The 144,179-nt window shown below is 39.4% G+C and overlaps 2 protein-coding genes and 1 non-coding gene across 3 annotated transcripts; 2 read left to right on the top strand and 1 right to left on the bottom strand.

Moving 5' to 3' along the window:
- The first annotated feature begins 7,574 nt into the window (after positions 1-7,574).
- On the top strand, positions 7,575-54,504 carry LOC149077931 (uncharacterized). Its single transcript, XM_089241538.1, has 2 exons — positions 7,575-8,678; positions 53,367-54,504. Exons 1-2 carry the CDS (start codon positions 7,970-7,972, stop codon positions 53,876-53,878), a joined length of 1,221 nt encoding a protein of 406 aa, XP_089097664.1. The 5' UTR covers positions 7,575-7,969; the 3' UTR covers positions 53,879-54,504.
- A 33,384-nt stretch (positions 54,505-87,888) lies between these two features.
- On the bottom strand, positions 87,889-143,027 carry LOC149077930 (uncharacterized). The gene is made up of 24 exons (XM_089241537.1): positions 142,761-143,027; positions 140,005-140,147; positions 134,904-134,974; positions 133,639-133,768; positions 131,156-131,289; positions 127,895-127,997; positions 125,732-125,901; positions 122,534-122,668; positions 120,447-120,534; positions 120,147-120,298; positions 117,320-117,427; positions 115,679-115,765; positions 110,906-111,038; positions 108,825-108,964; positions 106,333-106,396; positions 106,078-106,198; positions 101,273-101,373; positions 99,287-99,417; positions 96,195-96,243; positions 94,516-94,788; positions 92,721-92,966; positions 91,012-91,263; positions 90,141-90,212; positions 87,889-88,221 (listed from the first exon to the last, which is right to left on the bottom strand). Exons 2-24 carry the CDS (start codon positions 140,081-140,083, stop codon positions 88,088-88,090), a joined length of 2,973 nt encoding a protein of 990 aa, XP_089097663.1. The 5' UTR covers positions 140,084-140,147; positions 142,761-143,027; the 3' UTR covers positions 87,889-88,087.
- Positions 143,028-143,775: 748 nt separating this feature from the next.
- Positions 143,776-143,847, top strand: TRNAA-GGC (transfer RNA alanine (anticodon GGC)). Its single transcript has one exon. It is a non-coding gene; the product is annotated as a tRNA-Ala (tRNA).
- Positions 143,848-144,179: the final 332 nt, after the last annotated feature.

The following is a 144,179-nucleotide window of genomic DNA, read 5'->3' as shown; positions in this document are numbered from 1 at the left end:
AAAATGTCAGTGTAGTGAACTCCTGCTGTGTATAGTGCTTCAAAACAGATAGATTGTCACTGCACCCATGATAACGAAATTGCTTCAGTAGAAAAGACTCCAATTTGCAAGCTGGTATTGAATCCTCCCCTTCCGATTGGTAATTTTTTGCCTCCTTTGGATGAGTCACATTCTATGCTATGTCAAATGGAATGGTTCTTTTAGTATACAAGAGAAAATCTCTGAGACAAAGAAAGATAATATGACCTACCACGTGGTCTTGAAATGTTTGATAGCTACTGGAAAGGGTGCGGAGAAAGATCTACATAGAGTGATCATGTTTGGTCCAATTATGATTGAGTTGAAGAATGGAGAATTTGGAGGGAGGGGGAGAAGTAAGAAGGTTTCAACAGCTGGACTGGTGCAAAGATGAATTCAGGAAGAAAATTCAACTGCCATTGCTGAGAATCAAATCCACATTTTCTTAACCACCAGATGAGCGTGCTTGATCACTGCGCTACAAAGGCAATGGGAACTCTATCCTTAGAGATTGTGCATGCCGAACACGCCGTGTGTGCATCAGCCGGCTGTTAAAACTTTTGCATGATCAGCGAAGATTAACAACATCTTTGGATAAGTCACCATCTGGTGGCAATGCCAGCAGTTGTGAGCTTTGGCCTTAGGTCTGACTATCCGTGTATGGTCCTGTTCAGCTATCGAATATACTGCAGTTTGCATAGCTCTAGATTAGGGATTCGTAACATTAAGCGTTATTTGTGTTACCACTTTTGCCAATGGTATGTGTAACCAATGCAAATAAGTATTTATAAAGAAAATATCATAAAGATGCTTAACGTTATGTGTCACACCGACCCTTGTGCCAATAACATAAAAGCTACAGATCCCCCTTCAAAGTAATACTTTCTAACAAACTAAATGTTTTTTCATTTAAGATCACGAGCCCTAAGAAATCACTCCACAGATTTTCAAGGGTCTGTGGACCCCTGCTCTAAATTGATCTAACAATCTTTCGATGTATTTATCATCCCCCTTACATACGTTTGTCTTAGTACCTGGACTGCACATGACTGTTTTTCTGGACTCACATAATGTGACCACATTAATGTGAATTGAGACTAGTAAATTATTATGACTTATACAATCGCATCATATAGGTTGCAGTATCATGACCATAATGTGAGCGGCTTCAGCCACCTGGATTATCATACCGACTCATCATGCAAAAAGCAGTTTTCTGTTCAATGTGACGTATAATCGTGAAAAAAGAACACGGAAAAGATATTGGCTGTAGCGACAATGCTGACGTCACATTTTGCTCAAATATGGGGGGATGAGCCTGGGGTTTCTTCCCAGCACGATCCAACCCACACGGTAAAGGGCTTACATCTCAAAAGAGATAGAGCCCGGGTCGTGTCTGGCCCGACAGCCTGGGGTTTCCAAGAGCTCTACCCTATCCTACTCTTATTTTCAATCGATTGGACGTCATTTGGAGCGTTAAATCATTTTTTTTGCTTAAGCCCTTTACGATCGCGGACAAAATATTTCGTCCAAACGCCAGTGGAATAAATTCATTCTCGTTCTTCTCTATGTTTTCTGCCCTCTTTCCTCGCCATCGCGAAGCTATATTGTAACCCTATGAACCAAAGTTGTTTTTCCCCTTCATTCTCTCTGTATTCCTTTTAATGATTTCCCCCCCCCCCATATTATGTATATTTCTACTATGTACATGTAAGAGTATGTTTTTTATACCATATACAGTCGCTGCCCGACATAAACGCTCCCCCTTCGTCCCGTCGAAAACGGATGTTCTATTAAGAGGGGTCGTTACATATCGAAAGGAAAACAAACGATTGTTGTTATATGAAAGGTTTGGAACGTATTCTCTCGGTCGTTGTAATGGAATGGTCGTTATAACAGGCGTCGACTATATATCTCCCTTTCCTTCTATCCCGGCACCGTTCTTCTTTCTTTTTCTAACGTGCGTTTAGGTTAGGACAAGGTTACCAGATTTATCGCCGATTCGTCAAATAAAGATTACCCAAATTTGTTAATTGGGGGGTTAAAAATGTATGACGAGTCCTTTATAGGTGCCTTTTCGTGACCAAAACAGTCGCGGATCCAAGATGATGTGTCGGGAGATCAATTAATTCGTAAGACCGTCCCGTATGTTACGGGTCAGGCTGCTTTGCCCCCCCCCCCCCACCCACATTATTCGGCTCTTGGGAAGGGCGATCGTGGACCGAACAGATCTCCCGAAATGTTGGAAAAACAAATATACTGTGCATTTTTCTCTAAAAGGACAAACAATGGAAAGCGTGTAGTGGAGCGCATATCGTGACTCTAATCGCGAGTCTTTTTTTTTGTTTTCCTCGCCATCTTCCAATCACCATATCAATCTAATCTCTCGAAAATGTTCGAATCGATGTTCGCTGATCCGTAAACCGAGAGACCGTTTCATGAACTCTTAACACCTATTCCCAAGCGTCACATTTATTTTTATAATCTCCCACACATACATCTCTCGTTTTACGCTCTAAAACCTTGAAACAACATGCGATCTGCCGTTTTCCTTTTAATAGCTTAATCTCTTCGAGATGCGTCGTCCTATTCGATAGTTTCGCTGATAAAATAAATCACATAACGTTACGAGCCATTTATACATAAGTAATTTATGTATTTAAAAGCATTTAATGGCTGTGACGTTTCGGTTTAATAGACCGAATCTGATTCCTTCTTGGTATTGATGGTGTTATGGTCATAGCGTTGACGCTTGGCGATGGCCATTATTAGTATTATTAAAAGTCCAAAATATCGGATTCTATTTCGAGGAAGAAGGAGTAGGAGTATTACGCGATGCTTCCGATTAATACAGTGGAACTTCTTTTAAATAACGAGTGATTCGCATAAAAAGAAAGATTTTGACTCGGTTAAAGAGCGATGATTCACATTGCGAACAAAAATTATGTGCTTTGTTTATCTATTTTCACGTTATCACAACTGGACTGATGGTTTTCGCTTCCGTCCACACTGTAGGTAGTATTCTTCGGTCAGCCTATCAGCCTAGGGTGACCATACGTCCCGTATTTCCCGGGACAGTCCCGGTATTTCCTGTTTTTTTGGCCATCTCGACTTTTTGGCAAAAGTGTCCCGGTTTTTCCCGTATTTTACACGAAGCCTACTTGAATTTTTATTCTTTATTGAAGTCAAAGAGTGACATTATTTTTCAACTCATAAATTATTTTATGATAATTACAACTATATATGAGAATATTAATCTCCCACATTTGCTTGGTGAACGTTTTTTTTTTCGTGGAATACATTTTGATCCACTGCAATTTGCAGTAATGCATCATTTCCCGCCATTGTGATTTTCGCGTAATTTCAGCAATATTTGGCAACTTTGTTTGATTTTGGCGTCGTGTTTGGCGATAATTGGCGATGTCCTGTATTTTCCCGTATTTGGAATCCCAATGTTCCGTATTTCTCTCGAGGAAATATGGTCAGCCTAAGTCAGCCTGCTTCTCTCGGAAAATGAACACACGTGCAAGTGTGACTGTTTACGATACGAAACTGGATGTAGCATTGTAAATACGCGCATTTGAGCTTAAAGTTTTTTGCTCGAAGAAAACTGGGCTGATTGCATTATTGAACGTGGCATTGAGTTGAGGAGCTAGCTTATGAACAGGAGTCAACATTTGTCGAAAAGACTGTGTCCTTTGGGAAGACCACTACACCAACTCCGGTTATATATCGAGCCATACGGCATTTCCAACCAGTGGAGTTGGGTGGGAAATGAAGGTAAAGAACTTGCTTCTAATGTTCTATACCCGGATTCGAACCCATGGATCTTGATAGTGGAAGACGAGCATCTTTACCAATGCGCCACTCGGGCCCACCATAGGACTGGAAGTGCACGTTCAAGAACTAGTGGTAGAGCATTGCTAGGAATTGGCTATAGATGAACGAGAGTTTATGGACGGTTTCTCAACTGAGGAAAAGAGAAAAGTCCGTCACTCTTCAAATGAGGTTAGAGGGATGTAGAAAATGTAGGAATCCGTGCAAAATTATATGTAGAAAAGAACCAATCAAATAAAGCCGTCGCAAAGCAGGCATTAGATCTGTCCAACACGTCAATGCAATTTCCCATTTCAGAGAAATCCTAAAAAAGAGGCAAAAGCAAGTGTCATTGGATAGGTTCTTTTTCAAAGTCACATAAAAAGAATGAGTTTGTAAACAATAAGCCGAGTTTTCCTAGGAGCAGGTTTCCTGTGCCGCGCGCAACGTGATTCATCCAGTGCGACACGCCGTCCACCCACCAATAAGAAAAGCAGTACGACTGTTTTCCTAGAGAGCGTAATGCGGCTCACGACGACGCTTTACGTCGGGCGTGATTGGTGGACTGCTTCTGGAGGAGTCAAGTGCGCCGCGCGTTTTGTCGATGTTCTCTTCACTCTTGTGTGTTTTCTTTCCCTTCCCTTCAAACCGAAGCATACAGACGACACAGAGTAGCTGATGCCAAGACCATATACTATAATATAGCCGCCCTGATCTGACGCGCCAAGCTAGGAAAACACAAACGCGTAGCGTGATTATGTAACACGTTTCTGCCGGCGCAAAATGGTATAATTCTGTTCACGCGGCGCAAAAGACCCATTATTAGGAAAACCCGGCTATAGAGTCCTTATATCGTCCTAAACGTTAGTCGTCGTTTAAGTTAATTTGTATATAAATGTTATACAAATACAACGCCACAACAGGCAAAATGCCCAACGAGGTGGCTGAAAATTATCATATTGTATGTTTATTTATGGCGTCATTTATATTGTATATGTTTTATTGTAGTATTCATTGTATTAGTATTGTGTTGTATTATTGATTGAATACCGTTTTCGTTAGCCATTTTTATGTGAATGAATAATTGCAGAAGTCTCGAATAATCCGAGTTTCCATTATTTCATATGGGGGAAGTTTGATTCGATATACGAGCTACTCGGATAACGAGCACGTTGGTGGAACGAATTACGCTCGTTAACCGAAGTTCCACTGTGTTAGAAAAGACGTGTCACACGATTGGATCTTAGAAGCACGACAATGGCAGACTTAAAATCGTATGTAGTCGTTTGAAAAACGACGTCGTAAATTTCCGACACCTTTCTTCCATATGTCGTATTATCGTCGTGACTTCTTTTTATCTTTATTTTGGAAAAGCGTTTGTTCCAAATACGTGATCCAAATACTTGCCTCCAAGTCGTGTAAAAAATACATCGATATTCAGCGATGTATAAGAAATGCAGTGGCTGTCAGATAAGTGTGTATATTTAAGAGAGGCTCAACACTTTTATTTTCTTCTTTCTTGACCGATCTGGAGCATATTCTGCATGGAAATATCGGAAAGACCGCGTTGTGGTAAATATAGGACACCATAAAAAAAAATGACTGTGGCACCGTTAGGTTATTTTTATTCGATTGTTGAGGCATTTGCCTCTCGTCTCTCTCTCTTACCTCTTCTATGCATACAGAAGAGGGATTTAATCCGTTGATGCGAGATTTTTTTTGATGGCGTATTGTGAAGATTTTCCCCCATCAACAACTGTAGAGATACAATTTTATAGATGTCCATCCACATCACAAAAGTCTTTAAGGACCGCCCTTACAAGGAAACGAGTTAAATGTTTCCCAGTTGAGAAGTCGAGGTCCCCATCTGAGGCAGGTATTTCCCCTGAAGTTTTCTGTGTGTATTTCTGGCACCACTGGGAAATAAGATTGGAATTTCAGATAATTCTCGGCACCACTTGTCCGATAGAGAGGCACCTTGACCACACCGTCAAAACTCACTATCGTAATTAAAGCGACGGAAAATTATTAGGGGATGAGAGATACATTGATTACATACTTCATTTTGGCCTCAGTAGCTTAAATAGCCATACCTTGAAATTTTATCAATATGTATAGCTAGAGATCTCAAAATTTGCGCCGCGACGGCCCGACAAAGGTGGTTTTTAGAAGAAATTCTTTGTTAAACTGCTCTGAGGAGCCACGGATAAGCATTGATTAGGGTAAAAGGCACTGTGGGGGGAAGAATGTTTGAGAACACCTGATATATAGACATGCCGGTCAGTACCGAAAGTCTGAAAGAATATCCTAGGGTATAAATACAGTGCACGCCTTTTCCCGTTCCTGAGAGTGGGCGCCGGGAGAGTTCACACAGTGCAAGCATATTATCGACCGCAGAAACAAAAGTACTTTACACGTACTATGCATTTTTTTAACTCGTCAGACCTCAGCGAGGGAGAAAAGCGAAAAAAATGCTGAGATAAAGAAAAAAAGTGTCGATTCACACAGGATTGCCAATAAAGGGTTACCCTATAAAGGGCTTGGGGCAGGTGGTGCCCCCACCCGTTTACATGTTTTTCTATGGGTTTTGGAAAAATGCCTGCCCTTCAAATGGTTAAGGGCCAACGCAACGGTCCGCTGCAGAGTCGCGTGCCGTATTACGGGTGTCACTCCGGTGTATAAGCCGCACCAGTAAAAATGAGCCGGTAAAGCCGCATATTTGTATACGGTATAAGTAAATGGTAAAACACGGGCAATTTTAGTCGCTAAACTTTTATACTGTATTTATATATCATCAATATCTTCATTTTCATTATTCCATGTTTTCTATTTAGTTCCCGGAGGAAGGTGGGGGTCCAGGTAACTCCCGCACCGAATCCATTGAGAGATTTTAAAAAAAAAGCTTTGTTCACTAAAAAACGTGGTCGGGGTGCCAAAAATACGTCCCACGCTGGTAGAGATTTTTTCTCAACCCCTCGCCCCTGTCTCTCTATGATCTTCACTCAGTCATATCTGCCCCGTGCCTGCCCTAGATAATGTAACCAATTTTATTTAAATTTTGAAACCATCAAAGAGGCCAAGAAATTATCGATAGACAACATAAGGTAACTAAATGAAGAAAATAGATATCATGCCTAAAAAATTCGTTATTTTCAACTAGAATCTTACCGGGTCATGGTCACTTGGCCAAGCAGCAAATCCACTGACCGTATCGCTAAAGAACAAACACATTAAGAAATTTTTAAGGCATTTATCTTGTACCACAAGAAGATTTAACAAGAAGAAAAATCTTCCTCTTTTTTTTGTTTTTCTTGAATGGCAACCCTAACCCGGAAATATGGCCAGCGAAATTGCGTGCGGTTTGCGTGTGAGACGAGAATCTTTTTTTCTTCTCTTTTCTAATAAGATCGTCTCCAACCTCCAAAAAAGATGAGAAGAAACCTGCTTTTTTGATATTAAGATTCTGGAAGAAAGATTCAGGGTTTCGGTATTAAAACTTCTTAGGGCGATAGGCTAGCAGGCCACAGACGGACGGACTTTTTCTTCTTCGACAAACAACACACACAAAAGAAACCTGTTTCCTTCAAGTTTCCATTTAGAATCGTTCATGCATTTCCTCAATATAACCCATGTAAGACCTAATAATAATAATACGCCTTTTTTTCCCATCGAGTTCCGACTGCCACGCCGCCTACCAGAAGAAAAAAAATAAATGAACAACGGATCTGTTTGGTCACGGCATTGGCGAGCGGTATTTTATCACCGTAAGCGCATACGCTTGTCTGTGTGTAGCAATAACGAACAGCTGAGTCAAGTGTGTGTGTGTCTTCTATTAGCGGGAATCGCCGACAATAGAGGAGTGAGAGGAAAACAAAATCGCGTACGTACGCGTCGCCCCAACCAGTCGTGACCTGGTATGCGCTGCAGAAGGATCGAAAGCGATTTGTGATCTGCATTGACGAAGATTCGACACCTAACTACAGATCCCGACGAGACTAGATAGGTTCCAGAGGGGAAATAATGATCGCGTACGTCGATTAAATAGCGTCTAGTCAACTTCAAGACCAAAAATATTCATCCATCGAACATTACGAAAAGAATAAAGACGTCCCGAGATCTCGATATCCTCACCAAAATGGAAGTGATAGTCATACTGACGAGCCTGCTTCGTCTCCTACTGGTTTCAGCGGTTTACCTGCTGAACATACGCGGTTTGCTGCGACTGACCTGGCAGCCGAGATCCTGCATACATGCACTGACGACTGGGGCCGTACTACTGGCAGGAATCCTTTATCTGAGTAGCTGGGCACCTTATATAGGATATACCTTGGCAAACGGCCACTGGTTGTTACTGGGCCCGAGGAGACACTGTCTGTTGCAACACTTCGTGTCAGCGGAGATAGGTGCCGTTCTCCTGTCCATACTGGCTGTTAGATTGATGTACCGTTGTTTGGTGCAGGTCTACAACAGGCCGTCGCCGACTGCGAGGGTCGCTAGTATCGTCACCTGTCTCGCTTGGTTGGGACCGCAGCTGCTGTACGATGCGGTCGCGATGACTAAAGACGACACGACGAGGTCGCCGGATTCCTATCGGTTCCTGGATGACTTGCTGGTCGTGCCGCAGGGATCAAATGCGTCTCATGGGTATAGGGTCGGTTTCATGATTTGCATGCAGCTGCTGAGCGGACCCGTGCTCAGTTATTACGTGTGGCAGTACCTGGTGCTGGTGTTGCCTCTGTCGGCTGTCATCGTGTACTGCGCTGCCAGGCTGCTCGTCACGGCCCATGTCAGGAGGAGACCGGCGCCGGTTGCTGACGGTACGCAACAGCGGGGACGCTTGGCGGGTAAGCCAAATTCTTTATAATGTTCTTGAAAAGTGATACGAATTCAACATTGATTTCCAAAACAATGAAGGATTGTCTAATCCAGAGTTCTTAAACACCCTTGGTCCGTGGACCTGGACCGGTCCGTGGGAATTTTCCTGCTGGTCCGCGAAACATTTCTCTTAATTCTTAACCCTTTAATTTTTTACAAGGGGACACCAATATCGTTTGGTGAGGGACAATGCAAGGTTACGGTGTCGGAGGGAATTTTTCTCGAATAGGGTTGTTAATAAAGGGAATAGCTTACCTCCGGGGGTAGTAAATTCTAACACAATTGACACGTTTAAGAAGAAATACGATAAACATGTTGGGGTAAATCGAGAAGCTATCTATACTTACAATAAGACAACCATAAGTATTCTTTATGGGCATTGTATAATATTTTATCATGTGTATAGATATATATACATGAAGCTATCCATATATTATCATGTGTATATATTGTTTGTAATTGCATTTATAATTGGGGGTTGCTGTATTTTTGAAATATATGACAACCATATTTTTATGGGCATCTTTTTCTCAGCCACCTCGTTGGGCATTTTGCCTGTTGTGGCGTTGTATTTGCATTTGTATAAGCGGCACGCAGCGCAAAATCATATATAAAATCTGTATAATTCCATATCTTTTTTAATGGAGCAGACATTTTTCTGATTTTCAGTAGGTGCAAAGATGACAGTGTAAGGGAAAAGTGTTCCATTGAGAAATCAACTTATCAACAAAATATCTAGGCTTTCCAATGCTGAAAATAAGAGGTTTTTTAAGGAGCCGAGATATCTCGTCAATGCCGCTTAAGGAGTTAAATTTGGCCCAATATGATTGGAGAGCTGCAGTATCGCGGGATGAGAAGAATGCTTTTGTTGTTGATCGGCGGAACTGAGTTTCATCGGCATTATTTTGCTAAGCCCCCCCCCCCCCCCACTGACTTTATTGGTAATTTCAGAGTAGTGTTGTGTGAATGAGAAAGACGTTTGAATCCAAGAAATTTGATTTCATAAGGAGGATGAATTATGTTGCCTTGGAAATTGATGAATGAGTTCAAATTCTATTCGATTTTGCGTTGTTGCATTTTTGTGTAAAAGATAAATGCAAATGAATATCGTTTGAAATTTTGATTTCAAACAATATTTTGCGTAATTCTCTCACACAAAAATATCGGATCTTGGCTGCCACCTATCCCATAACAAAAATAATAAAAAAAACACATCTGTTATAATTTTTTGGCGTGAAGTTAGTTGTTGGTTTAAAAACAAGTATGCAGCGTGAAAATAAATATAATGTGTTATGATACCCTATATTATTTATTTCCGTGCTGCACACCGGTGTAAATTTATGTGCTAGAATACGCTACCATGTTTTAGACCAGTGTTTCCCAAAGTGGGCAATATCGCCCACTGGTGGGTGATGGAATGCTCCGGGGGGGGGGGAGCGATAGAAGCTACGAGTACAATATAGGATCCTATGGGTTCGTTTGAGTTAAGGGGTGATGAGAAGAAAAAATTTCTGAAGAAAAGTTTGGGAAACCACGTTTTAGACCTCGGACCTTGATTGGTGCGAGCCGGGGTTCCACTGCGTAATAATAACAGAGCAAACCCCCCCCCCCCCAGTCAAATGACACTGCGATTGCACGAGCAGTATTGCGTTTACGCCATGATTGGAATAAGGGCATAGGAGTGTGGCGAAACTTTATGTGCTCCTAGCGCCAAAAAGATGGCAACAAATGGAAATTCATATGGTTTGGGGAAAATCGCAATGTTTTGAGGCAGGCCCAGACATTACCTCCTAGATACAGGATCTAGGGGGCAATGGCCCAGACCAATCTTCCTCCCCTAAAATATTTTTAGATTCGAGTGACCTTCACCACGATGAGAGCACAATTAAAAAAGTGATAATATACTTCCACTTATTAACCACTTCGCTTACAAGTGATTGGCAAGAAATTCTAATGATCTCTGTTTGACGAACCGGCGATGAATATGGTAAACTTGTCCTACCATAAACGCATGTTAGGAAAAAGGAAGGAAAGAAAAAGTAGAAAAGTAAGAAAAAAAGCAAATGAAAGGAAAACAGTATAATACATAAGTATAAGAGAGAGAGAGAGAGAGGATAAGTCTATTATACTCTTATCTCTTCCTCTCTAATATCTGTAATATAAGTACTTGTACTTAGAGATAATAGAGTAGGTATGAAGTAGATGTCCATTTTCACCCCTCACCTACCTGTTCTCTTTCGCTCTCATATGTATATAGTAGAAGGATACATCACGAAGGTAAAAAGAACTATTTTTTTTCCGTAAGATTGCAACAAAGCTACGCGGTGATGAGGGGAGAGGAGAGAAAAATAGAGACAACTTTTTTGAATTTATTCCACTGGCGTTTGGACGCAATATTACGTCCTTGATCGTAAACTGGTTGATTGTAACAATATGTTACAAGTTCACTCATTTAATTATTTAGATTTTGACATCCGAAGTCACTCCCAGGCACCACTGCTCCCAGGAAACGGAAAAGAAAGTATGGGAATATTCATGATGTTACCGTATTTTTACGTTTACTGCAAAACAAGTTCTTGTGAGCACCAAAAAATATTAACCAATGTTTAGCAAATAAAATGTACTCTGGAATGCAGCATGAAAACAAGAAATACACGACATCACACCACACATTGTTTATTTTCATGCTGTACACCGGTTTAAAACCACCAACCAATTTCACTTCAAGAATTATGACAGATCGGTTTTTGCATGTATTTGATAGGTGACAGCAGTTGTCCAGGTTCGGCGTTGTTTCTTTCGTGTATAATACAGTCGAATCCAGTTAGAACGAACTCGAAGAAACCGGAGAAATCTTATGTGGTGGGGAATTAGAAAAGTGTTCGTTAAAACGGAATTTTCGCTATAACGGTACTCATTAAAACGGTATTCGAGTATAAATATGGAAATGTAAACAAGTCCCGTCTGGTAGGATATTTTCTTCCCCCCCCCCATTTTATTTTTTATTTTTTCGCCAATGTGCAAATTAGTTCTCCTGCCGGTCCGCAAATGTTGTTGCGGACCGGCAGTTTTGTTCACCTAATTTCATCGGTCCACCAAAAAAATAATAATAATAATAATAATAAATAAAGGTTGAGATGACAAAAGAGTCACAAATGAAAGTCAGAAGTCACAAATGAAAGTCAGAAGTCACAAATGATAGTCAGAAGTCTCAAATGGTAGTCACAAGTCACAAATGGTAGTCAGTCAGAAGTCACAGATACGATACGTTCTAGATCAAATCAAGCCTCTTCTTACTGTTCGCAAGCACCTCGGTCAGCATCTCGCCGTTGTGCGCTTTGAGCGACTAACATCTTTACTCGGGTGACTAATTGTACTCGCTAAGTTGTATTTAGTGATATTAGGGGTCATTCAAGTATTACGTCAGCAGATTTTTTAGACATTTTTGACCTCCTTCCCCTCCTTGTCAGCAAACGTCAGCGAAACACTGACCCCCGTCCCCCCTTATCACAAAATTTCGTCAGCAGCTTAGAATATTTCATATCTTCAAAAAAAAGTGGTTGATGGCGTGAGCAACCTTCAAACCCCACCCCCCCCCCCCGTCATCAAAAGTCAACAAATCTGGAACCTCCCCTCCATGTGGCAGAGACAACGCTCGGGACCCGACAACTGGTGAAAGCTGATGGCTTGCGTTTTTAGAGCCACACCTGACCACTTGGAACTGTTAGATGGATGATTTTAACCATTACTGAACCACACACACGCACCTTGTCCATATTCCTCTGCAGAACTTCCTACGAACTGGTACGTGTTGGAAGGAGCGTGTACATGTTGTGAACCTAACATAAAGTTTTGTTCCTGTGTAATACTTGTTATAATGATGGCATCTATTTTCCGAACTATGAGCAACTGTGCAAATCTTCAGTGTTTGAACTTATATGAGGATTTATTTTTCTTATGTGTGCCTAGGATTCTTTGTCAGGGCCATCTTAACAGCATCATGGGGCCCCCGGGCAAAAAGTCCCTATCTAGGAGACTTCTAGAAGACATTGCTTCGCTAAGAAGATTTGCTTTCTCCACCAAGAGGCTTTGATTGTTCCCCAATTTGAGAAGTTTTGATTTTCCCCTATCTGAGAGACTGTTTCAATCCAGGATCTGTTTGCCTTACTTCTATCTAGGACGCTTTGTCAGAGAAGTCACAATAGGCCCTGGGCAAGAAGTCACAATAGGCCCTGGGCAAAAAGTCAAAAGATCTAAGAACTGATAGTCGCCAACTCAGAGGTTTTGCTAGAAAGGTTTAATTGTCTCGGAGGCTTTGCTAAGAGCTTTTGCTTGTCTCCATCTGAGAGGCTTTGATTGTCCCTTATCTAAAAGGCTTTGATTAACTCACTCTAAGAAGATTTGCTTGTCTCTATCCAGGAGACTTTGTGGGAGGATTTGCTTGTCTCGCTTCTATCTATGTCGGGCCGTCTTAACAGCAGCATGGGCTACCCCGGAAAAAAGATGTTTCAGAGACTCTCTACACGTCTGGATATACCAGCTTTTACCACTTTGCATATTTACTCTAAACAATTATAGTACCAAATCCCATTATCATGAAGCCCACTATGTACTCGAGGACCCTGGGTCATGTGTTGAGACGATCCTCTGCTTTGCACACACCCACCCGTACATAACCATTCGCTTCGTATAAACTCGGCCAAGTATAAATCTCTTCCCTATAATTCACACCCTCATGAGGCCATGAGCAGTTTCTGCTAACCTACAGAAATATCCATTTTAGTGTCGACCTACCCAGAATGAAGGTCGAGGTCAGACTAGCTCCCCACGCGTTTGTAAAAAAAGTAAGTCTTCCGCATTTTGTATGAGTTCAATCTCGTATATGGTAGAAGGTGGGGGCCCGATAAAGACGAGGCTCATTCACATAGAATTGAGTTTGTCTTCGCAAAGCCCTATATAAGTGTGAGATGGGTCAGGGCTCTCACTTCGTGGAGCCGGATCTTTGAGGGCACCCTGTCTAGAATTTTATACGGTATCCTGTAGAGTAAATTTGTAATTTAAAAACATAAAAGCAAGGCGATTCATCTCAGGGCACCGACTGGCCTACCCTTAACGTGGTGTACCTTTGAACAAATTGTTGACGTGATATAAAAGCATTGTTGTTGGTGACGATAATTACGGCATTTGCAGATTTTTGCCGACGATTTCGCCATCTTGACATCAAGTTCCCTTTTAGTATATGTTTCACAAAACTTGGCCAAGGCAAGTGCGATGCAAGGCAACAATTGTTTTTCTACTCCAACAATAGCTTACAGATGCAAAACGTGACATTCTTGGGTATATGAGAAATAAAATATGATCGTTTCTCAACAAGGAAATACCTTTTTATTTTTTTCACACCATATTTTCAGAAAAAAATCTGAACAATGCATCTTCCCAGCAATGTTTTCAGTGAAAGAATTCTCAACAATGGGCTTCTTCCCAACAGTATTTTTAGTGAAAGAACTCTCAACGATGCTTCTTTCCAACAATATTTTTAGTGAAGGAATTCTCAACAATGCTTCTACCCAACAATATTTTTAGTGAAGAAATTCTCACCAATGCTTCTTCCCAACAATATTTTTAGTGAAAGAATTCTCAACAATGCTTCTTCCCAACAATATTTTCATTGAAAAAATTCTCAACAATGCTTCTTCCCAACAATATTTTTAGTGAAAGAATTCTCAACGATGCTATGCTTGTTCCGAACAATATTTTTATTAAAAGAATTCTGAACAATGCTTCTTCCTAACAATATTTTTAGTGAAAGAATTCTGAACAATGCTTTTTCCTAACAATACTTTTAGCGAAAGAATTCTCAACAATGCTTCTTCCCAACAATATTTTCATTGAAAAAATTCTCAACAATGCTTCTTCCCAACAATATTTTTAGTGAAAGAATTCTCAACGATGCTATGCTTGTTCCGAACAATATTTTTATTAAAAGAATTCTGAACAATGCTTCTTCCTAACAATATTTTTAGTGAAAGAATTCTGAACAATGCTTTTTCCTAACAATACTTTTAGCGAAAGAATTCTCAACAATGCTTCTTCCCAACAATACTTTTAGCGAAAGAATTCTCAACAATGCTTCTTTCCAATAATACTTTTAGCGAAAGAATTCTCAACGATAAGATCCTCGTCTAAAGTACCAAAGGATGTTTAGGGGTGTCGCGAGTGCGATACCCGGTGCGTCCTTGCCAGAAAACTTTCCTGACACAGGGGTACAACAAAACGGCGACTTGACCACAGAAAAATATTGCTACCGCAGGGAGTCCCCCTATCGAGGGGTTAGCGCACCAACCTCTCGATGCGTATAAAAAACAAGCCTGTCGTTCGGAATCGGCAATAAATAGTAGATCCCGGTCTAATTAGCCCTGGTGTGCATAAAATGACCGGGGTGCGACAAAAATTATCAATAGCCTAACAATATTTTCGTTGAAAGAATTCTTAACACTGCTTTTTCCCAACAATATTTACAGCAATAGAATTTTGTCAGTGATGGTACTTTTATTGAAAATATCGAACTTCTAATAATAATATAAAAAAAAAAGGCAACAATAGAAGTTTCAGCAATAGCAAAGATCCCCAAAACAATATATACAATATATACCAGATCTCATAATCTGATGAGAAACGATTTTCGAGAGGCTTTCTCAGGCACCCCCGGGTCGCACCAATGCCTCCTATAAATACTACTGCATCCAGGAGGTATTGGTCGTACCCAGTTGGGCCCATGCGTTACCACGGTACTCACGGGAAGGGGGCCCTCATTGTTTCAGCACTGTTTTTTAATTTTCAAAAAGAGTACATAGGTTCCCAAACATTTTCCTTCACCATCGAACCCTTCAGAAATTTTTTTCTCTCATCGCCCCTCTACTAAAACGTACCCATAGGATCCTATGTTAAACCAGTAGCTTTTATCATCCTCCTGGACCCTTCCATCGCCCACCAGGGGAGCGATATTGCCCACTTTGGGAAACACTGAACTAGGTGATACTTTCAACCATGTGTTGAGGGTCCTCAGAATATCACTTTTCCCGGGGGCCTAGGATGCTGTAAAAACGTCCCTCTCTCCGGGTGAGCAAAATAAATTTAGAAAGGTCAATTTACAGGCCCTAGTGTCCAGGCAGCCCACTTGCGGCCTGCTGAAATTCCTCATTGATTAATTCCTCATTTCTCAAGCAAAAATTTTGTTATTGTTTTGGCTCTTAACCTTTTTTTAAACCATGGTCCCGGCCCATACTTTCTTCTCGTGGCCCCTTCGTCTCTCTTACTCAGGTCCTCTCTACCCTCATGAAAAAGCGAGACCCTTTTCCTTATCGAATTGTGTTTAGTCGAAACTAAATTTATAATGAAAAACAAAATCAACAAGATCGATCTCAATATGGGCCAGGCGCAGGATTCTGAAAGGAAAATCATCATTCCCCCACTCAAGAGCCGCATTATATGGGGGGAAAAATAGGCTCGCGTGTAAAATACGGGACGGTCCAACGAACCTACGCAATAAATCACTCCTACACAGTAAATCAGGGGCTTGAAATGCATAATTTTATTATGCAAGGCAAAATTATTATTTGGCCGTAAAAGAATGGCGACCTCATTCTAAGGGGGTGTCCGTTAAGAGGGATTATACTGTATATATCTTCAATAATTTTTCTGTATTTTTTTTCTCCTATATTATACTGCAATTTGTAGCAGCCCTTTATTTCCACACCCTTCAGCAATTTTAATAGTAATTAGCGAATTGCAGTTAAACGGACAAATTACAATTTTTGGCAAAATTTAGTGATATATCCCGTGTTTAGGATCGTAATTTCCTGCATTCTCCACGATGATGTATGGGGGAGTATATGAAGGTATAATACACTCGCTTCCAGAAGTTAACACGCGACGGCTTTCGTACGTGTTAAAGGGGCCTTACACGTACTACAAAACTACACTACTTTAATCTTGCCCTTCTAGACTGCACGGTTAGTAGAACACAATCCCGTGGTACTCGCACGTACAATCGCACTCAGTACTAGCAGATAGTGTCTTACCAAGTGTGATACTGAAACCTTGGAAGCACCAGTTGTGGAGGAAACTCGTCGATTCCGCTTAGCTACTATAGCAATATACCCCGATTACGAAAACAATTCCCAAGCGAGTCAAACAGCTGACCGGAGACATGGGTCCAGTCAACCACGGTTACCAACCGCCATCTGATGATCGATATATTGCTATAGTACCCAAACGGAATCCACGAGTGACTTTCACCACTGTTACATCCATTGTTGCAGCATCACTTGGTAAGACAATATTTGCCATTACTGTGTGCCGAACAGTGCCGTCTCAACACATCGGTCCACCCGGACCTTGAGAGAAGAGGGGCCCCCCAGAAAAACGAGTAGTTGAATTTTTCGAAAATTGGCCAGGCTGGCCTTAGAAATATCCCTTGGCCCGGGACCCCATGATGCTCTTAAGACGGCCCTGGTGCCGAAGGGACTATGCGCCCAAGTACCACGCATTTGAGTTCCATTAACCGTCCAATCCAGAAGGACATGGTTCAAGCGGTGTCGTAATGCTACTTAAGCCGTCGTGTGCTTAACTTTTGGAAGCGAGTGTATTACTTGCATCCACGAATTACAACGGGTGAATAATTTTATCAAGTCTGCTTGCGGACCCACCTATGCCAGCGTCACGGACCACCTCTGGTCCGCGGACCATAGGTAGAGAAACGCTGATTTATACACAATAGGGAAAAATTAACGAAAAAAATCGTAAATAGTTACGATATTTCTCATTTCTTCCGGCATTTAAGGAAGTCACGCCGGGGAAATTGATGATTAATGATCCGACAGTCGAAGGTGACATTTCCTCGTCGATTACCATAATCCGCGTTAAATATAGCTCCCTTTATCAAATTCGAATGGAAAAAAATGGCATCTTGGCTCTTTTTAACATTTATTATAATTTCTTTTTTCTCTCCTAATTTTTAACCCGATTTTTTTTGCCAAAAAAAACGTGTTTTGTTTCCCATCCCCATGACCCTTCTTTTCTTCCCCATCTACGACGACTTCTTCCTTAGTTTTGCCGCCGACGAGGTGTGTGACCGATGCGGTTAGTTGAACAAAACCGGGCGGCCTAAACGAAGAACTAGGCCGTCGGGATTATTGGCCTTTTATAAATGCATATGAACGTGTTCGAATCGTTTCCCTCTAATATAACAACACCCACCATTGTTGGATTCATCTCGTTTCTCCCCGTCATTGTTGGGGGAAGCCGTTTTTTTTTTTTCTTTCCCCTAGGCTTTATGTCCAACTGCACGCGCCCTAGTCACGTTTTCTCTGTGAATGGTAACTTTGTAAAGGTTTATTATTTATATATATCGAGCCTTTTTTTTTCCCCCGTTCAGCTAGGACTTTTAGTTATTGTTCCGGGTCGTTGGGAGCAAAAAGGGGCCTTTCCACATGCGTAGGCCTGTGTTTTATCGGGTAGTGATTCCGTATGGAAACACGAATACTTAGAACTATGGAAGCACAGTAATTGCTTGAAGAAGTATTTAGCCATGCTTGAGAATAAAAGACTTCAAATCGGGGGAGCTCAACCTCGCGAAGAGTGCAGGGAACTTCATTGGTTTCTTAAAAATTTTGGTTTCTTAACTTTGACGAAAGAATGTACCGCCTGTCACTTAAGCGATCTTGAGCAGTCCCAGGTCACTTAAATGACCCGTGGATGTAGCGCGGATCACTTAAGTGATCTGTAAGTGTGTCGTGGATCACTTTGGTTATCTGGTAATGTGCCACGAGTATTTGAGTAATCTTGTTATGTACTGCTTAGGTTTTTTTTACAAAATAAACATTGAAGTCGCGGGCCACATTGTATAACCTAGAGGGGCGCATTTAGCCCGCGGGCAATGGGTTGAGCATGTATGCTTTACATTGCCACCTATGATGAAGGAGGCAAGGGCATTGTCCTGTAGCTTCACAGCTTCATAAAAATCTCAATGGCTGTGTCTGCTACTCTTTGATCTTGGGCCAAAAAGCCGAGAAGTGCTTGCTTAGCTGTAGTAACTGAGAGTGAGGGACCCCAGCGGTGGAACTTCACGCGAATGTTTACGCATGGGTCGATTGTCTTCACGCTGAATCGTATTTCAGAAAATGAGTGGATTGCTCTCACCCCAATTTTAGAAAGACAGGTCGTTTGCCCTGATTTCTTCATTCTGATTTTTCTCAAAATGGCAGGTAAACCCTTCATCTAGATTTTGGATTGAAAGATTTACCTTACTCGGACAGCAAGTGAAACGTCGCTTACCCCTTTTCTTCCCATTATAATTTGGTAAAAGATTATACACATGCCCTGGGCTTGATTTCCGTACGTATTGGTAAGTGGAGCATTGCTATATAATTTTGTTGGCCAAACACCTAAGAGCGCCTCCTAATTCCTGCTTTGGTCAGGGCCTATTCATGTTGGAAACGGCCCCTGGACATGCCAACATTGGCAAGAAGCCTCTCAGTAGTGATGGATTTTGAGCTTTACCAAGAAAGTGGGCACTACCCTACCCCCTCGAACAAAATAATTTATAGGTTTCTGCATTCAAAACAAGAAAATAAACAACGACATTACAATGGGCATTAAAGTATTCTTAAAGGTTCACAGAGAGAACGACGAAACCTTGTAGTAATCCATACTTCGCCGGTCCCACGGCACAATTTTTGATGGCCGTTCTACCGGTCTTAGCAGTGGGCACAAGAAGTATTTGGCCTATTTTGTTGTGTTAAAGTGTGTGTAGCTGTATGTGTAAAAATCTAGTCAAAATCGGGACTCTTAAGCTCGTTTAACAGATTATTGCAGGCAAAGTGTCTTATCCACAACCGAAAGAGAATTATCATGAGTGATTGAATATTAAGTAATTTTTAATATTATATAAACACTTCTTTTAAGAAACATGTAACAGTTGTTTTATAAGTGACATAATTTACTAAAATAATCAAATATTATTTAAAATATTGGAAATTAATTTCTTGGAAAGAAAAGATAGAAAATTAAAAAAATATAAACAAAATTTACAGTACGTCAAAGTCAGAAATTAGTAGTTAAAGTGGAAGATAGATGACGCTAGAAAAATCGTAATTGATTCATTTTTGCGTGCGTAAAATCGAAACTAAAACTGGTTCGAAACGGAACAAAAAACATTTGTCCACAGCAACAAAATAAACAAGAAAAAATTATTAACCGATAATTGACTGCATTAAAATTTTTCTATGATTGAACTGAACTATATAATAAATTTCATGAAAATAATAACTTACAAAATAAATGTCTCCGACAGAAGAGAGAAATATATTCCTATAATATCTACTCCATATTATGCGCCACCAGTTTGGGGTTTCTTCTAGGCTAAATGTGCTGGAAAGGGTTCACACGAGTTTTCTCAAAAAGTTACTAAATATAAGTAAATATTGTCCGTCCTGCTTACCTTATTAGACTTGGGCTTAGTCGCCACTCAATTGCCATTCAAATGTTTAACCACGGCTTAGGCTTCTAAAAATGGATGAAAACCGTCTACCGAAAATTTGTTTTCTCGAACTCTGCCGGCACACAGACTCGGAAAATTGGGCAAATTCACTCAAGACCCTTTTGGATAACTGCGGGATTCACCCTCTTTACCTCACTCCCCAGCAGTTTTAACATTTCTTACTAATAACTATATTGATATCTCTCTCGAGGAAGACAGATCTCGACTGTCCACTTCAACATTATTTCATTTTGCCGGCAATTTTGAATTTAAGCTGTCTTTGCAATCTTACCTTCTCTATACGGCCAGGCTGTGCCTTTATCCTTTTATACTTTGCACTAAAAAAAGGTATATTGCACAGATTTAACCCTGATGAACTTTGTCAGTTTTGCAAGCAACTAAATAGCCGCAATAATCTTTATCACCTGCTTAAGACATGCACATTTTTCGTCCTTCAAAGACCATACTCACATTTCTAAATACCTCCGCCATACTTATTCCCGATCAAGCTTTTACCTAATTTTTAGCAACCCTTCTATCTGTCTGCATTTTTTCTGATTTATAGAGGACGTATCAAAAATTGAATTTTTCTTGCAACAGCAGTTTTGACACCCCCCCCCCTCCCTCTTCTCTGTTTTCATCTTTGCCCGTACGCCCAGGTAATATTATTTTTATTGGAAGCCCTCGTAAGGCTCTAATAGCTGGAACATGCATGGGGGTGGGTGCGAGAGTGTATATTTATACGTATATTCTCTGTGTTTAAATTACATTGTATTTATATCTATTTTGTGTGTGTATATATATCTCCGAAAATTCAATTACTGAAAAATATTTGTACTTGGTGTATTGATAGGCACGATTGTGCAAATCATTAAAGTTCCAGTTTCAGTTTATATTCCTATGATACGCCTCATTCGGAAATTAATGTTTCAAGTCAACAGCAGAGGACGCTAGTAAAAGCTTTTTTTTTTCCCCTATGAGGCGCATCAACGCTCTTCCAATTTCTTAGCCAAATTGCACACAATTTCCACAGGTTAAAAGGGGGGGGGGGAGCAATTTTTTTTGATCAATGAGTCCCCCGAGCACATTAAGACGGTCCTGAACTTTCAGATATGATCGATATATTCCCCCCTTGGCTATATTTCGCAAAACTCTGCTGATAGAAAATTTGCAAAAGAAAATCGTGACTCCGCAATTTTTTGAAGAAATCCTCCATCCATTGTTCATTGTTAGGAATTACGATTGCTTAATTTTTTATTTTTTTTTGAAATAATGTCTATAAAGCTTTATTTACTCCGTTAAAGATCGATTAATGATGAATACACACGTGATTGAGAAATTCTATAAAATAGCGTTCGTGCGTGTGAAGCGTGTGAATTCTATTCTTATCTAAATTGATACAACAGTTGTGAAATTCAAAATAGCATTGAACATTGATTGCGATAATTGGCAACAATCCAGGAATTCCAGTCAAATAAACACGGTGAATTCCCAAAAATGAATCATTTCCCTTCTCAATTAATTTATATATTTTTTTTTCCGTTGGGGTTGTTGCCGCCATTCCCATTGTTTCGGCGGCCTAGTTTCGATGGTATTGTAGAGTTTCTGTTTTTATAACAATGAGACTAGAAGAGGAAAGAAATTGGCTGTCAAAACGTCATTCAGGAAGAAATGATAATAATGAGTAAAATAGACGGAGCACCCGTGGAGGTTATTGTTATTGCTATTGTATGGCTATGGACCATGAGTTTGGGGTCAAATCCCTAAAACGCGCTGTTTATTGCAATTGGATATGCTCTGTTTGTTGCCGATACTTTATCCGGCCGTAGAAATTACTGAAAGAACCTGTTTGTTTGGTGCTGTTGAGAATTTCCTCGAAAAATAAAATTATATTTTCATCAGCGTGTGATTGAATAGGCGATTTTTCTTTCACCGTGATTTAAAAGGTCGTAAATTGACGCCACATTAGATTTCTAAATGCAAATTTTATCACCGCAAATCGCGAGAAACGTAACCGTAAGTTGAATTATACGATGAATCATTTGCGATTGAAAGCTGTTGTGGATCAAAAATAAACCATTGTTCAAGGGTTGTTGTTTTCTAAAAATCGTGTTGAAAGGATTCGATTGTTTACCTAAACCATACAGGCTCAACTTATGGCCTGCGGGCCAAATGTGGCATTTGGAGTCGTGGCCCGCGACTTCATACATAACTTTGTAAAAATGAATGAAGTGACATATTTACAGATAGCTTGTGCGACCCGCGGCATATTTGCAGACCACTTAGGTGACCCATGCAGTTTTACAAAACTTAAGTGGCCCGCAGCACATTTGCAGGCCACTTAAGTGACCCACGACACTGTCCAAGATTACCTAAGAGGCCCGCGGCATGGTTCCAGGTCACTTAAGCGGCTCGTGGCACATTTACAGATCACTTAAATAACCTGCGGTGCTGTCCCAGGTCACTGAAGTGGCACGCAACACGTCTTCAAATTAATAAAGTGACCCGCACTTTCCTAAAGGTTGATCACCTTTGACCTAAACCATTTTTTAAGAGAGTACTGTGGACTGAAACCATTTTTTTCTATAAAAATTGTGTCTAATCTAAAACGTTGTTGACGTATGCATTGTTGCCGGAATGAGTTGTCAAGTGAAGTATTATTGGAGCAAAATGTTATTTTTCCATAGTACTTATAAAAATGGGTAAGTAAATGGAGAACTATTGATCAAAATTCGTGGATAAATGGAGTACAGTTAAATCAAAATGCATTTTTAAACGGAACACTTTTGTATGAAATCATTGTTTAATGTAATTCCATTGTCTCAAAGCATTGTTAAAGGGAGTATTATACATAGAATGAGACCATTATTAATGGTAGTATTGTGGGAAAAACAATTAAAATATAAAAGATAATGTTGACCCTTAAACATCGTTGAAGAAAATACCACTGACTAAAAGCTTTTGTTAAACCCAGTATTGTTGTGGAAAACGCTGTTAAAGATAGCGCTGTCACTGAAGAAAATATATTGATAATAAAAATTAATTGGTTTTTTTTTGAAACAGGGTACTGTTGGGGATTTAAATCATTATTGTGAATATAGCATTATTCACTACGATTCTTTCTGCTATGTAAACAGTATTATTCACTTTGAACATTGTTGAATTGGTAACTCAAATAACTTTTGAAATAGGTGAGTTTGTCATTTTAATAAAACTAAAAATTTATTAATTTTTAGTGAAAATAACAATAGCTCGAAACAAAATTAATTATTGGAGAAGTAATTCCATTGTTGGTGGCATCATGTTTATGGTAAGAAACAAAAGTGCTTAAAAATTTCGACAAAATATTAATTGTTAAGGGGAATTTATTGTTAGTGACGATGAATAATGATGATACTAATTCTTATATAACAAGTAAATATTTAAGAATTCTTTAATTATTATTGAATACCAATTATAAATGCGTATAATGTTGAATTTTATAATTTGGTCTTTGAGACTCGCTCCTGCCATAGACATGCTTTTCGACCAATTGAGCGCGTTATAGTCATTGTTCAAAGTCTGTAACAATGAGCGAAGTGTTCGATAATTTAAACTCCGTCCATTAATGGAAAGTGCGATATTGCAATGAGCCAATGTGATGATCAGAAATTTCGAAACCAGTGTTTTCCCTAACTCTTGGATGTGGTGGGCCCACCGCCGCCAAGAAAACGGCCGGGCCCCCCTCCCTCATATAAAATCTAAAGTGTATTTTTTGCAATTCGAATTAACATAAAAAAGTGGATGCTTTACAATTACACGCCACTAAATGTGTCATTTATGTGATGGAAGTTGATGAAAATGATGTCGTGAACCCCTAAAAAGTATTCGTGGCTTGGGGTCAGCGGTTGCAGTGTGGGCAATGTGCAAAGTGGTTAGTAATTTCAGCTTCTTCCATTATAGAAAATTCATTAAATAGAAAAGGAAATGTTAGAAAAAGCCAAAGTGGTGGACAGAAATTTTTAAACCTGTGCTTCCCAACCTGTTTAACGTCGTGAGGCCATTTACTGCCGTCCAAACAAAATCCTATCTTTTTTTTTCGATTTAAATGATCATGAAAATTGAATAAATTATACAATTTTACAGCTTTACATGTGCCATTTCTGTACTGTAAGTTTAAGGAAATGATCCCGCGAACCTCCTACAAATTATTCGTAGACCTCTTGGAGTCCGATAGAAAATTTCCGAAAAACTACGGTTTTTCTAGACGCCGGCTGCAGTTGCCGATAACATCTTGCGGTTTGCGGTTCATGTCAACAGGCCCGACATGTGGGAGGGGGGGGGGGTTTGAAAATACACTAAAAATGATATATATATATACACACACACACACACACACACACATTGAGTCTTTATATACATACATTGCTTTGCCCCCCCCTGGAAAAATTTAAAATGACGGCCCTGCATGCATAGGCGGATACAGACTTGGAAGTCTGGGGGGGGGGGCACGATGATGATGATGTCAATTCATATATACATTTATACATTAGATCATTCGACTTCACATTTGACACACCAAACCACTCAAGTGGACATAAAAATTTATCATATCATTCAAGTGGCTCGCGACACATTTCCAGATCACATAACGGGACCCCCCAAGCACATTTTCACATCACTTGAGTGACCTGTATCACACATTCAGTTTACTCAAGTGGCCAGTGGTACATTTACAGATTATTTAAGTGTCTCGCGCCACATTTAAGAGCCACTCGAGTGGTCCGCGGCAGGCTCCAAGATCACTTGATAGGGCTAGCGGCATTTTTATAAATCAATTTAGAGGCTCTGAGCTCATTGATAGAAAATTTAAGCGACTCGAAGCACATTTCCAGATCACTTAAATTTCCCGCGGCACGTATCTAGATCTCTCCAACAGCCCACGGCTCACTTCCAGATCACCCGAGGGACTCGCAACACATTTCCAGGTAACTCAAGTGGCCCGTGACACGTTTCCAAACCAGTGAAGCGGCCCGCAATCTCCGAAAGGTTGAGCAGTGAGCACCTTTACCTTGAATTTTTCTTCCAGGGTAAAAGACCGATTAGCCTTCCCCCCCCCCCCCCGAAAACGATTTTTTTTTAACCCTTTGTGGTTCAGAGATTTTCGGCACTTCATCGGTACAGTTCGTACTTTGTAGCGCCTCCTCCGCAATTAGGAAAGGCCTACGGATGTTTGTTCCTTTGCAATTTTCGCAAAGCTTATGAGTTGTGACAAAAGAAGGGCTTTTTATTACAGTGATGAGCCGTTGTAACAATGCAGTACCGTTGTGTCCCGATGCGGTCCTATATCGAGTCCACCTCGAGATAGGGACGCAAGGGGGTTAATTAATATGTCACTGAGAGACAGATGACAAAAATGGTACCGACTTAGCGTTGACACGTACCCAGCCCGTTCATTAACTTTTTATTCCAAGTTCTCGGTTCCATCAAGCAGATATAGATGTTCCGGCTTGAACATGAGTAAGGACATTAATCGGAGATAAGATCCCGCTTTGCCGGCCCGATAGGCGGACAGCACCACTGTACAGTTGTACAACACAATTGGCTAACTTGAAGCCGTCAAGAAAGCACAGCACACGAGCTTATGTGAGTATGTGCACCAAGTCAGCACCAAAATCCGCCAAGACGCTTTTATTTTATATACCACTTAAAATTAACTTTAAATTTTTAGTGACAGTTATAAAATTTGTTTAATAATGCCAAATAAAATAGTTATTCAGATTAAATAGTGATATTAAACAAAAAAAAATGCAAAAGCATTATAATAAAAGTAGAAAATTAAAAAATTAAACATTTATCATCACTATAATTCTATGACTTGGTGTATATTTTATACTATAGATGGCAGCACACACAGCGTTGAAAATATCTAACACAGCCGTCCTTCTCCTAACCATATCATGGCCCACCGCTCTATCTCAGTGAAGAGATTTTAGCAGGTGGTCGAAGATGACCTGTGGCTATGCTGGAAGTTGTGCATGAGGTGAACGTGGCGTGAAGTCTGTTTCAGTGTAATGCTTGTTACGTGTAGCGTTGCCACCTGTCGTCGATTTTTCAAAGTATGCGTGAAGTTTAATGATTGAATAATCGTACCGTTGTAGGCCAGTTGCTCTCTGTGGCGAAACTTAGCGAGACTCGCGTGCGCGTCTCGAAGTTAATGCCCCTTTACACGTACAATCTTCCCCGCACGCCCGGAGCGGGACGCTATTGCGCGAAGGATTGGAGGGCGGTTAGGAACGCAGCGTTCAAGGGCGCGTTGTTAAAAAGAGACACATTCTTACGCGCGCTCTCTCCTGCACGAAAGAAGGCCCCGTTCAGAATTGTGTGTGTGTAAAGCCCCGTTCACATGTGCAATAAAACATCCCGGGAAGTTCCCGGTAACGGGGATTTTCGCAACAAACCATTCACATGACGTTTAGTTTATGCTGGCAATCCCTCCCTCTTCTTTCCGGAAGTCGTCATTGGTTACGTGGGGTTGAACGGAAGTGATTGATTCAAAAGATGGCTGACGAAGGAGCTTAAAGTAGTTTCGCGGCGCAAAGGATTATGGGAGGGAAGGTCGTTGTCGACCACCAATCCACCCCAAGAGAGATGGGCTTTTTTTGATGAGTTTCTCCCCCACCTTTTTCTTCCCTACGAGGGGAAAAAAGTTGTCATGCCGGTAATTATCACCAAAGCGACCCCTCAATCTTGCACATGTGAACGGGGCTTCAAGGGAAGCATGTGGCGAAATTCAAACGCTTTTGCGGTGCACAACACTCCACGTTCCTGAACCAAAGTTTTTCCGCTGTTGGCAGATCGAAATCGGCTGACGTTTGCGCGGAAAAAAATATATATATTTCAAAAGCTTATTATATATTACTACGTGGATTATTCGTTTTTAAAAATAATTTCAGTAATTATTAATTGAAATTACCGTTACAAATTTATGGTAATTTTTTATGTAATTGATAAGAAATTGAGAAATAAAATTTCTGTGATCGTTCAAATATTTATTGTTTCGATTCGACTTACATTTGTTCGTTTGACTTTAATTGCTGTAATTAGCTCTTGGCTACATTTTCTGAATTTAATTGTTTATATACTAATTAATATAATTTTACCGAAACATATTGAATCGGTGTGTAGCCGATGTTTGTTTAATACTACCAGCCACAGAAAAATAGATAAAAATCATTACAAAATTATTACATTGAAACCTCGCTGAAACGATTCTCGATATAACGATATATATTAAAATATTGTTTTGGAAATGTCTATATTGTAATGTTAAACTGCTGCTCCAGATATAACGATAATCTCTCTATAAAACGTTATTTCTTTTTCTTGGTTCGCTGAGTATCGTTATATCGAGGTTTCACTGCACTTTTTTGAAATTATGGTGTTATTTTGTAGGGCTTTATTTCATATATTTTTAAGAAATTCTTGATAAATTTCTCTCGGTTGTATTCATATCCTCAAAAAATCATTTCAGTTTAATGTTGTCGAGCATAATAACAATACAAAAAATAACAAATAAATTGAAGCATAATTTTTTTTTCAAATTATTAAAACTGTAAATACACGTATTCTTACCCGTGTCAAACATTCCGTTGTGTGTCATGTTATGACCAATAAAATTAAAAGTTCGAATAGCAATACGTTTTTAGTTGGATATCATTCATGATATTCAATGGTCTTTTGGTTTTAAATGAAATCGGCGATAATCTTGTATAACATGAAACATCCCTTTTACATGGTATTTTGAACATCACTTGACCTTGGACATCTTTTGTGATCTTATTATGAAAAAGTACAGCACATCGTCACTACCTCCTATATACAGGAGGTAGTGTATATAGGAGGTAGTGACATTGTCCACTGAAAACTGCTATGAATGCAGAGTTGGCTGGATCTAAGGAATAGGACGCTTCTTTTTAAACAGTATCATTGTTAACCTTCAGACATTCAGATAATGGAAGTTTTTTTGCGCAACCCTGAAAATCCCTTTTAAAGTTTTTTTCCTAGTGTGTTGAAGTCAAATTTATACTATCAAATTTAAATCATGTTCTTAACCTTTTTAGCAGCGACTTAAAAATATCAACTTTGTGTTCCCCAGATCTATTTCCAATTTTAAAAATTTATGTATTGAATAAATTTCTAAGTAATAAAATGGGGTTTCTTTTTTCCAAATTTCTGTAGCCAGGGGTAGGCGCCTTAACGGGTGAGTGAACGGAAATGGAACGAGTGCCAAATCAAAACGGGGCCCCAAATTATTGAAAGGCTTTCATCTATTCGGAAATTACTTATTTTTTCACTTCTGGATTTTTATTAATTTTGGAATAATTTCTTTCATCAATTATCGCACTATTTTGCATTTATTATGGATTTATGTACGTACTTCTATCGTTAATTTCAAATTTTGAAACTGATCTTTCTTAAAAATATATATATTCTATTAAAAAAACAATTATTTTCTTTAAAAAAAAAATAGAACTTATGGGTTACTAGCCCCTAGAGAGAGAGAGAGAGAGAGAGTTGGATTACACTGGTGTAAGAAATTAAGAGAATTTGCAGACTTGGTCGATTATCTCTAGAACTATTGTACCGATTTTAATGAAATTTGATATGTACATACATTGATACAATACCAAACAAATAACCATTCAATAATTGTAATACACACACGCATGATCGTGCATAACACTCGTTGGAGTCTGAAGGTACGAAACAGCGGTTGCAGAATAAACAAAAAAAATTGGTTAGTAGGGGGTATGGTCCCCTCTTACAGATATACAGGTCTCGCAGCGTGATTTCATACTTGAAATAAGGTAGTTTATCATTTCCTGTGGCAATTGGTCCCACTCGTTCAGCAAAGCTGTTTTCATTCCCTGGATGGTTCCCGGAGGGGGGGGGGGTTGCGAGTTGCAATTGCCCTCCCCAGAGCGTCCCAGACACGATCTATAGGGTTAAGGTATGGAGATCTGGCGGGCCAATCCATCCGGGGAATATCCTCACTCTCTAGAAAATCGTCGACCAGAAGAGCTCTATGTGGCCTCGCGTTATCGTCCATTAAAATGAACTCGGGGCCAACTGCACCCCTGAAAAGGCGAACATAGGGCTCCAAGACCTCATCCCTATACCTCACACCAGTCACAGTGCCTCTTTCAAAGACATGGAGAGGTGTGCGGCCATCCAACATGGTGCCTGCCCAGACCATTAAACCTCCTCCGCCATAATGGTCGATTTCGGGGACATTGTAGGGTAGGTAGCGGGTCCCTGGTTCTCTCCATATGAACGTACGGCGAGAATCGGTGCTTAGGGTGAACCGGGACTCATCAGTGAAGAGAACGGTCGCCCATTGATCCGTACTCCAATCTCTATGCTCTCTGCACCATGATAAACGGATTCTCCTGCCCGTAGAAGTGAGCGGGACGCAAACAGCAGGTCTTCTTGCAAACAACCCTCTCTCATGAAGTCTTTTGGAAACAGTCACCCTTGATACACGGGTTCCTGTGGCTGCATACAAGTCACGAGAGAGCTGAGAAGCTGTAGCACTCCTGTAAGCCTCGCTATAATCGACAAATGGCGATCTTCTCTGGCCGTCGTGACTCTTGGCCTAGGCTTTCTCTCGATGGATCCGGTATCCTGGAACTGTTTCCATAAGTTACACACGACGCTGGGCGTTAAATTCAACTCCCTACAAATCTGGACTTGAGATTGGCCTGCTTCTAGCTTCCCCGCAATTTGCCACCTCATTCCATCATCTAAACGTTGGTGGTTACTCATTTTTACTGTTACAATTTGAAATTAACCGATTGCTGCAAAATAACACCAAGAAATTCGCCGAGGTGTGCTAGCGAACGAAATGCGTCTTAACTTACGCGCGCTTATAAAGCCTGTTTCTCTACTGGCTCCGGCTACACACACGTGTACGCTTACGTATTTGACGTACAAGATTTGCATTTTTGTCCAGAAGCTGTGGTTTTACATTCAGTTCAGTTCTTTTCATGAAATTCGATAAAATATGCAAATTCTCTTAATTTATTTCACCAGTGTAGTTTTAAATTTTCCCCACACCCTGAGGGTAAATGAAAGCTTGTGAAGGTATCAAAATAGTAATAGTAATTTAACTAATTTAAAAAGAAATTCAATAAATATTATCGTTGAAAAAAATTATTTACATTGTATACATCTCTTCTTTTAGAACGATAATGAAGGAAGACGACGATAATACGCAGGAGACGAGGGATTCGCCCCGTTTTTGCCTGTAGGGTGGGTTTGCGTTTAGACCATAGTCTCCGAAACTTTTTGTTCCATCGCCCCCTTCATCAGAAACTTTTTCCTGTCATCGCCCCCACTCACGTAAACCCATAGGATTCTATGTTAAATCAGTAGGTTCTATCGCCTCCTTGGACCATTCCATCGTCCCCCAGGGGGTGATATTGCCCACTTTGGGAAACACTGGTTTAGAAGTACGCGATTGAACGCTGGAATGTCCAGTTCCTGCGCACTCCTAACCGCACACTCTTGAAGGCGGTTCTGAAGTTGTTTACAGCTATCGCGCGCGCGCAAAAGCGTACGTGTAAAGGGCCCTTTGGAAACCACAGAAATTACTCACGGATGTTTCGAGTTAGGAAGCAAAATTTGGCACTCTTGGCGAATATAAGATTGATGTTGGCGATATTTGGCAGAAATGTGAGAAACTGAGGTGCCTAGAAAGGGTATGAAGGAGCTCTAGTTTCAATCAGAACGTTAGTGCTCTGTCTTATCGATGTAGCAAAGGTCAAATCAGTCAGTCTACCTCATATATGCTGAAGGCCGCGGACCATCTGTGGCCCTCGGAGTCATCTGACCCACAACCTCAAATTTAATCTTGTGAAAGTGAACTAAATGACACATTTCCAGATCACTTAAAAGGCAGACGAGACTCGCAACATGTCACTCCGGTCATCACTGGTGCCCACCCCAAACACCGAGAGTGCTCGATGCCAGTGTCCGATTTCGTGCTCGCGAGCATTTAATCAACGTCCCGATTAAACACCTTGTACAAATTGTTTTCAAGGAGTAGAAACATCCTTGCAATCATTTCATGCATTCGTATTTCAAAAATTTGGCCTAAGGGTACTCTTCTTTTCATGAAGGGTACACGCAGTACTCAAGATTAGAAAAAAGGTGAAGACCTCTACCTTAAGTGGATAGGAGTTGCACTGGGACTGTATCCACAGCACATTGTTAAAACTCCACTATTTTTTTAGGAATATAATTAATCGCACTGCAAATTAGATTATACCCACTATAAAACGGATACCTTTCACTTTGAGAATACCTAATCGAAGAAAAAATTTCACAACAATTTAATTATCATTACTATTAATAATTAATTAGTAAATTAACGATTAATTAATTTATACAGGGTGGGCAAAAAGTCCGTAAAAGTTTAAAAATTTATAAAAACCAGTAAAATAACTGAAATAAAAAAACGGTTTGCAGGGTTAGCATCGCTAGGTCACGGGAATTTTTTTAAGACTGGAAAAAAAACATCCAATAGGTGGCGCTGGTACGAGCGACTTTGGTGGAAATATGCAAATGAGACGGTTATAAGAACTTGCACTCCTAATCCATAACCAGTTCATCGTTGCAAACCGTGTATGTGAACCTGCTGCATGATTTGCTTCTTGTGTGTGAATCAATATAACTCAGAATAGTGAGAACTGTAGCCGCTCCCTACGGTCGTGGCCCAATCGCACAACGTACGCGGTTGGGGGAAAGATCTCAAAAACCTTTCCGACTAGCAGTCCGAAAATACACGTCTTAATGGAACAACACACAAAAGAATTGTGACATAACTCTTTCAATTTCAGTGGCACAATTTCATGGGAATGCAGCTCCCTTATAACTTCAGGCCATTTATGGCAGAGAAGAAATAGAAGGAAAGGGCACACAAACACAGGGAGAGAAACATTGAAAGAAAGACAAGAAGAGCCTTTGTTTTGCGGAAGGGGGGGGGGGTTCCATGCACCGTGCGGATCTGTCTATATATCATTCGGAGGATGGGTAAATGACAAGGTAGGAGACATTATTTGTGCCCTGATCATTTTCTTAATGATTTGACTCCTTTTAGATCATTGATGATTTTATCCACTTAATTCTCAAATGTTTTAGTATTTTTACAAAACTAGTCACATTCTCATTCGCCCCTGGGTATTTTTCGCACCTGAATTGTGCATCCTCAATGTTTTAACGTAAATTGAAAAGGGAGCAATCCGCCACCCAACACGATGTTTCCCAAAGTGGATTTGGGGGGAGGGGGGGGGGGGGTAATTGCCTATGACCTGAGAGAGATTTGACTGATGGGGGGACGGTGGGAGCGTGCCCTTCCCTCCCCATGGCTGACAGGGCCCTACCCCTGGGCTCAGGGACAGTTCTCCTCATTTTTTTTTTTTTTTTTTTTTTTTTTGCTTTTTAACGCTATAAATTACTTATAGAAGAGCCCGTGAAAAGTCTGATCGGGGGGGGGGCGAAAGAGGATGCGGGGGCTATGAGTGAGAGCTACAAATTTACGGTTTGGCTTAACGAAGGGGGCCACAAATTAATAGCGAATACTGGTGTAGAGGGTGTAGATAATTCATCCATTATGGGAAAACCATTGAATAAGGAGTGAACTGTTAATGAACCGTCAGTGGCCATATGTCCCGTATTCGTCCCGAAAAAAAAAAAATTAACTAAATTGAAAAAAATTTCCTCTATAATTTTCCCCCATTAACCTCTTTTGGGAGCAAATTTGAACGATCTGTATATGAAGTATCGGCGATAGATATAAAAAATTGGTTTCCTTGTTATTATGTTGGAGATTGGAAGAATGAAAAAAAAAAAGATAGGTATGTGGGGGGGGGGGGGGTGTTAGAGAGTAGATTTCTCTTTCGTGATCAACCGCATACATATTTTCTTCACCCTCCTCTACAGCCCCGTTCACATGTGCAAATACTGCGGTAGCATTGGGAGTTCTAGCACCCGTTTGACGACTTTTTCCTTCGTAAGGAAAGAAATTGAGAGCGAGAAATGGAGTGAAAATTCTTGAAGCGGGTTTTAAACCCACTGTTTCTATTTCCCATGTGAACGGGGCTTAAGTGTTATTTCTCTCTTTCGCATATATATATATATATATATATATATATTATTGCCAACCACCCGAAATTGGCCAATCGCAACGGGGCCGGCCACTTCACGAATTGGTCAATTTCGTTAAATGTTGACCCAGTCAGGGTCCGAAATTTGGACATTGGCCTGCCAGTTCGCGAAGTGGCCGGTGATCCCTGGCCAAACTCCGATAACAAAAGACACGATTCGGAAATCATCGTAAAGTTGGCGTGTTTTTTTTCGTGATAAATATGTCCACGTTAATTATGGCAACCAATCAAACCGCAGTCACGATGCATTTTTCCCTCCAAAATTTTCGGCAGTAAAAATATCATGTTTATATAATTATTTTTATAGTTTTTTTCCCCTCAAATTTCACTTTTTTTTCTCTCTCGGCACGTAGAACTAATCCGATACAGCTGCTGTATATACACATGCAACGCACGTTGGCAATTGAAAAAATGTATTTGACTCCTACCGGGTCGTTTTACATCAGAACATCGAGCTTTGATCAGAGATCTCCGGCCGCTTCGCGAAATGGACGGACGAAGTCCTCATTATTTCTGCAATTCGGACTTTGACCAAAATTCTTGGCCAAATAGCGTGGCCGCACTCGCGCTTTAGCAGCAACATATATATGCAGTAGGAAGATATATACAATAAACGTGGGACGGGGAGTTACTGAACAGGAGTATAGACAAAGCGGGGGGGGGGGGGTGGAAATTGGTGAAACTTACGTTAACAAGATTACAATAAACCTTCGCGGTGGTGAGAAAAAAGGAAAAATTAAACACAGAGAACTAGAATGTGTTTCTTCTTGTCGGGACGAAATATCTCGTCGCTGATCGTTCAGGGGTTAATACCACCGTTTCCAAAGCTTTTTTGTTCATCGCGCCTTCCTCCCTTGTGGAGTGATACCATAGGAACCTATATGTTGTACAGTCGAATCCCGTTATAACGAACTCCAGGAGACCGGAGAATTCACTTCGTTATAGCGAAATTTCGTTATAAAGGAATTCCAGGTATTTGCATTGTTCTTATGTAAATTTATTTGGGGGATTAGAAATGTCTTCGTTAAAACGAGATTTTCACTGTAACTGTATTCGTTAAAACGGGATTCAACTGTATTCGTAACTGTCACCGTCCCTCTGGAACGTTTCATTGCTCCCCAGGGGCGGGGGGGGGGAATGATATTGCCTACTTTAAAAACAATAGTCTACACCATAGTCTCCCAAACTTTTTGTTCATCGCCCTCTTCATCAGCAATTTGTTTCCTCTCATCGCCCCCCAACTCAAGTGAACCCATAGGATCCTATGTCAAGTCCGTAGCTTCTATCGCCCACCTGGACCATTCTATCGCCCACCAGGGGGCGATATTGCCCACTTTGGGAGACACTGGTCTACACTAATAGTTCCCAAAGTGCGAGTCGTGACCCTCGGGCCACGTCCATGAACTGGGGGGGGAGGGGGGCATCCACGAGAAATTCTCCAAAATAGAAACGTCCAAATAAGGAAATTCATTTTTTATTTTAAAACTACACTGGTGAAATAAATTAAGAGAATTTGCATATTTTATCGAATTTCATGAAAAGAGCTGAACTGAATGTAAAACCACTGCTTCTAGACAAAAATGCAAATCTTGTACGTCAAATACGCAAGCGTACACGTGTGTGTAGGCGGAGCCAGTAGAGAAACAGGCTTTATAAGTGCGCGTAAGTTAAGACGCATTTCGTTCGCTAGCACAACTCGGCGAATTTCTTGGTGTTATTTTGCAGCAATCGGTTAATTTCAAATTGTAACAGTAAAAATGAGTAACCACCAACGTTTAGATGATGGAATGAGGTGGCAAATTGCGGGGAAGCTAGAAGCAGGCCAATCTCAAGTCCAGATTTGTAGGGAGTTCAATTTAACGCCCAGCGTTGTGTGTAACTTATGGAAACAGTTCCAGGATACCGGATCCATCGAGAGAAAGCCTGGGCAAGGTCGTCCAAGAGCCACGACGGCCAGAGAAGATCACCATTTGTCGATTATAGCGAGGCTTACAGGAGTGCTACAGCTTCTCAGCTCTCTCGTGACTTGTATGCAGCCACAGGAACCCGTGTATCAAGGGTGACTGTTTCCAAAAGACTTCATGAGAGAGGGTTGTTTGCAAGAAGACCTGCTGTTTGCGTCCCGCTCACTTCTACGGACAGGAGAATCCGTTTATCATGGTGCAGAGAGCATAGAGATTGGAGTATGGATCAATGGGCGGCCGTTCTCTTCACTGATGATTCCCGGTTCATCCTAAGCACCGATTCTCGCCGTACGTTCACATGGAGAGAACCAGGGACCCGCTACCTAATGTCCGCGAAATCGGCCATTATGGCGGAGTAGGTTTAATGGTCTGGGCAGGCATCATGTTGGATGGCCGCACCCCTCTCCATGTCTTTGAAGGAGGCACTGTGACGCCTTTTCAGGGATGCAGTTGGCCCTGAGTTCATTTTAATGGACGGTAACGCGAGGCCACAAAGAGCTCTTCTGGTCGACGATTTTCTAGAGAGTGAGGATATTCGCCGGATAGATTGGCCAGCCAGATCGCCACACCTTAACCCTATAGATCATGTCTGGGGCAAATATCTACGTTTAATGAAATTTTTTTTTCCCGATGATCGATTTCAAGTGCAGCATCATTTTGAGAAATCGAATGATTTTTTCTTTAATCACCCCGTACACGAAAATCAATGCCCATACAACTTATAATTATGTCTTATGAGTAGGGTGACCATACGTCCAGGAGCAATCCTGGTTTTTTTCTGTTTTGTTTTTTTTTGTCCGTCCCGGCTTTTTTGCAAAAAATGTCCCGGTTTTTTCCGTTTTCAAACGGATTTTACTTGCATTTAATATTTTCATCAAAAACGGGGATACAGGCAGTTTTCGTAACTCAATAAGTATGAGTCGACATATTGACATTATTGCTTCTAGAGTAATATTGATTTTTTAAAAATAAAACGTGGACATTGCCTGTGAATTTCAGCAAAAAACAATTTTGAGCGGAGGGGAATGGATAGGGTGACCATACGTCCCGTATTTCCCGGGACAGTCCCGGTATTTTCTGTATTTTTGGTCGTCCCGACTTTTTCGCGAAAGTGCCCCGGTTTTTCCCGTATTTTACACGACGCTTACTTGAATTTTTATTCTTTATTGAAGTCAAAGATTGAAATTATTTTTCAACTAATAAACTATATTATGATAATTACAACTATAAATGAGAATATTTATCTCCCACATTTGTCTTGGTGAACGTTTTTTTCGTGAAATTCATTTTAAACCACTGCAATTTGCAGTAACGTTTCATTTCCCGCCATTGTGATTTTACCTTTTACCGTAATTTTAACAATATTTGGCAACTTTGCTCGGTTTTGGCGTCATTTTTGGCGATAATTGACGATTTTCCCGTATTTAGAATCTCAATGTCCCGTATTTCTCTCGAGGAAATATGGTCAGCCTAGGAATGGAGGAAAATATAGTTGAACCGATTAATGAGAAATAAAATGTTTCAATTCTCGAACCACCAGAAACAACCTTATTCCGAAATTTTGGGATAAACTTGGGGGCTGAAAACGAATTTTTTTTTAGGGCACATGTTTTTTTCCCGCATTTGTGAAAACCAAATATCCCGCATTTTCTTTGAGGAAATATGGTCAGCCTACTTATGGTTGACAAAATGGTACCGACCTAGCGTTGACGAACTCAGCCCGTTTATTTACTCTTTTTTTTATATCTACTTGTCTCAATGAAGTTGGTTGGGATGTTCCGGCTTGAACATGAGAGTTAGTACGATTTTCCGGGGAAAATCCCCACAATTGCCGACTCTATGGACGGACAACACTGTACATGCAACACCATTGGCTAACTTGAAGCCGTCAAGAAAGCACAGCACACGGGCCGTGTGAGTTGCGCATACCAAGTCAATACCACTTGCAACGGTTGCAGCTTTTATTATATAGTAATTGAAAACAAACTTCAACTATCGAGTGACCGTTAATAACTTTTCTTAATATTGTCAGATGAAATAACTATTTTGGTAAAATTGTAATATTAAGTTCAAAAATTATCACGGCAGAATTCTAAGATTGAATATACAAAACTTTGTTCAATCAAAAAATATATTATTTGATCTTGTAGATGGCAGCACGTGTACACACATTTCTTCAAAACCTCTTGCGTAGTAGTATACGTAGTATGATGATGGGCAGATAAATAAATGTTTCCAAAAAATGTCCGGAGCTACGGGGACTATAGGTGTACGCAGGATTCTCACGGGAGAGGGGGGGTAGGGGTTTACGTTTTTTCCTGAAAAATAACACTTCGGTTCAAGGCGGAGAGGGGAGGGGGGGGGGGAATTGCGTAAGTCGATGAGTGGGTTAATTCTTTCGGTCTGACAACTCTATTATTCGGTAAATACTGCATAACAAACTGAAGTTGGCTTTGTTGACGATAAAGGATAAGGGGTCATTCAAGTATTACGTCAGTATCGGGGGGGGGGGTTCGGATTTGCTGACTTTTGATGACAGGGGGAGGTTTGAAGGTTGCTTACGTCATCAACCACCCCTTTTTGAGTATATGAAATATTCTAAGCTGCTGACGAAATTTTGCTGACGGGGTGGGGGGGGGGGGTGTCATTGCCATTTGGAAAAGAAAAAAAAAAGTGATATAACGCTATAGATGAGATCCAGTCACACAATCATTTATGTCAATCTGGGCTCAGGGCCCCCCTGAAACCCCATAAATTCAATGAAATATAATTGACACAGATTCTAAACGTTCGATAAATATCAGATAGAAACGAAACAGGGCCTTCCAAATCTTGAAATATCCTCTTAAAACAGTCCCCCTTCCCTTTCCAGGCACCAGAGATTTTGTCGGGCCCCTTTTTATAATAAAGTAAACGTGTTATGTAATAGTCGAACAAAAAATTGAAGGTCGCATCTCGAATACCCTGGAAGTAGCTTTATTTTTGTTGGAGTCTCGAAGAAGAAATAATGAATGATATTAATTACATACAGTCCGGAATTTCAGGCCAAATGCCATAAATGCCTAACATTGATTCAAGTTTTTTCGGGAATTTCATATACCTAATTTATATCCATATGTCCTAGCTCCGTCATTGTTATGATAGGCCCTAAAATCACCCCCAGAGCCCTCAAATCAATGAAATATATTTTTCAATGATTTACTATATTTATTCCTAACGCACAGTTTCAATGTGATTTGTATACTGCTTATGGTATATATAACTATTGAAATTTGATTTTCTACCCTATCTCTGAAAGTAGAGCCAATATGACAAAACCAATGCCAGATTCGGAATCAGCGTCCGAAAATCTTCAAGTATCTGTGGAAATGATTCACTACATTTGTTTACAGTACAAAGTTCCAACATGGACTGTATACTGCCTGTGGATTAAGGGCGTAGCGAAGGGGGGGAGGACTTGGGGGTCTGGTCCCCCCCTCCCCGAAATGTGAGAAAATGACCAAAAAAGGGGAAAAAGATGGTCAAATCTATTGTTCTATCACTTTGGTCCCCCACCCCCGAACGAAATTTCTGGCTACGCCCCTGCTAATGGATTAATTACTATTGAAATTTAATTTTCACGCCACACTAAAACTAGAACGTGATGGAATTTTTAAATGATTTCTCCAGTAATTAGCATCCAAAAAATTATTTAAAAATTAACCACTAATTATGATCAAGACAGCTTTTTTCATCACAAACCTGTGTGATAAATGCCTTTTTTAAGCGTTTATGGATAGCATGGGCGGAGATACGGGGGGGGGGGCATTGCCCCCCAACGTCAAATGTGGAGTCGGCTGATCTAATGTATATATGAATTGACATCATCATCATCGTGCCCCCCTCAGCAATAATGACCGTGACCGTGCCCCAGACTTCCAAGTCTATCCCCGCCTATGGTTTATATAGTGCCTTTTAACATGCGTATTTTGACCTTTTATGGTGCCGAAACGTCTAGGCTCTAATTATAAATAGTGGCAAAAATGGTGCCATCTTAGCATCAATGTGAACTCAGCCAGTTAATTAACTTTTTTTTTTTTCACGGCCTTAATTATACACCTTAGCTTCAGTAGAGGACTAATTTGATGTTTCGGCTTAAACATAGGATTGCATTGCCGGAGATGGATATCTCCTCTATTGCCATTGCTTACTAAATGGACAACACCTTTTGATACAATACACACACAATGTACAGATAAATCACAATTGGCTCATTCGAAGCCGACGAGCGAGCACAGCACACGGGCTTTCGTGAGTCGCACGAGTTAAGACGGCACCGATTGGTGAAGCACCGGAAAACGTCATTATACTACTCAAAATAGAGCTTTAAATTTATATTGACTGTTATTGTTTTTTATCTAAATTTTGTATTTGTTAATTTCTTTACAGATATAAATAATTTTATCAATTTTTTTGACAACAGTAGTGGTTCTTTCTCAAAAATTACTCGTTATTTAATCTTTGTTTCGAAAATGTATCAAATAAATTAGTATATATTTCTATCCACAGATGGCAGCACATCCTAATACGTCAAAATATTTTTGAATGCAGCAATTGAAGAGCTGGACGTGATGTGTTGATAAATAATTTTATTATATTTTAAAATTAGATCGGTCATTCATTTTATTGACGGGGGGGGGGTGGGGGTGCGATGGCGCAACATTTCTAAAAATTTGCATTCAGGAAAATTTTTTAACCATATTATAGCAGAAATTAATACCATATACCAGTGGTTCTCAACTGGTGCCCCTTAGGGCTCCTTGTGCACTCTCCAGGGGCTCCGCGGCCACTGAGGAAAGTAAAAAAAACAGTAAAATATTAAAAATATTTTTAAATAGTAAAAATAAATCAGTAATTTTGATGAATAATTAAAAAAATTGGCCTACGGGGCTCCGCCATTGAATTTTTTTACTAGAAAGGGCTCCGCGAGTCAAAAGATGTTGAGAACCGCTGCCGTATACATTTGGAATTTTTTTTAGACTCATTTTCTACATAAATTGATTTTCCGGGATATTTTGATCGGAAAGTAATAATAATGATAGAAATATACAGTATACAGTGTGAAACCTGTCAATAAAGATACTGTAGGAACCTGGGAATAAATGTTGTTATAGACTGATTATCGTTGTAGACAGTTTGAACAGGTTTACGGAAAATTCACCGACAACAGTTCGATGCGAGTCAGTAAGCGTGGGAGTGAGTGAGTGAGTAAGTGATTGAGTGAGAGAGCAAGCTACACTGACTTCCGTGAGTGAGTGAGAGAGCGAGCTGCTGACTCCGTGAGTGAGTGAGAGAGCGAGCTGCTGACTCCGTGAGTGAGTGAGCTATTGAGTGAGTGACCGAGCTACTGAGGGAATGATTGATCTAGTGAGTAGGTGAGTGAGTGAGCTACTGAGTGAGTGAGTGAGCTACTGAGTGAGTGACCGAGCTACTGAGTGAGTGACCGAGCTACTTAGGGAATGATTGATCTAGTGAGTAGGTGAGTGAGTAAGTGAGCTAATGAGTGGATGAGTAATCTAGTGAGTAAGTGGATGACCCATTGAGTAAATGAGTGAGTGATCCTGAAGATATGGCGTAAAGTTTTAATAATGACTTTATTAGAAGAAATTTAGATGATACGGAAGAAATTACAAATTTCTGTTGCACAATACAAGAGAGTATATTCAATTATTCCATTTACTCTGTGTTTTGCTCAGAAACTTCTAATGAAACGTTAAAAAGGAATAATAACAGAAGTAAAAGACAAATAAAGTAAGTAGATACGTGATAAATTAATCCCCCAAAATGCTTAAAATCATGTCCTGCTATCACTTTGATATTATAAAAACATCGCTGATCATCAGTTACCAATGGAGAAACTAGCCGTTACCCCACTACTTCACTGGTGTGGATTCTGCAATCTTCAAATTTACTCAGCGATGATCCCTCCCCATAACACTTGAACACCTCATGACCCCCCCCCCCCTTCCCCCATGGGTGACGAACTTTCAGAAATCCCGTCTGAGTGCGTATCTACATCTATATAATGTACATAAAATGACATTTCCTGACATCGCCGAGCCAAAACCGCTGAAGCTATAAATATCGAATTTTGAGAATAGTTTTGTTTCCCGACGTAAAGACTCACTAAGAAAGGGTTATTCCATATTCGACCCCTAAGGAAGTCATAAGGGTGGGGTGGGGGGGGGGGCATGGCCCCCACAAGGGGTGGGCTGGGCCCCCACAAGGGGTGGGCTGACAAGGCTCCAGCCCTGGGGCCCGTGAGGATTTTAATCATTTTTTTGTTTTTTCACGCTATAAATTCATCCTAAAGGGGGCCGCTTGAAAGTCTAGTCGGGGGACCCGTAAAAGATCCCAGCCTAGGGGACCTGCTTCAGGATGTGGGGGGCCATGGGGGGGGGGGGAAAGGTTCAATGAGGGAGGGGGAGTCATACGTTGAAATCATGCCGAGCCGAAACCGCTGAAGCTATAAATATGGCATTAGGTCAATATTCTAATATAGACAATATAATATAGAACAATCGAATTTTTTAATAATCTGTGGCACTACTTAGGTTAAAAACTAATTAACTAACCAATTCACTCACTCCATCACTCACTTACTAGGTCACTCACTCAATCACTTTTTAATCACTCATTCACTCACTCACTTTGTCACTCTCTCACTCACTGGGTCGCTCACTCGCTCAATCACTTTTTCATCACTCACTCACTCACTCACTCACTTTGTCACTCACTGGGTCGCTCACTCGCACACGGACTCAGTAGCTCACTCACTAACGGGCTGACTTACTCGCTTATTAACTCAGTAACTCATTCACTCACCCCCTCGTTTACTGACTCAGTAACTCAGTATCACTCACTCCCTCGCTAACTAACTTGCATCGAACTGTTGTCGGTGAATTTTCCTAGCCGTGAATTTTCCGGACACGCATTTACGCTATTTCCAATTGAATTATTAATAATTTCCGGACCGAAGAAAACATTGTTATAGAAGGTTTATCTTTACAGACAGTATCGTTATACACAGGTTTCACTGTAAAAGGAAATAATGTTCGTAATATTGACGAACATTGCCGCCTCGTAGTCCAGTGATTAGGGAGCTAGCTTCTGACTGCGCCGGTCTGGGTTCGAATCCCAGTTCGGGCATAGATGTCTACTAACACTAATAAATTCCCTGGACAGATCGTAAAGATTTCTTGGGAATACGTGCTCATCACATACTAAAAAAATATATATATATGTGAGTATTTATATAATATAAAGTACAGTGAAATTCTCGGTTATAACGACCTCTGCTGTGACGCTACGATGTTGATAATTAGTGGTTCTGGCTGATTTCAATCATAGGCGGAGATTCACTTGGAAAAGTCTGTGGGGGATGCATGGTCATTATTACTGGGGGGCAAGATGATGATGATGTCAATTCGATCAGTCGACTCCCCCTTCGCCGCTGGGGGGAGGGGCGGCGACAATCCCCTCCTTTCCCCCCGTATCTCCGCCCTTGCTTTCAATAGAGAATAATTTTAAGGAACCTTGCTTGTAACGCCAACGAAAATGCTACGACCTCGGATACAACGAAATATTTTTTGATGCTTTTGTTTTAGGATATTGGAGTAGATATTCTATCCGAATGCGGAATAATTCTTATTGGAGAACACTTGCTGTGGGCAGTGTGGTTCCTCTCGCCGCCTTTTTTTCCGCCATGCCCTACATAAGTATCTTGTGAAATCGCGATTTCAGGGCTGTCTTAAGAATGTCATAGGCCTCCGTGCACAGTGATTTTTCTAAACCCCCCCCCCGCCCCCTACTTTGGAAGTGCCCTAGAAATACCCGCCCACAAATTTACATACTTGCAGTCAAAAATTACACGCAGTTCATTGTTAATTTTCTTATTTAGAAAAAAAACTTAATTTGAAACCTTAATTTGAAAACTTAATTTGAAACATTAATTTGAAACCTTAATTTGACTTCGTTGAAAACGCCATTTTTGAAGAAAATATCGATTTTTCTTTTCAAGCCTTTTATGAAAGCCCCATTTTTTTGTGATTCCAAAACAGGTCTTGTTTTGTTTATATGACTACGTTGTATGGGAATCTGCTCATTCTTTATAGCAATATCTTACATTTTTTCACGTTTTTTTTATTTATTCATATTATTTTAGAAGCTTTTTATTCGTGTTTTTCCGCGATGGCAAGAGCCAGAACTCGTGTTGTAAAGCGTAAATTTTGCTGGAAATCAGTACAACTCGAGCTCTCTCGTCAAAGAAAACTCCTCCAAGTCTGCCTTTGGAAACCGGAGTGGAAACTGCTAGTGCTTCAAAACTTGAAAATGTTTGTGAATTTCCAAAAAATGCGAATTCTGAAAAGTTGCAAGGGTTTAGAATTATTGACATTGAAGTGTTGCTATCGGTCATTCTTGTGTCCAACATGCTTGTCCAATAATCTGTCTCTTATAGAAGATTCCAGGTTTGGTCTCAACTCAAATTTTGCTGCCAATTTTCGAAAGGTTTTTTCATGCGCGCCAAAGCAAAACAAAAATAATGAAATCAATACACGCTTTATATACGGTCTCAGAAAAAGCTTCTGAGCAGCAAAGGTTTTACGTTCTACATTGAGCTTACCTTCGTTTCTTTCAAAACGAGCATTCAGATATCAAGAAAGAAAAAGATTTTACATGCAGTATCAAAAGTGGCCATTAATTCCATGAAGAATGCAGCAGCAGAGATAATTCATTGCGAAACAGCAACGACAAATGATGTTAAAGATTTTAGTGTACCTGTTGGTGGAACTTGGCAGCGGCGGGGGTATTCGTCAATAAATGGGATAGTAAGCGTTATATCTGTCAAAAGTATTAAAATTTTTGGGCTTGTAAATCATGTCACAGTTTTGCGGAATTTGTAAGAATTCTAACTCTAGGAAACATGAGCGTATTTGTTTAAATCATAAAGGATCATCTGGCAACATAGAAGTAGTTAGGACTTATAGAATATTCGAGCATTCTGAACATCTCGGGGGATTGCACTACAATCAGTATTTTGGAGACGGTGATTCAAAAGCTTAATAAAATGTAAAGCATATTTATGGTCGAAATTCAGTAGAAAAGTTCGAATGTATTGGTCACGTACAGAAAAGAGTTGGTTCTCATTTACGTAAACTGAAGTCCACCACAAAAGGTCTCGGTGGAAAAGGCAAACTCACAGATGATTTCATAAATAAATTGCAGAACTATTATGGCATCGCCATCAGAAGTAATGCAGGAAGTTTTCAAAAGATTCAAAGTGCGAAGTGCAACTATTGCAGCATTCGCTCATTGCTGTTCATCCAGAAAGAAGCCGATGCATGGACAGTGTCCGAAAGGCCCAAAAAGCTGGTGCAAGTACCAAAAGGCTCTTGCTTTAGGAAAAAAGTTCACATAAAGTGGAAATGGTCTTCCAGAGAACATTATAAATATTATAAAGCCTACATATTTGAAACTTTGTAGTAAAAAAACTATTGAGTAAATGCTTACATGGCTTAACTCAAAACGCAAATGAGAGTTTCAATAACGTCATTTGGACGATAATAGCAAAAAATGTGTTTGTTGAGTTACAAACCCTTCAGTTAGGAGCATATATTGCTGTAATTAAATTCAGTGATGGTTTTAGAGGACTTTGCCAAGTTATGGATGAGTTGAATATAAGCAAATGCTCTTTTACAGTAGGAAAATACATTGATTTTGACTTCGAATGTATCAGAGAGTCCAAACGACATTCACTGCCTTCCACGAAAATGGCTAGGAAAAAACTTCGAGGTGCTCGAAAGAATAAAAATCGCACTGCTGAAATGAAACAAGGTGTGATGGTGGATTTTAGTACTTTAAATATTCCCCTACTTCAAGTAATTTGTGAATGAAAATTTTAAACACGTTTTACGGAAAATGATATTTTTGACATTTTACTGGAGTTTGTGACATGATTTCTGAAAATATCATTTATTTATTACTATCTGCATCATTACGAAATTTTAATATGATATTGTGCTATATATTGTTGAGGTTATGAACCAAAATCTAAGGTCTATCACATATACTTTTTGAACTACTATGTTTTATAGACGAAATATTGGATGAAATTTCAAAAAAAATCACACTTACATTAACGTATTTGAGTGTAACTTATGAGCATATCACACAATACTTTAGATTTTGGTCCATAACCTGTAGTATTACTAGCTAAATGCACTGTGAAAATCACAAAACATTTCATTCACAAAATGTTTTGCAATCATGTTTCGAATATTACGTGGATTTTGCCTAAAATTTGACATGAAAATGAGTTTTTCATAGAAAATAACATAAGTAGACACAAATTTGTTACTGTTTTCATCATTTCAAGACACTTTCAATCAAAAAATGTTATCAAAGTTCACTTCTCTACCATTTTATAGAAAAGTGCTCTCGGACATACCTTTTTAAAGTTAAATGTAAATAAAAGTTAATTTTATCATATTTAAAATTAAGTTTAATAAAAGTTATTGCGACAAGACCAGGGGCAGCTTAAGCAAGGGTGCAAGGGGGCGGCACTTAGGCTTCAGTTAGATACCAACATTTTTGTAAATTTTAATAGTAAAAACTGGCATGACATAACGCTTTTGAACCATACATTGACGAAGATGTTGAGAAAATTTGACTGAACAACAGGTCCTGGGGAAGAGGTGTGTATGCATGTTGGTGCCCTCACCCAGAAATTCAAATAAAGGCAAAGAAAAAATTTATCTTCTTTTCTCTCTCCAGCCCAGCTTCGTGGCAGAGTCTGGAACAAAGTGAGTGTGTACATCTAACAGTCTGAGTGTGTAGCTAGTGTTGTGTATGATATTTCAGTGCTGCCATCTATACTTCAAATTATGAGTGAAGTGTAATCATTGAATATTTGTAACGTTGTAGGCCTGTTGCTCTCTGTGGCGAGACTTTTTAACGGGGAGATCGGCTCGCATTCGCGCCTTGAAGCTGGAAACCACAGAAAAACAACTTCAGCCGACCACGCCTTGTTATATACTACTACCTCTTTAAAGGGATAAGTGTAAAAGGCTGAAAAACATCGCACTCATGTGATGTGTTTTCACGTCATGTCAGATAGTTGTGAATTTCGATTCGTGGAAAATTTGTGACGTGGAAATTTCATGATAATCGCGTCACGTCAGTGTAGTGTGTTTCAGCTTAATTATTAAAGCACTGAATATGCGTTATACGCACTAAAAATGTGGCAAATATGCTATAAAAATATGCACTTAAAAATGAAAAAATATGCATTAAAAAACCCCCAAATACACACTAAAAAATCTCTAAAATGTCAAAAATTGCAAAATAAGTACCAAAAATGAAAAACCGGCTACATTAAAAAATCATCATGCAAAAAAAAGCATATTCGTTATTAAAATGCGTATTTTCTATTTCTTATAGTGCATATTCCTTTACAAAAATATCCCCACATTATATATATATAGGCCTACTGCGTATGCAAATAATTTCTACACATTTTTTATTTAGCCATTTTTAATAATTTCTAACTTGTTGTAGCTGCTCAGTAACGCAATACAGTGAGACCTCGCTACAACGATACTAATATAACTATAAATTTTTCTACAACGGTATTTTTTCACGGGGTAGGGGGGCCCCCCCGCGCCCCGCTAGCAACTCTAGTTCTTATGACGCTTGTTTCAATTCAAAATAAATCCATATTTACAGCTGTGCCATGTATTTTTGCAATAGCTTTCAAAAAGACCGCTTCGGTAGCTCTGGGGGGGGGGGGGGGGTGTCCAGAAATTCCGGTAGTAGTGTTAACACTAAAAAAGGCCAAAATATAAACCGAGCTCTAGTAATGCTCATGGACTTCCACAAGGGTAGGTCTGACAGGGTTCCAGCCAGGGACATTTCTCGTCTTTTTTTTTAAACGCTATAAATGGGGGGGGGGCCCTGCCCAAGGTACCAGCCAAGAAGCTCTGCTGCAGGTTGCAAGGGGGAGGGGGGGGCTGGTAATAATGGTCCATCAATAAGAGCTGTAGATCAAGTTATCTGGCATAGTTAAGAGTGGCAAAATAATCCTGAACCGAAATGCGGGATAGTTTCCTTAAAAGCTGGACGTATGGTCACGGACAATGTGATCGGTACACAGTGGTGAGTTGCTTTATATATTAAAAAAAAATCAGGTTTATCCTTCAAGGCCAGCTAGCTAAAGCCTAAACTAAGCCAAAGCCTTGTCAGCCACACAGCAGGATTGTCTTTAAGGCGGCGCATGAGGCTTTGCACCCTGGCGACAGGTAAGCTTGAGCCGCCCCGGGTTAAGAAGTCACTGCCTGATGCCCCCTTCCCCTGCTCTTTGAAAGACAAGCTTTGGCGAAAAATAGTAAAAATTAATCAAAAATATTGCATTCGTTTATTTCGATCAATTTCTGTGAATTCAAAACGCCTTTTTGAAGGTTAAAAATTCAAAATATTTCTTTGGAGATATTCTCGGTGCTCGCCTCAAACCTCAAACTTGCCTGTGTGCACCCCCCCCCCACCCCGAAAAAATTGGTCCTGCTTACGCCCTGTCCCCTTTCCATGACATACAGTTCTTGTTATTTGAATGGGAAACTCCTATCCCCGTGGAGCAAGCGCATAGCGGGGGGGGGGGGCGGGGGACCCCCACATTCTCACAAATGTGTGAGAAAATGACCGAAAAATAGATGGCCAAATCTAGTGTTCTGTCACTTTGCCCCCCCCCCCCCCCCCCGAACCAAATTTCTGCCTACGCCCCTGTCGTGGAGGACGCCCATAAGACAATTAACCTAATCTAGAGCAGTGGTTCTCAACCAGGGGCGATATGGCCCCCCCTAGTGCTACTGGGATACTTCAAGGGGGCCACAGAAGAAAATGGATAAAGAGGCCATGACAGGTGGTTTGGAGGGCTGCAGCGAGCTGAGAAAAATTAAGGTGTGAAGAAATAAAGCTTTTATATTAGTGACTATGCACTTACAGAACCCAACAAAACCACCCATAAAACCAGGGCCGTCTTAGGGCATGGACCCACCCGGGCCTCACCGCCTACATTTTGCAATAAGTTCCCTAAGGATGGGGTTTTTCGCAGGACCCTGGCTGGATTTTTCACAGACCCCTTCTCTATATTAAATTTATAGTGTGAAAAACAAAAAATAATGAAAACCACATCAGGCCCCGGGTTGCAGCTCCCACTCTGGTGAGGGGTCATGCCCGGGAGTCTCATGTCCATAAGTGACCCCCACCTAGATAAATAACCCACCTGATATTTTACATAGTACAATTTTGAAAATTAGTAGGAAATATGTAGGCTATTTATTCCAGATATGTATGGGACTACCATAGCATCACTTTGCCTGGTGGGGGGGGGGGGGCATGATGTTGAGACGGTCCTGATAAAACTCGGACTAGCGGGAAGATCAATAAATTCTAGGCCAGTGGTCTGGAGGCCAATCTTATTTGCAAAATTTTCATTCAGTATAAATTCACTGAAAAAATCATTTGAATACGTATAAAGGATCTTGCTTCTAGATGAGAGTTGAAGACTCTGGGTAAGACAGGGGAGCCACGGGAAAAAAATATGGTTCAAAGGGGGCCACGAGCAAGAAAAGGTTAAGAGACACTGGTCTAGAGCATGAGTTTTTAACCATTAGGACCATAGGCGGTGATTGACTTGGAAGTCTGGGGGGGGGGGGGTAAGGCCATTATTGCTGGGGGGGGGCACGATGATGATGATGTCAGCTCATATATACATTAGATCAGTCGACTCCACCTTTGACGCTGGGGGGGGGGGGCAATGTCCCCCCACGCCCCCCCCCCGTATCTCCGCCCATGATTAGGACAGTGCGGAGGTCAGAACCAAATTGTTTTGTTTTTGGCCCTGCCCCCCGAGGCCCATGGCCAACGTCATACATAGTGTCTTAATTCATTCAGTAGAGTCTTAACGGGGCCCGGCACACCTGGCACGTTTTGTCCCCGGTACATTTCGCTACCGGAAATTTCACCTGCCCTGACCGTGACCAAGTATATGACTGTATGACAGACCAAGAGAGGGGCTGAGTGACCAAGTGTGTGAGTGATCAAGTTAACCGTATGAGTCACCTTATGAGTGCCCGAATGAATGTGATCATTTGATCATTTTTGTCGCACCACGGTCATTTTCTGCACACAATGGCTAACTAGACTCTGGGACCTACAATTTATTGCCGATTCCGAACGGCAGCCTTTTCTTATACTCATCGAGAGGTTGGTGCGCTAAACCCTTGATGTCGAACTCCCTGCGGTAGTTTCTGATAAGGAAGAACCGGGTATTGAACATGTGACCCCCCCCCCTAAACATCCTTTGGAACTTTAGGCGAGTAACTTATCGACCTAAGCTACCGCGGTCCCCGCAATGAGTATGGAAGCGACCGTATGAGTGACCAATTGAAGGGTGAGTGAACAAGTCAGTGGGTGACATCATGAATGAGTGACAGTATATGACCATATAAGAGAAGTGAGTGTGGTCACTAACTTGATCACTCATGAGGTCACTCACCGAATCACTTGGTCCCTCATACAATCAGGGCAGGCGAAATGTACCAGGGGCAAAATTTCCGGATCCGGTCTATACTACAAGTTGTATTATTATCTTATATTAAAATTTACATAAGTAGGCAAAATTTATGGGTGGGGGGTGCGTTAATTAATTTCACACCAACATGCCTCTGATGGACGGCAAAATGGCACCAACCTGGCGTTGACGAAAACCCGGCCCGTAAATTCTTTTTTTTCTTATTTTTCGACATTTCTTGTCTTCTTCAAGGAGAAAGATGATGTTCCGGCTTGAACATGAGTTTGAACATTTTAATCGGAGAAATCCCCGCCTTGCCGGCCCGAAGGGCGGACAGCACCACTGTACACTCGTACAACACCATTGGCTAACTTGAAGCCGTCAAGGAAGCACTGCACACGGACCACATGCGAGTTACACACACCAAGCTGGCACCAGCTGCCTTAATAATGCTTTCATTTATATACTGGGTAAAAGTAAACTTCAACTTTCGAGTGACGGTTATAAGTATTACTAATTTATGTAAATTATTAGTTATTATTTTATATGAAATAATTATTTGAATTCAGAAGTGGTATTATTTTCGAAAACTGATTATATCAGCATTCTAAAAATATAAATTGTTTTATTCTGAAATTGTATAACTTTATGTGTATTTTATAGTGTAGATGGCAGCACACAAACATATTGAAAATACGATGAAACTTCAGTTAACGAGTGGTTTGGTTAACGAGCGATTCGCATAACGAGCAAAAATTTTGCGCTTTGTTTATTTATTGTCACGTTTTAACAACTCAGCTGATGGTTTTTCGCGTTCGTCCATACACGTACTGTGGAATTGTGGGTAATATTGTCCCCTAAAGTCCCCGGTCAGAGTGCCTTACACGAAAAATGAACACCCGTGTACGGGCTTGACTGCTTACGATAAGAAACTACATGTCGCATTATAACCACGAGTATGTAGGGTGACCATACATCCCGTATTCTTTCTTTTTCTAGCCATCCCGACTTTTTGGCAAAAGTGTCCCGGTTTTTCCCGTTTTTATATGGCCCCTACTTGGATTTTTATTTTTTATTGAAGTTGCAGATTGAAATTATTTTTGAACTCATAAATTATATTATGATAATTAAAACTACAAATAATAACATTAATTTCCCATATCTGCCTTGGTGAACGTTTTATTTCGTGGAATCCACTGCAATTTGCAGTAATGCTTCGTTTCCCGCCATTGCGATTTTCTGTAATATCAGCAATATTTGGCAACATTGTTCATCTTTGGCGTCGTTCTTGGCGATAATTGGCGATGTCCCGTATTTTCCCGTATTTGGAATCCCAATTTCCCGTATTTCTCTCGAGGAAATATGGTATGAACCTACGCGTATGAGAAGTTTAGTTTGAAGTTTTTTTTTCATGAACTATGCTTGGCCAGGAGGTGACTGTAGACAAACTGATTAACCTCCATTTCCTGTAACAGCAATATCTTATATAGAGGGAATCTTTTCTGAGGAAGAGGGAACTGTGTCACTTCTTAAATAAGATTAGAGAGATGTATAGAAAGAACATGGGAGTCTGCGCAAAATTCTGTGGAAAAGAACCAATCAACTAAAGCTGTAGTGGCGTGCACAAAAAATGCATATTCCCCATTTTTGAGAAATCCTAAAAAGGAGTCAAAAGTAAGTGTCATTAGATACGCTCTTTTTGAAAGTCGGACAAAAGGAATGAGTTTGCAGAAAAAAATTAGGTCTCTAAGTCGTCCAAAACAACAGTCCTCCTCTCTTTCGTCGCGTTTAGAGTAAATTGATTTGTAAACATTATGGTATTTCATGCTTATTTATGGCATTATTACATCATATATATTTTATTGTATTATTATATCATTATTGTGTTGTGTTATTGAATGAAACCATTTTTATCAGTCACTTTTATGTGAATGAATAATTGTGGAACGAATTAGGCGAATTCCCATTATTTCCTATGGGAAGTTTGATTCGAATAACGAGTAACGTTGGTGGAACGAATTAAGCTCGTTAACCGAAGTTCCACTGTAATTGAGAAACCTTTACAGGACTCACGGACGTTTTGAATTAGGACGTAAAATATTTTTCACCCAAAATGACGTAGATGACAAATACGGTAGACGCCGCTTATTGGAATCACAGACAGTGATTTAAATATGCGATTTTAAATTGGCGATTCCATTGCAAACTACGGAACGGTTTAATGTCATAACATGCGTCTAAAACTCGTTTATAGTTATCAGGATTTCTGTTTATGTTATCTTTTTTTTTTTTTTTCTTTTTTTTTTTGCGCAATTTGAAGCTAAAGTGGAACCAGGCTCATTTTTTTTCTCCATAAGTTATCATTATCAACCTCCGAGACTATGTAGGATGTCAGAAGGTGTACCCACGGTTTACAAGTATTTCCATTCTCGGTTCACAATGCCCTTCGTAATGCAATACGGACAGTAATAGCCGCTATAATCCATGTACGCATGAAGCTACTTTTTGCAATGGCATACCTGTAGTGAAGAAAAAAAAGTAATGCAAAAATGTTCCTTTTTCTCAGGTTTTGATGAGTTTTTTCAATTACTCGCCGGGTAACTTTCTACGGGGAATCTATATAATGCACGGTACATTGAAAAGAAATTAGGGCTGGGAATCAGCCAAAATTTAATTCTGGTCTGGTCTGGAAATGTCCAGACTTCAGACGCTGTCAATATTCTAAATGAAACAAGACGTCGCAAAAACGCTACATTTCTCCACGTTACAACCAGGGCCATGCACAAGTGAATGGATTTTAGATCGGTGTTTTACAAAGTGGGAGATATCACGGTACATATTTGTGTCAGGTTGCCGACACGAGAGAACGGCTAATTACCTGGGGGCGATGAGACAGACGGGGGAGGGGATATGATGCTATCTATAAGATTGCTCAAGCTAAAGGTAGGACAGTCTTAAGAGCATCATGGGGTCATCCCCCGGACAAAGTGATTCTGATGGGGCTCCTACCTGGCTATAAATTTCCTGCCCTTCAATTTGCATGTCTAGAAAATTTTAGCCAGATTTCATTTTCATAATGGTGTATCTGCACTTGAGGCCCATGGGCCGTGCCCGGGTGGGCTCATGCGTTAAGACGACACTGATTAAAGACTGTTTGTATCAGTTTCTAAAAAAAATGGAGTATTAAAAATTCTTCTGAAATGAAAAAAATATCAAAATTTTTCAATCGATCAATCAAGTGATGAGTGATGTTAGTAGAGCTACTATTCAATATTCATGCTGTTTCATTTACGTGCTATTTCAATAGAAAAATTCACGTTCCCTTTATTCTATATTTTCAGGTTTCCTTATGTGGTCCAGGCAACCCATATGCCAATACGGATGCCGTTCGAACACTTTCGTGGACATGGCTCTCTACTACAACTTCATCTGGCTGGTCATCCTTCGTCCTCTCGCGATCCTTCACGCACTGTACATGCAGACCGGTGATTTCGGCAACGCTTTCTACATGGACTTCGGTAGTCACCTCGTCCTGGCTTTCTCGGCTGTCTTCAGTCCGTTCTCCGTTCCGAGTCCGACGCCCGCACTCGTCACGGAATCCCAGGTCCTGACGGAAACCATAAACAGCGTCTATCTCCAACCGCAAGGCAAAAGTGATAATATCGAACTACCAGACGTTCTGGGTTCCGGCGGTGCACGATCGCAGCCCACAAAAGACGCAACCGCCGAATCCGTGGTGAAGGACGGCGATGCTTCTAAACCAGTTCCTAAAAAGAATGCCACGACCATGTCCGTGGGAGTGTCCGTTTCGCTGAAAGATGGTGAAAAGCCCGGTGAAGAGAGTGTCTGTTGAAGAATGGGGCATGAGGGTTACGATGTCTGTGATTAAGTTTGTGTCCTAACGACCAGTGACTTCCAAAACGCACTCATCGACTTCCGAAGTTTCCTTTTTGTTTCGATCGGAAAGGTTCAATCCAAATCTAGGTAGCGTCCAAGTAAAAAAAATCGATGTAAAGGAATTTGACCGAGAACATAACACCATATAGTGAAACAGTTTTCAGAGCTTGAGTATCACAGAAATTAATAGTGATTAAAATATGTTTCAACTTGAAGCTTTGCTTCGATTTTTGTGTTATCAAGAAACGGTCGGAACTAATCTTTGAAAGTTATTCATCGGTAACGGCTGCCGAAATGCACAAGGACACGTCTTGAAGAGTTTTTACTACCCTAGATTGTGAATTATATTCTCAGTCTAACGTTTGCACACGTTATATAAATCAAGTATGTACTTCATTGTGCGATTATGGTATATCTGTAATACGATATGGAAATTCTTTGGGAATAACTGCACTGAATTTCATTTCGGTTGGCACAACCTGAATATTGATTTCCTACCTCTGGTAGAAGGATATGTTCTTCTTTTTGAATGTATACTTTATTTATATATTTTTGCAGGAAATAAAATGTTTCGAAATTGTGTTCGGGGGACAATGTATTTCGTCTCCATAACTCACAAAAATGGATACAGAAAGGAAAAATAATTGGCCAAAAAGTTATTTATAGGGGTCATTCAGGTATTACGTCAACAACGATGGGGGGGTTTCCCGATTTGCTGACTTTTGATAACGGGGGTAGGGATTTTTGGATGTTGCTTACGTCATCAACCACCCTTTATGAAAATACGAAATATTCTTAATGGCGTCTTACTCGGTGCGCCAAAAACGAGAAAAATCTTTCGCTAGTTTGTGGCATAGGCAGAGATAGACTTGGAAGTCTGAGGAAGGGGGGAAGCAGGTCCGGTCATTATTTCTGGGGGACACGATGATGATGTCAATTCATATATACATTAGATCAGTCGACTCCAACTTTGACGCTGGGGGGGGGGGGGGGGGCACTCCCAGTATCTCCGCCCATGGTGTTTGTGGGACCTAATGACCCCTTTTTTTTTGTAGAGCCACGTCAGCGATCACTAAATGTTTCACGGATCCTTCAAGTGCGCAGGAAATGTGTCCGGGCTGCGTAAGTGATATGGAAATGTGTACGGGCCGCTTAAGCACTCTGAAACTGTGCAGCGCATCACTGAAGTAATCCATAATTATGCCACGGATCAGTTAAATAATCGGGGAATGTTCCGTGGGTACCTTGAATGATATAGAACCGCACTGGAGGGGGGGGGGGCGCTTAAGTGCTCTAAAATTCTGCCACATGTCACTCAAGGTATCTCTAAATGTGCCACGAATAATTTAAGTGTTCTGAAACTGTCGCGGTTTAAGTTTTAGTTTCTTAATTGTCGCGGTTTACTTAAGTGATCTTTGAATATGGCACGGGCCACTTAAATGCTCTGGAATTGTGCCACGTGTCATTTAAGTGATCTGTACATGTGCCGCTTGGTTCATTTTTACAAAATTGGGTTAGAGGGGCCACACTTGGTCCACGGGTGGGTCGCAATGAATTTCTTAAAGAGAAAGTTTGAGTCCTCACCACCCTTCAAATAGCATTGAAATTATCAGAAATCAATTATAATAACATATAAAAGCATTTTCTTTCTAAAAATTTTAAAAAATATATTCTTTTCGTCTGGGGAAGGCGCATGAGCCCTCTATGCCTCCCTCCCACGTACGTTTCTGATCCCAACAGTATGCGTTAGGAGGTAGGGGGCAGTGCTGACGAAATTTTGCCTACAACGGGGGAGGGGGGGGGGTCAGAGTTTTACTGTACCTGAACGGCCCCATATCACATATCAAATTTTTTAACCATTTTGGAATTTCTTCTATTCTGACTATTCTTCTGACATCTCAATGGACTTGAAAATGATAATTTTTTGAAACCTTCTCCCGCCTACCTACACGTGTTAAATACAGAACATTTAATCTGCTAAATCATGAAATGACGGAAAAAGAAGTAGAAGATTTATCGCCCTTTCTCCGTTCTAGTCAAATTTTTATAGCCCTGGGCTAAGCTCCTCTTGCTCACAAATAGACTCTGACGAATGACAAAAGGGGTGTCGAGTTTGCATTAACGATCTCTGCCCGTAGATTCCATTTTTTTTTTCTTTTGCCGCTAATAGCAATTAATTGGACAGGATGTTCCGGCTTGAACATGAGTTTGATAGTTGCTGGGAGAAAAATTCCCACTTTGCCCGCTAGGGGAGAACTGCACCGTTGTATAGCGAGATCGCTATAACACTTTTGGCTTACTTGAGGCCGTCAAGAAAGCACAGCACACGGACTTTTGAGAGTCAAGCGAACTCAACACCCACTTTATTTTACGAATTTAGTTAAATATATACCAGGCTAAAATTAACTTAAGTTTCGAGTGATCGTTATTTATATTATTCAATTTTATAATAAAATTATAATTTCATTTTTGTAGTTGTATTAGGTTTGAAAATCATCATAATAATGTTTTCTAATGGAATATCATGTAAGAAGTTTTTTTTGCAGTTTTATTATTAGATATATATTTTGTACTGTAGATGGCAGCACATATACGGCACCTTGAAAATGTTACTGTAAAAGATTCCGTAACTTTGAAATGAGGATGCATGCGCGCACCCTTGGAAACAATATGTGTTTTCAATAGATGGCGCCACTACACTGACAAAGCACATTATTTATTTTCTAATTCAAAATAACATCGTTTTTTATATAGTCCACGCTTCTTATTAGAATCACGGACAATGTTATCCTTCGTGTCGTTATTAGTTTTGCAAAGAACGGAAAGGACCGTTCTTTGCAATTCTCCATAGAATTGCAAAGATTCTATCTAGAAATATATAGAATTCTTTCTATTCTTCTATAAAGAATTCTATTATATAGAATACTCACTTTTCTTGCCGCAATTTCCGTCGCTCACCCACCCGAACGCATATACGTCGATGCCACTTGTTATCACTACAGTTTTAGTCATTTTTTACGGATTCCCATTCTACGGAATCCTGACTTGAAGTTGTAGAACTATCGGATTCTCTAATACTTATTATTTGTTGTTGCTCCAACATGTGTTCCATGAGGCCATCTGCAATCCAAAATTCCTCTTCTTTTCAATAACGTGCTTTATGCATTATTGCCAAAAAGAACGGAGAACGTTTTAGCGTGTCTATCTCTGGTGAAAAGAAAGATACAACTGTCACAGAAGGAAAAAATACACTGCAAGCCTAAACCATTGTGTGGGTCTCTCTCTCTCTCTCTTGCTTATTTATATTTATCTGGAGAGACAGCCTCTGCGTGTGTGTGCAAAAGAGACATTATATATATACATTTATATAAAAGAGACATTACATATATATATAATTATACAACCAAAAAAAAAAAGCACGACAGTGATATTGGCGGGGAAAATTTCTTGGAAATCGCGCCAAAATGTTCTTGAGCTCGCCATGGATTTTTGATAATGGTAACCAATATTTTTCTAATTTAAAAATTTTAAACGAATATACATTGGTTCAAAACGGTATTTTTTCTGTATCTTTTTCGAAATCATAAAAAAATTTGAAATATTCTATATAAATGATCATCATAAACCTCCGATGTATGGGAACTATATTTTGCGGCGAAGGAATACACTCTCTACCTTTCTCTTCACTGCAAAGTTAACCTGAAACGAATTATAGTGATGTTGAGTTGAGGGTCACGGCCCAAACTTGATTCACCGGGGCTTACTGGAAGAGTCATACAAATCCACTAACAGTTCTGTTATAAATACATTCATTGCGCCACTGGTTTCACTGATTTCCCATGGGTCGCGAAGCTAATCTTGTTGATTTTGAGTCGCTGCTGAAAGAGGTTGAGAACCCCCCTGCATTGGACAATTCCATTCTCACAATGGTTGAATAATAGAAATGCAAAATTTTTGTTTAAAGAAAAAAGTCCCGTTTTAGAATAGAATTAAAAAAAGAAAAGGAACGATTCAACATTTTTTGCAATGGGAAAGAGTTTTCCCGTTATATCTATAACGTTTACCATACATCCCGTTCGACCAAGCGGGACGTATTGTCACCGCACTTGCAACCAGGACTTTTTCCTGATATTATCAGTAACCCCCGAGTCCCGACGTGATCACGTGGCGTGGACTGTATGAATGAAGTGTGATTTTTTTCCCCTTGAGAGTGATCTGTAACGGAAGATAATTTATTAAAGAATCAGCCATTGTGTTTTTCGTGGTTGACCATTTTATTTATTTCTGAATGTAATGCATAGGGATCGGATTTTTATGCCCTAAAGATGAAACGTCATTGCTGATTTTTAACCCCTATCAGCAACGACGTTTCATCTTTAAGAGCATAAAAATCCGAGTCCTATCAATGAGTAATGTCAAATCAATCTTGACACATGGGGCTCCGCCCGGCTTTTAGGGGGATATGCATGTATCCTAAATATATATATGCATAAAAGGACCCTACAATGAAATAAGATCTAGTGCTGATTTCGAAAAGTGAAAAATTGGTAGGGTAGTATTGCAAGCCAAGTAGAAGGGTGTACCAGAATATTACTTGGATCAGAGAACCACATGTTCAGATGGCTTTGGGCAACCTACTCCCAATGCGTTAGCATGCATTGATGATACACAAGACGTGGTTTTTATCGTGCAGAGTTGTCTTCGGACTGCCCTTTTCATACTAGACTAGTATAATTTAGTATACGGGATCGAGGTTAGACTAGCATCTGTCCTACTTGGAGGCAAGTTCAACGATGGTGTGTGGTGGCATTTTTCGGCTGTGATTGAAACCAGGCTTAATTTTTAACATAGCCATGACCATGACTCTCGAAATTGACAAAAATTTTTCCTTTTTCTTCACATACACATGCACATACTTTTTTACTATAACTTACATAATCTTTCTTCCCTTCTTCATAGGCCTGTCTGGGCCCGTCTTTATTCCCACTATCAGCCCTTAGGCGCTGGGAATGGGGGAAACATTTTGATGCTGGTCTCTCTATGGTCTGATCTGGTCGCCAAGATGACGTGTTTTTTTGTTTTTTTTTTGTGATAATTATGGCCATTTATAATTGTGGTTAGCCCATAGCAACATGTTAATATCGATGTAAGAATTTCGGACATTGGCCAATTCCACAGCATTTCGGAATCAGCCGGCTCAACTGGTTGATTCAGCCATAACACATATACAAAATTATAACTTTCATCGGATACATCACAATCAGCAACATCAATTAGTTTATTATGTTGAGAGTCACTCTCATCGTAAATTGCAAGGAATTGAGTAATTTGTTGATATGTACAATGCTATCCCATGCATAAGAACCCCAACCCCCCCCCCCATTTTTGAGATCCATGTTTTGGCAAGAAGGGGGTTTGCTTATACACGTTAAAATGACACCGCTGCTTATTAGAATCACACATAATGTTATTTATATCATGTAGGTAATGTTATCACTTTTGCAAAGGACGTAATAGACTAATATCATAAAATGGGAAAAATTTGTTTTTTGGAATTGTGACCAGAAATTACCCTGCACGAGTTTTGAGGATGAAAATACAGTGTACACAAAAGAAAAAATGTAAATTTTTATACGATCCCCCGTCCTCTAACTTCCAATTAGACAGTTGTTGCTCTTTCGCTTCTGAGCCGAACAAACAAATTACATGTTTTCAACTGCATTATTCCCCGAGATATTTAAATTCAAATATCGGAGACGGGTCCGGGCTTAGGAGAATTTCGCGCACCATTGCAAAAACAATTTTTGCGGCCCCTCCCCCTCTAAACAATTTTATATGTAGTTGATCTCCGACTTACAAACTTTTCGAGTTACGGACGTCAGTCTTGAAGGGGAAATTGTTTTCCACAAAGAACGCATTCTATTACATTTATTTTCTTTTTATTATTTCAGGAACGCGTTGATGGTCTGGATCGTAATGAAACACGATCCATTGAGGGGGAACGGCATCTAAATTAATTTTATAAAATTCATAAATTATTAATAATAATTATCGTGGTCCACTTGCTGACACTTCATCGTGGCTCGAATCATATTGAACCGACACAAATTTTTGTCATACTTTTAAAGCCCTTCATCATCTCTTTATCAAATATACGTTGCAATTCGATAACTTTGGTCATTTTTCGAATCTTTTATTGCTGTTTTTTTTAATTAATGTAAATTAATAGAAGTAAAGGAACCAAGCACTGGAATTCCATGACCCCCACAAGGGTGGGGCTGACAGGCAGGATCGTCTTAATAGCATCATGGGCCCCAGAATCAAGGGTTTTTTTGGAGGCCCTACATGAAAAATTCAACTACGTCTCGTTTTTCTGAGGAAATAATTTCAGCATCGATGAGATAATTCCAGAATTAATGAAAGAAAATATTCTAGAATTAATGTAAGAGATAATTTCAGCAATATTATAAAAGTGGTAATTCCAAAATCAATGAAAGATAATTTCAGCATCGATGAGATAATTCCAGAATTAACGAAAGATAATTTCAGCATCGATGAGATAATTCCAGAATTAACGAAAGATAATTTCAGAATGAAGGAAAGAGACAATTCCAAAATTAATGAAAGAGACAATTTCAGAATCAATGAGATGTAATTTCAGAATCAATGAGATGTAATTTCAGAATCAATGAGATGTAATTTCAGAATTAATGAAAGAAAATATTCTAGAATTAATGTAAGAGATAATTTCAGCAATATTATAAAAGTGGTAATTCCAAAATTAATGAAAGATAATTTCAGCATCGATGAGATAATTCCCGAATTAACGAAAGATAATTTCAGAATGAAGGAAAGAGACAATTCCAAAATTAATGAAAGAGACAATTTCAGAATCAATGAAAGAAATAATTGCAGCATTAATGAAAGAATCAAATCCAGAATTGATGAAAGAAATTATTCCAGAAGTAATAAAAGAATATTCAAGAAATAATGAAGGAAAATTCAAGAATTGATGAAAGAGAAATTATTCCACATTAATGAAATAAATGATTCCAGTATTAATGAAAAATAAAGAATTTATTCTTTTTTCACCTTTAGATGAGTTCTGTATCCTTTTTTTTAATCTTTAACACCCAATATTAAAGCCGGGTTTTCCTAGGAATAGGTTTGTTTTATTGGTGAGTGGGCGGCGTGTCGCGCTGGGTGAATCACGTTGCGCGCGGCACAAGAAACCTGCTCCTAGGCAAACCCGGCTTTAGAGACCGGCATTTCTATGAGAAATTACCAGGCGGGAACCAGAGTTGCCAGGTCCTTCAAAAATTTCCAGCCAAAAAGTAGCCCAAAATATTTGAACTTGTGCTGCCATCTATGGAGCAACAAACGAGCTACAGAGCCTGCAAAGGTGTGGCTTATAGCTCTTTTCTTGTTATAGCCACTAACCCCCCCCCCCTTTTCACATTTCGTAAAAAATATGGTTTTTTTTACCGAATAAATTGATTTTTAAAATTAGCGAAAGTCAGGGCTACAAATTCTCTGTCCTGGAAAAACGGCTCAGAGATGGCCTGGAGCCGAGGCCGTCTTAAAAGCATCATGGCGCCTTCCCCCCCGGGCAAATTGATTCTGCTCAGCTCCCTATCCAGACTGCAAATGCCTACTTACCAATTCACATGCTTAATCTCGCAAATCGTAACCATATCTCATTTTTTATTTTCCCCCCCCCCTCCGCCGCTCTTCATTCAAGGCCTCCGTGACGTGCCCCCGGGTTGGCCCATGCGTCAAGACGGCACTGCCGGCAAATTGTGCATTGGTGCCTACGAAATTTTATACAATGATTTTAAATATTAGGTATGGGTCACAGACCAGATTTTTGACGGTCTAGTAAACAAAAAAATTAAGAACTCTTCTGGGTTCCTGGCAGGGCCGTTTTAAGAGCATCATGGACCCCGAGAGCCAATATTTTTCTGATTCCCTACATGGAAAATCCCCGAAAAATACAACTACCTCTCGATTTTCTGAGGCCCCCGGGCCCATACGTTAAGACAGAACTGGTTCCCGGGCTTGAGCCCTGCCAGCTCCACGCTTGTAGAGGCTACGGTTTCTTTCACAGGCTTCTGTGGTCTAGACATGGCCCTCACAAGGGGTGGGCTGACAAGGTTGCAGCCCTGGGACCCGGGATTTTCAACATTTTTTTGTTTTTCACGTTATAAATTCATCATAAAGGGGGCCTGTGGAAGTCTTGTCGGGGGCCCCGCAAAAGCTCGCAGCCCGGGGCCCTGCTTCAGTATGTGGGGGCCATGAGTCTAGATGCTGTGTTTCCCAACCGTCGGGCCGGAGCAACACCTTCTATAGCAGAAGGCCTCCGCGCGAAGCTCGTGACGTCACTGAAGTCTCCCATTTCCCTTATAGTCACTTCTACCCTTATAATACATTGGATATATTATAACCGACCGGCCGCGGTATCATAACGGTTGAAACCGCTGATCTAAAGCCCAGGACAGTTTCCCAAGTTTTTGTTTTACGGCCCCTTCAATTATTGGGTGGCAAGGCATTATGGTTAAAAGTTCTGGCTTTCCATAGTCGGGTGAGATGCCCCCCCCCCCCCACCCCTTCTGCCTTGTCAGGAAGAAAACACAACATGAGGTAGGAACTGAAGTGAAAAAGAAAAACTTCTTTGCTCAAAAGCAAAGAGAAATAAAGAAAAATTGGGAGAAATTTGCCATGAGAACACAATTTTGGAAAAACCGCCCAAAAAACCGCCACCCGCCAAAGCCAAAAATTTCCCGCCGAACCGTTTTCAAACCAGCCCAATTTGGCGGGAAAACCGCCAATCTGGCAACTCTGGCGGGAACTTCGTTTTCACCGAGTCACGCGATTTCCTTGCATTTGATGTCGCTGCAGTCGCGGTGGCTGGATGCTGCTCCTTCCAGTAAAATATCAGCTCGATGCAAGCCCCAGAATCTCTGTCGTCTGCTTCTTTCCGGGTTCCTTGTTTTGGACGCCTCCTTGTGTCTTGAGATAATTACTGAACTGGAAGTTCGAACTTCCAGTTCTGTTTGTGAGCTTAGCTTGTAGGGAACCGACTTCTTGTCTGTCGTCTGCTCATTAAGAGGTTATTTGTTTTGGACGTCTCCTTATGCTCAAATAAAATAACCGAACTTTCAGTTTAAATTCCCAGTTCAGTTCACGAGCTCTGTTTATAAGGAACTGAACGGAATGAAGAATATAGTTTTATTACTTTCAACTTCATCATCACCACATGAGTCACTTTTAAATTTGAGATTAGATGGCAGCACATTACTATAAAGTGGAGTGTGGGAAAAATTCACTTTTTACGATTTCACCTGTCATCTGCTTGTTTGGAGGTCCTTTGTTTTGGATGTCTCCTTGGGTCTTGAAAAAATTATTGAACTGGAAATTTGATCTTTCAGGTCAGTTTATAAGCTTTGTTTATAAGGAGCAAAGCTGAATGGAGAATTTAGTTTTTTACGCGTGAACTTCGTCATCACCGCATATGGCACTTCTGGTTTTGAAAGTAGGTATCAGCACCAACAATATTTTTAAAAATGAATGTCTTAAAGTATTCTAGAGTATTAAATTAATTTTAAGTCATATTAAAATTGTTAGCGCCATTGTGAATTCGCTGCAAATTCTACAAGGCAAAAAAACTGCTATTGGCGGACAGCGTAACGTTTCGAGTCACCCGGTATATACGGGACTCATTACTTCCTAGATAAAATATCTATAGGACGTACTGGGGAAGACTGAATGCATTTATCGCCCCCACGTCCTGCAGCAGGGGTCGCTAGGCTCGGATATTTGTTGGGGCCTTAGAGGCCAGATTTTCACTACGTAAGTGACGTCATCAAAATTCGTGCGTGTAGAAACATGTTTGATCGTGAAAGCGCCGGGTTTGAAAGGCGTCCATACTTTTGACGGCCTCTCTGAAAATAGTAGAAATATTTGGTCATTTGTTTTTTTCGCTAAAGAGAATATGCCTCATAAATGGGTTGCTCCAAATTGTCGAGGCAATTATGACAAAAAGACAAAAGTGTCAATTTTCCAAATCCCAAAAAATGCTAAGCAGCGCAAACAATGGATTCAAGCTCTCAAAAGAGAAGATGACTTCATACCATCTACAAGTTCGAGGGTAAGTGTTGAATTTACGTTTGCTAGATTTTTTTTATAATTGAGCTAAGATTTAATTCCTTAAGTGATTGTAACATTCACAGGTCATATTAGTTGGCAAATAATATTAAAATGTATTAAAATAATGAGATATGTGATACATAGCCTACAGCAAGAGCTTACCAAAGCCGGACATGTTTTGTCAAGTAATGACAAAATTTTGAAATGATTGTTTTAATTCTAAATCAATATTCATGTATCCCCACCCCTTTCTTATTGCGCTTTGCCTGTTGAGATGTTGATGATTAATAAATAAGCATTTAGTTGTTAGTTAATTTCTAGTCCAACGTTTATTTAGATATCTATAGAGAAGATATAATCATATAATATTATCAGATGATGTGCCTCTGAGCGTCCCTTATTTAGAGGTTCTGTCATGTATATAATATATATATAATTATTAACGTACTTAGGACAAGATTTTTTTGCATATGTGTTATTAAAAGGGAGATTTTTTTATGACTTACAAATCTAGATATATATAAGCATTTATGACCTGAAACAATTATGTGGTCTTAAAGTTTAAAAATATGATTATATTATTTCATATTTTCCCTCATTTTATTGCTCCTTAAATTATTCAATTAAAAATGGAAACTGCATTATTATTTTTAAAATCAAATTTGATTAGAATCAATTATAAAAAAAATCCTGTGAACAGAAAAACAACCAAGATCAAAGATCCCATACTGGTTATTACAATGGGAAAATTTTTTAAATTATTAATTTCAAATTTTTCATAGATACACTTTCAAATATCTTTAAATTAAAACTGTTGGATTTTTATAAGCAGTTGTTATTTGCATTTGTTTCTTAAAATTCCAAAATTTTTCTTACAGGTATGTGAACTACATTTTATTCCATCAGATGTCATAAGGGAAGTCTCTCATTATGATGAAAATACTGGAGTGTTATTGAAGGCACCTCTGAAGTATCCAAAATTGAAAAAAGGTGCAATACCGAGAGTGTTTCCAAACTGTCCATCCTACCTTACAAATACTCCTTCCCATAGAGAAAGCCCGGAAAAGAAACGTTCCATAGTGGAGATGGCTAACTTACAACGAGCAATAGAGGAGAGCAACACCAGCAAGACTGAATTTGATGTAAAACATAAGTGCTTAGACCTTATAGCTTTGAAACAGAAACTCCATCTCATTGAAGTCGGTGTAAATTGGTCCATATTGTGCAAAGAAGAATGTATCATTTTTTTTCAGATGGACTTTTCTGCTGCTCCCAAAATAGTTCGTTCCTTAGTTGTGAATAATTTAATGGATATTATTTATTATTTTCAAGATGTACCAATAAAATCAATTGGTAAGTTCGAATTTCCTTTTAAGATTGATAGCATTTTACTCATTGATGATGTTTTGAAATGTATCAGTTCAGCTGCCATAAATCCCATGCCTTCAAATACATGCAATGAATTAATTGCTCTTTTGAATAAGTTACAAAATGAATTGCGTGTTGAAAGGAAATGCAGTATAAATTTCATTATAGAACAGATAAGATTATTGCTCTTGGAAAAACAAAAATTTACATATTCTCCTGAGTTATTGATATTTTCTTCTTTGTTGTATTCAATATCTCCTCATTCTTACAAGTATTTACGGAACTCAAAATTAATTATATTACCGCATCCTAATACCCTCCAAAGATTATGTAGTTCATTTAATTTCAACCCTTTGTATGAACAGTTCGATGCAAATTTTCTTTCTTATGCCAAACAACGTTATGGATCTCTCACTGACAGTGATAAAATAATTTCTCTGATGATAGATGGGATACATATTAAGCCACAAGTTGATTATAAGGGAGGAAATATTGTTGGAGCTGTTGGGGAGAATCTGAGTGCAACAAGTGCATTTGCATTCATGATCCAAAGCTTCCTATCTTCTTACAATGATATTATTCACATATTACCTGTTTCGAGTATAACTGCTGAGGTTTTGTTTGAAATGATAAAGAAAGTTGTGATTGGTTTAGAAGAAATAGGTTATAAAGTGATAGTAATTTGCACTGATAATAATACTATAAATGGGAAAGCGATTTCATATTTCAATGATCCCCCTAAACTATCTATTGTTTATAAGCATCCATGCAACCAAAGCAGACCATTATTCTTTATATTTGATCCTGTTCACATAATTAAATGTGTCAGAAACAATTGGTTGAACCAAAAGAATGCAGGTAAATGTATGTTCTATTTTGACAATTTTACTTGCACTAGAACAGCATCATTTGAAACATTGAGAAAACTTCACTCAGTTGAAAGTGGCAATTTGGTGAAGTTTGCATATGGGTTGTCTGCTAAAGCTCTGTCACCCACTAATTTTGAGAGGCAGAATGTTAAGCTAGTGCTCGAGATTTTCAATGAGCATGTTATGAATGGTATGGATCACTTAGGTGAAATAGAAGGTGTTCTCCATGTTTCAGATACATCAAATTACATAAAGATCATTTACAAATGGTGGTGTATCATAAATGTTAAAAGTAGATTCAAAGGGGAGCATAAAAGGGATCCTTTTCAAGAACCATTAACAAATGACAAACAAAAAGAAAACAACCAGTATTTGAACAAATTTTACATTTGGTTGAAAGCCTGGAGGGATTCAAAGTACTCAACTGGAACTCTAACTCGGGAAACATTCACTAGCCTACTACATACAACATATGCTGTTCTAGAACTGTCTGAGTATTGTTGTACAGAACTGGGATTTTCTTACTTGCTGACAGGTAAGATCCAAACTGACATTTTGGAAAAAAGATTTGGAAGTTTCCGTCAGCTAGCAGGGTCTCAGTATCTGATTTCTTTGAGACAAATTTTTGAAGTTGAAAACAAACTGAGGTTACAAAATTTTGTGTCTTTGAAACTGAATTCTTCTGTATTTGGAGAAATTGATGTTAATCCTGAAACAATGTGTGCTGACATCGAAGAGTGGAAACACAGGTCCAGAAATGAATCTCACGATTTATTTAAAATGAAAATTGAAATTAATGATAACGATATTGATCAAATTTCAGAAAGCATTCCGGTTTTAACATACATAGCTGGATATTGTGCTTGTGCCACAATTAAAAAATTAAAATGTTTCTGTAAAAAAAATCTTGTCTTGTGTGATGATGTTGACAAACCGAAAAACTGCTTGATTAAGAGCATAGATAGAGGTGGATTATCATATCCTCACCCAGATGTGCTTAACGTTATTATTTATATATATATGTTGTGGTGCAAAAGCTTATTTCAAGCAATTTAGAAGCAATGTTTTTAGGAGTGACCAATCAGAGACATCTCGTGTGTGATTTAGCCATGGATGTTTTATTAGAAAAAGAGTTGATGCTAAATACTGAATGCCCTGATGGTCACAAATCAGAAAATATTATTAAATATCTTGTGATTGCTGCAGTAAATACTTTTTTAAAAAATTACTGTCACAAAAAAAATGAAGGATATTTTTTGTTAAAAGCTAAAGAGAAGTCTGTCCGAAAAATGAGTAGAAACAAAAAACTGCAGACGGTGCTTGTTTGAGATTTTTTTTTTTTTGCGAATTATATGTTAGGTTTAACTAATGTTTTTAAGCGCACTCGTGATTCTGACCAATAGCTGTCAAAAATGCTTCTTTTTCTTATGCATATGTTTCATGTTTTAATGCAACGATGATTTTTAATACTATTATTTATCGAGCCAAGTGATTTTTCTACCTGGCAAAAATTTACATGCTTATTCTCGAAAATATCAACCGGATCTCATTTTTTGTGAAGGGTTCTTCTCTTCTTTTGAGGGCCCCGGGCGGTGCCCGCGTGGGCCCATGCGTAAGACGGCACTGCCTATTTAATGTTTGGAATAATCATTATTATTTCTATAGTTGAAACATGGGACTATCTTGTTCTACTTTTGTAAAAAGAAAAAAAAATTTTTTTTTCTTATTACCATGTATGCGGGGTTCCTTCCAGCGCGGGGCCCTGTGTGGCCGCATCTGTCACACACCCCTGAGGGCGACAATTGTCAATTTAATCGAATACTGAATATGTGCGTTAATAAATAGACATGGCTGTTTGCAGTGCATTTATGGTGCAGAAAAAAAAAATCAAAACAACATGGGCCCCCAGAGCCCTGTCTGCTCCTACCCCGCTACCCCGCCTTAAGTGAGCCAACTGATGACCTCTTGGGACAATCATCAGTCCTCTATACACATAAAACGCAGTCTAATGCCTGAGTGAGACATAATATGTGAAGCCTGTAGAGGAGCAGCGGTTGAGAACCGGTGCTCCGCGGAGCCCATGGGTCTCCTTGTGCACTTCCCAGGGGCTCCGCAGCAGCTCGAGGAAAGTAAAATAAATCAGTAAATTTGATTAACAAGATAAAAAAAGAGGTCTGAAGGGTTCCACCATAGAAGTTTGTACTAAAAAGTGCTCCTCGAGCCAAACGGGGCTCCGCCATACAAATTATACGTTAGAAAGGGCTCCACGAGTCAGAATAGGTCGAGAACCGCTGCTGTGGAGATACTAAAAATTCCTTATTTTTGTCTGCTTTTGTAACACAGGCTGTGCGTTTTTCTGAAACAAAAATCATTCACGTCTAACACAATCCGGCCAAAACAAAGTTAATTCACGCCAACACCAGTCTCCCAGATCTTTTGGTTGCGTCTAAATGGGGCTGGAAGGAGGCGGAGGGTAGGCTTTCCGAAGATAATTAAATACTGAGTGTTGGAAAATTTTAAAAAGAGCAATTGTTTCGAAGTTCTCAACGGGGCCGCAACTAAATGCTTGGTCACCCGGGGCAAGTGCGCATTGTAATGTTGAAGGAGAGGTTTGAGAATAAAATTTGCGCCCCTCTGGTCCAGCACCCGGGGAACGAGACCCGACTGCCCCCCCCCCCAAGTTGCGGCCTTGGTTCTCCATGCCCAAAAAAATATCGAAGTTTTACAGCCTCTCAAGTTCACTAATAAACTTAAAACTATGTTAAAATAGGCATTTATGGCACGAAAATTTCAAAAAAGGCATTTTTACCGAAAAAGGTTGAAAATAGGCTGAAAAAAAAAGGCATTTATATAGCATTTTGCCTGAGATCGGGCTCTAGTGATGGATGTAATAAGATTCAGTTTTACAGCCCGGTGCGATCGCAACCTTCGCACCTGCACAAAGTCTCCTAGAAGTACAAGCCGGGTCCTTAAGCCGGGTTTTCCTAGGAGCAGGTTTCCTGTGCCGCACGCAACGTGATTCGCTCAGCTCGACACGCCGTCCACTCACCAATAAGAAAAGCAGCATGACTGTTTTCCTACAGAGCGCGATACGCCTCACGACAGCACTTTACGTCGGGCGTAATTGGCCGACTGCTTCTGGAGGAGTCAAATGCGTCGTGCGTCGCGGTTTTGCCAATGTTCTCTTCACTCTTGTGTGTTTTCTTTCCCTTCAAACGACGACACAGTAGCTGATGCCAAAGCCATATACTATAATAATATAAGCCGCCCTGATCTGATGCGTCTCGCTAGGAAAACACAAACGCGTAGCGGGATTATGTAACACGTTTCTGTCGGCGCGAAATAGTCTAATTCGGTTCACGCTGCGCAACAAACCTATTCCTAGGAAAAACCGGCTGGATGTTTTTAACGAAGTACGCCACGTGCATTTATCGTCATATTTAATTTAAATTCTCTGCAAGTTTTCCAACTTGCATTTTAAACCATTAAATTTAAATGTGAGTCATTTCCCTGTGTAAGCATTCTTGCACTATTCAGAATATTTTATCTATATATACAATATAAAATTGATTTTCTGTCTGTCTGTCTGTGTTCTCTATACAAATCTACAATTTTAGATCGATCGTCGCCAAATTTTGCATATATACCAAATGGGACCCGACTTGAACGATAGGCTACTTTAAAATTTCGTCAGAGCAGGGCAAATGCCCCAAATGGGCAAAAACTGTCCGGCAACAATGGTTTTTGGGCCTCAACAATCACTTTCCGAACGTTTACTTTGATTACCGTGGTTCCCTAGCAATGCGTTTCAGACGCCTTTACAACGGTTTGTCACTTCTTTAATCCTGTTAGTATATGTATAATAGTTTATGCCTTTATAATGGTTTGCCACATTTTCAATATACTCTCAGTAATGAGGCTTTTTGAATAGACGTCATAATCATCATCAGCATCGCTTTGAGAGTCAGGAAAAGGGTGATCCTCATAGAAATCAGTATTAAAATTGTCGATTTTACTGTAGAAATGCGGAAATTAGTGGGATTTTCCGCCCCATCAATAATTTTAAAAATTGTATTGAATTCTCGATTTCTGAAATATTCAGTTCGCTTAGAGATATACGAAGCCCAGGAGATTAAATACGAAGTAATTAGCCAAACCTATACTTTTGAGTTGGATATTCGAGCAATATCATTGATTTCATTTATATCTTCTCAAGTATGAAAATTAATGTCTCCGTATTGTCTTTTGATATTCAACTGCATCAATTCATGTAGGTTAGGATATTTTAAAATTAATTATGGGCCCGTAAAAAGTACAGCGAAAAAATTCCACAGCTTTAATTAAGCATTTTTGGAAGCTGAAACAGGCAGAAATGGATAAGTTCAGGGGGAGGGAATCGAAATACCTAGCGCCCATCAAAAAAAAGGGGGGGGGACTATTCATTTCTACGTTTCTTTAAATTTAGATTTGTTTATTTCATGAGTCGCGCATGAAGTCGCCATATTGGTTAACTTAGACACGGTTTGCATGCCCCTCAAAGAAAGAGGGAGATATCACGTGATCCATAAAGCTTCATTGAAGAAAACCCGGGCAACGCCGGGTATTATAGCTAGTAACTCAATAATTTTGTTGCCTATATGCTGGATATCATAAATACTGCACCTATAACATTTTACATTTTCTTGTAGGTGTCTCGGTGCTGCTGTGTTTGCAGCGGTAGGTCAAACTGCAAGGGGCAGCAACTAATTTCCCTTTGAATTAGAATTGATAATATGAATGTTGCTCAGTCAATGAAAAATATTTTAATGACATTGTGTTGTTCTTTTCATTTTTGTACATTGCCTGTGTATCCTTTTATTTTAAATACAAATTCTAATAAGTCATATAAATAAAAAAAAATGAAAAGTCAAATACACTCATGTCCATAAATTAAGGATAATGCCAGCTCCGGCAAATAAAGGTCCGGAAACAAAACAAACGTTACTTGGTTGGTATGATGGTTAATACATTTTATGTCTCCCATGCGATGAAATACAGTCCGTACAACGCCTTGGCATGCTGAGTATCAAATTATCGATCTGATCTTGGGGAAGATCACTCCACTCAGCAAGCAATGCTCTCCGAAGTTCCGGTACACATGTAGGAGGTGGTTGACGGGCTGCAACTCGTCGGCCAAGCATGTCCCACACATGCTCTATCGGATTCAAGTCAGGTGAGAATGCTGGCCATTCCATACTGGTTATATCCTGAGATTCAAGGCATTCGTTTACGATGTTTGCTCGGTGAGGACGGGCGTTGTCATCCATAAACACAAATTCTGCGCCCATGGCACCCCTAAACAAACGTACATGTTGCTCCAGAATGATGTCCCGATAAATTTGGGCTTTCGTGGTTCCGGTTTGAACATGCAGATCTGTTCTGGAACCCAGTATAATTCCATTCTAAACGAGCAATGCTGCACCACCGTAACGGTGATGATGTGATGGTTCGATGTTCAATGATGTTGTCTTGGTGGTAACGGGTACCCGGCGTTCTCCATATGAAAGTCCGACGTGAATCAGACTGCAAGCTAAGCCTGGACTCGTCGGAAAACATCACACAAGCCCACTGTGACGATGTCCCCATTGCATGTTCTCTACTCCAGGCTAATCGCTGCCGACAGTGAGTTGCCGTGAGCGGAACACATCTGACAGGCCTGCGAGCATATAGAAGACCAATATCTCCCAAACGTCTGTACACGGTTTGCCTTGAAACTGTGGTACCCGTTTCTGCAGATAGCTGACGAGACAGGTCGGATGCTGTGCTCCGTCTGCTTCTTTTGGCAGTTACAGCCAAATACCGGTCTTCATTCGGCGTTGTAACTCGGGGGCGACCTGTACTGTAACGTCTACTGACATTTCCGTTATCTTGGAATCGTTGCCAAAGCCTGGAGATGACACTTTGGGCAATTCCAAGTTCCTCGGATACTTCCATCTGAGTACGCCCACATTCCAGGCGGCCGATAATTCTACCACGTAAAAAGTCATCCACATGCGTCCTCTGTGTCATAACTATTCGCTTATGGCACTGAGCGCCTTACAGAACTCTTGTGAACAGTTTTACTTCTTTGCCACCATTCCTTATATACCCCCCCCCCCTTACACTCTCGTCATTGTGACGTACTATCGGCATCATCTGGTGGCTTCCTGAAATTCGCATATCATTCTTGCAGATGTGTGTGATAATTCTACAGGTGAAATTTTTACTTTAGATTTCGATTTCCGTGTGATTCTAATTATCCTTAATTTATGGACATGAGTGTATATATTGCCTGATTTTTCAAAAATATTTGCTTGGGAGCACAAAAAAAAAAAAAAAAAAAAAAAAACCACCTTGAAATACGTGTTGGCAGAGAATTTGTGAAACCTCTATTTTTTTTAATAATTGTTAAATTACCTCTTTTTATAATTTTATTATTCATTAATTTAACATTCAGTGTGTTTTCCGTATACCATACTAGGTAATAATTGCAATAAAAAAAATCGTCAATTTTTCTTTCCAATTGTCAAAAAATGCATGATGCTTGCGTGTGTTAAATGCGAAGCGTGTACGCGGTAGGACCCGAGTTGTGACGTCACGAAAATATGTTTCCGGCTTGTAGTATCTAGGGAGGCTTTGACCTGCCCTAAGTCTGACCCTGGTTATTATTAGCCCACGAAGCCCTGTCGATAATAATATGTCTGGGATGAGTGGCAAAAATGGTACCGACCAAGCATTGACGAACTCAACCCGTTGATTTACGTTTTTTTTACAATCTGTATTAATGTGAAACAAGCGAATTGCGATGTTCCGGCTTGAACATGGGAATTATGTAACGGAGAATGAGATCCCCACTTTACCGTCTCGGAAAGGCGGACAGCACCATGGCATGATGAACATGGCACACTATTGGCTAACTTGAAGCCGTCAAGCTAGCGCAGCACACGGGACAGATGAGAGTTACGTATACCAGATCGATACCAACCTACGGTTTGAGGATTTGTAATTTATACCAATTCAAAATAAACTTTAACTACCGAGTGACCGTTATTTGTATTGCCTGATAATCACAAACATAATAACTATTTATATTTAGTATAATAATATTGAGCTCAATAATTATTGAAAAGAGTATTCTGGAAGTATATTTGAGATATTATGAATGAAAAGTCTGGGTGATTTTATGCGTATCTGATACTGTAGATGGCAGCACATGCTTTTACTAATGCCAGATAAATTACTCATGGCTAGGTATAAGTAAATTTCGCAAAAAAAAAATTCGAAAAGGAGGAAAATATTAAAGGGGAAAGAAGTGATGCTTCTGGTTTCCCTTTCAAGCACCACAAGCACTGCGCAAAATTACTTTTGCACTTCAAAAAGTGTAAATTACCTAGATTTCGCGAAAAAGTAGAAAAAAAAAATCAAATTTCAGCATTTATTCGTCAAAGTTGGCAAATTTCGCGTTAATCGCGGTTATTTCGTAAATACGAAATTTACGTATCCCTACTCATAGCCCACACATTCTACTTTACCGCACACCAACTCCGGCCATACATCACCAAACGGCAATTTCCAACGAGTGGAGCTGGGTGGGAAATGAAGGCTCCATCCATCTGTGGTCACCCCAGGCTCGGTAGGTAAAAAACTTGCTTCTGACGTGCTATGCGTGGAGTTGGACCCATGGACCATGACGGTAACCTTCATAGTGGAAGACGAGCATCTTGCCACTGCGCCACATACTGCCTTCCCCCCCCCCCCTCACAGCCTGGAGCTGGGACCTTTGACGGGTCCCCAGACTAGGCTTTTCACGGGGTCCTTTGCAGTGAATTTATGACGAACTCAACCCGTTGATTTACGTTTGGGCGTTACGTTATTGGCGTGAAAAATCAAAAAATGATGAGAATCATCTCCGGTCCTGTCAGCCCCCGCCCTTATGGGGGGGGGGTGCTATGAAATTACTATTGCTAAAATTTTAGATAATTAATTCATTCGTTTTTAGAACGCTTTTAAAATTTTTTGATTCACTGTTGCCATTAATTTTTAGATACAATAGAACTTTGATTAACGAACTTAATTCGTTCCGCGAACGTGCTCGTATTACTCGTATAGCGAATAAAGATTTCCCCCATAGGAAATAATGTAAACCTCGGATGATTCGTTCCCATAAAAATGGCTGATAGAAACGACATTTAATCAAAAAAAAAAAAAAAATAGGCCGACAACACAATAATGATTTTATAAATAATACATACACAGTACAATATTCATATGATATATAACGCCATAAATTACGATAACGTTTACAAATTAACTTAATGTAAACGACTAGAGAGAGGTGCACTATCGTTTAAGACTCGTTGTTAGCTGTTCAACTTATATTAGTTGTCTTCTTCATTTGTGACTATGAAAAGAATCTATCCAATGACAATATGACCGGAAAATTCACCGTCAGAAATTCATCGCCAAACCAAACCAAAAAGCCAACCATGGCCCACCTGCTCTGTCCCCATGCGGGATGTAAGCTGGTTACCCTATGAGGGTGTGAGCCATGGTGGAAATGCATCGCCGGAAAATTCACCAACAGCAATTCACCGAATGGGAAATTCATCACTGGGAAAGAAAATTCACCGACAGTAGTTAAATATGAGTGAATGAATAATCGAGTAAATGAATCGAGTGAATGAATGAGCAAGTGAACGAGGCGAGTAAGAGAATAAGTCAGTGAGCTCACTCACCAATACTAACCATTCCGTCACTCACTCACTAACCACTGCATCGTTTACTGACTTACTCGGTCGCTTACTCGCTGGTTCAATGACTCGTGTCGAATGTTGTCGGTGAACTTTCCTAGTGGTGAATTGTTGTCGGTGATCTTGGTATCGAGTTACTCTTTAGTACCTCCTTACTTACTTACTACATTTTAGTTCATGAGTTAACCACCTCAATGCCACGTACAATAATGCGATCAGCCCACCGTTTTCTCCCAGCAGAATTAAAAAAAAAAAACTTCAACCGCACATACGCGTGGTTTCAATGGTACATCTGGTTTCGAATATAGAAAACAATTACACTCGCACGTGTGTTCGTTTTTCGAGTGAGACACACTGACTGTATGGGACAATATTACCCTCAATTCCACAGTAAGTGTGTGGACGAAAGCAAAAACCATCGAAGATGGTTGTAAAGAAACGGTTGGGAATTTTTTTTTTTGCTGAGAATCAAGAGTTCATTTTTTTTCCTATCCCATCCATGTTAAACTCAACTCAACTTAAATGATTTATTGTTACATGATTACTTTGCAGAACCAGTTATTTGTGTAAAGTGTCACAGGGGCACCTGTACAAAATTTCTGGCACATTGACATTTCCTGTATCCACTGCTTCTAGAATGCCTTATAGTTGGGCTTGACAAATCCAAGGTCACCATAGCGATTAAAAAATTTAAATTAGTTGCCGAAATTGAGTATATGTGGTTGCTAAATTAGTGTCAAGACAACACAAAATTTTTGTGGTTGCTGTGTCCTAGAAAAGTTGAAAGAAATGATATTTTCGAACCCCTGTTCTTCTCAGAATAAAATGTTTGGTTCCTAAAAGTCATTTCCCGCCGCCTCAATTTTTTAAGGATTTGCCATGCCCAGCTTTATGGATAGCATAAGACATTCTTTGTTGCACAGATTGCTTCTCGTAATTTTGTTATCAAACTTAAACGAAGTAACATTTTCCCTTGCGCATTTAACATTTTCTTTCATTATTTTCCAGACGTCAAGCATGGGAAGAAGTGTGTGTGTAAAAATCCAATATTAGTTGGGGTTCTTGCGGCAAAGTTGACTATGATTGCCAGTGTTTGCAACTCGAGTGAGACCCTCGAGGACTGAGGTGGAGTAGGGTTCCACGTGAACTGCAGTTGAACATGGGTCAGTCGGTCCTTGGGGATCGGCGAAACCCGTTCCGAAGCGGGGCATTCTAGCAGCCGGTCTGCCCCGCTGCGACCGAAAGGGAAAGGGGTAAATATTCCCCTACCGGGACACGGAGAGTGGGGCCTCCAGTGCGTAACGCAATCGAACTCGCTGACGTCCACAGTGGTCAATATAGCGAATTTAGGAGGAAAAAAAAAATGTTTTCTCGAAAACTAATGAATAATTTTGAAAAATTATTTTTGCTTCACATCAAAAATAGGCATCCACACAGGCCGAGAAGTATAATTTAATAATAATAACGTTTGGTAATTTTAAAACTACTTTGACACGATTACTACGTTTTCTGCATTTTTGCAATTCTTTCCACATTTCAGTGAAATAATTACTGATTTCTAATTAATCTTTCCAGCTTTTACTGACGTTTCCTACTTTTCTGATTGACTGTCTCCAAAATAATAATAATGCATCTTTCATATTTATTACGAATAATATTTAAAAAATAATAGTAGTACCGAAGCACATTCTAAACAAAATATTGCCGTGAAAACTTGGGGAGGGGACACTTAATTGAAGTTTAATATGTAAAAAATCAAGATTTTCACTCAAAAAATAATAAATTATTCTCTTATAACACAAAACAATAAAAATAAACAGTGCAAATAAACAAAATCTATGATTTGTGGGCTCGATCACCGATTGAACATTTCAAATCGGAATGAAATTTTTCACAAGAAACAACCAAACTCCACTGATTATTAAATACTTACAAATTTATACTCGCAATACTACAAACACTTAAAAATATATATTATTTCATTCTCGGAATTAATTTACGTTTATGTACAGTAATTTTGCATATAAATTAAAAATTTACCTAAAACGCACCCAACTTATGCGTAGTGTCAATCACTGTAAGACTCTGAGGATGTGCTTTTTTCTCCCTTTTCTGTCTCGCTCCTCTTTTGGCAATGCTCCCTTTTTTGGAGCAATTCTCTTATAGAAGATATTAGATGATCGGATGATATCAAGAAGATAGTTCATCAAATCTTCATTAGTTGTTTGCCGTGGAATTTTTCTTGATCTATATTCTCTGGCTTGTTTATAGTCTTTATGCCTAGCTTCAACTCACCAACGGGAAGTAGCAAATGTTGTATAACATCTGCACCATGAACCAAAACTTTGTGAACAGTAACTGGCATGTAAAACCAACTGTAAAGTTACACATGAAGCTTTCTAGTAGTGTTTGCAAACTCTCTAAATTTTTCGACATCTATTTCATGTTAGAAGGCCGTACGTTGGCCGGATGATGTAAGACTGGCTTGTGCTGCACAGCACAACTCGTTGGTTCTATGTTCTTCCAAGAGATATTTTGATCTTCGAAATTTTTTGAGGTCTGCTCTCCGATCTCTGGACTATTTTGGATGGAACAGCTATTTTCCCTTGTAACCATGCGTCGAGGAAACGTTTCAAGGTCTTGTTACTAGATCTCCACTTTTTTGATAAGAAACTGATGAAACATTTGATTTTCAAACGAAACTTACTACTCTTGACTTCCAGGCTATGTTCAAATTTTGACTTTTCATCAATATATTGGATTAACAGGTCTGCAGACTTTTTAAAATTCAAGCTCAACCCACCACTAGCGCAAATAACGTCAAACAACTCTAGACGAGTCACACATAAGGCCATTTCAAAAATTTCTTACGTAAAAAGGGGTGGCTGGGGGTGGCTACGCATAATGCAAAACGTTCACGAACAACATGTAGAACATCCGAAAAAACATTTCACGATTGAACAGAATTCCGGGGAGAGTTGTCTTTTCTTTGTAAGGACCTCTACGCGCGCGCGCATGGAAGCTGCCCGTCCGGAGATATGCGCTAAGGATCCGTAAAGCACCGCTGTCCTTGCGGTGTTCGGAGCGTTCCCATCGGCCCTTGAAAAGGCGAGGGAGAGGTGTCAGTTTCGTGCCCGGCCGTACCCATATCAGCAGCAGGTCTCCGAGGTGAACAGCCTCTAGTCGACGGACAATGAGACGTATCCGTAACTTCGGAAGAAGGATGGTTCTGAGGGCCGGGCCCGTCGGGCTGCAGTCCGAAGCGGATTCGCCGCTGTAACGGGCGGGCGAGACCGTCCGATCCGGCGGATGCGAGTCGAGCCCGGACCAGCGCCAGAAAGATCGTTTGGTTCATAACGCTATTCCAAATTCCCAAGCGTCATCGCAATGTGAAGCAGGACATATGGTACCCTTCTCACAGACATCACTACTCGGTGCGCCAAAAAAGAGAAAATCTTTCGCTAGTTTGTGGGCACCTGAACTACCACAAATCCATAATGATAAATGCCTTTTACAGAGACATTTCAGCGATCTCCAAATGTTTCACGGATCCTTCAAGTGCTCACGAAATGTGTGTCCGGGCTGCTTAAGTGCTATGGAAATGTTAACGGGAAGCTTAAGTGCTCTGGAACTGTGCAACGCATCACTTAAGTAATCTGGGAATGAAGTAACTTGAGTGATGTACAACCACACTGGGAGACCGCTTAAGTGCTCTAAGATTGAGCCACATGTCACTCAAGGGATCTCTAAATGTGCCACGGATAGTTTCAGTGTTCTGTAACTGTGTCGCGGGTTAGGTGATCTTTGAATGTGCCACTGGCCTACTTCAGTGATCTTTGAATGTGCCACTGGACTACTTAAGTGATCTTTGAATGTGCCACTGGCTACTTCAGTGATCTTTGAATGTGCCACTTAAATGCTCTGTAATTGTGCCACGGGTCATTTAAGCTATCTGTAAAAATGTGCCGCTAAGTTCATTTTTACAAAATCGGATTTCAGAGGGCAAGCCACATCAGATAACCTTCAGGGCCGCATTTGGCCCGAGGGTCAAGGGTTCACCATATATGGCTTAGAGGTCGCAATGAATTTCTTAAAGAGAAATTCTAAGTTCTTACCCTTCAACGGGGTTCATGTCCCCCGTGGAGGCAGTGATGAATTTTCTTCCTTGTGTAATCTTCATCTCCACAAATTACCAGTCTTTCAATGAATCTTGCATTAACAAGTGGAGAGGACATTTCTATATGCATGTGAGATGTAACTGACAGGTGTGACCACATCAGGCCCCGTGTTTGGTGGGGGGGGGGGGGGGGGGGAGTGCTTACGGTAATGACAATTGACAATTTCTTTCGTATAAATTCTGAAATATCACCATTTGCGGAAGTATTTCTATAATTTTTATGCTGGTTTTCTTTTTCTGAATTTTCATCAGGTCTGGAATTATTTCTTTCATTTACTCAGAATTTTCATTAATTCCAGAAGCGTTTCTTTCATTTATTCAGAAAATTTTCAGAAGTTCTCAAACAACTTCTTCCATTAGGTCCCAATTTTAATTGGTTTTTTGAAGTTATTTCTTTCAATTTAAAAAATTTTCATTAAATTTTTCCTTTTTGGAATTGAAATTTAATTGTCTCGTTTTTTTGTATGGAAGTTCTACAGCATTGTGGATGTGTGCCGCTTCCATCTTTCTCACAACATATGCAAAATCGGAGCTGGGGGAGAAATTATTAAGGTAAGGGCGGCCCTGGACTCTGAATATTGCCAAAATGGTGCCTTCTCTGCATCAAGCGAGCTCAGCCAGTTGATTAAATTTATTTTTTGAAGGCTAATCCTCTCATTCCATTAAGGGTGATGTTCTGGCTCGAACATTAATGTCACGTTTGTATGAGAGATGAATCTCTCCTCTTTGCCGGACACGTTAAACGGACAGCACGCACTTTGTAAACATACTATTGGCTCATTCGAGGCCATCGAGCGAGCACAGCACACGGGCTATGTCGAGACACTTTAGCTAAGAAGACACCAGCAGTCCTAACGGATATACCTTTTCTTATACCACTAAAGAAGCTTCTTCAAATTGGAATTAACAGTTGTAAATGTTGACCTAAATTCTGAGTATTTGGTTAAATTATTTTTTAAAAAATATTTTACTAATATTTATTTGATAAATAATAAACGAACTAATTCTATATTTGAGTAATAAAATATAAAATATATCTTACAAGAGATATTTTTTATAATATTAGTATACATTTTCAGTCACAGATGGCAGCACATTATTTTTCTAAACAAAATTTTCTAATTTTTTTTTTGTGAACACTATTTACACAAAGTGTGCGTATTATTACATTTAACACTTAAACTGTTCTCATCTCTTTACTATGATGGCCTTAGTGGCAGGGCCACTCTTACCAGATGCGGGGCCCGGTGAGAAGATAATAGCAGGGCTCCTTAGCCCCGATTTTTTTCTTTGTGAGATAGTGTTGTGGCGTTGTATTTGTATTTGTATTGTATTGTAGAAGAATCGAAAATTCTGAAAATGAAGATCTTGAAAATTCTGAATAAATGCAAGAAATACTTCTACTACACACTGATGAAAATTTTTAGTATAAATGAAAGAAATAGTTTCAGAATTGATGTTCTTTGTTCCTTTCAGAATATTCCAGAATTGATGCACATTGAGAATATTTATTTAAAAAACAATTAAAATTCTAGACATGGTGGAAATTTAAAATTTATGAAAAAAATAATTCTCCAGAATTATCCGTTTCTCGATGAAAATACAGAATCCCAGAATTTATGAAAAATAATTATTGCTACCCTAAATGCGGTTCCCCAAAAAGCGGGACTTGGTGCGACCGCACTTGTCACACATCTCTGGGAGGCAGCTCTGCTTAGTCACCTGCTAATCATCGACAGACAATTTAAACCGTTTCTTGAAAATAGGTTCTTAAAATTACGAAAAGATGGCGTACTGATTATAATATAATCAATTTTAAAAACTGTAGAACATAATATGTTCTACAGTTTTTCGGGGAGCATGCATGTGAATTTGCCTGGTAGGACCTCAGAAAAATCACTTGGCCCGGGGGCCCATGGTGCTCTTAAGACGGTGCTGACACCCCCGAACAAAGTTATATATCTGAGCCCACTCCCTTCTGGCTGGAAATGCTCACCTAATAATTTGTATGAAAAATGCTCCGAAAAAATGTTCACCAAATTCTATTATTCTGAGCCCCCCCGGGTGGACCCTGGCCCGTAAAAGAGCTGGGGCAACCAGAATCCTGCCTCGAGCAAATGGGGGAGCTTACAAAAAATATACATTTATTTTGCATGATAATAAATCTTTTCAAGAGGCCCTAAGAATGTCTGCCCCGAGGCCCGAGAAGGCACGCTACGCTTCTGGGTGGATCCCCATAGGCTCCTTCCCACAAGCAGGGTCGCAACAGGGTCGATGCTAGGTCAGCCGAGCAAGATCACATTTTGGCGCCCTTTATAATGTTTCGTGCCCTCTCTGGCCCACCCTCACTACTTGCGGCCCTTCCCACAAAAGTAGGCAGGACTGCAACTAGATGCTTAGTCAGCCGGGCATGGACGCATTTTGGTGCCCACCCCCTCTGATCCGACGCCCGGCTCACAATACACGATGCTCCCGAGAGCCGCGACTACATGGGAGCAGACACGGGACGATAATTATAGTTTTTGTGTATTTTTCCACATTATTAACTTAAGAGGCGTACCAGCGATCCCAGCAGAGGAGCCATGCTGTAGGAGATATGGGATCCGTGGTTTTTTATAAATTCATAGAATAATGAATATCCGGTAAAAAATCTGACACACCGGCCGTGCTTGTGGAGAGGGCCTGATGCACCAATAAGTGTTAAAATCAGGGGTGACTCCAGAAGAAATCTGTACTTGTGCGGAACCTATTTATGGTGTCCCCTGCTCACGTTTTTTTTTTTTGTCAATAAAGGTTCTTACTTTTTCACTTCGAATTTCGCATTCTTAGAGCAGTGCCCAAGTGCGGATCTAGTCGGGGAGCGCCCTCTCCTAAGAGCCGAACCGAATAATATAGGAGAAATTTGTCTGTCCCGTGAAATGCGGATGATCCAATGCACCTACACAGGAAGTCGCTTTTCCGACACATCGCCCTGCATCCGCCTGCCTTTCATCCATTCGAAGCTGAAGATGTCTGCCACGGCTGTATTCGCAGCTAAAGATACCTGGATCCGCACTTACCCCCATACAGCCGCGCAGGTCGCACGGCCAAAGAACCGTCCCTAGTTAAAAACACCGATTATAGTTTCTTTTCTGAATTGTTTCCAACTCTACTTCAACACTACAAGAGGGTGCCAAAATTCTTGCTTGACACAGCTGACCAAATCTCTAGTTGTGGCCCCGGGTCTACGATGGTCTTAAAGTGGTCTTGATGTACAAATTGGTAGGGGATGAGAAGAGAAAGGAATCTCTGCCCGTGCGGGATCTATTTTTGGTACCTCCGATAACGTTTCTCTGCTCAATTTTTTTTTTTACCTTCGAACTCGGATTTTACACCCTTTCGTAGAGAGGTGCCCCATGTGACTGCACAGAGGCCGTGACCCCACGGATCTGTGGGGTTGAAACATGGCCCCCACATCCTGGAGCAGCGCCCCTAGGCTGGGATCTTTTGCGGGCCCCCGTCCAGACTTTCACGGGCCCTTTTATGATGAATTTATAGCGTGAAAAGAAAAAAAATTGTGAAAATCATTCCGGGCCCCAGGGCTGGAGCCTTGTCAGCCCACCCCTTCTGGGGGCCTTGGGTTGAAAGGCTTCATCTTCTAAGGCTCCAACAAAGATCACAGCCTGCCGCAGGACGTGGGTACGATAAATGCGTCCAATCTTCCCGCTAGGACAGTACGTCCTATAGATATCGTATCTAGGAAGTAATGAGTCCCGTATATACCGGGTGACTCGAAATGTTACGCCGTCCGCGAATATCAGTTTATTTTTGCCTTGTAGCATTTGCAGGACCAATTTTAGCCAATTTTTCCCACGAATATGGGAAATTTCCCACGAGTTACCATCACTGACTTGAAAGATCAAAAACTTCCAGTTCATTAATTTTCTGAAGTCCCAAGGAGACATCCAAAACAAAGGACCTCCAGACAAGCAGACAACAGGTAAGATCGTAAAAAGGGAATTTTTCTACATTCCACTTTAAAGTAATGTGCTGCCATCTAATATCAAATTTAAAAGTGACTCATGTGGTGATGATGAAGTTTAAATTAAAAAAACTATATTATTTTATTCCACTCAGTTCCTTATAAACGAAGCTCATAAACTGAACTGGAAATTCAAACTGAAAGTTCGGTTATTTCATTTGAGCATAAGGAGACGTCCAAGACAAATAACCACTTAATGAGCAGACGACAGACAAGAAGTCGGTTCCCTACAAGCTAAGCTCACAAACAGAACTGGAAGTTCGAACTTCCAGTTCAGTAATTTTTTCAGGACACAAGGAGACGTCCAAAACAAGTAACAACCTGAAGAGAAGAAACAGACGACAGAGATTCTGGGGCTTGCATGGACTTTATATGAGGCTTTTCGAATAGACGTCATAATCATCATCAGCATCACTCCTGAGGGACATGCAATGGATGATCCCCATAGAGATCAATGTTAAAATTGCCGATTTCAGCGTAGAAATGCGGAAATTTGGTGGGGTTTTCTGCCACATCAATAATTTTAAAAATTGAATTGAATCTTTGGCTTTCAAAATATTGAGCTCGCTTAGAGGTACGAAGCCTAGAAAATTAAATATAAAATAATGAGCCGGACCCACTTTTGAGGTGGATATTCATGCAATAACATAACAAATTTTTATTTATATCTTCTCAAGCACGAAAATGAAAATTAATGTCTCATCTAAAGAGTTGAAAAAAGATTAAATTATTTATTTCATTAATGCTGAAAAATTTCTTTCATCAATTCTTGAATTTTCCTTCATTAATTCTGGATTTTCCTTCATTAATTCTGGATTTTCCTTCATTAATTCTGGATTTTCCTTCATTAATTCTGGATTTTCCTTCATTAATTCTGGAATTGTCTCTTTCATTAATTTTGAAATTATCTCTTTTACATTAATTTTGGAATTATCTTCCATTAATTTTATTATTGTCTCTTTTATCAATGCTGAAATGATCTCTTTTACATTAATTCTAGAATATTTTCTTTCATTAATTCTGGAATTATCTCATCGATGCTGAAATTATTTCTTTCATTTATTGTTTTAAATTCCTGTGGATGCCATAAGAAAATAACGGGGTTTGTGTTTGTTTTCACCGAGTCACGTGATGTTCCGATGAAAGATGTTGGGGGGCATCGTTCTCAGCACGGCCAAGGCGGAGACCGCTGACGTCACACTCTCTCCAGCAATATAAGCTCGATGGAGGCTTGATTTATATACTGTTAGTGCTGCCATCTAATCTCGAAATTTCAGGATGATAAGAAAAAGAGTTTTTTGCATTTTTCAGCATAAAATATTTTTATGAGACGAAAATTCCGGTAACAAAATTCGTAAATTTGAAATAATCGATTTTATGTAAAAAAAATAATTATTTCTTTCCACAAAAAAATTCGGATAATATGGATGATCGAACAAATAAGTGAAAATACGTGGTCTTCAGATAGGGTTACCAGATTCAAAACTGAAAAGGAGGATGCCTGGTGCGAACTTTAGGCAGCGCCGTCTTAGCGCATGCCCACCCCTCTCCCGGGCCGTGTCCGAAGGGCCTCAAGAGAAGAGGTACCTCAGAAAAACGAGACGTAGTTGCATTTTTCAGGTAGGGCCTCCAAAAAAGCCCTTGATTCTAGGGCCCATGATGCTATTAAGACGATCCTGACTGTCAGCCCCACCCTTGTGGTGGTCATGGAATTCCAGTACTTGATCCCTTTACTTCTATTAATTTACATTAACAAATTTTACAAAATTTTATAACACACAAATTTACATTAATTACACAAAAATAGCAATAAAAAATTCGAAAAATTATCAGTTATCGAATTGCAACGTATATTTGATAAAGAGATGATGAAACGCTTTAAAAGTATGACAAAAATTTATGTCTGTTCAATATGATTCGAGCCACGATGAAGTGGCAGCAGGTGAACCACGCGCTAATTATTATTAATAATTTATGAATTTTATAAAATTAATTTACATGCCGTTCCCTCTCAATGGATCGTGTTTGATTACGATCCACGCTATCAACGCGTTCCTGAAATAATGAAAAAAATGAGTATAATAAAATGCGTTTCTTTCTGAAAAAAAATTTCCCCTTCAAGATTTATGTTCGTAACTCGAAAAGTTTGTAAGTCGGGGAGCAACTACATAAAATTTTATTGGGGGGGGGCCGCAATTTTTTTTTTTTTTTTTTGCATTGGGCCGCGAAATTCTCCTAAGCCCGGACCCGTCTCCAATTTTTGAATTTAAATATCTCGGGGAATAATGCAGTTGAAAACATGTAATTTGTTTGTTGGGCTCAGAACAAAAGAGCAACAACTGTCTAATTGGAAGTTAGGGGCGGGGATCGTATAAAAATTTACATTTTTTATTTTATTTTTTCATCTTCAAAACTCGTACAGGGTGATTTCTGGTCACATTTTGAGAATTTTTAAAATTAGAACCATACCACTACGACGGACGGTTGAGGAGACAAAGGCTGTAACAACACTCCAAGGAGCAACCATTAAATGTTAGAATGTCCATAATATTACCAATAGGCAGGGCCGCACGTAGTGGGGGGGGGGGGGAGAGCAGGCGGGTCTGGTGCCCGGGCGCATCACCAAAGTGGCCGCAAATTTCAACATTCAACCGAAAACCAACCTACCCGTCAGCATTACGAGGAGGGTGCCTAAATGAGTGGTTGCCCAGGCTAACCAAGTATCCAGTTGCGGTCCTGGCAATAGGTATCTTATTTCTGACGAATCACCGTTATATTGGGTATTTTTTCTTTTAGATACATTGTCAAGTTTGTAATTTACACCCGGTAGAATTTCTTTTACTTCTATAGATCAAACTATATAGTTGATCCACAAAAATCATGTCCTTATTCTGTAGAACTTGGTTTAATGCATGGGCCCATCAGGGTACTTCTGGCACCGGGGTGTCAAGTGACAATTAGATCTGGTTCCGATTTTCAAGAGTAAATATGCAAATAGGTAGGTAAGAATTTTTAGCTAGGTAGTAGTGCCTCTTTCAGAAAAATTGTTTTGTATGTGGGTGTATGAAAATGTTAAGACAGCCCTGGGCATATTTTATGAAAATTGTGAAAAGCTAATCGAAAAACAGCAAAAAATAATGTGAAGTCTATTTTGCAATATTATTAGTTTCTCGTCTTTTGTGCCATCCTTGTAATAATGATCTTCAACTATACAATGAAGTGTTCTTAAAATTTTAGGATCTTCTATCGGATGATCGATGTTGAAAAAAAATTGTACATAAAAAAAACAATTTGATATCTTTTTGTGGTGCCCCTTTAGTACTGATGCCCTAAGCACGAGCGTATTTTGCTTAATGGTCAATCCGGCCCTGATGGTCCCCGAACAAGAGGTAGTCTGCAACGATGGCATAGGTGGTCCGCACGCAAACTTGATAATTCAACTGAATGAAAAATTATTCAATTGTTCTAACTGGTATTAGCAACATCTCTATATGGGCTCAAACAAAATTTGTATATACCTACATACTTTGGTTCACCATACCCTATCAACGAAAATGCGGGAAATTTTGATAATGAAAATACGGGTATCGTTAATTGCAGCAAGAAAATGCAATTTACGACAAAAATTTGCTAATTATTTCTAAAATGGGTGATAGGTGGGAAAATTAAAGGCTGCTGTTGCAAACCACAGTAAATGAAAATGTATTTGACATAAAAACGTTCAAATGACGATGATAATATTTTCTTTAGAAAAATAAGTGGATCTGGGATCTTAAATACGATAAAATACGGGACATCACCAATTGTCATCAAAAACGTTGCCATAAGTCGGAAGAATACCCAGTTGTACTTAAAATCCCTGAAAAATTGATCAAACAACGCTGAACCTGTCAAATACGTAAGATGAATAATTGTAGCTACAGCTATAATTAATAACATGATCGTCACATATTCCCAAGAGATCCGCATAATCTGTCCAGGGAATTATCATAATAAGTTGTGCACAAACGCTCTTTATTCAACATTTTAGTAAACGTGACCAATTCAAATGAGCATCGTTGGAAAAATGTGTAAAAAATTGGGAACGACTAAAAATACCGGAATTTCCTGTAATATAGGACAAAAATAGTCCTTCGGTTCAGAAAAGTTGAAAATACTCCTTTATACGGACATCAATTTCTATGTCTATTTTGTTTTACAACGTCTTTGCATTCCGAATTCGCATTGGAGAATTCAGAGCTCAAAACATTACAATTAACTGGCTTTTCTTATGATGTAAATAATGACTTCTCTCCTATAGAATTTCTGGCGAACCGAACGATACCCAGCCCCATATCCCAACCCTTTAGCATGTCTACTCTCAATCATCCGCAAAATACTACGTATGGATACTGGATACTGCCGAGATGGAAAGAAAAGTTAGCTGTCTCCACCAGGACCTGTTGGGAACTGGGCAAGCACTTTGGCGATTATACGACATGGCGTTTCTTCTCTTGCCCACTTTGCAAGAGGTAGGTAACTTCCTTCCCAAGTTGACCTCTGCATCTCTGCATAATATCCAGAAAGTCCCTTGGTTTGTTGTATCGCGTGCGCGGGAAGAAAAGAATCATTCATTTCTACTACATATCAATTTTTTTTTATTAATTTAAAGAACATTAATTATGATACAAAACTGGTGAGAAAGAAGTACAGAGGAGATCGAATGAAGAGGTGTTCCGCAAAATTGATTGACGTACATCTCCGACATTGAAAGACAGTCAATCATCCTTTTAGATGAAATAACACGCGTATAAAAAAAAGCGGAGCGGACAGAACCTTAGCTCTTTACGAAACGGACATTCAAACCATCACCACCTTTCCTAGAACGGTAATAGGAGTATCCGAATGCAATCGCGACACCAATGAAAAGTCCAAACACCAGCGTCCCGATCACAATTCCAGCTATGTTGCCTGGAAGCACATGAAAGTACATATCAGTATCAATACTAATGTGAAATATTACAACATTATTTATTTATATACAAGGTGATTTCATTATTACCACTTGCCTCATTTTACTGGCAAACCGTTGAATGTAGGGGGCTAACTACCAATTAGAGAATGTATCTAAATAACGTGTAGAACTCAGAAACGTCATTCATATTGCAGGGGGTTATATAGTTATTGAAATATAATAGTTAACTTTTTATACGGACACTCAGTGCTCAAAAACCCAATTAGAAAGTTGTTGCCCCGTCTTTCCTGAGGCAAATAAAAAAAAAAAAATCCATGTTTCTAAGTGTAATCCGTGGATAAATGGGATTAACCCCCTCAGTGGGGTCCGTGGACTCTATCGTACAGGCACGAATTTTCCGTGGAACGCAAAACATTAAGAACCTTTAGTCAAACCCTGCCATAGAAAGAGAAAAATAATGAGAAAAAATAAACGAAGTCATCAAGAAATTGTTTAAAAATTCAAAATTTGAACTGATATTAAAAAGAAAATGAAGTTCGGAAGGTTCCAAGCCTTCACATAAAAACTCAAATTGCCCCTCTATGGGGTTTGGGCTCCACTTTGGGAATCACACCGCTCTAAAGTGTTGTACCTTCAGACACAATAATACGTACTTGGAGCTTTGAACTACGTTGTTTTTTGTGCATATCAATTTATATTGTAGTGAAGCCATTGGTTCGGTCGATCCTTTTAAAAATTATTTTTGGGCAAAATTGCCACATTATGCTGGGTGAACTCGCCTCCACCCTGTTTTCCATAAAGAGAATTTTGTCCGTAGGCACATAATGTGCCTACGGTCTCCCCTATTGTTAAATCTATTTGAGGAACGATAACTGTTTGAGGTCTAAGCAAATTGTCGTTTCAAATTAATGAAGGTGCGTTTGTAGAAGCGAAGCTGATGTAGAGAGAAAGTGCAGGGTGGGCGAAAAAGTCCGTAGAAACTTTAAAAGTGAATAAAAACTGGAAAAATAACCAAAATAAAAAACGGTTTGCAGGGTAAGCATCGCCAGGGCACGGGAATTTTTTTTAAGAAAGGGGGAAAAAAACCTCAAAAAGCCGCCGATAGGTGGCGCCGACCAAGTCAAAGGAAAGATACGCAAATAACGAACAGAATGCCACCAAATCGTTTATAACAGCAGTATGTGCAGGGGAATAACACATTGCAGGCGCGTCACAAATCCAGCAACGGCAGAGTGCAGCAGGTCCACATGCCTGGCTTACAACGGTGAACTGATTGTGGATTAGGAGCGCAGGTTTTTATAACCGTGTCGTTTGCATGTGTCCACCGAAGTCACTCGTACCAGTGCCACCTATCGGCTGTTTTGAGTTGTTTCTCCTGTCTTAAAAAAATTCCCGTGACCTAGCGATGCTAACCCTGCAAACCATTTTTTGCTTCGTTTATTTTTCCGGTTTTCATTCATTTTTAAAGTTTCTACGGACTTTTTGCCCACCCTGTATTTCAAGATTGTGAAAAATTTGCATAAACGGAGTTGTTTGGAAGGTATTTACTAAAGGTTTAAGGAAGGGGAGTCTTTTATTCCAGAAACCGGACGACTTCTATTTCTCTGACGTCACTGCATTGGAAGAAGAGGGGGCGCTTGAATCTGTGTAGAGCAGTGGTTCTCAACCTGTGCTCCGCGGATCCCTTGGGGGCTCCGCATTCGCTCGAGGAAATGAAACTAAACTTGAAAAAATAATTGTAAATGTATCAGTAACTTGTAAGTCTACGGGGCTTCGCCACAGAAATTATATACCAGAAAGGGCTCTGCGATTCAAAAAAGGTTGAGACCAGCTGGTGTAGAGAACATTGAAGCTAGGGCCAACAACGCTGTATAATAATTATAAGCGTTTATAATATTCGTAAAGTCATTCTTACTTCCTCCTCCTTTCTTATTAGTGACATCAAGCTTGAACTTCTCCCAACCTTCAATTTCTACATCACTCTTTTCTATAAGAAAAGGAAAAAAGAATAAGATAGAGCGAAAGCTTATATACACACGTGTGCACGTAATTATGTTATCAGACCAGATACATGGATTTATCACTGAACGAAAATTATGGATTTGTTGACATATTTTTTTCCGCTTTTATGCCAGTGGTTCTCATACTGGGTCCATATGGCTCCCTTGAGCCCCTGGGATATTATAAGTAGCCCACAGAGAGCTTTCAAGTGAAATATGGTGGGGGGGGGGGGGGAGAGGAAATGTGATTATTTTCAGAATCCACCACAGCTGTTTATGAAACCAGGATTATCATTACCCGTGTGGGCATGGCTCAGGGTCCTCATGTCCATAAAGCGCCTACATATCAAGGGTGCTCAACCTTTTGGAAGAGTGAGTGACACTTGGAGGGGGGGGGGTTTGAAAACGTGCCACTGGGCACTTAAGTTATTTGAAAATAAGCCGCGGGCTGCTTAAGTGATCTGTAGATGTTCATTTATTCTAACATTTCACCGATTCTGAAATTATTTCTTTCATTTATTCTGACATTTTACAAATTCTGAAATTATTTCTTTCGTTTATTCCGAATTTTTTAGACTTTCATTTAATCTGAATTTTGGATTCCCATCTTTCACAGAATATATTAAATCGGGGCAAAGGGGGCCCGTTACTATAAGGATGCCTCCGGTCCCATTATTATTTTCGCGCCGGAGCCCCTCGTCCGGTAAGGGCGGGCCTGTTTTACGCGGCCAAAGGTCGCGACAAAAAACAAAAAGGTCAACAAATGTAAAAAAAACAAAAACGTACTCAAATAGAGATGGCAGTTTTCAGCAGCCACTGGATCGATGCCCTTTTCGAGAGGAGATCTCGTGGACAGTGCGCAAGAGCTATCGGATCCTCCGGCGACTGAAGAAGGACAGAAGGTGAATGATTTGCAATTTTTCAGTTGCTCCGAACATGCTTTTGCACATTCTTCAGAAATCACGCCAAGCTCTTGCTTGAAAATGCCATCGTTAATCTTCAAGTTGCCCATGTGAGTGTAGTCGGTGATGAATTTTGCTGCGAAAAGAGAAGAATTATTAGCAATTACAAAAAAAGATGATATCCATCGGCTCAGTAAACGATAGTCTGACCAAATGTAACAGAACAGTAGTTCTCAACCTGTGGTCCACGACGACGGTATAGGTGGCCCCCAAGCAGACAAGATAACATTAATTCTAATAAAACTTGATTCTAACCGAATGAAAGATCAATCAGCATTTGTAACTGGTTCTAGAAATATCCATATGGGTTCAGTTAAAAATTATACTTTTATGGTTAGGTTCACCATACATTATAGTGGAAAATGTGTGGAAACGCGCTCATACGGGGTGCGATAAATACGGGGGAGGGGTGGGCATCATTAAATTTAGTCAAAAAATGCAATTTACTAATTAATGCTGAAATTGCTGATGGGGTGAAGGGGGAATGAAGGACAGCTACAAATCGCAGTAAACGAAATGTATTTCAAGGGGAAAAAATTTTCAGATGATCAGATGACCATATTTCATTGAGAAAAGAACATTAAACTGGGATCTTAAATAGGGTAAAATACGGGACATCACGAATTGTCATCAAAACGTTGCCAGAAATGGGCACAATTACTAATTGCTATTAAAATTGCGAAAAAGAAGGTGGATCTGAAAAATATGTGAGATAAATACAGTAAAACACTCTCTTTTGCAGGCACCGGTGAAGGGCCGGAACTGGGGGGGGGGGGAACGGAGGGGGCAACTGCCTGCCGCGGGCGGAAAAATTTAGGGGTGGCAGTTTTAGGTGAGAACAAAAAACACCGTTACAAATTATCGAACTTTAAAACCGGGGGGGGGGGGTAGCAAAATGATGTTTGCCCGGGTGGCAAAAAACCTAGTTACGGCCCTGCACCTAGTTTGGCCCTGGGCCAAAAAAATCCGTCTGTAAACGAGGGATGACCGAGGGTTTGAAATGCATTCTTTTATACAAGGGGAAATTATTTGGCTGTAAAAGAGGGGAGTGACCTCTTTAACGGATCAAAGGGATGTACGTTAAGAGTGGTTTTACTATATTTATTGTAAAACTTAATTATCATGAGATAATTTTTATATACAGTAAAACCTTTCTATAACAATACTGCAGGAGCAACCTAGAAAAAAATATTGTTATAGACAGGTTATCGTTGCAGACAGTTTTAGCATTTGCGCCATTTCCTAATGAATAGGAATTCAGTCGGGACCAAAAACATTACCGTTATAGGCAGGTTTATCGTTATGCACAGGTTTCACTGTATTGTTTATGAAAACGCTGTATATTCATGACCTTGGTGAATATCACAAATTCAATAAATTGTATAAAAAAATCGGAACAGACAAAATTAAATAAATGTCCCGTAATACGGGACACAAGTGGTCCGTCAAATTATTTCAGACATTCTACTGGTCCTCGGGTTCAGACAGGTTGAGAAACACTGTGATGGAATATATTAGTTTCCGTTAGCATACATGAGTAGTGTGAGCAATCTGCATCTCCGACGCCAATTTCTTCCTCTGTCAGATCAAGAGCGTGTTTGTGGTGGAGTACGCAGCTTTTCTTGGTCTTGCAGTGCTCGAAACCTCTGCAACTGAATCCTTCGTATTGCTTGCACCTCTGGGCACATTCTTCGGGCGAGCGGACATTTTTGTATGATTTGCCACCGGGAATCATTGGCATCAGCCCTTCCATCTTGATGAACATTTCCAAGAACAAAACTGCGAAAGAGATAGAAAGAAAAAAAATTCTCGTGAACTCTCTTGACATGAGCCACCCGCTCACAAAGCATGTATTCAGCATGACATTCACATACGGCCGACATCTTAGCAAATTTCAATTGGAATTAATTTGGTAGGGGGAGGTTTGATGTTCCATATGGTCGCGCACTCGTCTATCACTCCCTTTTCGTTTGGCAGAACATGTCACGTTCACCCTATATAGCCCGTGACCATATCTGGTCTTCACAAGGTTTCCACACCACGAAGTTTGGCAGCGGAAATGTGACGTGAGGAGAACGGTTGCCTAACTTGCACGATATACGTCCATTAAGAGGGATGCAAAATCACATCTGGAACAAGACTCATCGACCTATGCACAAACAAGAAGCTCAATGAAGTGCATTATCTTAGGGCTAGGCAAATCCCACGCGCAAGGCCGCATTGGTGACTAAAAAGTTGGTATTGGCACCTATATATATATATAATGTTATTTTATTTGTGCAGTTACTATACTGCAGGCTGAGAGCAGCACAAAATGTTTGGAATTTATAGCAGCATATCTGCCAACATGAAAAGGGTCACTATGCCCTGAAAAAGTCAAAAGAAGCATTATTTTTGGACCTTTTTTTCAGGTGAAAAAAAACTTTGGCACCCAAAAAATTACTCTGGTGCCTAGATATTTTTGGCGATTTGTCCAGCCCTGTATTAAGTGATCATCATACTCTGGTTGAGTCTAGAGTCTTCGGTTTCCGACCCTCGCATGGTGAAGTACGCGTGCATGTTCCATCTACTACTAAGCTGTGTGGTAAATCTGAGCTGACCTCGATGACAACATACGACCCAGCTGAGCCATCTTCTATCACGACTCCTCAAGAGTCGAGACTAATTGCCCTTTGCAGTGTCTAATTATTCGTTCTTTTTTCCACCATTCGTTTACTCTCGCCTTACACTTGACGCTGTCGAATGCTCAGATAATGATTTTTGGGCAGAGAGCACCTATTATTTGTATTTGGCCCCAGTCATCAAGGGGTCAGTCATAAGGTTGTTGTCAGGATCCCGGGTTCGAACCCAAGGGAGGATATAGATAAGATATTTTCCCAAACGAACTCGAGGCGACCACCGATAGACAGCACCTTCACTACCAACCCATCTCACTAATGGCAGTAAATTGCAATATAGCGATATGGCTAGAGTTGGTGTTTGGTGAAGTAGTCATGAAGTCAGACATTATCCCGGGAGGGACAGAGCCTAGGTCGTGTCTGGTCTGTCGGAGCCATCAAGTCAGAACGAATGAGCCACAGCAACCATGTGACTGGCTATACATAATACTTAAGACAGCATCACCATGCCTAGATGCGAATGAGTAGCTTTGGGAGACTGACGTATAGTTTGTTATCCCAAACTCTATGGCGCTCCTGTATGAGGTCAAAGATTAATGAGACCCTCTCTCTCTCACGATCACTGATGAAAAATCACCGAACTCATAAAATCATTAGCTGATAAAGATCACTTTTATGCATACAAAAAAAGTGAAAGGAATGTTACTTACTCGAGTACACATTGCAGCCTTTCATTTCTTCGATGTCATCCACAGCTGAATCGGGATTTATGACAACCTGAGAGCTTACTCTGCATTTCTTGACCTTGGCGTTCGGACAGATGGAGAAACTAGCGCAGGCTAAGGACTTTTCTTCTTTGCAGGCCTGGTAGCAATCTGTAATGGTGTCGTAACCATCTTCATCTACAGTTGTCTCAACGTAAGTTTGAGATATAATCTGATAGTTCTCGGCGACCATCTTGAAACTTTTGTCTGTATTTGTTTCTAGGAGGATAAAAAAAAACATCACCATAAGTTCATCCACAGTTTCACATAATAAATATCACATTTTTGAGAATCAGACACCAATTTCTATTGAGCCTACTATAGTCGTTTAGTGCATTCACAGATTCTCATCAGTACGGCTAGGATTTTTATGCTCTGAAAACTTCTATGAAATGCTCTATAAAATATGCATTTATGCTCTTAAAAAACTGTAAATATTCTCCTACAAAATTTTTCATTTCCATCTCAAATAACATTAGTTTTAGCAAAACAATATGATAATGAAGTGATGATGCAGTCTAAACTATTTTGAACCATTACTTATTGTACGAATAGAAATTCTTCGTTTCACTAACACATCATCGAGCCAAAATTATTTTCCTAAAAAATTTCCCTTTTGAGAAAGTTTCTTCCTCCAAATTCAGAATTAATGTGCTGCCATCTATAGGTAAAAGTACCTAGCCAAGTAGTGTATTTAGCTTTAGAAAAGCACAAAATTAAAAAATATAAATAAATAATGCTTTTTATTTTTTTGATAAAAACTCTCAAAATTTCCACAAAACGGAATTCCTGTTGAAATTCATCGGGAGGAAAAGAACACCATGCATGTAAATGTAACATGGGTAATAATATGGGGTAATAATATGGGGTAATAATAATAACAATAATAATAACCTGGGGTAATAATAATTCAGTATGAAAATACGCCGTTACAACTGTCAGAACGGTTGCACGCTGGAATAACTTCATAGGGCTGGCATACGCGCCTTCTATTCACTGTAACGCAGATTTGCATACGGTTTCTTCTTCTTCCCCAGGTTACATTTGCATACATGGTGTTCTTTTTTCTCCCGATCAATTTCAACAGGAATGCCGTTTCAACGTTTGTGGAGCGGCCGTTTCGAAACGCGCTACCGCGTTTGCGTTTCACGTTAGACCGTGCATTATTTGATGACAATTGTTTGTATTGCTGTGTACTATCATCACCCCTTAAAGTTTTTCCCATCTTTTCTGAATCACCCTGTATGTACTATTTTATTGTGCTTGCTATTTTACTGTGCTTGTATGTATAACTTTCTCTAAAATGTTTGGAAATCGTTGAATGTGTATCGGAAGCACGTATGTAATATTTCATTTTGAATTTTAAACACATTGAAAATATGTTTCCCGGTGGTGACTTTACGGTTAGAAGTCCCAGAGGATATGAACCGAGCCATCATACGGTTAGTTAGTTAATAAAAATGCCATGCGCCCTGTTACCTATGCACTCTAGTTAAACTCCAAGCAGCCAAATTTCGAATGTTGAAATTCCTAAAATCAACTTTAAAAAATTAGTCTTAAAAAATTAAAAATAATAATAATTATTATTATTATAGAATAATTGATGAGAATGGACTTTTACTTACTGACAAACGGTCCCTCTCCTAACACGATATTATTGAAGGTGACAATAATCTAAATAATGAAAAGATGAATTAAATATTAATCTCGTTCTCGATGATAACATGTTTTACATTTTTGTAAAAAAAAGGAATACGAAGCAATCATTTTCTCTGTGTGGAAATGGATTCCTTCCTTTATTTAACGTTTGACAGATTCCCATTTTGTAAAGGTGGAACCTTAACTATTTGTATAAGATCGATTCAATAGATAGAGAAATTGATTTCTACAATACAATACTGTGTTAACATCACGGGCCTTCGGGATGAAGGGCCAAAGACCGAAAGTGACAGCTACCCTAGTTTAGAATCTCGTGTGCTGTTGAAATCAAAAAACAAAATCCCTTTTCAAAAATTTTGGCTCGTCAATATAAAGCCCACTATATATCTAACGACCGCGAAACAAACAACAATTCATAACGCTTGGGCCCAAACGTTTAGAAGGACCAGCTGTACTACGGGTAGTCACCAGCTGGCCCTTGACGTGATTTTGTGCTGCCCACGACTAGGTAAAATAACTGTGTTATAAGTTGATTTCCTCCATCATTATTTAAGCCGGGGGGGAGGGGGTTCTCAAACATTTTGAGCCACGACCCAAAATCAACAACAGAACCAGCTTCGCGACCCATGGGACTGTTTGTTTTTCGAAATTAGTGAAATCAGTGACCGGATAAGTGCATTTATAAAAGGACCCATTTAAGACCCATCTCGGAAACCCCTGCGAGTCAAGTTTCGGCCATGCCACATAGCTCAAGAATATCTGGCTCTAAATGGATCTGTCCGACCCATCTCGGAAGCCCCTGAGAATTTGATTCTCAGGGGCTTCCGAGAACCCATGTCACGATCCGAATTTGTAACCGAACTCAAGTATCCCTGGTTGCAAAGTGAATTTGAACGAACTTTCCTATAAGCCTATGCGAATCGAATTCGGATCGTGAATCCATAGCTCAAGAATCCCTGGCTGCAAGTGAATTTTTGCGACCTGTCTTGGAAGCCTCTGCAAATCAAGTTTGGGTCGTGACACAGCTCAAGAACTCCTGGCTGAAAATGGATTAGTTAACTATATTCTCACCACACTGCCTTTTTGTACACACTCTTAAGTATATTGCTATTAAGTATTTTATGGGCATTTTTACTCCATTTCTTGCCGCCACCTCGTTGGCAAGTTGCCTTTTATATATATAAGCAATCATCTCTGAATTTCGAAACCAAAATACCGATATATTGTTCCATGAAGATCACTCAATAAGAACACATGTATCGCAAATCTGGTTCTGTGTAATCTCATGAACATACGGGAGCACCAGGTAATGGTGATTTCGATCTACTTCCAATCCTTTCACATCTACAAATAGTCTGCCTGTGCGAAGCTAGTTCATTTTACCTTGACACCATGCTATCACACGAGTTGTGATAGCATGAGTTGTCAGTGCTATCCACACGACTGGCTTTTGACACGCTTTCCATCCCAAAAATAAAAATCTACACACAGCGTTTCACAACATTCCCTAGGGGGGAAAAAAGTAATTGCAGAAAAAATGTGTAGAAATAATGTTTTGTCTGCAAGATTATAACTATGGATGAAAGATGAGGACATGATAGGATGGACCATGAACTTTTAGTACACCGCCAATCGACTGCTTTTACAAGGGGACACCAGTATCGATTGGTGAGGGACAATGCAAGGTTATGGTGTCGCAGGGAATTTTTCTCCAATAGGGTTGTTAATAAATGGAATAGCTTACCCCCGGAGGTAGTAAATTGTAACACAATTGACACGTTTAAAAAGAAATACGATAAACATGTTGGGGTAAATCGAGAAGCTATCCATTCTTAGAATAAGACAACCATAAGTATTCTTTATGGGCATTGTATAATATTTTATCATGTGTATATATTGTTTGTAATTTGTGTTAATTGCATTTTTAATTGGGTTGCTGTATTTTTGAAACATATGACAACCATATTTTTATGGGCATCTTTTTATCAGCCACCTCGTTGGGCATTTTGCCTGTTGTGGCGTGTATTTGTATTTGTATTTGTATTTGAAAGAAACAGTAATTTTTGATGCACTGCATCTACTAGCTGGGAACCAGATAAACGATGGTATGCACCAGTTTATGACGAAGCGGAGCCCAGGGCAAAATTTTAATGACTAAATTGCTCGTTTTTTACTATGTTACTTATGGCGGACACAAATCTGCGAGTTTTCTGAGTCATTTCACTAATGCGGCTTTTACACCTAAGTGTTGTCCCTGGTACGACCCACGGCGCTGTATTTGACCATTACGTTGGCCCTTGAACAGGGAGAAGTTGGCTGTCCCTCAGCCATACGATAGCTTAAGATAGATACCCACATTATTTGGGTGAGATGATTTTATACTGGCCCTGATTCCCATCTTGACAAGATATACTGCGCGGAGTGAGTTGGATTTCTAACAAATTCACTACTTTTGAAAAAACTGTCTTTAACGCATACGATATTTCAACAACCCTGTGGCATGATTGAAACTAGGGATGGCAACCTCGTCGAGCTATGTTCCCCCTCCAAAATTTCTGTTTCGAGTAAATTTTTCCCACGAAGTCAGAACTAATATGAGTGCTGCCTTCTGTCGGTAAAAATATCATCGAAAGCACCTTGACTATACCGAGTGGACTCATCGCCCGCCCTCCGAGTGGCGAAACCAGTTTCCCATTCCAAACGTGACGTCCAATCTTACAAAAAAAAAACAGCATAGGGAACAGCTATTGGCTGTAGCGATAATATTGACGTCACATTTTGCACAAAGATGGCGGATAAGTCAGCCTGAGATTTCCAGGGTCTTTAGAATCACCTAGCGATTCTTATCCGAATCTGTTCTTGCTCCATATATCATTCATTTTGAAACTGAAGCTCAAGCCAAGCATCCACGGGTCTAAAACGCTTCCCGAGACGCCCCTAATTTGCTCGCACTCTGCTAATTAACGCACGCTGTACGTTGAATTTCCACAGGAAGTTACGTGCAATAATATTGCAGTTTTTCGCAATAACATTTTAATCCTTCAATAGCTTCAATTACCTCCTCATTTTTATCAGACGTCAGGTCTATTGGTACAGATACAGTGAAAGCCCTTCTCTCCACAGTTTCTTCTAACGTTGCGATTGCGTCATCGAGGAACGGCTGCTTATTATTTGATTTCCCATATCCACCTGAAAGAGAACGGAATTAATCAAGTTGCACAAAATAAGATGCAGAAACAGGCCTGACAATTTGTTACTTGCATTAAGGTACACAAATTGCGCTATTCGACCACAGGGAGGAGATAATTATACAAATCACAGTACGGACGGGATTAAACTACAAATGCTTAACAAAAGATGTTTCACAAAACTTCAACAAAAAAAACTGCTGACCCTCTTTCTTAATGTTTTAGAAGGATTTCGGTTTGTTTGGAACCGGAAAAAAAAAAGAAGAGATGCATTGTTTTTGGTTGAATACACCATGTTTCTAACTGGTTGTTTCGCAAAGGCTTCTAAAGCAGTATTTTCCCATCCAGCTTCGCGAAACATTCATGTAGCATAATTGTAGATTTGTTTGAAACATTGTACTAGCTCTATATTGGTTTTTATTTATATTTCGTAAATCAGAGGTTTGCACAAATGATATACTTTTTATTTTTTGCTGGTCCGCAAATTATTTCTCCCATCTATTCTTTTTTGCAGTTCCGTAAAATAATTCATTCATTTATTTGCTTTTTTTCAGTTCCGTTCCGCAAATTATTTCTCCCATGTGCCGGACTACCAATTATTTCTTCACTTTGTTTATTTTTTTAATCACAGATCGTGTCGGTCCGCAAATTATTTCTCCCATTTATTCATTTTTTGCCGGTCCGCGAATTATTTCTCCCATCTGTTTGCTTTCTGTTGCCGGTCCGCAAAGAATTTCTCATATTTATTTATTTTTTCCAATCTGCGTATTATTTCTTAGATCTGATTCCCCACGGCTGTAAAAAGTTTGAACACTGTTTTAAAGGGTTCCGTGATGTCCAAAGCTGCAAACGTCTTCCATTGGTGATGCAATAGAAACTTATGTGTATAACAAAAATATTTATGTGTGTTTGGGTTCCGCGGAACAGTATCGTAACCATCGAGTGTTACGCACGAACGAAACTAGAAACTTCTGATCTAAACAACCCATTTTAAAACAGCACATAATAACTATTGAATCAATAATTTATTTCCAAGCAAGTGATCCAACTGCAACTGGTAACCTTGATGTGAATATTGAAAAAAATTGTTTGAGGGAAAAACTATACAGGGTGATTGCATAATCCTCCTTGCTGACATTTTACTGCCGAACCATTGATTCTAGAGACATACTTTCAATTAGAAAAAAAGTATTCAAATAATGTGTAAAACTCATGTGTATACGTCATTCATGTTGTGAAGGGTTGTGCATTTATTAAAGGGACCGAGGTCCCTTTTAGGACAGGGTGACCAAATTAAACGTTATTTTTATTTATTTTTTGATAACTATACAACCCATTGCAACATGAATGAGGTATCTGGGTTCTAACGTTATTTGGATACATTTTCCAATTGGAGTTATATGCCTCTACAATCAAGGGTACGCTAGAAAAATCAGGCAAGGGGAACTATGGGAATCAAACAGCACCTCCTAGAGATAGAAGGCCTCTGCAGTCTGCTTGTGACGTCAGTAAGTAGAGTCCATTTTCCCTCAGAATATTCAGGGGGGAAAAATTCCCTGCTCGTGCCAGTATCATCGTTGTGAGGAAAAGAAATGATCGGGATCAGAATTGGCGATTTCTATGCCCCCACATCCAATCACTAAGCGGTATTTGTGAGCCAATCAGTAAGATTATCCGCCAAAATAAGAAGAAACGAAATAGGATACGGTGTTTTAAACTTGCTAGGTAGTCTGAATGGCGTTTATGTCAAACACTGCAGAGGCCTTCTATCTCTAGGAGGCGCTGAATCAAATCTGCATCAGCCCCGTTAATTATTGAACGCGCAGTATAAGTCAGCACAATCAAGAAATACGTACGGAAATACACTTTGCAGTCATGAAGTTCCTTATTTCGAACAGTATCATTATCCATTGCTACAGATGCAGTTAAGCATGTTTGCCCACAGAAATGGAATCCTCTGGAAAAAATATAATGAGATTATTATTAGTCCATTATAAAAATACTTCTATAATAAACTAATGGTATTTTTTTCCTGACGAAAACTACTGAAACGGACTTTTATTACTTCGTATGTGTCTGAATAACAGTGTTGTCCGAAAGTCACGGATCTGTTCTGAAAGAAATTGCTAAATGGTTTGTGGGATGTGTTCAAGAACAAAGTGTAATACAATATAGGGAACAGATATCGTACCCACTTATGCCAGGAACATGAATGTGCAAATTCTTGGGAGAAAAAAAGAACTTGCAATTTTATTATTATTGATGAATATTAATGAACATCGGATTTTATCAAAACTTGGGATTATTTTCCTAAACTGTTTTGCAACGTGTGTTTCAATAGGGATACACATTCGTTTCAGGTAAAACTTAGCAAAATAAGGCATCGAAACGGCTGATAAAGGAAATGAAAATTTGCACATTCTTCGTTTCTGACACAGGAGGAGAGGGGCGATACGGCACAGCCCAGGATCCTCGGATCGGTCATTGCATTAATGGTTATTTGACGTCTATTCGGTCTATATCCAATATTTGCGATACGCTTTGTATTAGCATCGAACTTTTGTTCCCGGGTGACCAATTGGTTTACCAACTCTCCTGAAGATGCTAACCACTAGTGTTGGGGGAAACGTTGAGGACCCGAATTGACAATTTCCATCATTTGTCTTTTATTTTGTCCATTGATTGTCCCCGATGAGGAGTTTCCCCGTATCCCATACCATTCTTTCCCTTGATAAATCAACTCAAAATATGAATTTTTTCTGCAGGAAAATATGGAAATAACCATATCTTGTAACCATATGTTACTACCAGCAAGACTGTCTTGCGACGACGTTTTGACTTGAACAGACGTATTGCTTTTCTCGTTCCGCTGAGCAACCGAGATTGAAGGTTTGATTCTCAATCCGAGTGAGAGACTCGGTCAGCGTGATATTCTTATCCTCTGACGACGCCCATAGCGTGTCGAAATGCATTAAGGATTTTTTTAGTATTTCTTGGTGCAATGGAACGAGCTTAATTCGTTCCGCTAACGTACTCGTTATACGAATCGCTCGTTATTCCAATCAAACTCCCCCATAGGAGATAATGGAAACACGGATAACTCATTCCACAATTATTCATTAACGTAAAAATGACTAATAAGAACGGTATTTAATCAATAATACAATGAAATAATAATAATATATAATACAATAAAATACATATATTGCACGAGCCAATGAATTTTCAGAGATATTGACCTTGATCCGCACCTATCCTGGGCTAGAAATCAGTGAATTTCCCTCTTGCGAGGAGGGCATCTCAACATCATGGGTCCTCAGGAAAAGCGCAGGGTCGTCTTGAAAGCCCCATCGGCTTCCTTTCCTTGAATACAGTAATTTTCCTAAGGCCCGTACTTGGATAAGAATGATGTCTAGTATGCTATTCACATATTGAAGCTCTCAAAAATTTTGACCAAATATCGTTATCATGGGCACCCCTTTCAAACTTAAGGCCCCGGGCCGTTCCAGGGTGGCCCACGTATTAAGACGTAACTGACAAAGTGTTCTGGGGACACCCGTACTTGGCTGGAGAGAAGTAATAGCTTACACATATTAATTCCATCCAGAAATTGCTGTACCAGATCTCATTATGCGCCCCGTAAGGATATGAGAGCCCGGGCCCTGCCCATATGGGCCCGCGGATTTAGATAGTCCTGGTTCCATGCTGTGCTGGATTCAGACAGTATTAACATTTTCTACCACCATATAATTCACTTGGAATCACACCTCTCTCTCTGAGGGCCTCTGTTCAGCACTTGTCGTGGTTCCCCTTCATCTGATTTTCACCTGTGTTCCCCCCTCAGAATATCCCAGAGACTCTAGAGGGTCATATGGCCAACCACTGCATCATATGGCCAACCATCTACCATGTTAACATAACTCACATAAATCTGAAATATCTGCTGTCATCTACCGAATAAAACTAATATGATTTTTCAATTGACATTGGTAAAAGGTTTCTGATTGATGGAATGTATTAAAAATAATATAATACGGTATAACAGAATATTTTTGTAAACAATAATATATATTGAATTATCTAATTTGCTTCAAAATTTTAACGGTTAATGTTTTAATGAAGTAAAATAGTATAATCAAATTTGTGAAGCAGGGTGGTTAACGTTAGACAAAATTTTCTGATATTATATTATTTTGAACAAATATCAATTGATAAAATTTTTTTTTAAATTTAATAATTTCGGACACATTATTGCTTATTGAAGTATTATCAATATGGTACAATATTTCTTTTATTACTTTTTCATGCTATTCAGAAGCCAATCTGCAACTTCAATGGGAAATTTATAAATTTCCGCCACAACAGGCAAAATGCCCAACGAGGTGGCTAATAAACAGATGCCCATAAAAATATGGATGTCATATATTTAAAAAAAAACAGCAACCCAATTAAAAATGCAATTAACACAAATTATAAACAATATATACACATGATAAAATATTATACAATGCCCATAAAGAATGCTTATGGTTGTCTTATTCTAAGAATGGACAGAGCTTCTCGATTTACCCCAACATGTTTATCGTATTTCTTTTTGAACGTGTCAATTGTGTTTCAATTTACCTCCGGGGGTAAGCTATTCCATTTATTAACGACCCTATTAGAGAAAAATTCCCTGCGACACCATAACCTTGCATTGTCCCTCACCAATCGAAACTGGTGTTCCCCTTGTAAAAGCAGTCGATTGGCGGAACAGTTTTATTCGATAGATGACAGCAAAAGTTCCAGTGAAATGATTTTATTTGCATGTTATATAATAATACTGCAGTAATTCGCAACCTGATGCCATGTGACCCGTTTGTGGCCCTGGGATATTCTAAAAGGGTTCCACAGATAGGAAGGGGGCCCACACACACAGAAAGAGAGGTGAAGAATTAGAGCTTTCAAGTGAAATATGTACAGTATATATGTTACCGCTAAAGTGCCGAAATCAGTTATTCTACAGATTATCTATGTATCGAATCAGTTAACCTGCAGATTAGCCAGGTAATGTGCACATTAAAGGCTTTCGAGCTTTATCGGTAACATATATAATGTAATAACGCCATATATACAAACATACGATACGATAATGTATACAAATTAACTTACTCTAAACAACGAGAGAGAAGAGGACTATCTCGTGTTGGACGATTTACGGACACTATTGTCTGCATTCTTATTTCTTTTTGTGTGATTTTAAAAAGAACTTATCCAATGGCCCTTGCTTTTTGCCTCCTTTTTAGGATTTCTCGGAGATGGGAAGTTGCCTTGTCGTTGGAAAGATTTATTGCTTGCTTTACTGTGCTTTTATTTCATTGGTATTTTTCTACAGAATTTTGCACGGATTCCCACATTTTACACTTCTCTCTAATCACATTTGAAAAGTGAGGAACTTCTCTCTTCCTCAGAAACAGATACCCTCAATATAAGCTTTTGCTGTTGTATGCAATGGAGGTCCATCATTTCGTCTATGGTCAACTCCTGGCTACGCAGAATGTATATAAAAACAAGCACACATCATACGCGCGATTACAATGCGACATCTAGTTTCGTATAATAGATACACTCAATTTTTCCAGTGAGGCACACTGGCCGGACACTGTAGGGGAGAATATTACCTACAATTCCACAGTACGTGTGTGCACGAAAGCGAAAAATCATCTCAGTTGTGAAAACGTGACAATAAATAAACAAAGCGCAAAATTTTTGCTCGTAATGCGTATCATCGCTCGTTAATCGAATCAGTTTTTTTTTTTTTTTTTAAATTTTTGCTCGTTATGCGAATTGCTCGCTAACCGAAGTTCCATTGTATTTGCCTTACTCGTAGACGATTTTTTCAGTAGATCTTCTTTTCATGATGCTCCTTCAGCCGAGGCCCCCGGACAAAGGCTTTAAGACAGCACTGGATCTCGTGTGAATGTTTATCGTTCCAAAATTTTTAAGATTTGTATCTAAACAAAGGCTGCCGCCCATACAGCCTGCTGCCCGGGTGCTCTGGAACCCTTTCCCCTTGCATCAGCCGCCCCTGGAAATAACCCTGTTCATACGCAACTTTCTACTCAAAATTTTTAATTTGGTGTGGCAATGATCACTCATAAGCACGTATTACTATAAGCACGTTATTAATTGGGGGTTGCTGTAATTTCGAAGCATATGACAGCCATATTTGTTATGGACAACTTTATTCTCAGCCACCTCGTAGGGCATTTTGCCTGTTATGGTGGTGTATTTGAATTACTTTAAAAAAACCGCTGTGCTGGTCGAGTGGTCACAGTGACATACTCGCATCGTGAGGACCCGGGTTCGTACCCCACCGGCGCTGGCTGTAGTTGGTTTTTTGCGGTTCCTAACTCCGAAGCGCGAATGCGAGCTGATTTCTCCATTAGAAAGTCTCACCACAGAGAGCAACAGGTCTAAAACAATACAAATATTGAAACATCACACTTCACGTTAATATAGATAGCACCAGTAAACAAATACACACTCAGACTGTTAGGTGCACATATTCACACTTCCGGCACAACTCACAAGGTAGTAAATTGCCCATGGCGATAGACCTGAGTTGTGCCCGGTTTGAAAGAAAGAAAGATCCCTTTAAAAAAATAAAAATTGAAATTACCTGCAAAGGAAAGTGTCTTCAACACAAGTTCTGGCACAATCTTCCAAAGTATTCACCTTTTCTCTCAGCATCAGACCCCTTCCCAGTGGAACTCGACTCAGTGGATACAGCCAAAACTGATCTGAGGATTCGGAGAAACACCCACACTCACAATATTTCAATGTTATAGTCATGATCAGAACTCTAGAATTAAACAAATTTCTAGAAATTCAAGAAATCGAGGAAAAGAGGAACCTCGCAATGAAATTGACTTACTCAGGAAAGGCGGTCGCTCAAGCATCAGACCAGTAACGTAAATGCCGGTATCGAAATAATCAGCCTAGAAATACAATTTAAGTAACCGATCAGCCACTAGACAAATAGACTTGTACTAGATACATTTAGAGGGTTTAGAATCAAAGTAGTCTAAGGTCAGGATTGCACTATAAAAGTTATATAAACGTGCTTTTATAAAACTTGAAAAATACCACCAATAAACTGATCAGTTTCATTTGTTCGAATGTAATCGATGAGCTTATTGGTTGTATTTTTTAAGTTTTATAAAAGCACTTTTGCAAAACTTTTACTGTGTAATCCCTGCCTCAGTTACTAGAGTGAAACTTTTCATAACAAAGCGTTCTTTTCTGAAAGCTCCCAAAAAATCATTTCAATGAAAACTGATTTTTTGGGAGCTTTCAGGAAAGAACTCTTTGTTATGAAAAATTGCACTCCAGTGACTTAGACCGGGATTACACCATACAAGTTTGGTAAAAGTCCTTTTATAAAACTTGAAAAATGCCAGAAAAAACTTAGACCACTTTGATTCTCAGCCCCTCATTTATAAAACAGAAATAATTTTCATTTTTGAAAGCATTTCATAGGCAGCGACTGCTCACCCTAAGGCATCTTTAAAGGATTTCCTAAGGGTATTTCGGCATTTTCTAGGGGTTTCTAGCTCACTCTATTTCAATCACCAGCGTAATACTGTACTATAGGCTACTTGTTTGGTTCATCATGGCCGGAAACACGGCCCGAATACGTCACGGTATCGTTCCATCAAGCATAGGCATTGAGGTACCAATGTTGTATTCCTGTAGAAACTTCAGGACCATGATAATTCATTACGCTTTTTAATGAGCTAAGTATAGGCCATCTCATCCCGTATAGTCACCAAGCCACCTTTAGCAAGACAAGACGCATACGCAGGACCCTACCCCCAAGCCAACCAAAAATACAAAATACATTTCTAATATTTTCGTACAAAAAATTTTGAAATATGGAAAGAAAATACCTTTTATATGCTATTCTCTAATGAATTTATATTAATCAAATTTTTTTGAATTGTGGTAACATAATTTCTTTGGAAGAAATCCCCCCCGAAAAGGTCGACCCCGTGTACGTCCAGAACCTCCTAGAGATAGAAGGCCTCCGCACTCAGCTTGTGACGTCAGTAAGCAGTCCATTATCCCTCAGAATATTCAGGGAAAAAAAATTCCCTGCTCGTGCCAGTATCAATGTTGTGAGGAAAAGAAATGATCGGGTCCAAAATTGGCGATTTCTATGCCCTGCATCCAATCACTACGCGGTGTTTGTGAGCCAATCAGGAAGATTCTACGCCAAAATAAGAAGAAACGAAATAGGATGCTGTGTTTCAAAATGTGGCAAACTTGCTAGGTAGTCTGAATGACGTTTATGGCAAACAGTGCAGAGGCCTTCTATCTCTAGGAGGTGATGGTAGGTCCCTAGTCACCATCTTTGCAGTTCTGTGTCTAGTCGTTGGCAGTGCCATTTTCTTTTGTCTATTTTTTTGTATAATTTAATTACAGGGTGTCCCATAAATTCGTAAATAGTTTAAAAATTCATAAAATAAGAATTGATATACTATTTGAATGTGGTTTGCGAAAAAGTTATTCTGGCGAGGGGGGGGGGCAGAAAAAAATTAGCTTACATTTTTGTCAATAGAGGGCCAGAGAAACCACTCCAGCATTAATGATTGGGCCTGAATATTTGTTTCATCTCTTCTGTGTCCAAAACGTTCGTAAAGCTGCGATTTGTAGCTGAGGTAAAACAACTTCCTTAATAGTGTTTTATCCACGAATTCAAAAAATGAGCTGTTAATCGTGCACCCTGCATTTTATAGGCCTCTGATTTGCATATTCCCAATGATTTACTTTCGTGCAGCAGCACCCTCTATCTAAAATAATTTGAACTATTCTTTCTTATACCAAAAAAATTTCCCCCTTCGTGAGAATAACTTTTTCACAAACTGCATTCATATTTTCTAATTCATTCAACTTTCATGAGTTTTTAAACTATTTACGAATTCATGAGACACTCTGTTATTAGTCATTAGCCACCCTGAATTGTTGCACCCTGTAAGTATTACTGTGTTAGGTCCGGCTGATCGACCCCACGCCCAACTCCGGGGTAATTTGTTGCACCCTGTAAGTGCTACTGTGTTAGATCCGGCTGATCGACCACGCCTTACGGGTAATGAGCTTATATCGCGTAAGCGACAGAGCTTGATCCTGCTCGGTCCGTTCTGTACTGTACTCAGTTAGAGCTACATGCAATCGTTGCATCAATAATTTTATACGGCGCATCTGGTGTCAGAAACTTTGGTCGTACCAAATTATTGAATGTATTCAAAAAATAATAACAATAAAAATTACTATAAATATCTACAATAATTTCTCCTGCACCACCTCTTAATTTATCTAAAGGAGAAAAATTTAGCACATAAAATAAGAAATTAAAATTGGTCTAACCTTCAAGAACGGGATTCTAATGTCTGATATATTCAGCGTTGTTGCGAGTTCACTTCGAATTTCTTGGAGGAAGTTGTAGTTATTTCGCGCCAAGGGCTTTGCAAAGTCATTCGAAAATTTGTCGACGTCTTTCTCTCCGGCTGTGAGAAATATAATGGAAAGATCGATATGAAAATCAATTAGATCTCATCTACAGGGTGATCATGATTAAACTTCCTGTACTCTGAGTAGTTTTTCCTCAAAAACCTGCTTATCCGAATACAGCTAAAATTTTAGGATATCTTAACGAGACCCATGGGAGAGAGATTTATGAAACAGAAACACAAAGTAGTTCAATTTTCGACCACCAGGTGAAAAGGTGACGTTTTTTTTTTTTAAATTGAAGTTTCCCTTTTCCTCAGGCTATATAGCGTATACGCTAAGTTTCAACGGAATACGCCCTCCAAAACGGGTGCTAAGTAGGTCTGAGTAGTTTCAGTATACTGACACTGCTCAGCCCAATGCAGCACCCGTCAGTATCCTGACACTACTCAGACCAACGTAGCATCCGTTCTGGTACACGTATTACATTGAAACTTGGTATATACGATGTGTACCCATAGGAAAAACGGAAATTCTACAAAAAGCGCCATTTTTTCACCCGGTGGTCGAAATTTGAACTATGTTTTTATTTCATAAATCTCTCTCCCACGGTCCCATTAATGGTATAATTATCCTAAATTTTTTTGGCAGTATTCGGATAAGCAGTGCTTGAGAAAAACTACCGTGTACGGGAACTTTAATTATAATGACCATGCGTATGTATCACCATTTACCGTAAATTTATATCACCATAATCACCATTTACTGTAATTCTCAAATGCATGTCTTTTGAATTACAGCCAACTACAATTTTTCTTATTGTGACAGTCTCATGCGATTCGACTGCCAACGTCCTTAAAAAACCATCTATGGCGCTAGTCCTTCACCTATAGGTCGCGTCCCAAACTTGGGTAGCGGGGGTGGGAACTTTCGGGATGGGTCATTCAAATTCTCTAACAGCCAGGAAATCTTGAGCTACGGATGCTGACACAAAACCATATTCTCGTACGAATCTACTTACAGCCAAGAGTTTTTGAGCTATATGGTCACGGCCCCAAACGATTCGCAAGGGGACTTCCGAAAGAGATCGAACGAACCCACTTATACAGCCAAGGGGTCCTGAGCTATGGGTTTCATGTCCCCGACAAGGTGAGACTGACAAGGCTCAAGCCCTAGGGCAAGGGACAATTACCATCATTTCTTTGTTTTTTAACGCCATAAATTCACTATAGAAATGCCCGGGAAAAGTCTGGCGTGGGAGCTCGCCGTATATCCCAGCCTACGGGCCCTGCTCTAGGATGTGGGGGCGATGACGAGTCCCGACCCAAACCCGATTCCCACTGTCTTACGAGATGGGTCGTCCAAATTCACTTACAGCCAAGGATTCCTGAGTTTTGATGCCGACCCAAAAGTGGTTCACAGCGACTTCCGAGATGTTTTGTCCCAAATTCACCAACAGCCAGGGACTTTTGAGCTGTCTCTACGGGTCCCACCTCTTCTAATTCGCAGAAGCTTCCGAGAAGGTTGGTACGTATCTACTTATATACGGCCATGGGGTTTTGAGCTACAGGGTACGATACGACCCAAACTTTATTCGCAGGGTATTTATTCCTAGGGAAGTCGTACGAATACACTTAGTCCTGTTTTAAATACATTCATTGTGTTTCCACTGGTTTCCATTTAATTCAAAGAACGAATAGTTCCATGGGTCGCAAACAGGGCCGCAACTGGGGGGGGGGGGGTGTGAGCAGACGGGTCTCGTGCCCCGGGCGCTGGACACGAGGGGACGCAAATTTCATTCTGAAACACCTCCTTCAACATTACAAAGGGCCGTCAAAATGCGCGCTTGCCCCTGGTGACCAAGCGTCTAGTTGCGGCGCTGGTTGCAAAGCTGATTTTGTTGTTGATTTCAGGTCGCGGCTGAAAAAGAGTTAAGATCCCCTGACCTATAGTTAATAATTAATAATAATTATTATTATAAAAGTAAAAATCACACATACGTTTGATAATAAGAACAAAGAAAGCTCTTTGCTCTAAACGAGGGAAACAGGATTCAATCGGGAAATTCTGGTACAGGGTTTGATCGGAAACATCATCAAAGCCAAAAATGTTGAACTGTCTTTGGAAGGTCATCTTTGAAATAAAAAATCGCAGATAAAAATTAGTGATCAGTTCGATGTATAAACGGCTGGGCATCAATAATATATAACAATAACAAAAAAAATATTGCAATAATAGTTTCCTCTGCAGTTTGAAATCATGGTCTAGCACATAGTTTCCCAAACTTTTTGTTCCAGCGCCCCTTTCATCAGCAATTTTTATTCCTCTCATCGTCCCCGAACTCAAGTGAACCCATAGGATTCCATGTTAAGTCCATAGCTTCTATCGCCCCCCTGGACCAGTCCATCGCCCACCAGGGGGCGACATTGCCCACTTTGGGAAACACTAGTCTAGCACATAGTTTCCCAAACTTTTTGTTCCAGCGCCCCCTTCATCAGCAATTTTTATTCCTCTCATCGCCCCCGAACTCAAGTGAACCCATAGGATTCCATGTTAAGTCCATAGCTTCTATCGCCCCCCTGGACCAGTCCATCGCCCACCAGGGGGCGACATTGCCCACTTTGGGAAACACTAGTCTAGCACATAGTTCCCAAACTTTTTGTTCTATCGCCCCCTTCTTCAGAAATTTTTCGTTCTCATCGCACCCCTAACTCAAACGAAAAATTGGGTCCCGCGTTATACACGTAGCTTCTATCTCCCCCCCCCCCCGGACCATTTCATCGCCCACCAACGGGCGATATTTCCCACTTTGGGAAACACTGGTCTAGCACATGCGAGTACACCGCATTTATTTTAAAATTTCATACGTGCCACTTATAGAAATTGAAACCACGGCCACATAAACTCGTATATGTTATCAAATCAAACGTGTACGTACATAATACAGTACGAATTGTAATTTTTAGACAATTTGTGCGCCGGTAAAGATGAACAAATGGTAGAAATAATTCACTGATTTTCTGCCAGAGCTCAGGAAGAAGTTAAAACCGATACAGAGACGATATGAAGCGGTCGAAATGTTTGCGGACTGGCTAGAAATTCTCACGGACCATGTGTCCAAAATTGGCACTTGTCCAAAAATAACAACTCGTACTGTATTATGTATGTACACGTTTGATTTCACAGCATACAGGGTTCAAGTGACTGTCACTCGTAATGTTTGCGGACAAGCTAGAAATTCTGACGGACCATGGAAACACTTGCCTAAAAAAAATAACAATTCCTACTGTACTATGTATGTATATGTTTGATTTGACAGCATTTTACACGAGCGACTCGTATATGACGAAAGACGTCACTCTCCCTTGTTAATACGACAGATACATGGAACTGAGGAGATATCGATGTTCCACGAAAGGAAAATTCATCTGTGCCCTCACGGGGACTCGAACCCCGGTCTCCCGTTTGCCGGACGAGTCCTCTACCAACTAAGCTATGAAGACAGATAGACTTTCCTCTCCTTGGAGAGTATGCATATGCTGAATGGCTCCGTACAATTTGACGGTGGCCTCCGGTGGAATTTCCAAGGAGAGAAAATTCTACCTGTCGTCATAGCTTAGTTTATAGAGTACGCATCCGACAAACGAGAGACCGGGATTCGAGTCACCGTGAGGGCAGAGATGAAATTTCCTGTCCTGGAACATCGATATCTCCTCACTTGGCAAGTTTCCTGTATCTGTCGTAATCCCGTATATGCTGTCAAATCAAACATGCACATACATAATACAGTGCGAATTGTTTCCATGGTCCGCGAGAATTTCCAGCCAGTCCGCAAACATTTCGACCACTTCATATTGCCTCTGTATCGGTTTTTACATCTGTCTGAGCTGGCAGAAAACCAGTGAATTATTTCTACCATTTGTTCATCTTTACCGGAACACAAATTATTTCATCTATTCCCGATATTTATTTCTGGCTTTCCGCAAAATACAAATTTCTCGCATTTATTTATCTTTTGTCAGTCCCGCGAATCATTTCTCTAACTTTGCCGTACTTTAACGAGTATAAGAAACCCGTTTCCGCCAAAAATCAAGTCCGAAAAATGGTAGAGGTTTCTTATACATGGATAAAATTATAGATATATTTTTCCAAATTTTAAGCAAAAAAAAAAAATAATAAATCGGGAGAGTTAATTATATGCGTTAAAAGACGGTATTTTTCCTGTTTATATTTTTCCAGTCGGCAAATTATTTCTCACATTCATTTATTTTTTGCTGGTCCCCTCAAATTACATCTCCAAAAAATTTATTTTTGGCCGTCCGCAATTTATTTCTCCCATTGATTTATTTTTTTTTTTTTTGCGGGTCCGCAAATTATTTTTACTGTTTGTTTGCATTTTGCTGGTCCTCAAAATATTTGTCCGTTTTTCTATAAGTCGGCAAATTATTTCTAATATTTATTTTTTTTATTTTTTTGCTGGTCCGCAAATTATTTTTTCCCATTAATTCATTTTTTTACTGGTTCGCAATTTATTTCTCCCATTGATTTATTTTCTCCGGGCTTCAAATTATTTCCTCTATTTAGGTAATTATTTTTTTGCCGGTCCGTAAATGATTACTTACTTCTCTTTATTTATTATTTCTCCTGTTTGTTTAATTTTTGTCGATCTTAAAATTATTTCTTCCATCTATTTATTTTTTGCTTGCGCACGTAAATTATTTCTCCTATTTAGTTATAATTTTTCTTTATTTTTTGCCGGTCCGCAAAATCGTTCATTTGATTCCACCGATCCGCGTGCATCAAAAGGTTGAAAAAACACTGCTCTGGACAAGGTCTTTGTTTCATTCCTTTGAAATCGCGCTTTGCCGCTATGGCTCAGTGGGCGTGGGTGTCGGAGCTACCACGTGACGTCACTGCTCATGCACTTTTTTTTTTTTTGTTAGCGGACGGCAGCAGCACACGAAATGTACTTTTTTTTTTACATTTCAGTTGCTTATTTACTGTATTAAGTGAGGGATCTCCCGTTCATGTTGTGTTCACAGGTGTGCGCGTGTGGTATTTTTACCGTAATAATGTCTTTTGATAGCAGCATTCAAAATGATTCTATAATATTAATTATGCAAATACAAATACAACGCCACAACAGGCAAAATGCCCAACGAGGTCACTGATAAAAAGATGCCCATAAAAATATGGATGTCATATATTTCAAAAATACAGCAACCCAATTAAAAATGCAATTAACACAAATTATAAACAATATATACACATGATAAAATATTATACAATGCCCATAAAGAATACTTATGGTTGTCTTATTCTAAGAATGGACAGAGCTTCTCGATTTACCCCAACATGTTTATCGTATTTCTTTTTAAACGTGTCAATTGTGTTACAATTTACTACCTCCGATGGTAAGCTATTCCATTTATTGACAACCCTATTAGAGAAAAATTCCCTGCGACACCATTACCTTGCATTGTCCCTCACCAATCGATACTGGTGTCCCCTTGTAAAAGCAGTTGATTGGCGGTGTACTAAAAGTTCATGGTCCATCCTATCCATCCCATTGAAAATTTTGAACACTTCGATCATATCTCCTCGACACCTGCGTTCATCCAATGTAAACATATTCAAAAAATGAAGTCTCTCTTCATAACTCAAGCCCGTGTGCCAATAAGGACACGCGTAGCTCTTCTCTGCACCCCTTCAACCAAGTCCATGTCCCTCTGTAGGTATGGTCTCCAAAACCTTACAGCATACTCCAGTCCAGGACGAACTAAGCCTCGAAAAAGCGGAAGAATGACTTTAGGGGAACGCGAAGAGACCTTTTTGAAAATGAGACCAAGCATTCTAATCGCTTTTTTGACCATCGCTGAACAATGTTCAGAAAACCTAAGTCGCTCGTCAATGAGAATTTCCAAATCGGTGACCCTAGTTGCATCCGGGATAGTGACACCATTCAACTCGTAAGAGAACCGTGGGTTGTTTGAACCAAAATGAGCGACCATGCACTTATCAACGCTAAACGTCATGCTCCATTCATTTGCCCATGCTGCAATCCTGTTTAAGTGTTGGTCTGGAGCAACTCCCTATCGCTTTCATTCCCGATTACCCCCATTAGCTTCACATCATCTGCGAATTGGCTAGTAATCCCATCGATACCCTGATCGAGTTTGTCGATAAAAAGTGATGATAATAACTTCAAACATTTTATATCAGGATTTCCTTTTTTTGACATGTTTCCCATGTTTTTACGTTGCAGTTGTATTGGTAATAACGAAATCCCAGACTTCTAAAAGCTGCAGCTAATTCAAATGAAAAGATAATCAAAAATTGTTAGAAAGTTCAGAAGATAATTGAAACTATGTCTCGAGTGTTGGCTTTCGATCAACCCAATTTAAATTAAATAGCGTGTGTGATTCAACTGAAATAGATCCAAAAATAGTCTTAAGTGAAAGTTACCGTAAAAGCAAATACCGAAATTTCTTTCTTTTGAAAGTGTTTAAAATGTTGAAAAATGCTAACCAATAAATATACATATAACTAATCGCAATAATCGAAAAGATAATTTTGGAAATAATTCAGTGAAATGGGCAGTACAGCGATTGCGAATTATCCTAATTGGCAGGGGCGTAACTCAGCTCTGATTTGAACAACGGCGCCAGCTGGTGCCGTATCCAGAGCGTCGTGAAACGGCCCTTATTATTATTAACCCTGGATTTAAACCAGAGAGATTAAAGTCTTAAATATATACACAAAACCACGCTCACATTATTGAATGCGTTGTATCCGGTGACTCTCAGATATACAGGAGCATCCATCAAATCTTCTCCTTCAGTGATGACTTCGGTATAGTCCTGAGGGGGGGAAAAAATGATTCAAAATTATTGATACTGAAAAAGAGTGAAACTGGATCATCCCGACAAACAATCAATAGAAGTATTTATTTTGTTCTTGACTTGGTTGGTGCGTGATCTTGGCTTCCCGTGATTTCCCAAGGGAGAAATCTCCGTCCTTTAAGCAAGGAACATTTGAAAGTTTTCTATTCACTTTAGGCACTCAATTTTTGTATCTCTCTCTAGCATAGCTGCCAAGTCTCCCGGATTTTCCGAGAGGCTTCCGAATTTTTACTCTATCTCCTGGACTCCCGAAAAATTCTTATATCTCCCGAATTTTGCCCCGTGATTGTAAGAAATCCCTACTTTGGGGGAGGGGGGGAATTATTCCCCAAGAATTTACCCGAAAGGAAAAAAAACTGCTTCGTAAACGTTGTGTTGCCATTTCGTCAAATCACAAAAAAAAATATTTCATTTTTAGGGAGAAAACACAAAATTAGCCAATCAGCAAACGCGCCAATCCGACACGTTGATTTTTAATAAATAAGTGACAAAAATATCAGTATTTATATTCATAAATGGAAGTTAATATGCTATAAAAATGGTCTTCTGTAGTCATCCATGATTTCAGTAAAGATTGCAAGTGAGCTTCGCTAAAGGAAACGCGACATGTCCATTCCAAAAAAAAAAAAAACGGGACAGCCAGAAATACGGGTCATATAATCACACGAAAGGCAACACAAGTACAATTCGGAATTTCCCATGTGCACAGCGGTGATTTTGCTGCAAGGCATTGAAAATATTATAGGTCAAAGTGAAATGAAATTTGAGAAAAAATTAAATCAAATAAAAATCAACTTCTTAAAATATTTTTGTTTATCATCGTATTAAAATTGAAAAAAAAAAAATTAACACCAAAGTACAGGGTGTCCCATAAATATGTTGGATCATTTTTGTCGCAAGACGGTCATTTTCTGAACACGAGGGCTAATTAGACCGGGACCTACAATTTATTGCCGATTCCAAACGGCAGGCTTGTTTTTTATACTCATCGAGAGGTTGGTGCGTTAGCCCCTCGATGGGGGGGGGGGGGCCCATCATATATAGGGGTAATTTTAATGCGGTTTGCTAAATTTTCCTGTTACTGGAGCTTACATACGGTTTTCATTGCAACGTTGACATTTGGTGAATGAAGCACTATTGTTGAAGAACCTGTTTTGTGTGCCTCAGCCATGAATCTCCGGCTGAAGTACTGCGAACGTTTCGGACATAGAAGTGACTGAGGAAAGGTTCGTTCCCAATCACCAATCATTTGATTAGCGCCCTCTTTCGACAAAAAAATTTAAGTACCTTTTCCCCTATACCAAAAATGAAAAATCCCTCTTTTTGAGAATAACTTTTTTGCAGAAACGACATTTAAATATACGAAATCCTTCAATTTCTTATGAATTTTAAAACTTTTTACGAATTCATGAGTGACCCCATGTTTTTCGTTACATTAAGTATGAAACACTTTTATATGCTAATGCACAATTAAAAGTACATATTGAAAATCAAATTCAACTATACACATACTTGAGTGAAGAAGACTGTCACAACGAGAAGATAAAATATATTTCCCTGGTACAAGGCAAATCTTTTTGCGGTTTCAAACACAGAGCATGGTATTCCCCTGTATTTTGTCTAAAGATAATCGAAAAATATATATATATACATACATATTAGTTAATAATAAATTTCATGAAGCAAATTATATGCAGCTTATAAAAAAATTACTCTATGTGACACAAGCAAAGAATGATTTACACAGCAGTGGTTATCATGAGTGCCCTCAGAGGAGCAACATGTGCGGTCGCAGCGGGCCCCGCGTTTCAGGGGCACTTACGGTAACAATAATTTCTTTGAAATTCTAAATTTTGAATTTTCATTAATTCTTGAATAATTTCCTTCATAAATTCTGACTTTATGAAATCTATCCATGAATTCTGGAATTCATTCTCTGGAATCATTCTCATCTAGAAAGAAATAATTCTTGAATTATTTCTTTCCCAAATTCTGAATTTTCATCAATTCTGAAATTCTGTATTTTCATCAATTCTGAAATTCTAAATTTTCATCAATTCTGAAATTCTAAATTTTCATCAATTCTGAAATTCTAAATTTTCATCAATTCTGAAATTCTGTATTTTCATCAATTCTGAAATTCTAAATTTTCATCAATTCTGAAATTCTGTATTTTCATCAATTCGGAAATTCTGAATTTTCATCAATTCTGAAATTCTGTATTTTCATCAATTCTGTGTGTGAATTCTGGAATTCTGAATTTTCATCAATTCTGAAATTCTAAATTTTCATCAATTCTGAAATTCTGTATTTTCATCAATTCGGAAATTCTGAATTTTCATCAATTCTGAAATTCTAAATTTTCATCAATTCTGAAATTCTGTATTTTCATCAATTCTGAAATTCTGTATTTTCATCAATTCTGTGTGTGAATTCTGGAATTCTGAATTTGGATCAATTCTGAATTTCCATCAGTTTTGGAGATTATTTTTGTATTTATTCTGAATTTTCATCAATATTCTACAAGAATATTTTTCCAATTTTTTTCTTAATTTCCATAAAATAATTGTGGAATTATTTCTTTCGTAAATTCTGAATTTTCTTCAATACTGGAATTATGAATTGCCATCAGGAATCATTTCTTCTATTTATTCTGAATTTTCATTGGTACTGGAATTACCCCCGTCAATTATTTTTCACAATTAGAATTCATTGATTCTGAATTTTTATTAGTCCTCTCCAGCCAGGGATAATCCGGGCATGATCCTGGGCTCTGAAGGTCTCGTGTCCATAGGGAGCCCACGTGTGTTCGGGCCGGGTATCATGGTTTTCGAGAGTACATATAGGCTAGATTTCTGATTCTGTGCTTTGAAGTACAGTGAAACCTCCCAACAACACGGCCACTAACGGCACCGAGAAAATATGGCCGTTATTGGGAGGTTGTTAGGTTAAGTCAGTGTTATTGAAAGGAAAAAAAAATTGATTTCATGTGAAATTTTCACAATGAGTACTCAATAGAAGCTGTTTTATTGCACACCTGATTGCCACAGCTGTTTTATTGCCACACCTGATTGCCACAGCTGTTTTATTGCCACACCTGATTGCCACAGCTGTTTTATTGCCACACCTGATTGCCACAGCTGTTTTATTGCCACACCTGATTGCCACAGCTGTTTTATTGCCACACCTGATTGCCACAGCTGTTTTATTGCCACACTTTGCATTGAAAATGCATTAATGTAGCTTGTATCTTGCTCACTCGTTAGCAGCTACTCGCACTTGTGAAACGCTGAGGCCTTACATTGCATTTTGTTAATCACTGACGTGCATTTTGAAAATCACTGACATAGCAGGGGTGGCTCTAGGGCTTCGAAGTCTTTGCGGCCGCGCGGGCTCCGCTATAAGAAAGGCGCTAAATCGGAAAAATAATCGCGAGAGAAAATTATAAAGAAATGTTTTGTCATGAAATTCAAGCTATGAATTTGATGCATTCTATCTAGCTCTCCGGGAGTTTCCGGGTCAATTTTTACTGATGCGGCTTATACGCCGAAGGGGGCGTCGAAACGATGTCTCGAGCAGCTCCTATGACATTGGAAAGAATCCTAACTTATTTTCATGTTCGTAGAGTTCCAAGCAGAAAAACTCCTTCAGAGAAAATATTGAGGAACCATTTTTCTTCTGACATATCAGGGGTGGCCAACAGCTGGCCCGTGAAGTGATTTTGTGCGGCCAGCGACAAGGTAAAATCAAATTTGTGATCATTATTTGAACTATCGGGGGTTCCAACAGCGGATTTCCCGATTAACAAACCGCTTACGAACTTCTTATTTCTAGTGGTGACGAAATTAATTTATAAAACAACTAATTAATTCAACTAATAATGGGGGAGCGGCTTATACACCGAAATTGCATATTACTGATGCGGCCCGCGGCGCTATAGCTGACCGTTATGTTGGCCCGCGAACAGAAAGAAGTTTTCCACCCCCTGATATACATCATTCTTATTTTATTTTCACGGCCAAAAGTGGCCATTATTCATAAACCCTTGTTCGGTGAAGAACCTTAATGTTAATTCAATGAGATGCGTTCCGTCCCAAGAAAGTGTGGCCGTTGTTCAGAGGTTACCGGTGTTTTCGGAGCTGACCGTATAAAGGGAGGTTTTACTTCTAGTTCTTTTTTTTTAGACTTTTCTAGGGATCCGCGCATAAACGTTTTAGGGCAAGGGAGCCGCGGGTGGCAAAGTTTTAACGCGGGACCACTGCAATACAGTTTTACACACACACTTGTTGAAATATTTCACCTAACACCGGCTAGAATTAGTAATGAAAATAAAACTTACGTAGCCCATGAAATAGAAGTCGCCGGTCAAGCCCAATATTTGCTGCGGGCTATTAATAAATGTAAGCAAATGTCCATCGTCCCTGACGAACATGCTTTTTCTTATAGCCTTGATGGTACACCTATAGTCGGTTTCAACATTATACGATACACCTGCGAAAGAGTTAGGAAATGTTGCCATTCGAGGGTTTACAAAGAAAGCTCAATAAGAGATATGAATGTCACTAGATGCAGTTTAGTCCCATTGGCGTATTTTCGATTTCGGTATTTTTTCGGAAAAGTACAGTCAAATCCTGCTCACCATTTTGAAAATCGTAGACTTTGGATGACCGTTGCTTTCTGGACCAGGTGTCGACACGGGCCATTGAAGTTCTGTTGTCGAAATACACCTGTAAATAGGGATTTATGTGTAAGAACATGTTTTAATTTGATGAAAATATCATTCATTTGTTTCATAATTTCATGGATAACAAGCTTACTCGTACATTAATACCACTATTGATACCCTCGCTACAGTCGGAGGCATACGCGGAGAGGGGCACATGGTGCCCGTGCCCCCTCCCCGCAAGCCGACCTAAAAATTAGGGGAAAAATTATTATTTCGGTGAAAAATGAAAGAAAATACCCTTTTTATGTACTATACCAACCAATTTCCGTTAATTTAAATGCTTTTTTTGGAACTCAAAATTTCTCTCTTCCCATTTATTCTGAAAATATTTCTTTCATTCATTCTGAAACTATTTCTTCCATTTAGTCTGAATTTTCATGATTTTAATTTTCTGAATTTTCGATTCCTCTCTCTCACAGAAGAAAACAACCTTCGCTAAGGGGCGTCGATACAATTTTCGCACCTGCCCCCACATCTGGTAAGGGCGTCCCTGGTTAGGGCCTCTCATATAGACACGACACACACAACAAGCTCCTACATGTAGCAGCAATTCAATAGAAATTCCCAGAGGAATGTTCATAGTCGCATGTGCTATTAAGTAGCAGAAGTAGTGTCAGAAACGCTGCTCTAGCGTGTTTGGATTTTGGCTACAGACAGCCCTCCCCAAAAGGAGACGCGGAACGGATCCAAAATCCGTTCAATTGCTGATTCAAATAGTTCGGAAAATGCAAAGCTCACTGTTCAAATTTGAATTGTTTCTCTTCAGAGTCATCTATCGATGAAAATTTTAATTAAACTCAGGAACAGATAGTGACAGAAATTTTACAAGTGCTTGTCTGAGGAAACATGAAACTGTTTCTTTTACCGATCAATTTTCCATACATTTGGTTTCGAAATTAGGGTGACGATTTCAGGACAATCTGTGCTATACTTTAAAATGTTCTAAACGAACTTTTTATTTTGTTAATTTATTTCTAATTTTTAACGCCGTTTCGAAAATATCTTTTCAATGTATTATTGTTTCTGCTCATTTCCAGTCACAGAAATGGGGAGTAAAATCTGGAGTTTAATCAAATCCCGAGCGGTTCCACATCTCCATGAATGCCATCATTTTCATCGTTCGTCTACACTGCTCAAAGTAATTTGGGGATGATACGAATGCGGTGATAATTAACTCAGGAATGCAAATTTATCACTTTGTCAAACTTTAGAATACGCAGATTTTTTGTTGTTGAGAAGTCAAAATCGCGTGTGAATCGTAACCGGAAGAAACGATCGAATGTTTATTGATTGCTTCAACAAATGATTGCGTTGTCTCAACAGTGTGATTTAGCCGAACTGGAAGCCTGGGAGGGGGAGCTATCGATCATCCAGAAACAGGTCAAAGATAATCCGTTGTAGTGGAAGCCATAGGAGTTTCTCAAAGTGTAATTTCCCGTCTGTGGAATCGATATTTGAAAACTGGAGATGTAAGCCAGAGATTAAGGGCAAGGTTGGCCTTCAACGTCACAAAATGAAGATTGGCATTTGTGACTGACGGCCAGGAGAAACCGCAGAATGGATGGCAGGATGGCACTCACATTTATAGTAATCATGATACCCTATTAGTAATTGGCGAATTTGAGATGAATACGAAGAAAAATTCCGAATATATCTATATGCATGACGAATATAGTCGGACCCCGTTATAATGATACAACGATACATATACGAATTATCATATGGTACGATTTATCATTTTTACCAACGACATGATAAACCGTTAAATTGGGTTCTCCAATAATGGGTTATTATTGACTTTTTTTTTTTAATATGAACTTATGCATTTTGGAAAATCACCGGTGAACGTGATTAATTTAGGGAAAAATTTATCGAAATCGGCGATTATATATATGCAATGACCGGTTATTATGCATAATGTATAACAACCCGATTTATCACCCTTTGAGACGGCGATTTGCCGCATATTTACGGTATTCCGTGAAATTTCTCGCACTTACCCTCTCATAAGATATTGCATCAGGTTCTGACTCTTTGAGCATGTCATGGACCTGCACGGAATATTTGAATGCATCTGGCAATTTCGGCATAATCTTGTCTCCTTTTCTACCGAAGCATCCCACTCCATAGGGTGGCTAGATTTAAAAAAAAAAAAAAATTAATGTGGGTAATTATGTCGAAATTATCACAGTAGCATCTCGTCATATCATAAACCAGTAAAACGAAAAATTCAGTTGCAATAAAAAAAAACTATCTTTTTCATTACCATAAATTTCATACAGTGCTTTATAAATTTCGTTATAACGAAGCAATTTTTCCTCCAAAATTTCATTAATGGTCATGAATCTCATTAAATTTTAAAAAAGCAATAAAAAGTCTTTTTTTCCTAATTTTCGACCGAGCCCATTGAAACTATGCTACAAATTGTTATCATGACTATAAAAAAAACTTTGCACTGACCGTATGAATGACCACATGAGTGACCAAGCGCATGACCGTATGAGTCACCAAGTAAGTGGCGATGAGTGGCTAAGTGCATGGCCGTATGAGTGACTAAGTGAGTTGAACATTAAGCCCAGGATATTTCACACCTGATAATTCACTCCTTATATAAAAGCAGTGGATCCAGCTCATAACGTTTTTCAAAAAAACGTCGTAAAAAACGCTGTAAGCGGGAAAACGCTTTAAACGGGAAATCTTAATGAAAGTTGTGTGTGTGCTTAGAGTTGGGATCATGAAAATAAGTCGTACTAAGTGGGAAAATGTCCTAAAAGGGAACGTTATAAATTGGATCGACCATATTATGTGAGTTATGCCACTCACTTGGTCATTCACTCAACCATATAGTCACTCACACTTTCATACTCATGTGGTCACTCACTTGGTCATTCACTCAACCATATAGTCACTCACACTTTCATACTCATGTGGTCACTCACTTGGTCATTCACTCAACCATATAGTCACTCACACTTTCATACTCATGTGGTCACTCACTTGGTCATTCACTCAACCATATAGTCACTCACACTTTCATACTCATGTGGTCATTCACTCAACCATATAGTCACTCACACTGTCATACTCATGTGGTCACTCATTCAACCATATAGTCACTCACACTTTCATACTCATGTGGTCACTCACTCAACCATATAGTCACTCACACTTTCATACTCATGTGGTCACTCACTCAACCATATAGTCACTCACACTTTCATACTCATGTGGTCACTCACTCAACCATATAGTCACTCACACTTTCATACTCATGTGGTCACTCACTTGGTCATTCACTCAACCATATAGTCACTCACACTTCCATACTCATGTGGTCATTCACTCAACCATATAGTCACTCACACTGTCATACTCATGTGGTCACTCACTCAACCATATAGTCACTCACACTTTCATACTCATGTGGTCACTCACTCAACCATATAGTCACTCACACTTTCATACTCATGTGGTCACTCCCTTGGTCATTCACTCAACCATATAGTCACTCACACTTCCATACTCATGTGGTCATTCACTCAACCATATAGTCACTCACACTGTCATACTCATGTGGTCACTCACTCAACCATATAGTCACTCACACTTTCATACTCATGTGGTCACTCACTCAACCATATAGTCACTCACACTTTCATACTCATGTGGTCACTCACTCAACCATATAGTCACTCACACTTTCATACTCATGTGGTCACTCACTCAACCATATAGTCACTCACACTTTCATACTCATGTGGTCACTCACTTGGTCATTCACTCAACCATATAGTCACTCACACTGTCATACTCATGTGGTCATTCACTCAACCATATAGTCACTCACACTGTCATACTCATGTGGTCACTCACTCAACCATATAGTCACTCACACTTTCATACTCATGTGGTCACTCACTCAACCATATAGTCACTCACACTTTCATACTCATGTGGTCACTCACTCAACCATATAGTCACTCACACTTTCATACTCATGTGGTCACTCGCTCTAGGTCACTCTTTTGGCCGCTCACGGCCATGGTTCCTTGCTTTAAAGGGCACCCCTTTTGATCATTTACACGTTTACACATACGGTAGGTCATTCACATGCTCTAGGTCACTGACTGACCTGGCCCCTTGTTGTCCGGACAGAGGGATTCATTGAGGGTTATACAAATATTTCCTTCTCTTCCCATTTCGATAATTTCCTTGACCACTCATTCCCCAAATGGCCGCCTCTGAATTCATCGCCTGGATAATAGTCCACTAAGCCCCCCCCCCCCACTCCCGAAAATATGCCACTGGTACCACGTATAAACTATGTAGGAGGTATTGGTCTTAGGTCATGATACCAGAAACCAAAAATAAGATTTTATTAAGAAACCTATATTTTGGTTCCATACCAAGTAATTTTTCGGGAACGAAAACTAAAGGCTGAGAAAGAATTCGGGCTCTCACTTGAACAGGACCCGAAGCAACCAGAACCCCCTTCGCACTCCCCCCTAGTTTCTGCCCTGACTCACTTTAAAATGGATATTTTGGGTGTTAACAAAGTTTACAGTATATATGATGGAGATTTTAGAGATTGAGATTACAAAATTCAACTCTAAGGCTGGGATTACACTATAAAAGTTTCATGAAAGTTCATTGATAAAACTTGAAAAATGCAGCCAATAAGGGCATCGGTTGCATTTGCTCGAATGTAACCTATGAGCTTTATTGGTTGGATTTTTTGAGTTTTATAAAAGGGATTTTATCAAACTTTTATAGTGTAATACTGGCCTAAAAGGAAAGAAAATGACAGCTCATCGAAATAAGGGGCTGCAATATGCGGACAAAGTTACCTTGCATAATGAAGGACGGTGAGATAACTTTGGGACAAAGAAGACGGGATCTTTAGAAGCGGGACGTATGGTCAAACGTATTTGGTTGGGCAAACAATGGTGTGCAAGCTTTGGAAAGGGGAAAAAAAATCAGGTTTACACCTCACACAGAGTCTAGGGTAGAACTTTTTCAACCTCCCACCAGGTGTCGTCTTCTGGAGCGGCACATAAGGCTTTACACCTGGGGGCAGATGAGCTCAAGCCCCGCTGTTGGTCCTTTCAAATCACAAACCCATCACAAAAACGAGAAATATAATTAAATTTAATAAATGTGTTAAATAAATGGGGTGCATATAATTAAGAGAGACCCACCTGTAAATCTCTCCAGTCATCAATTACTGATTTGAAGTATGAGAAATCGATGACTTGATTCTCATCCTCGAATAAATGTCCCATTGTTGTACGAGCAGATACTCCGTTCACTTCGATACGAATCGGAACCCTTAAATTGAGTAGTTTGTAGGGTGTCGTCCAATCCTGAGCTGCAGAAAAAAAGCAAAACAATTGTTTCAAAAATGATATTCATCCATGTTCCTGCAATTCTAACATTACTATAAAGGGTTCATGAAGAGGATTTCACAAATTAATTTTTGGCTGGAAGAACTTGCGGAATCTTTACGCAAAGTAATTCCAACAACACGAAACATGACACTATATACGGCATATGTGATCAACCCGTGGCCCTCGAAGTTAAATGAAAGGGATAGCGACCTCAAACCTGATTTTGTGAAATGAACTATAAGCGGAACATTTACGGATTAGTTTTGGAGATGCTGATGTACCCCCAAGTATTACCTGGTGACCCACGGCACAGTTCCAGAGCAATTAAGCAGCCCGTGGTTGAGTTCCACATCACTGAAATAGCCCGCGGCGCATTCACAGATCGCTTAAGGGACGCGTGCCACAGTTCCAGATCACTTAAGGGACGCGTGGCACAGTTCCAGAGCACTTAAGCAGCCCGTGGTAGAGTTACACATCGCTCCAAATAGCCCGCAGCGCATTTATACGTAGATCACTTAAGGACGTTTGGAAGAGTTCCAGAGCACTTCAGCAGCCCGCGGTGTAATTCCGAACCATTCAAGTTACCAGCGGCACAGTTCTACATCACTCAAGTTACCCACAGCCGGTGCCGTCTTAAGGCATGGGGCCCGGGAGCCTCAAGAGAAAAAAAGAGATTTGGTTGAAATCTTCAAGAATATGCCTGGTAGGGTCTCAGAAATATCACTCGGCCCGGGAGCCCATGATGCTCTTAAGACGGCCCTGCCCACACTGCACAGTTCTAGTTCACTCAAGTGGCCCACAATACATTCTAAAATCACTTAAGTGACCCGTGACATACTCACAGTTCCCTTGAGGGATATACGGCACAGTTCCAGAGTACTTAAGCAACCCCCGACACATTTCCAAGTCACTGAAGTGACCCGTGGCATATTTATAGATCGCGTAAGTGAGTGTCCCCATCATCCACAGATGATGAGCATAGCAGCCTGCTGTCATCGTCTTGTTGATGATTTAAAATATTTTCTTTAGGTACTCTTTTAAATGACGCATAGGTGGCGGACGCATATACAGGGTGTAACGAAACTGACGATCAAAACTGTAAGGGGTGACAGAACTCGACAAATCAAACAACTTCTACAATATACTGTCGGATCGGCAAGCGGCGAGAGGCCGCCTGCGTGGTGGAAAGGAAAAACACAGTAAAGACGAATAACAAAAGATTAAGAATCTTCATTATCGAAAACTGTACATATCAAACGCTCAAAGGAACGCCACCAGCTGCAATACAGGCGTCACGGAGACGGATAGCAGCAGCTGAATGATGGAGTGCTGCGAAAGGCGACGTTTCCTCCACTATAGAGAAAGCGCCCTCTCGCGGCTCGCTGCTTGCTTTCCGACCCCACATCGCATAGTGAAAGGTGTTTGTTTTGGCGAGTTCTATCACCCCTTGCAGTTCTGACCATCAGTTTAGTTACACCCTGTGTGTGTGTATATTCTAGTTTTTCTTTACTATTTTCTCTATTCTCTGATAGATTTGCTTGTAAGTACATGGAACGGGTTTAAATTGTTGAGTAGTGGTAAAGTGTCTGCCTCCCTTCAACCACTATTTTTGTGGTTTCGAAACCAGAATTCTGGGTTTTTAATCACAGTTTTCTTCCCCTGTTGCATTCAGTATGCAAAGTCTATGCGAGTTTTGAATATCATCTGTATTTTCACTAAAGGAAACTGAAAAGGGGAAATTTTTTTCAATCTGCCGCAATGAGAGGAGCATTTCTCCGACTATTTCCGCAGAGTAAGGGTAAAATGGACCATGGGCAAGAAAAGATCAAGAAACACTGGTTTAAACTACATAAGAATTTCCTTGAGAGCCTCGGAAAAAAACTTTAAGCTGCCAATTCCCTTAAAAAATCCATATTGAATGCTCAGATAAAATTTGAATCGATAATTTGCACATTTTTGAGTGGAATTACTTACCAGCAAAATAATACTTGAAATCGATTTTGTCATCTGTTCCATCGATGTCTATCTGAAAATAGTCGCAGGTGATTCCTCTTATGATTCTAGTTCCCATGTAATCCTATAATTTAAAAAGAAGAAGAATTATCATGATAGTTTAAAATAAATACAGTCAAACTCGGTTATAACGACATCGAAAATTCCGCGAAATTTTTTCCTTTGTGACCGAGGTGCCGTTACTTCAAGACTTTTAAAATGTAATCAGATGTACAATATCAAAGTCTATACATGAAGTTTTTATTTAACTGTGATTAGGGGGGATAGAGAGAACGAGAAAGGATGTGAATGTGAATTGTATAGAGAACGAGAAAGGATGTGAATGTGAATTGTACAGAGAACGAGAAAGGATGTGAATGTGAATTGTATAGAGAACGAGAAAGGATGTGAATTATACTTAGAACGAGAAAGAATATGAATGTGAATTGTATCGAGAACGACAAAGGATGTGAATTGTATCGAGAACGACAAAGGATGTGAATTGTATCGAGAACGACAAAGGATGTGAATATGAATTGTATCGAGAGAACGACAAAGGATGTGAATGTGAATTGTATCGAGAACGACAAAGGATGTGAATATGAATTGTATCGAGAACGACAAAGGATGTGAATATGAATTGTATCGAGACAACGACAAAGGATGTGAATGTGAATTGTATCGAGAACGGCAAAGGATGTGAATATGAATTGTATCGAGAGAACGACAAAGGATGTGAATGTGAATTGTATAGAGAACGAGAAAGGATGTGAATTATACTTCGAACGAGAAAGAATATGAATGTGAATTGTATCGAGAACGACAAAGGATGTGAATTGTATCGAGAACGACAAAGGATGTGAATTGTATCGAGAACGACAAAGGATGTGAATATGAATTGTATCGAGAACGACAAAGGATGTGAATATGAATTGTATCGAGAACGACAAAGGATGTGAATATGAATTGTATCGAGAGAACGACAAAGGATGTGAATGTGAATTGTATAGAGAACGACAAAGGATGTGAATGTGAATTGTACAGAGAACGAGAAAGGATGTGAATGTGAATTGTATAGAGAACGAGAAAGGATGTGAATTATACTTAGAACGAGAAAGAATATGAATGTGAATTGTATCGAGAACGACAAAGGATGTGAATTGTATCGAGAACGACAAAGGATGTGAATTGTATCGAGAACGACAAAGGATGTGAATATGAATTGTATCGAGAGAACGACAAAGGATGTGAATGTGAATTGTATCGAGAACGACAAAGGATGTGAATATGAATTGTATCGAGAACGACAAAGGATGTGAATATGAATTGTATCGAGACAACGACAAAGGATGTGAATGTGAATTGTATCGAGAACGGCAAAGGATGTGAATATGAATTGTATCGAGAGAACGACAAAGGATGTGAATGTGAATTGTATAGAGAACGAGAAAGGATGTGAATTATACTTCGAACGAGAAAGAATATGAATGTGAATTGTATCGAGAACGACAAAGGATGTGAATTGTATCGAGAACGACAAAGGATGTGAATTGTATCGAGAACGACAAAGGATGTGAATATGAATTGTATCGAGAACGACAAAGGATGTGAATATGAATTGTATCGAGAACGACAAAGGATGTGAATATGAATTGTATCGAGAGAACGACAAAGGATGTGAATGTGAATTGTATCGAGAACGACAAAGGATGTGAATATGAATTGTATCGAGAGAACGACAAAGGATGTGAATGTGAATTGTATTGAGAACGAGGAAGGATATGAATGTGAATTATACTTAGAACGATAAAGGATGTGAATTATACTTAGAACGATAAAGGATGTGAATTATTCTTAGAACGAGAAGGGATATGAAAATGTGAATTATAGTAAGCTTCCCTGACAGAACTGAATGTTTGTATTAAAATGTCTGGAAGAGCAAAATTAGTAGAAAATACGGGAATGTCTCGTATACTGGCCATACGAAAAGTATACTGGACATTACCGTATTTTCTACTAATTTTGTCTACTGGTATACTGGTCATACGACAATATGTGCGTCGGTGCACCTGCCCATGTGTCCCCCCCCTCCCCCATTTATATGTTCTTGATTTGTCATTGTATGTACAAAAAGTGAGGAGGTGTGGGGGTGGAAATTGTGGGAGGGGTCCTGCTGCTGGTTGGCTTGTGGCTGTCTGGCCTGGGTATGGGCGGTTTGCTGGTCTTCGATGGATGTGCTCTCCGAGACCGTCCATCCCTTTCGGAAAGAGCGCAAACCATCCCAAGATGGTCTCTCTGGGCGGTCAGCGGTCATGTCTGTCTGGTCTTCGATGTCGTTGGATTTTTCGTGGGGACAGAGCAGAATTCACGGTTGGTCTGGTGGTGGTCATGCGAAAACAGACGACCATTCCCTCAATGTGCTAAGCTTAAATTCTAAGAATTTCTTTGGGAATAAACGCCATAGAAACGGAACAAATAAGACGAAAAAAATTGTTCGTTATATCTGAGGTCATTGCGTTTCCATCGATGTTATAAGCAATGTTCATTAACATTATTCTCCATGAGAAACAGCCGTAGTCGATAACTATCATCCATTGCCGTAACTAGCCATTACTGTGCAAGAATTTGCATTGAGGACCCCATCTGGCCCATTCTGGGTCCCACTCCCAAGTGGGCCCTGTGCGGGTGCACCTGTAGCACCTGCCTAGTTACGGCACTGATTGACATTATTGCGTTTTCATCGAAATTATTTAAGCAAAGTTCATAAACATTTTTCTCTATTGGAATCAGTCACGGGTCACTAATTATTGCCGCTATAGACAAAGTGTCGTTATAACCGAGTTCGACTGCATGACGTCGGGGTTGGGTTCAGTTTTCGAAGTCTAAGTCGTGTCAACAGAAGCATAACTCGGAAGGATTCGAAGTGAAAAATTATCATTTCTACCACGTACCAACTGATTATTATATAATACAATCTCCCTTCATTTTTAATAAGTGCCAACACTGCCCATATTTTTTCAAATGAAGTAATTTTACTTCTAGTGGACCAGACCAGACCAGAATCAGTTCCCCCCCCCCCTCACGCCAAGCACTATGGGCCGATTGTAGAAATACAGACGGTCCTAGATAGGCCTATGAGGGAGATGAAAGGGGAGACTGCATTTTATGGTTGTCAATTGATGTGTGTATGTGTTTGCATTTTGTGTGAGAAAAATGTAAAAGGATTTTCCATGAGAAACATACAGCTTTTTTGTCTTGAGCGAACCACAAAAGCGCCGATGGACCAATCACAAACGGTTTTCTGTTCACCCATCCATAGAACGGAGGATCGTAGTATTCAACTGATTCGTCGACAGGGGACGCTGTACACGCAGTACCTATCGTGGAAGGAAATGATAACAATAAATTAATTAAACCGCAATATATTAATAACGTAACTGAATAATATAATACTGTTTCAGTTTTCAACCAGGACCATGTGGACCTCTGGGATATTCTGAGGGGGGGCCACGGGTGAAAATCAGATGAAAGGGGGAGCCACGACAAGTGTTTAAGGGAGCCTACAGAAAGCTGTGGAAAAAATGAATAAGCTTTCAAGTGAAATATGTTGGGAGATAACGTTACTATATACTTTAAGAAACCAGAAATGTCCATGGAAACCGGGGGCCCGTCTTAACTCACGTCAGCATGGTCCGGGGGCCTACGCGATAAGATTTGGCGCTTCGAGTGTAAGTATTGTAAGCTGTTACTTCCAGCGCTAAGTATAGTGCTCGAGAACAGTTCTTTGCATGGATACTCATGATTGTGAGACCATGCGCTCCCTCCCCCCGATATTCCCGATCCGGGCCCTTCTGTAATGAATTTATATTGTAAAAAAATAATAAGATTTGTCAAAAGGGCAAACGAGCTGGAGCCTTGCCAACCATACGATTACGGGGGCCCATGGGTGAGACGGCCATGCATAGAACCCCGTACCAGATGGAAGCTCACTGAACTGTATCCCAGGATAGGTGTGGATCCATGGTGATATGTCGGGAGAGACGCTTTATTGCATCTGGAAATGCACAACCTCCCGGCCAAGCGAAAGGTGCTCCGGAGTTCACGATTCCTACAAGGCACTGCTAGTCATCGCCAAAAAATGTTGCCAATTGTATAAGCAAAGTTGCTATATCTATCACTGAAAAATCGCCAGCGGTGGGCGAATGAAGCGTTACTGCAGACCGCCAGGGATTAAAACAGTGGTTCTCAAACTTTCGCGCCGCTCACGGTTCCCTCGGGAAGATAACGTCTACCCGCGGCTCCCTTTTTAGACAAGTCCAAAAAAGACAAGAACCACTTCAAAGCACTAATCAGGCAATCATCAATGTCGACAGAGTGATGTCTCTGAGGAAACACTGGATTTAAATGGAATTTCCGGAGAAACGAACGATTTGACGAATATGTGAGATGAATATATGACTATAACACATCGATTCCTGTCAACTCAATTATTAAGCATGTTAACATAATCATGACCATAATTATGAAAATTATCTTACTCCTTAATTTCGGCTAAAAGATAAAATGAAAATTATAGTAAAAAAGCTTCGTTGAAAAAAACGGGAGTTTTCTTTTTATAAGTGGGCATCGGGATGGCCTGAGTTACGCTTAGATACGGGAATGCCCCCGTAAAATACGGGTCATATAGTCAAAATCGCTGAAGCTATCGGACGCAGGATAGATTGAAGAAAGGTTCGGGTCCTGTTTTCGTGCAGTGCCCCCTGTCAACAAAAATTTCAACTGCTTTTTTTTTTTCCTGTACAGAATAAAAATTCTCCTTCGTGAGAATTGCTTAATCCAATATATGCCAATTCCTTCAATTTTTTTATGAATTTTTTTTAACAATTTATACGGATTTATGGCACACCTTGTATTTCTCTTTTAATACAAATTCTGCCCGTGACTAAATAGATACAGTCGAATCCCGTTAGAACGAACTCCAAGAGACCGGAGAAATACCTTTGTTACATCGAAATTTCGTGATAAAAGAATTCCCCGGTTTTTGCATTGTGCCTATGTATACTAATCTGGGAGGATTAGAAGAGTGTTCGTTAAAACGAGATTTTCGCTATAACGGACGGTATTCGTTAAAACGGGATTCGACTGTATTGTTGGCAGAATATTAAAGTACAGATTTTACACAACAAACCACCGTCTACTGCGGCACTGCTTATGGAAGGATGAAAAACGGCAAGAGTAATTTTAAAGCCCCTGCATCACTTCTAGAATACCTGGTATAAGAAATTGTAATACAGTCGAATCCCGTTTTAACGAATACCGTTATAGCGAAAATCTCGTTTTAACGAACACTTCTCTAGTCCCCCAGATAATTTTGCATAGGAAGAATGCAAAGAGTTGGAATTCCTTCACAACGAAATTTCGTTTTAACGAAGTGATTTCTTCTGTCTCGTGGAGTTCGTTATAACGGGATTTGACTGTATCAATACGACCAAAGCAAATGATATCCATTTCTCATGCTTCGATCCCTCGGTAGAAACCATAGCATAGTACTATTCAGAATAGTAGCGCGCGTTCTCGGGGCCCTGGGGGACAGACGTTTTTTTAAGGCCCCCTTCTTTATGCAAAATAAGTGTACGTTTTTTGTGGAGCCCTCGGGGGAGGGGGGCCCTTTCCCGGTTGCCCCAGCCTAGTTACGGGCCTGGTACTAGTAAAACAGATTAACTCACCATTGAGCTCAAGAATGTCATTGGTGTAGTTGTAATAATAGTAGGACATCCTGTCACCGATGACCAATAGTTTTAACACGCTTATTCCTTGGCTGTCATCGTGATATTCAGTGGCAAGCGCAGAAAACTCCTGTGCAAATGAAAGACAATAATGTAAGATGCATGTAGTACCGGACGATACTTGTGCTTATGAAACACTAACACTACAAGATAATAATGAAAAAAAAACTATCCTGTGTTTGTTCTGATTTGATTTGAAATCAAATACAGGGGAAGCCCGTTACAACGACAGCTCTCAATCACGAGGAAAAAATTGTCGTTATAATGGATTTCTCGTTATAAGCGGATGTTTCTTTTTGTAACGTCAGCTCTTTGACAATTAGCTGCAAATCATTCGATACATCGAGATTGTCGTCATAAGTCATATTCGATTTTACTGTGTATTATGTCTTTGAAACCAAAGTAAAAAGCGTTTAAATCCTAACCAATATAAAAGTAATATGGCAATTCTTACTGTGCGGATAATCGGGAGTTCTATTAAACACACATGCCATTTCTTGCCATTTTCTATTCTAAAATAAATTTAATTTCACCGGATGGGGATTAGAGTAGTGGAACCATTTTATAAATACAGTCGAATCCCGTTATAATGAAATAATAAACGAAAAGACAGGAAAAAGACTTATAACGAAATTTCGCTATAAAGGAATTACGGATTTATGCATTGCTCCTATGTAAACTTCTCTGTGGGGGGGGGGGGATTAGAAAAGTGTTCTTTAAAACGAGACTTTTGCTATAACGGTATTCGTTACAACGGGATTCGACTGTATTTCAAGGTATATTTCGATTTTTATTACACACTGGAAGGACATTTACTCAACTTTATACAAATTCGCCACACTCTATCAATGATAAGAATATCATTAGATATGCAAATTTTCAAAACTGTTTATAGTTGCTTCAGATATGGGGGAGGCTCTACTGTATTCAGATACAAAATTGACAAAAATATTAGAAAAAAGAATTAATATAACGAGAAACCTCGATATAATGATACTCTGCGGACCAAGAAAAAAATATCGTTGTAGAAGGACTATCGTTATATTGGCAGGCAGCAGTTTAACATTAGATTACATTAGTCACTTAAACATTAGACAATTCTAAGCAAGACAAAAATATCGCTGTATTGTTATATCGAGTATCGTTGTAGCGAGGTTTCGATTAAACGTCGATATTGTGAAAAACTGATGAAAGCCTCATCGTACCCTATCTTCATCCGACATAACAGCTTCTGTCTGGTAGAATTCCATGTACATTTCGCTCATTTTCGGAAAACCTATAATATATGGAAATTCAAAAACATACATATTTAGAATATGAATCCATTCAATCCGTTTTGTAATTGATTACATTAATTATCCGATAATTAATTTATATCAGTTCTTCTACTTATTGTTTAACGTCTTTTCGGCTATAGATAATATTTAATTTTGGCTTAATTTTTTTGAAAATTAATTCAAAAACGAAACGGAAAAAAATGTATTTAATTGATATTTAATTAATGCAATGTAATTTTTTTAACATTTAAAATTTTTAACAACTTTTTAACATTTTTCTGAGGTTAGAAAAGAAAAATTCACAATAATTCTTCACACATTCATTCCAGCCGCAACAACTATGAATTAATGTTTCTTTGACACTTGACTGAATGTTTTTGACGTTTTTCCTGAGTCACGTGTGTTCACGACAATGTCAAATCTGAGTACAACGTGCTAATTATACAACGGGATTATACTATAAATGTTTCACAAAAGCTCTTTTATAAAACTTCAAAAAATTCAAACAATAAACATATCGGTTACATCCGAGAAAATTCAGGTGATGATCTTATTGGCTCTATTTTTCAAATTTTATAAAAGATCTTTTATCAAACTTTTATAGTGTAATCCCGGCCTAATACGAGGAACCAATGTAAACGTACTACCACATAATTGAAGTAAATACAGTCGAATCTCGTTTTAACGAACTCCTAGAGACCGGAGAAATCACTTCGTTATAAAGGAATTCCAGGATTCTGCATTGTTCTTATGTAAACTTATCTAGGGGAAAGTGTTCGTTAAAACGATATTTTTTTTTCGTTACAACGGCATTCGTTAAAACGGGATTCGACTGGTATTTTCTCTCAACCGAAATAGAAAACAAGTACGATCGCTAAAGAAACTTTTACAACGGAAATTTCGTATGGCCGGGATTACACTATAAAAGTTTGTTTATGAAACTTGAAAAATGCAACCAATAGGCGTATCAGTTAAGTTCGCTCGAATGTAACAGATGCGCTTATCGGTCACATTTTTCAAGTTTTACACAAGAATTTTTATCAAACTTTTATGGTGTAATGCCGGCCTTACACTATAAACGTTTGGTAAAATATCTTTTATAAAATTTAAAAAATTCCACCAGTAAGATCACCGGTTGCATTTGCCCGAATGTAACCGATGCGCTTATTGGTTGCATTTTGCGAGTTTGATAAAAGAACTTTTATCAAAATTTTACAGTGTAATGCCAGCCTTAGACTTATTTCTGCGAACAGAAGTTAGGAGATGAGGCGTCAAAATATTGATGTGATTTTTTTAGGAATTTGAAAATTCAATTTTTATCGTCATTTTAATTTTCCTGAATAATCAGTCAACATGTTGTATTTTCGTTTTCCCATCTCGCACCCCCAACAAGACACTCTGCCGCACCACCCGGTTGGGAACCACTGCGTTTAGAAACATACTTCCAATTACAATTTACTTTTAACCAATGGTGTGAGGTTTTCTTTAAATGCCATAAATTTTCTGAAAGTTTGTATACTTATTACAAAAATTAACTTTTCACTCAAACCCCCATGTGTGATAAAATGCCAATTTTGCGAAATGCAGCATCTGTCCCGAAAAGTCATTTGTGGAAAATTTCGTGGTTTTAAATGCAATATTTATTGAGATATTAAAAATTAAAAATTTTGGCAAGTTTTCATTCGGAAATTAAAACTATATATGTATACATAAACTGAAGAGCCAAAAAAACTGGTACAGGCATGCGTATGCAAATAAAGAGATATGGAACCAATCAGAGTACGGCGCTGCGGTCGGTAACGCCTATATAACACAACAAGTGTCTGGCATAGTTGTTAGACCGGTTACTGCTGCTACAATGGCATGTTATCGAGATTTAAGTGAGTTTGAACGTGGTGTTATAGTCGGCGCACGAGAGATGGGACATAGCATCTCCGAGGTAGCGATGAAATTTGGATTTTCACGTACGACCATTTCACGAGTGTACCGTGAATATCGGGAATCCGGTAAAAAATTAAATCTACGACATCGCTGCGGCCGGAAAAAGATCATGCAAGAACGGGACGACTGACGAGAATCATTAAACGCGACAGACGTGCAACCCTTCCGCAAATTGCTGCAGATTTCAATGCTGGGCCATCAACAAGTGTCAGCGTGCGAACCATTCAACGAAACATCATCGATATGGGCTTTCGGAGCCGAAGGCCCATTCGTGTACCCTTGATGACTGCACGACACAAAGCTTTACGCCTCACATGGGCCCGACAACACCGACATTGGACTGGAAACACGTTGCCTGGTCTGACGAGTCTCGGTTCCAATTGCTTCGAGCTGATGGACGTGCACGGGTATGGAGACAACCTCATGAATCCATGGACCCTACATGTCAACAGGGGACTGTTCAAGCTGGTGGAGGCTCTGTGATGGTATGGGGCGTGTGCAGTTGGCGTGATATGGGACCCCTGATACGTCTAGATACGACTCTGACAGGTACGTAAGCATCCTGTCTGATCACCTGCACCCATTCATGTCCATTGTGCATTCCGACGGACTTGGACAATTACAGCAGGACAATGCGACACCCCACACGTCCAGAATTGCTACAAAGTGGCTCCAGGAACACTCTTCTGACTTTAGAAACTTCCGCTGGCCACCAAAATCCCCAGACATGAACATTATTGAACATATCTGGGATGCCTTGCAACGTGCTGTTCAGAGGAGATCTCCACTCCGTCTTACTCCTACGGATTTATGGACAGCCCTGCAGGATTCTTGGTGTCAATTATCTCCAGCACTACTTCAGACATTAGTCGAGTCCATGCCACGTCGTGTTGCGGCACTTCTGCGTGCTCGCGGGGGCCCTACACGATATTAGGCAGGTGGCCAGTTTTTTTGGCTCTTCAGTGTATATATCTCTTTTAATCCTTTTATCCTGTCTTTTCCGAGTCCAGCGAAAGAGATCCTATATTTTTAACAGCAATACTCACAAAGATATTCGAATTAAAAATCTGAGAAAAGTTGTTAGGAAAGATTACATAAATGATGGGGGGAAAAGAAGCGTTGCCCGTTAGTTTTTGCTGTTCTTTCCCAACTTTTCTTCATTTGTGAATTGAAATATCTCAGTGACTATTGAAGTTAAAAGCATTTTCTTTTATCTTTTTTTTTTTGGGGGGGGGGGGCTCAGAAATGACAGGCAACAACTTTCTAATTGGAAGTTATAGTACAAGGGGACCGCATAAAAATTTAGACTATTTATTTTGTGACACACTGTATTTTCATTCTCAAAACGCGTATGGTGTAATTTTTGAACTCGTTCGGAGCATTTTTTAAATTGGAATTATACCTCTACGACAGGTGGTTGATAAGATGAAGGCCGCATTAGCACTTACAAGACACCCTATGAATTAGTCGAATTATTATTATTATTTTTTTTTTTTTGTAGGTTACGTTATAGGAGTTAATTTTCCTTCATTAATTCTGGAATTTTGCTTCAATTCTGGAATTATTTCCTTTAATAATTATTTCTTTCATTGATTCTGGAATTATAATCTCATTAAATTTAGAAATATCTCTTTCATTAATTTTGAAATTATCTTTCATTAATTTTGAAATTATCTTTCATTAATTCTGGAATTATTTCTTTTATTGATTCTGGAATTATAGTTCATTAAATTTGGAAATATCTCTTTCATTAATTTTGAAATTATCTTTCATTAATTTTGAAAGTATCTTTCATTAATTTTGAAATTATCTTTCATTAATTCTGGAATTATTTCTTTTATTGATTCTGGAATTATAGTTCATTAAATTTAGAAATATCTCTTTCATTAATTTTGAAATTATCTTTCATTAATTCTGGAATTATTTCTTTTATTGATTCTGGAATTATAGTTCATTAAATTTGGAAATATCTCTTTCATTAATTTTGAAATTATCTTTCATTAATTTTGAAAGTATCTTTCATTAATTTTGAAATTATCTTTCATTAATTCTGAAATTATTTATTTTATTGATTCTGGAATTATAGTTCATTAAATTTGGAAATATCTCTTTCATTAATTTTGGAATAATCTTTCATTAATTCTGGAATTGTCGCTTTCATTAATTTCGGAATTATCACTTTTATTAATTTCGGAATTATCATTTTTATCAATTTCGGAATTATCACTTTTATTGTATAATTGTGGAAATATCACTTTTATTAATTGTGGAAATATCACTTTTATTAATTGTGGAAATATCACTTTTATTAATTGTGGAAATATCACTTTTATTAATTGTGGAAATATCACTTTTATTAATTGTGGAAATATCACTTTCATCAATGTTGAAATTATCTCTTTCATTAATTCTGGAATTATCATTTTTTGTCAATGCTGAAATTATCTTTCATTAATTCCAGAATTATCTTTCATTAATTCCAGAATTATCTTTCATTAATTCCAGAATTATCTTTCATTAATTCCAGAATTATCTTTCATTAATTCCAGAATTATCTTTCATTAATGCTGAAATTATCTCTTTCATTAATGCTCAAATTATCTCTTTCATTAATGCTCAAATTATCTCTTTCATTAATGCTCAAATTATCTCTTTCATTAATGCTGTAATTATTTCATCGATGATGAAATAATTTCTTTCACTTATTGTTTTAAACTCCTATTTACGCCATAAGAAAATAACGGGGGACTGCGCGTGTTTTCACCGACTCACGTGATCTTCCGACGAACGATGTTGCGGACAACGTTCTCAGCACTGCCAAGGCGGAGACCGCTGACGTCATACTCCCTCCAGTAATATAAGCTCGATGATACAATCCCCTTGAAACATGAATGGCATATCTGTGAGTACTATACACGCTATTTGGATGTTTTTTTCTAATTGGAAGTACGCCTCTAGGATCAACGGTTCTTCAGCGAGTAAAAATGCGGCAAGGGGGGAATTATGGAATCACCCAGTATACAATATATTCATCATTATTCTTTTAATCATTTTTTTAATTTTTAAAAAAAGTGCCACAAGATCTTACTCTTCACTTGAGCGGACACCATCGTACAGGACATCGAAAGCACCAACAGGAAAACTCCCCTCAGTAAATGGTGATCCATCTTTGTGAGCTGCGTCTGGTCTTGGGAAGACGCTGTGAACCAATCACCTTTTGACTTCTCAGATCTAAAACAACAGGAAATCATCGAAAAAATGTGTAGTTTATGCAGTTAACATTAACGCTGGACGTTCTTCTTCAACCTTTCATTTTCACTAACATGATTATTGGCAAGTCCTTCCCAAAAGAAGGCACAAGATAACAAATAGAGGCATCCACAAAGTGTTTTCGACCCGTAGGTGCTTGGCTCGAGGCTTTATTTATGTAGAAGATTTCGATTTTAAATTTTTAGGTGACTGCTAGAGCACCCACAGCAGTGCCGTCTTAACGCACGGGCAAACTCCGGCACGGCCCGGGGGCTCAGAGTTCTTGGAATGCTTTATGCAGGGCCGTCTTAAGAGTATCGTGGGCCACCGGCTCGTGTGATTTTTCTGAGGTCCTCTCAGACAAATTTACATGCTTACTCTTGAATATTTCAACCAGATCATCATCACATCTCTTAATTTTTCGATAAGATACTCACGTAAAGTATTTAAGGATTCTAAGAAGTGTCACGAGTTCGATACCAGATTCGTCCTTGTTAGAAACTTTCCTGACGCGGGGGTACAACGAAAACGTGACCATAGAAAAAAGATTGCAACCGCAGAGAGTCTCGAACCGAAAGGTTAGCGCACCAACCTCTCGGTGAGTACCAAAAAAAAAAGGTCGTCGGGAATCAGGAATAAATTGTAGGTCCCGGACTAAATAGCCCTCGTATGTAGAAAATGACCGTAGAGAGACAAAAAATAATCAGAGAAATGGAAAAGGAATCATTTTGTCATCACTTTTCTCTTGAGGTCCCCGGGCCGTTCCCGGTTGTGCCCATGCGTTAAGACGGCACTGGACTAATGGTAATGAGATCTGGTTACATTTGTAAGCAGGCATCTTTAGTCAGCTCAGAAATATCAATTTGCCGGTTGGTGCATCATAATGCTCTTAAGATAGCCTTGACTGACAGGGAACCTTCAGTTCTGACGTTACTGATAACAGGGAATTTGTAGTTTGGGAGGGGAGGGGGCTGGAGTTGGACTTCATGCCTTTTTGCTCTACAAATTCAATAAAAAATTAATATTTGATCATTTCATAATTTTTGTTTCAAAACGGCCATTTTCTGCGCACGAGGACTAATTAGACCGGGTCCTAGGATTTACTGCCGATTCCGAACGGCACCCTGTTTTATACTCACCGAGAGGTTGATACACTAACCCTTCGATGTGGGACTCCCTGAGGTAGTAATCTTTTTCCGTCGTCGTTTCCTGTTGTAACCCTGTGTCAGGAAGGTTTCTGGCCTGAAAGTTTCGAATCAGCACCTTCTAGAGATAGAAGACCTCCGCACGCTGCTTGTGACGTCAGTAAGTAGTCCATTTTCCCTCAAAATATTCAGGGGGGAAAAATTCCCTGCTCGTACCAGTAACATCGTTGTGCGGGAAAAAAATGATCGGGCCCGGAATTGGTGATTTCTGCGCCCCTTATCCAATCACTATGCAGTATTTGTGAGCCAACCAGGAAGATTCTACGCCAAAATAAGAAGAAGTGAAATAGGATGCTGTGTTTCAAAATGTGGCAAACTTGCTAGGTAGTCTGAATGACGTTTATGGCAATCCTGGCGGAGGCCTTTTATCTCTAGGAGGTGCTGGTCGAACTCATTAATTAATTAATGTTATAGGAGTCCCATACATTAAAACTCGTAGTCTGGGATCCCACAATAAATCCTAGAGAACGAACCCAATGTCATTCGTGGAGCATTAGAGACAGACCTCAGTAGCCCCCAAAGTTCTGTAAACCTTTTTCTGATTGATTTTTTTAACCCGTGAACTTAGGCCTTGATTACACTATAAAAGTTTAATAAAAGTACTTTTATAAAACTTGAAAAATGTCACCAATAAGGAGATTATTGGTTACATTCCAGAAAATGCAACCGATGATCTTAATGGTAGCATTTTTCAAGTTTTATGAAAGGACTTTTATCAAATTTTTATACCGTAATCCCGGCCGAGACTACACTATAAAAGTTTTGTGAACGTGCTTTTATAAAACTTGAAAAATACAATTAATAAACAGATCGGTTGCATTTGCTCGAATGTAATCTATCACCTTATTGGTTGTATTTTCAAATTTTATTAAAAATACTTTTACAAAGCTTTTACAGTGTATTACACTATAATTGTTTTCTTAATATTTTATAAAACTTGAAAAATTCAACCAGTAAGATTATTGGTTGGTTGCATTTGCTCGAATGTAACCTATGAGCTTTATTGGTTGGATTTTTCAAGTTTTATAAAAGGACTTTTATCAAACTTTTATAGTGTAATACCGGCCTAATAGTGTAAAAAATCAAAAAAGTTGATTTCTATCAGTTTTTCGTGAGGACATCTAGCGTTTCATTTACTAGTGACTTATAAAATGTTCAAAAAATGACTTAAATAAAGATTTTATACATTGTTATGAATATTAATTTGAATGTTTAGAAATGAACATCAAACGTACGAAAAATTTTCAGTCACTTAAATTTAAAACTATTTTTCTAAAAAAATCTAGAAATTTTCATTAATGCTGGGACTTCTTTCAAGATGTCACTCTTAAATTTAAACGATGTCAATAATTACGTCGTTTCAAATGTGGGCTTAATTAATATAGGTTACCTGTCAGCAAGATTTGTCCAGGTATCTTATCCGGTCGCAAAAAACAGGAGTCGCTCTCAGACGAAGGAAGCCACAGTGTGGAGCACCTACTGTATTTCCCCCTTTGAAAGTCCTCTCAGCTTGAGCACCTCCCACCGAATGATTGGAATTTTTCTTCTTTCGTTCAATTCTCGCGAACTTTAGACGCGTGCGTATGTGTTATAATTCTTGACATTCTAATTCACTATCTCCGCTGAGTGATAAAAAGAAGCTGCAATAAGACGCCCCCTGTTCAGTACAATCATATTGTTCGATAACAATAGTAAAACTATTGTCCTTTTTTTCTCTCTCTCTCTCTTCATTACCTTTCTTTCCCCTTGAAACGATAGCGAAATGTGTGTTATCTGTTCGATATCGACTATCTCGTGCTCAGGACATGGAATTAAGGACTATTTTTTTAGTCGAAATTTCATATTATTGAATAAATAAACAACACATATATGCAGTTTAATCCTTTGTACAAGATATACAGAAGACTGGATGTTGTGAAGATATTTATTATTTGAGATGTTAATTTTTTTAAGGAAGGAAAAAACTCATCTCCGCCTCTACCGGGAATCGAACCCGGGTCCCTCGACTGCCGGACGAGTGCTCTGACCACTAAGCTACAGAGGAGATAGAGATTTCCCTTCGCTAGAGCGTATATGTGCCGAACGGAACCGTGCAATGGACGGTGAAACCGATCAGCTAATAGCTCATGGACGTACGAGCCACCAGAAGGCTATATATGACATGAATGTCGCTCTCCACTTGTTAATACAAGATATACGGAAGACTGGATGTTGTGAAGATATTTATTATTTGAACATACAGTCTTCTGTATATCTTGTATTAACAAGTGGAGAGCGACATTCATGTCATATATATATAGCCCTCTGGTGGCTCGTCGTCCATGAGCTATTAGCTGATCGGTTTCACCGTCCATTGCACGGTTCCGTTCGGCATACATGTGCTCTAGCGAAGGAAAATCTCTATCTCCTCTGTAGCTTAGTGGTCAGAGCACTCGTCCGGCAATCGAGGGACCCGGGTTCGATTCCCGGTAGGGGCGGAGATGAGTTTTTTTCCTTCCTTAAAAAATTAACATCTCAAATAATAAATATCTTCACAACATCCAGTCTTCTGTATACCTTGTATTAACAAGTGGAGAGTGACATTCATGTCATAATCCTTTGTAGTTAATTGTTTAATAAATACCTGAAGATAATTTAATGTGAGAGTTGATTGGTGTGTGATTATATTTCTCCAAAGAAATTAGGATTGCAAAAAACGATGGCATTGTCAGTTGTCCAAATAATCGCTAATCGTTTCTGGAAAAATGGTCAAGTCGACCTTTTCTTGGTGCAAGAGAACGGAGAAAATACGGGACGTTGCTAATTATCG

This window comes from Pholcus phalangioides, unplaced genomic scaffold, assembly GCF_987345545.1.
Source record: "Pholcus phalangioides strain wild (caught in Gottingen) unplaced genomic scaffold, Ppha-v1.0 ptg000014l_1, whole genome shotgun sequence".
NCBI classification, from domain to species: Eukaryota; Metazoa; Arthropoda; class Arachnida; order Araneae; family Pholcidae; genus Pholcus; species Pholcus phalangioides.
This window is presented reverse-complemented; position numbering and strand designations above follow the sequence as displayed.

Bases quoted from the DNA above. Each gene is read 5' to 3' on its own strand.
- LOC149077930 (XM_089241537.1), bottom strand. From the start codon at position 140,083: ATGGATCACCATTTACTGAGGGGAGTTTTCCTGTTGGTGCTTTCGATG. The intron at 101,374-106,077 runs GTAATTTCAATT...TATTTTTTCCAG, and splicing joins GAAGACACTTTCCTTTGCAG to AGGATTCCATTTCTGTGGGC. The intron at 94,789-96,194 runs GTAAGTAAAAGT...TTATCCTCCTAG, and splicing joins AGGAGAGGGACCGTTTGTCA to AAACAAATACAGACAAAAGT.
- LOC149077931 (XM_089241538.1), top strand. From the start codon at position 7,970: ATGGAAGTGATAGTCATACTGACGAGCCTGCTTCGTCTCCTACTGGTT. The intron at 8,679-53,366 runs GTAAGCCAAATT...CTATATTTTCAG, and splicing joins ACAGCGGGGACGCTTGGCGG to GTTTCCTTATGTGGTCCAGG.